The 121,896-nt window shown below is 41.3% G+C and overlaps 2 protein-coding genes across 2 annotated transcripts; one reads left to right on the forward strand and one right to left on the reverse strand.

Moving 5' to 3' along the window:
• Window positions 1-9,607: 9,607 nt before the first annotated feature.
• LOC130479352 (photoreceptor outer segment membrane glycoprotein 2-like) lies at window positions 9,608-18,798 on the forward strand. Its single transcript, XM_056851739.1, has 4 exons — window positions 9,608-9,666; window positions 11,791-12,468; window positions 15,367-15,613; window positions 18,535-18,798. Exons 2-4 carry the CDS (start codon window positions 11,882-11,884, stop codon window positions 18,796-18,798), a joined length of 1,098 nt encoding a protein of 365 aa, XP_056707717.1. The 5' UTR covers window positions 9,608-9,666; window positions 11,791-11,881.
• Window positions 18,799-32,406: 13,608 nt separating this feature from the next.
• Window positions 32,407-120,053, reverse strand: UBR1 (ubiquitin protein ligase E3 component n-recognin 1). Its single transcript, XM_056851173.1, has 47 exons — window positions 119,918-120,053; window positions 106,927-107,183; window positions 103,854-103,932; window positions 102,394-102,504; window positions 100,962-101,092; window positions 98,189-98,330; window positions 97,280-97,342; window positions 96,904-97,027; window positions 95,028-95,132; window positions 94,160-94,248; window positions 91,090-91,188; window positions 90,086-90,243; window positions 88,700-88,799; window positions 84,996-85,124; window positions 83,298-83,478; window positions 82,058-82,119; window positions 79,101-79,211; window positions 77,388-77,453; window positions 77,187-77,288; window positions 76,493-76,556; window positions 73,649-73,773; window positions 72,736-72,788; window positions 70,761-70,863; window positions 68,799-68,847; window positions 67,180-67,334; window positions 64,598-64,697; window positions 62,721-62,830; window positions 60,956-61,045; window positions 59,754-59,935; window positions 58,984-59,189; window positions 55,753-55,837; window positions 53,660-53,812; window positions 52,902-52,999; window positions 51,944-52,031; window positions 51,136-51,284; window positions 50,572-50,627; window positions 44,401-44,497; window positions 44,076-44,143; window positions 43,816-43,966; window positions 42,313-42,421; window positions 41,642-41,775; window positions 40,447-40,555; window positions 39,687-39,743; window positions 38,295-38,372; window positions 35,715-35,885; window positions 33,217-33,318; window positions 32,407-32,606 (listed from the first exon to the last, which is right to left on the reverse strand). Exons 1-47 carry the CDS (start codon window positions 119,996-119,998, stop codon window positions 32,465-32,467), a joined length of 5,274 nt encoding a protein of 1,757 aa, XP_056707151.1. The 5' UTR covers window positions 119,999-120,053; the 3' UTR covers window positions 32,407-32,464.
• Window positions 120,054-121,896: the final 1,843 nt, after the last annotated feature.

The raw sequence follows: 121,896 nt of genomic DNA on the forward strand, positions 1-121,896 counted from the left end.
ATAAATATATATGTATATAAATAGCTGTCTTGCTTTGCAGACTCTCTTAATAATTAATGTTAAAGGGTATGGTTTTTGTTTGTTTTTTGGCCTGATCACTCACAAAAGCTCCTGAGCTCCAGAGCAACACTATTTCCATAATGCCATCACATTCTGATTCCTGGATTTAGCGACTTTCTTGACAAGTGTCGTGCAAGTAATTCACATATGAACAACATTAACCATGAATAGTTAACACCAGACAGAACATTTATGTTTGTGTTTTTTATCACAAATTCCTAACACTTTAAATATGTCCTAGATATGCCCTACAGTCTATAGGCCTAAACTGGAGATAGCATAGAGCAGGAAAAAAAGAGTTTATTGGACTTCCTTGTCTTGCAAATAAGAGTTTTAAGTTGAAACAAAATGCTGAATAAATATACATCCTTTCTCCTCCCCTCCTGCAAAAACAAAACAGGGATACACTGAAACAAGGTAAGTACAGTGAAAAAGCCAATATTAGACAGAGATCTGTGTGAGCACAAGACTATTGTATAAACACATGAGAGACTGTTATGAGTGCCATTTGTGTGAGATAGGTGTGGTTACATATGAAAGATGCATTAAACAGATGTTTCCTTAGGTTCAAAGGAAGGTGAGAAAGTGGAAAGGGAGAAAAGGGAAAGGGAGGATTGTAACTGAAGTAGAATCAGAGGGTGAAAAGAAAAACATGTCCCAGACACCACTATAGGATAACACTTCTAATTAAGTCTTTAGTCCTACACACAATGGGTTGGAGTTTCTGATTTCCTTCTGCTAGGTTAGATTCTATGACTCTTGTCTGCTAAGTGTCTCAAGAAAGAAAGACTCCATCCAATGGGGAATAACATTTTTCTGATGGATAAAGATTTTTTCTTGACTAAAGTCTTTTTCTTTTGGTGGAAAGGTATCATAGGATCCAACCCAGTGGCTGGAAGTAACTCTCACTGAAACTGAGAAAACTTCCTTCCAGGTTACTGTGGTTGTAAGAATGCCTTGGCATCATAATAGTTTCTTCATGATTTCCCATCATCTTGTCTAGTTCTGCCCTGAATGTCAGTGTACCCAAGAGATCCACAAATGTCCACGGCATCTGTGCACCAAACCACTATTGGTCTGTTCAGCAGAAACTGGTTATCTGCATGCACAGTCTAGACTATAAGAGGAGCAAATGATCCATAACAACCCTGCTTGCATTTGTACCCATTCCTTGACGCGGAAGCCAAGCGGATTAGCAGTCTTGTCCAGGATACCCATCAGAAAGTCCACGGCCACATAGAAAAAGTGTAGTTTATTTTACAGTGCAGAAATATATACAGATACTCCTTTCACACTCTCCGCTCATAACATACCGCATAGAACTGCGGTTTCACTTTATTATATACACCTGGTGGTTGCAGCCACTAATCACAGTAGATACTCAATTATCCTGGCATTGCTACTGCATTGCATCAGCCACCTGGCTCTAGCTGGATCAGGCCAGCTTTCTCTAGCTCCCCAGGTACTTTCCAGGCTGATTACATCATCCTTAGATCTCACTGATCTATCCTGCACCTGTCAAACTAACTGACAGACTTGTAATCTTGACACTCCTTCTCAAGGATTTCAGATTAGTTTGATTAGTTTCATGAATCTATTGCAATCCACAATTTTTGTAAATAGATCTGCCACATTACCACTGGCACACTTTACAATACATACCAAGCCTTTGTTCACAGCTTCTATTACATTGACATATCTTATTCTTAAATGTTTACTTCTGCCTTTAAAGTTTTGCTCAGTCGCAAGTTGTAGCGCTGATTGACTGTCAGTATACACCTTTACTGGTAATTGTACAGACACATTGAGTTCCTTCATGAGATAGACAAACCATTCCACCTGGTTTATACATTCACTCACAGCACTATATTCTGCTTCACATGAACTCATGGCTACAAATGACTGTTTTACAGATTTCCAATGTATGGGTGCTTCACCAAAATACAACACATACCCGGTCGTTGATTTTGTGTTCCCCTGATCTGCCCATGATGCATCTGCATACGCAGTCAGTTCCCCATTACATGCATTCAAGCATAACTGTTTGTTCACAGATCCCTTCAGGTATCTGAGTACACGCTTAGCTGCTTTCCAGTCACTCTGCTTTGGTGACATATTTTTCCTGCTCAGGCAATGTACCGCCTGATATATGTCTGGGCGAGTCCAACAAGCAAGATATAACAAACTTCCTATCAGGGACTGATACAGAGATTTGTCACACTCTTCTTGTTCCTGAAACTCTTCACATAAATAACCTGTGACCATTGGGGTTTCAGCTGCATTAGCATCAAGCATGCTAAACCTTTCCAGCAACTGTTTTATTTTTTCTGTTTGAGACAAGTAAAAAACACCTTTACTGTCCCTGTTTATTTTTACCCCAAGATAATTTCTTATCTCTCCCAGACATTTCAGTTTAAAGCGTTCTCCAAGCTGTTTTTGAAATTGTTCCTGGTCACTCTCATTATTGGTTATTACACACAAATCATCCACGTAAATCAGCACGTATGACTCCTTCTGACCTGTGCACCTTGAAAACAAACAAGGATCAGCAACACTCTGTGTGAAGCCTAACTTTTTAACAGCGTCAATTAAACATTTGTGCCGTTCCCTCATCCAGGTGCAGCCAATTTACAAACTGCCACCTGGTAGATTAGAGTGAGAAACCTTGAGCTATTGGCATTCTTCCATTTCAGCCTTCCTTGCTCTGAACCACAATAGCTTTTCTCTTTCATTGTCAGCTACTATTCTTTCATAGCTGCCAGGTTCACCATCATCCATACTGTAAACATGATCACAATTATCAAAGCCATATCTTTGTGGAGGTACTCCTTTATTACTTCTGTCTGATCGTCTGACCACCGTGTCACTAGACTCCCCTCCTTCTGGAGTCTCAACCTTCTCATTTCCATGTAATCTTGGCCAATTAAAAGATTCTCCGAAGTTCGCAGATTTGCTAAAAGACACCTGGTTCTGATCATTAGCAAAGCGATAAGATTTTGCTGCATTCTGATATCCCAGAAAAATCAGCGGTTTGGATTTCTTGCCACCTGCTCTGCGGTTCTTTAAAGGTATATTCACCCAAGCCTTTGTACCAAACACTCTTAAATGCTTTAAAGAGGGATTTCTATTGTACAATGCCTTGTAGGGAATATTGTTAATGCTGGAGGTCCAAAGTCTATTAATCAAATAACAAGCACCTTGATGCCTTCCCCCCAGAGCCTGGGTTTTAGATTAGCATCCTCTATCAAAGCTTGCAACATTGACTTTAGATAACCAATCCTCCTCTCAGCCACACCATTCTCCTGAGGGACACAGGGATTAGCCAATCTGTGCTCAATTCCCTTGCTTTCTAACCACTGGGTAAATGCACTAGAGACAAATTCACCGCCTCTGTCAGATTGTATACTGGATACCTTGATGTCTAGCTGCCTTTCCACCCTTTTAATCCAATACTTGATGGTTTGACACGCCTCACTTTTCTGCTTCAGCAGATACACCCACCCATAACGAGTAAAATCATCCACAATACATAAAGCGTATCGGTTCTTAGACACACTCTCAGGAAATGGACCACAGAGATCTAAATGAGCAATTTGCAGAGGTCTGGTTGCCACCCTTTGGCTTACCTTAGCCACTGGACTACGTCTGCTTTTAACAGATTTGCAGACAGTGCAATCTAGGAAAGAATTACACCCATTCAACTTAATGTCATCCTTCCCTAACACACTCAGGGTCTTCTTTAGAATGGAAAAGGAGGCGTGGCCAAAACGCCTATGTAGAAGGTGTATGCACTCATTATGTGGATTTTTATTCACAGACTCCACTACCATAGAAGTTTCTCCTGTCCTTCTATGCACCCAATAGACATCCTTTTGCAAGTGCCCTTCTAAAATTACAACCTCCCCCTGGCTTATCTGGCAGGTGTTTCCTTCAAACTGCACCTTAAAACCAGTCTTAGCCAGCACAGAAACACTTAGCAAACTATGCTGTAACTCAGGCACACAAAGTACATTTTGAAACTTATGATTCAACTCTGGGAAAAACACCTCCCCTTCAGAGTGTACCTTTAAGTGTCTCCCATCTGCTAGACTTACATAAGACTTAGCAGACTGCTTTTGGTTAACTAACATGGAAGCTTTGTTAACAAAACATTTACTTGCCCCACTGTCCAAGAGCCAAATGTCCCCTTTGTCTCCAGCCTCTGTCAGCACAACAGCAGTGTAAGTTCCATTCACTGACTGTCCCTTTGGTTGCTTATTCCTGGCCAACTGGGGACAATTTCTTTTCAAATGTTGTGAGGACCCACAGAGAAAACACTTTCTGACAAACATCACACATTCCTCATCTTGCTTGTAGCTCCTACTCTTCCGGTCTCCCTCACGTGCTGGCGTCTGAGCCATCTGCGCAGAGTAGAACGCTGCCCCTCCTTGTGGGTTGTATCCCTGCTGGGCTGCTGTCATCGGCGTTGACTTTGAATTGCCTCTCTGCCTGGGTTGATTTACACCGAACTGCATGGCACTTGACTCCCGTGACGACTCCGACGTTCCTCTCGGGTGAACTATGAACTCCTGGGCTGCAGTCATCTGCTTACGTCTTTCCTCCCGTCGTTCCTCTTCTTCCAGAATTCGTCCCGTCACGTATTCATAGGTTAGTTGCCCTGCTACCAGGCTCTCCAGCGAGGTTACTAAAACATCAAAGCTCGCATCCAGAGAACTCAAAAGCAAATACACCCTGCGGCCGGCGTGTGCAGTGATTTATGGCATCTATAAAGACGCCTCATTAGTGCTAGCAGCGTGCCAGCTGAGTCCCTGAGATACACTGCTCGCAGACTATCCCATGCCAACTTTGCATGCTCTTTGCCAACCACAAAAATAAGCTGGTCATCTCCCACCGTCAAGGTGATATTGGCAAGGGCTTTTATGTCCTTGGCAATCTCGGCTGCTGTAGTAGGGAGTCTTTCCACAGCATCCCATAAATCTTCCCTTTTCAGATACTGCTCCAACCTCACAGACCAAACGTGGTAATTCTCTGAGGTGAGTTTATCCACCGGGATAAAAGATTGTTGTGCCATTACTCACACACAGCCGTCACTTCTCAAGTAGCTTCTGAAAAATCCTGGACTCTGCTTAACTACCACCACACATAAAACCTGCGCAGTGTAGCAGAAACACTCCTGTAACGTACCTTTACTCATATTTTGATTCAGCATTTAATCTCTAAATTGAGTGCAGAGCACAATCCTGACAAGCATCTTCTGACAAGATCTTGCTTGTTTTATCTTGTAACAGCATTCATTTATGTCACTAGTATCAAACTGCAAAAGCAGAACATGTTGAAAAAATGTATGGAAAATGTGTCAAGTTCAGCAATAAATGTCAAATTATGTCAATTTAAACACTGCCTTTATAACTGCACTGAATTCTCATAACTTTGGACAAAGTTGAGAAATCTTCCTAATTTTCCTTGTCTATAAGATCGTTAGCAGATGATTCCTAAAATGGACACATGCAGTCTTAATATTAGCCTCATACCTACTCTGAATAAGAGTAGTTTTATCAATGTTAAAAGGTTTGTCTGTCTTAAGGGATTCTGTTTAAATCCTGCAGTTGTGTGATGTGTTCTTAACCACAGTACAGCTCTGTTCATGATAACATTAATGTCCAGTTGGGAATACTTTCTTAATTAATGTTTGAAAGACAGAAAGCCCCATATAGATTAGTTGAAGACTAATAAATGTCTCAAGTGGCCAAAGAGGGCATATAAACCAATAAAATGTGCCTTGTCATGTATTAATGTTGTACTACAAAACTCATATGCATCCAGACTGAAAGGAGAAGGCAAATAAGTGCTGCTGCTGGGAGCTCCACAGGGAGAAAGCAAGAAAGTGGTGCCATTAATTACATTAAGCCTTAAAGCCTCTTCCATCAAATGATGTGAGTTGTCAGAGATACTGCTTGGAAAGATATGAACAGTAAGACCAAGTGATAAATAGAATACATAGAGAGAACAAGGCAATATGGCTTTAGGTTTGGTTTATTCTGTAAATAATTTATTTCACCCATAAGGATAAATAGCATCTTATCCGTTTTGTTAGCTACCTTGGCTTCATTTTCTGGAAGGAAAGGCAGGATAATTAATATATACAGCAGCATTTGATAGAAATATAATATTTTCAATAGCTAGACAAGAGTGAAATACTGAATCTCTTGAACTTGAGTGAAGAAATACATTATACACACACATTGCAATATTATATTAGAGAAAATAGAAAATATAAAAGCAGAAAGGGTAGGACACTTTGTCTTGTCTTAACAGACACCAGGAAGCAGGACTTGTACTCTGTACACTGCCCTCATGGTTCCACAATTTTCCTGGTTTATTTTTTTTAATTTCTCCAGGGGAGTTAATTTAGAACCCCATATATTGATGCATACCTGAGGACAGTGGTGTATCTATTATGAAACTAATGAAGCTTAAGCTTCAGGGTCCCTAATTCCAGAGGGGCCCTGAAGCAACTTTTTTTTTATGAGTTAATTTTTCAGCAAAATCGCTGAAGTTTTTTTAAAGTGTTTGTTATTAATATATGGCGATTTTAGTGATAAAATCATAAGCCAATGGGCTGAAGTACTTAATATTGACCTTAGAATATGCTGTAGTACCCATTTCATATGGCCTTAACATGTCCCTATAATTGGTCAAATTTCAAAATTTTCTTGGAGGCTTGCAGCGCTGAACCCCCAGCTGTATGGGCTCACTGAGCTTGCCAGAATCTGTTCATAGCCTACATTTTGGCAGCTGGATCCTCAAATCCTTCATTGGTGCATGACTTAGTAGTTCTATAGCTCAGCCCTTAGGCTAGAGCCAATCAGAACCATAAAAGATATCTGAATTCTCAATTCAGGCTGCAATCATCTCGCTTGTGCATATTAATACCAAAAATCAGATTTTCACCTCTTTCTCCTCATGAACCCCCTCTGATGACCTATCTCTCTATTAGAAAATGAACCAATACATCTGCCATAGAACAACCCAATTGAAGAAGATAATAATGGTTACCCAGACCTCGTTGCTGGTGGAAAGGGGCTCACCATTTTCAAGGACTCCACCCCACCACCCTGTTCTCCGCCATTTGGGCATCAAGGACTTGCAAGGGCAGCAAGGCCCTTTGGACCTTGTTGGATGTTGCCCAATTGTTGTGGTTGAGAAAGGGGCCCCCATAACAGTTCAAGCTTCAGGCTCCCAAAAATGTAGATCCGCCACTGCCTGGGGATCCTCCCCTCACTATATGCAAAAACTGCCCCTCACCATTTTTGTCCCTAAACAATTGAATGAGGTCACTCTCATTAGTACCAAAGGAAACAAACTTGGTGCTGATGGGGAATTGAGAAGGGGAATAAACTTTTTTTTTTACCATGCCCCAAACTCTCCCTACATTCTTCTCTATGCTTTAAAGGGATTGATCAGGCCAATTTCCTTCAGCTGTTGTCACCATTCTGTGCCTCCAAGAGTATGCTCAGTTGCTAGGGTTGCCAACCTCCAGGTGGTGGCTGGAGATCTCCCACTATTACAACTAATCTCCAGGCGATAGAAATCAGTTTCCCTGGAGAAAATGGCCACTTTGGCAATTGGATTCTATGGCATTGAAGTCCCTCCCCTCTCCAAACCCTGCCCTCTTCAGACTCCATCCCCATAATCTCGAGGTATTTCCCAAACCGGTGCTGGTAACCCTATCAGTCACCCTCAGGCTATTTTGTGTGTAGGGGGTTGATTCTTTTTCTTTCAGTAAATGTAAATGGCCAAGTCCTCAAGGTACCTAAAATCACCTATCACGTTTCTGGATGGTGGCCATTTTTTTCTGCTTTCATGATTGGCATGAGCTACCAACTTATTAGACATAACAACATAAATAATATTTATGCAGAAAGTTTGAAAGCAAACCAGAGTACAAATGGAAGCAAAGTAGAAATGGTGGGTGAGGGGCAAAGGCATAAAGAGAAAAGCAGAGGAGAGGAAAGGAAAGGAAAGGAGAAATAGGGAAAGTAGAAAGAGCAACAGAACATAATGAGAACAAAGGTGAAGAGGCAGCTGAGAAACTGTGAGAAGCTAGAAAGTCAAGAGAAATGGGCAAGATTGTCAAGTATCAGAGAAAGGAACAGAAACAACACAAGTAGGACTGCATGCCAATACTGCCATCTATTGTTTTCTTTAATTACAAACAAGCACTAGAATAAACAAAACTTGGACACCAGATTTCTCAGCAGAGGATGCTGACCTCAGACAGTTGGGTACCCAGAATTAAATACAATCAAGTTATTTCCTCACTTCCTCCTCAACTTCCCCATCCTTCAGTTTTCCCCATCTTGCCACCAGGAACTGAGTTATTCAAAAAAAATCGCAAACATTATTTTAAGCTGTCTTTTGCATGGCTAGCTCCTATGGATCTCCCTCTTCCTTCCCATACACTTTGAGACAGCTTCAGCCTGTAATGGACTGCTCATCAACCCACACATCAAGGAGCTGCTGACTTTTGGAGGTAGAATTGCTATTCCAGGCAATTTATATGCACAACCCTCAACAGAGGCTACTTTTTGTAGTAAATGTCAAAACCTGCAACTTAATCCCCATGTCTCTGGCCAAATAATAAACAACCATTCAAATGTCTGGAGAGAGAAAATGTCCTGCCCCTTTAATCGAGGCTTTATGGGAAGTTATTTACCAGGCGATGCTATTTACCTCCAGGCTATGAAAAGCTTCCACTGCTCATTTCATACATTAAGCCTGTATAAAAGGGCCAGGACATTTTTTTTCCTCCCAGTTGTTGACAACACTATACCAATATTAATATCTGAATCAGAGGCACTCACAATCTGAGCCTGCAGATGCAATCATGGCAGTAATTCTGCTGCATTTTTATGTAGGGCAGGCTAGTACACATGAACACATGAAGCTGCCTTATACTGAGTTAGACCATTGGTCAGTACTGTCTACTCTGAATGATGGCGGCTTCTAGGCTGAGCTCTTTCATATCATCTTTTCCCTGGAGATGATGAGGAATTAAACTTTTGCATGCAAAGCAAGTGCTCTATTACTGATCCATGGCTCCACCCCATAAGTCATGGGAAGATCTGAAATTTGGCCAGTTTGTTTCCTGGCTTATTAGAATGTTCTTTGAAGAGATGCATTTAAACAATGATAAATTAAAGGTTTTAATGTGAAAGATGCAAGGGTGATTAAGTGTCGGGCAAAGGCACTGGAAGATGCATTGTTTACTACAAGGGCCAGTGAAAGTAGGTGCCTTGAGAGTACACATGTAACAAGGGTTTCAAATTGCATCTGGGTAAATGCCATATTTTGTAGGATTTAACCTGCAGGCATACAGTGCCTTCTGTAAACCTCTTAACCATGATTAGGGACACAGCTGGGATTAGCAAAGGCTGGTGCCCAGAAACCATTTTCTCCCTCTGTCCTGTCAAGTACACAGTCCTAGTCTATACAGGTTGAAATGACAGAAGCCAGTTCCCCCTGAGCATGTGGGATCCATCCTTCCCTCTACCTGGCCGTATTTCATCATCAAAGTGCCAGCTTTGAGAAGATGCTCCAAAACAGGTTGGTTTCTTAACATCAGTTTTGCTTGATAATTTTTTAAGAGCCTTTTTTTTTTTGCTGTGAAGTCACAGCTGACTTATGGCGACCCTATGGGGAAGGGGTGTCGAACTCAATTGGCTTTGTTTGACACCCCTGCTGTAGGGTTTTCAAGGCAAGAACTGTTTGGAGGTGGTTTGCCATTGCTTGCCTCTGTGTCACGACCTGCATGTGGATCTGAAAAAGCATGCTTTCCTGAAACTTCTGAAGTCTAACAACCTCATCTTTCTCATTCTGTAACAAATGTATTACTATGTGTGAGGTGTAATTATGTTTACAAGAAATTGATAACACTGTGATAGAACACATGCTTTAGAGGTTGTAATATGCTATGTTTGATGCCATTTCTCAAAGTGCATGTTTAAATTAGCAAAAGTTATTAATTTCCACCATTAAGGGATTACACACTCCCTTTACAGAAGATAGTCCAGTTTGCTCTTCCAGAAAAAGGAGGAAAGGGGAATTACGTATACAGTAGTAATCATAAAGTAGGGCCCTTAGAATTTAGGCAGTTAAGTGATGGTCCTATAAATTCAATAACAGTAAATGCAGACTGATAACATTACATGTTCTAAATATTACTTTTAAATGACTGGAAGAAAATATAATATGCAGATATCACATACAGAGAAGGCCACTGCAACTTCATAGCCTTTCTCTCTTTTCTCTTTAGCTAGGTCATGTTGGGTTAGATCCCATGTGTCAGTGGAAAGTACTAACAGTTGTACGTTTTTCACACATTCCCCTCCCTGCAGCACTCCTCTCCAACCCCAGGAAGATTTATTTCTGGGATTGCAGGACCCCTGTTGACATTAATGATGGGTGACGCTCCTCCTCACATTTAATTCAAAAGTGAGGTCAACAACCCAAACTACCTTTAAAACAATAAAAAAAGCTGAAAACATCTCAGATAATTCCAAGCACAATCCTGAGACCCATATTATGAGGAGTATGATGAAATTCAACTCCTTCTCCTAACCTTCCATGAGCTTTCAACCCTTGCCCAAGCCCCTCACCCAATACCTTCAACCCCTCCCCTATTAGCCAGCTTGGCAGAGATAGCCACAGCAGCCAGAGCTGGGAATCCTTACTGGAAACCTCTTTTCTTCCCTGATGCCTGCTGGAATGCTAGACAAGGTGCCAGAGAGCCTGAGAAAGGTCCTTTTCACAAGGCACCTGGTATCCTTTTCATAGATGTCAGGTGCCTTGCAAACAGCATGTTTCAGGGCTCCCAAGTTTGTGATGCTGCTATAGAAGCTTTCCTAAAAGAGGCAAGGAAGACAAGAGACTTCTTGGCCACTGCAGCCTGGGCTGCCACTGGATAAATGTGTAGGAATGGGTGGGGAAACAACACTTTTGATTCTAATTATCAGATTGGAGGCGAGCACCACATTTTTCTGAGATTCAAATGGCAAACCAGGAAATTATGAACTGCACTAGTTGAAACAAGTGTCTCCAAATATCTTATAGAAGAACGGTATAGCTACTATATGGGGTATTGGGTGCCTGTGACCCTACAGCCCCTCCAAAACTCATGAGGCATTGACTGATAGATAGGACAGAGTTTTATTAGAGTGTAATCCTAAACAGTGTTATATCCTTCTAAATCCACTGACTTCACTGGACTGGTGTAACTCTCTTTGGATTGACTATCAATGCTATAAAGTACCAAGGTATCCAGCGATAGTGCTTTCGTTTTAGCAGAAAGAATTTTAATGGTGCTTTATTCCAGACAGCATGCTATTGATCAGATTAATATTAGCTGCCCAATGTCTGTTTAGAATTTCCAGTTTCTACAAGATGAATTGATCAGTATATTTCAAATATACTTGCTGGATGAAGATTGAAATAGAGAGGAAGCTCAAACTCCCTAAGAGAGTTGACATTAATGAAATCCAGTTGCAAACGATCATTAAAGTGTATTGAAAGTGGATTGAAAGTGCATTATTTGGGCTGTGTGAAAGCGTGAATCCTCAGCAGTTCTTTCACATCTTTGAAACTATGCTAAAATTACACAGGAAGCTAAGACGTATGTTATAAAAATACACAAAGGAAAGACCGTAATCTCTCTCTCTCTCTGCTTCATAGGCTTCTACTGTATGCCTCTGGCATCCTGGGCACCCTGTGGTAAGCTGATAAGGAGATTTTCCAGACCAACATTTCTTTTCCTAATGCTACCATGACCATGGCAGTCCTGAAAGTCAAATTCACCAAAACAAAGAGAGACAAATTGGCTCAAATCCTGTGGATCTTCAACTGGATATCGGTGGTGTTTGGTATAGTTTTGTTCAGCCTGGGACTCTTCCTGAAGATAGAAATCCGGAAGCGTAGTGAACTGATGGCCAAAGGAGACATTACCGCTGCCCCTAACATGCTTATCTCTGTAGGGGTTATAGCATGTTTCATCAATTTCCTCGGAGGCAAAATCTGTTATGACTGTACTGACACTGACAAGTTTAATCGATGGAAGGTGGTTGTGCTCCCGTACATTGTATGCGCATTCTGTTTCACCTTCTGCATCTTGGGCGGGGCTATTTTGTGTTACACTACGAGGAATGAGCTGGAGGAATCTCTGTACCTGGGACTGAGAGATGCTATTAGGTTCTACAAAGACACAGACATCCCTGGACGGTGTTTTTTAAAGAAAATTATAGACACGTTACAAATCAGATTCCAGTGCTGTGGAAACAATGGTTTTAGGGATTGGTTTGAAGTTCAGTGGGTGTCAGTTCGTTATCTGGATATGACTTCCAAGGAAGTTCTAGAGTAAGTATCAGTGTAGAACATTTTAATGGCATATAAGTCTCCCAAGCAATTAATTTCTTTTGAGCAAGTGCATTAAAAAAGATAACCAGGATGCACTAAACCATGAGACGGTAAGGTAGAGGTTACAACACCTAGTGAATATTGCATGGGGAAAGTCTGCCACGGGACTGCCATTTGTTCCGGCACAAGCTTTCATAAGTCAGAGTTCACTTCAACAGATGCATGAAGTGTACATCCAGAAGGCTAATGAATTTATATAAAAGGCATTCCTTTTAAAAGAGGCTTAGTAGACACCCTTGAAAAGTTCATTAAGCAGGTTTTCCTCCAATTTTCATGCTGTTTCCATTAGTATGCCCACATTTTAGCAGCATAGTGACACCATCAACAATATTCCAAAATACTGTGATGTTCTGTATGCTTCACAGACTCATACCACAAAATCACAGTGTCAAAAGGGGTAATTTCTGATGTAATGCCCTTGGAAAGCAGACTTACCTCCCTTCACGCCTGTGCCGTAAAGGCAGAGAGACAAAACATGGACACTGGTGTGGTAAAGATTAAATGCAAATCCATTCAGAGCTAGTCAGAAGTAAAGCAACCCTGCAAAGCGTTTTCCCTAAGTCACACATCTTTTGTTATATCTCATTCAGGGAGGGCATTTTGACAGTATAGCTGAAAGAAGCATTCAAAATTCATACAAGAGATTTCGACGCAAAAACACATGGCACAATGGTGACTTTTAATACAGCAAACAGTATTCATCAAGTGCAGATTCGAATAATTTCTCCTTGCCAATGCAGTCCTTTTCCATGCCAGACTGCAGAGCAATAGTTCCCTAGCAAAAGTGCTGAAATCAGCTCACTTAGGGCCAACAAATATTTACATCTGACAGAAGTGAGGTCATGGGTGACCATCCCAACTCTCAGTCACACGTTCATAAATGGACTAACCTTCAAAAACATCTCCATCACTCTGCACAGATCCAAATCCTGCAAGGGGAAAGGAGGGACTTCAGGCTTCCCTCCTGCTCCAATTTTGCAAGTGGAAACAGGCATGGGGGGGCCCTGTTTGTCCTTTTCTTTGCCTGTATGAGTCCACCCCAAGACAAACAGGAAAGAGCAAATGGGCCTTGCAGCCATTCTGCTGGCAAAAATGGTGCAAGATGGAAATCTGAAGATTCTCCTCCACTCTTGCAGTGTTTGGAGCTGTGCGGGGTAAAGGAAAGGTGTTTGAAGGTTAGTCCCCAAATGAATGTGACTGAGAATCAGATTGGGCACCTGTGACCTGATTTGTATCACTGTAATTGATTTTTGCCCTGAGTAGGAACAGAACTCCTGAAACATAGCACTCCTATTTTCCAACCCTGCAAAGCAATCCAGAAGAATATCATAGTCAATTTATCAAAATCTGAGAAGAGATATAGGAGAACAGAGTTACAGTCTCCCTATCTATTTCCCAATGGCACAGGTCATCCACCAGAGTAACCAATACAGTTTTAGGCTGAAAGACATAATGAAATGAGCCTCCTGATTAGGGTTACCAGGTCCCTCTTCGCCACCGGCGGGAAGTTTTGGGGGTGGAACCTGAGGGGGCGGGATTTGTGGAGGGGAGGGATTTCAATGCCATAGAGTCCAATTGCCAAAGGGGCCATTTTCTCCAGGTGAACTGACATCTATCGGCTGGAGATCAGTTATAATAGCAGGAGATCTCCAGCTAGTACCTGGCGGTTGGCAACCCTACTCGTTCAAGAATATGGGGAGCTCCGTTTCCATCACTTTATTGAGCACCTTGCCTCCCAAAAAAGGGGCTATTGGCAATGGCCAATAGTCCTAACTATCATTAGGTTTTCAGGAGAGCTTCTTTAGGAGAGGTCATACAGTCACTTTGTTCAAGGCTACAGAAACCTTTAACTGTTTGAATAAAAAAGTTACTATCTTCCAGACCCAACCAGATACTTCCTCCAGTATGATGTTGTTAGCTAAGAAGGGAAATGGTGAAGCCTACTGTTGTCAAGCTGTACCTCAGTGCACACCTTGACAGTATCCACAGGATATGACTAAAAGTGATCCAAAGAAAAAGGCCAGAAAGCTGATAAAGAAACATCCTGTCATTGTACTATGGGAAGTACTGTCAGGCATATTTTCCTAGGTGGAAATACTTTATTAATGTGGCCAGTCCCTAATAGTGCTGTCCAGGTTTGGAAAGTGATTGACTATATACTGTCAGGTTTTTACTTTTCTGTACAATATTGTTTTGAAGCCCTGCCTCTATTACTTGAACCTGATTTCTTTCTATCCCAGGGTCCAGTTCAACAGTTCAAGCATTTTAAAACAACCCCAATACATGTACATGTTGGAAGTGAAGGACTTTACTTAGTACTATTTATAGGTTTGCTAACCTCCAGGTACTAGCTGGAGATCTCCTGCTATTATAACTGATCTCCAGCCAATAGAGATCAGTTCACCTGGAGAAAATGGCTGCTTTGGCAACTGGACTCTATGGCATTGAAGTCCATTCCCTCTCCAAACCCCGCCTTCTTCAGGCTCCACCCCAAAAACCTTCTGCCGGTGGCGAAGAGGGACCTGGCAACCCTAACTATTTAAAGTTCCAGTCTTTTATTCAGATGTTAAACTGAAATTTTGTGCCTGTCATATACGTAGTCAGTCTAATTATTGTGGCCCTCGTTTGTAAAGTTTGCTTTACAATTTCTGCCTTTAACTGGAATCTAGAAAGATCTCTATTTCCTACCCATCCTCCCCATTTTGGGTCTAATCCTTTTCAGATATCCAAGTGTATACTTAATCCACCCAGAAAAGAGAATCAGTGTCTTATTTATTAAAATGAGCCTAGGTACCTTAACCATCTTCACAATGCTCATCTTCCTCCGTTTTGTTGCAGTCGCCTGAACAATAACATCGATGGGAAGTTCTTAGTGGACGGCGTGCCTTTCAGCTGCTGCAATCTGAACTCCCCTCGGCCTTGTATTCAATACGAAATCACCAACAACAGCGCTCACTACAACTACGATTTTCTGACAGAAGAGCTCAATATTTGGATGAAAGGCTGCAGGGAGGCCCTTCTGGACTATTACACTGACATCATGAAAGTCATTGCTGCCTCTATTGTCCTCATCTGGTTGTTTGAGGTAAAAATTGTGAAGTTTCAGAGATGCAAAACTTTGCATGTAGGTGTGTCTGCACTTTTAACTTCTCACAGTTGTATGATCCGCAAGGAGGAAATTCTCTATGTAAGAAAGTTAGTCTAACTATTTAGGATGTCTACAGTTACCCAGAATCTTCGTAGATGCACACCTAGTATCCTTGCTGTGCATAGGCAGCTCTCTCCAGATCAATATGAAAATTTAAAAAACAAAATAAAACCTGGAAAGAGCAGGGGTTCACACATATTTTCTGACATGGGGAATGATGATGTATTTCACCATGGCATCTTTCCCCTTTCAGAGCTGGCTAATGGCAGCCAGGAGAACATGCCTGTACCTTTCAATTATCTGGCCAAGTGGGAGTCTAGGTAACAGCAACCTTTGTCTGGCTTTTGCTCTACTAGAACCTTTTCTCTGTCCTCCAACCCCGCATTCCAGCATGTAGCATGATAAGGGTGCCTGGGTCACTACTGAAGAAAGGGAGGAAGGCAAATTTTAAAAACCAAGGGGGGGATCAGCCAGGAGGAGCCATCACTTCCTCATCCCTCCCTAGGGTTGCCAACCTCCAGGTTGTGGCTGGAGATCTCCTGCTATTAACAACTGATCTCCAGCCGATAGAGATCAGTTCACCTGTAGAAAATAGCCACTTTGGCAATTGGACTGTATGGCATTGAAGTCCCTCCCCTCTCCAAATCCTGCCCTCCTCAGGCTCCGCCCCAAAAATCTCCAGGTATTTCTCAACCTGGAGCTGGGAACCCTATTCCTCCCCCTTCATTGTTGAGTTTAAAAGTGCATGCATATTCCACATGACCTGGTGATTTTGGTCATTATCACGGATTTTTATAAAGGCATGAAAACTGTTTCTTGCACATTCTGTTTCTCTGCAATATGTAATGTCTGGATCGACTGATTCTTCAAATGTGTAAGTTTAGGGCTGCCGCTTTTAAAATCAAGCTGTAAGTCACATTCCTTGCAGAGAAATGTAAGCATCAGACAAGAAACATCAGTTTAGCAAAGGTTTACACAACACATCAGATGTTAAATTATCAGAAGTAAGAAGAGGCTTCTTGATGAACTGTTTTAAACATCTTTTTAGTGGAGGGAGACCTATGACAAACAGGCACACCATGCTTACATGTTTAGAAAGGCTGAATAATACTGGATAAACAGTTTTAATGTATAGTGATATGTCAAAAGTTTCTTCTCAGAACAGTATAATGGAACAAGTGTTACCCTTTCTGCTGAATTAAAGTGCTCTCTCTCTCTCTCTCTCTCTTTGGACAGCCATGTGCAACAATTATTGCAGATAATTTAGGAGAAAATAGTCAGGCAGATTGTTCTGTGTAAAAGAGAGGCATGACTTTCTAACAGCAGGCCTTATTCTTTCAACATCTTTAATGTAGGGAAAATAAGGTCAAGACTAATGAAAGCTTCTTATGCCTGATGGTGCCAACATAATGATGACCTTCTCAGTCTGGGACATCCAGAAATATCTGCAGTTTTATCCTTTAGTATGCTTGCTCTAAAGCTGCCTCAGGCCAGGAGGGATTCAAGTAAAGAAAAAAAGGCACAATAAAAGCATCTTGGGTGCTGGGTAGTTTCAATCTGTATGGGAGCCAAGGCTAAATTGCCTCAGAATGAAGTCCTTTACACTGCCAGCAATTTTCCACTAGTGAAGACATCTGTGAGCATTTAAGGATCTCAAATGCTGTGCACCTGAGGCACATACATTTAAGAAATGTCCAAATTAGAATTCCGCTGTGTGTAGGGACTTGCATGGCAGAAGGTTCTCAGACTGAGTGCTCAGTGATGAACTTTTGATAAGAAATCAGAAAAGAGTGTGGCAAGGAGGAGAGAAGGAAAAGGGGGAACAGAGGTCCACGTTGAGGTGCAGCTGGAAGGAAATGAAAAGAATGTCTCAGGGCTGAACTACTTTAGAGAGGCTGTTATCCAAGCTAAAACAGCTAGGGACACTGTCTGTCCTGTTGGGGACATGCATAGCTCCTCAGTGGAGCAAATAACACCATCTGGGGCTGTTTCAGAAGAAGAAGAAGAAGAGTTGGTTTTTATATGCCGACTTTCTCTACCACTTAAGGCAGAATCGAACCGGCTTACAATCACCTTCCCTTCCCCTCCCCACAACAGGCACCTTGTGAGGTAGGTGGGGCTGAGAGAGCTCTTAATAGAACTGTGTCTAGCCCAGGGACACCCGGCTGCCTTCGTGTATAGGAGTGGGGAAACCAACCCGGTCCACCAGATTAGCGTCCGCTGCTCATGTGGAGGAGTGGGGAATCGAACCTGGTTCTCCAGATCAGAATCCACTGCTCCAAACCACCGCTCATAACCACTACACCACACTGACAGGTCATAAGAATACATTGGGGGAGAGCTGAAGCCACTTCTTCCCCACCCAGCACCATGGTCCTGATCCCAATCAGAACTCCTCATGCTTAGGAACCAAGTTCTCAGCAGCATGATGGGTAGGGTTGCCAACCACCAGGTAATAGCTGGAGATCTCCTGCTATTACAACTGATTTCCAGCCGATAGAGATCAGATCACCTGGAGAAAATGGCTGCTTTGACAATTGGACTTTATGGCACTGAAGTCCCTCCTCTCCCCAAACCCCCCCTCCTCAGGCTCCACCCCAAAAACCTCCTGCCGGTGGCGAAGAGGGACCTGGCAAACCTAATGATGGGTGGCTGATGGTGTTAGATTAAGGCTGGAGGAACCCAGACACAGCTTTCAAAAAATCACCCTCAGTTAATATTGTGTTGCAGTTTACGTAGCCTTGAGCAATTCCAGCACTCATTGGCAATTACAGTATTCTTAATTCTGCATTATGACATGCAGTAATAAATAAACATTTTAATTACTTGCATTGCTAATTGATTTCTTTTTCTTCTAGGTGTCTGTGCTTACTGGGTTCCGTTACCTTCAAACTGCAATGAGTAATGTTGTGCTGCTAGGTGATCCACAAAGTGATTCAGATGGCTGGTTACTTGAGAATAGCTTTCTTGAAACTGCCAAATATAACATCAACGTCATTAAAAACCTGGGCAAAGCCAATCAGATATCCATGGTCTCAGGAATGAGTGACTCCAACATGGATGTCCAAACTGCAAACCATGGCCCACAAAACATTCCAACAAAATCCATTCCAAAACCTTAACTGGATGTGGTTGAAGACTTTAATATGGTTGGGCATTCCAATCTATGTAGTGCATTTACTCCATTTTTTTCCACAGGGGAGAATTAAATCATAATCCTAGGACTGAAGTAGGTAAAGCATATTCTGGCACCAGGACCAAGCATGGGGACTTCTGGAAAATGGTGGAACTTCATTCTGCTATCCAGAGCATCAGTACCTACAGCTTTAGCCTTGCCAGATCCTGTTCTTTTGCATCAGGCATACAGATTGATGTAATGAAATTTAGAGTACTCTGTCTTTTTGTCATATTACATTACACAAAACTGATAAAATGTAAACACCACGAAAAAGATTGTTGATATAAATGACAGAGTGGACAACTGTTCCACATGAATAATTTCTTACTCATCATTATTTTGCTACATCATTATTTGCATCGAAAAGATCCCCATTAAATCCAAATGCTCACTTTTGATCTCCTGCCACTAAGATTCTGTGGATTCTGTAATCTAACAGATTTTAATTCTCTCAGTATGAATGTTCCTTTACCTACTGTATTCCTGTAAAGCTTTCTAATCATGATCATTCTCTATTCTTATTACAAGTTTATAATGAAAGGAAAACCCTTTAAAGCAGTCACAGGTTTTCTTCATTTGGGAGATATTATGAAGTGAATACTGGTTAGCATCAAATCCCAATTCAAAATGTATTATGATGCTTCAGGGTGAATGTACAGCCTGTCTACTCAATGAATATAGACGACACTGAAGAAAATAGCAATTAATCTTCAATAATTTTTACATAGTTTTTAAAAAGTTACTTCAATCTGTGATCACAACTCTATCATAGCTGAAAAAGTTACCATGTCTTTATATGGAGAAAAGCAATAAAAAACAACAAAAGAGTCCCATTTAGTCTAAACAAACACATGTGCCCGATGTTTCAATATGTGTGCATGTGTGTTAAGTGCCGTCAAGTCGCTTCTGACTTATGGTGACCCTATGAATCAGTGTCCTCCAAAATGCCCTGTCTTTGACAGCCTTGCTCAGATCTTGCAAACTGAGGGCTGTGTTTCAATATAGGATTTAGCATATACTAAATTTTGTAAGTATTATGGATTTAGCATATACTGAATTTTGTGCTTATTATGGGTAAATAAAATAGCAGGTAGCAACTTTTCATTATGCAATATAAGTCTAGATAGCAGAGAAATACAATTTGAGACAAACTACAGCTTTTATAAAGATTGATTGTTTGGGTAATTTTGATTAATGGAAGAAATAGGACACTCTCCACTCCCCCTTTTGTTACGTTGCTAGGATACTGGTCAGATCATCTGTAAAGTATGAGGTCTGATTGGATGTGATGAATTTAAATAATTGCACTTTGTTCCTTATCAAAAAAATATCTCAGCTTTGACTGACAAATAAAAGACAGATCATCATTTGTTGAACTATTAGTAAATGTTTTATAAATGTAACTACTTGCCAGCATTCATAAAGGGCAAAATTATTAATCCATACACATTCATATATGTTGTGTGTTTTATTAGCTTGTTTTCTCCTTACATATCCCACACAAATCAACAAGAGGCTACAGTGGGTAAAAAGTGTGAGAACCATTGGGTATGCATAATCCCCTATATCAAAAGGATAATGCACCATAACAGAATATCACATCACATCAACTGAACTGGCATTTCTATCTAAAAAGTAAAAGGGCTATGGGGTGGGGGTGGGGTGAAAGACTCCAACTCCTCCCCATCCCAATCTAAGAAAATATAGGACGCAATGTTCCCTCCTCAAACTCTGCCATCCCTAGGCACTGCCTGCAAATTTCCAGGAATTTCCCAATCCAGAGTTGGCAACCCTATTGGAAACTATCTGTGTAGTTAATCTGTTGTATTGAAAGCATGCGTCAACACAGGTAGGCAGAAGTGAGACCACTAGAGTTGCCAGTCTCCAGGTGGTGGCTGGAGAGCTCCCAGAATTATAACTAGTCTCCAGGTAACAGAGATAATTTCCTTGGAGAAAGTAGCTACTTTGGAAGATGGATTATATTACATTATACCTCACTGAAGTTCTTCCCCTTCCCAAATCCCACTCTCCCCAGGCTTTACCCCCAAATCTCCAGGAATTTCCCAATCCACAGCTGGCAACCCTATGACCACAGTCCAATTTCCACTAGGCCACTTATTTCAAATATGTTTCTGAGAGTGTGATTATGTAAATAATAGCCTAGAATCTGGTCTGAGCCAGCAAGCAACTTCTCTTAAGTATAAGAGTACACACACACAGAGGTCATTTAACATTCATTATGCCAGTGTGGTGTAGTGGTTAAGAGTGGCGGACTCTAATCTGGAGAACTGGGTTTGATTTCCCACTCCTCCACATGAAGCCTGCTGGGTGACCTTGGGCTAGTCACAGTTCTCTCAGAACTCTCTCAGCCCTACCTCACAAGGTGCCTGTTCTGAGGGGGGAAGGCGATTGTAAACCACTTTGAGACTCCTTACGGTAGAGAAAAGCGGGGTATAAAAACCAGCTCTTCTTCTTCTTACTGTTTAGAGATCCCAAATATCCATCTGTGCTTTGTAAATTTAACTTATTTCTGTGAACTGCAACGATTCCAGGAGAGAGAAAACAAGACAGACCATGTGAGTAGGGATGCCAACCTCTAGGTGGGACCTGGGGATCCCCTGGAATTACACCTCATCTCGACTACAGAGATCCGTTCCCCTGGAGGAAACAGATTCTTTGGAGGTTGGACTCTATGGCATTGTAGCCCACTGAGGTCCCTGTCCTCTGCAGGCTCCATTCCCAAAGCTCCAGGAGTTTCCTCACCTGGATCTGGCAACCATACCCCCCATACCCCGCCAGTGGCCAGGGGGGATCTGGCAACCCTACACGCAAGTTTTAGGTCAACCCATGCCAACCTCTAACTTACCACAAAACTGCAGCCTTTGTCAGAGGTGGACCATTTGCTATAATTTTAAAAATATTCTTATTACAAAATCCTGCTCTAAAGAAAATAAATTCAAGTAGCTGCATGGTCCTCATTCTAATTCCCATTAAGCTGTGAAGACACAGATGGCATTAGCAAGGCAAGCCTGTAAGCCACAGCATCTGTTCAGATACAGAAATAAATACGATTTGCTGGAGACTTTTGATCCTATTTATCTTTAATGTGTAAGCCAATCAGAATTAGTAAGGGCAATACAATTTTTTAGTTAACATACTTGGTCATTTAGCCACTGTATTCAAGTAGATCAAAACCGTTTGCAGACTGACAAGTGAGAAAATAGAGAGGCTCAAATCACTCCTGCCTTTGTGAAAAGAAACCAACTCAACAACTGCCAGCCACAGTAACATATTCAAGGAAGGAATACCATGTGGGGTAGATTCATATGTGCCCGTTCTTTATTTAGAGTGGGAATGTTATTTATTTATTAAAATGTTTATATCCCACATTTCTTCTTGGTTCAAGACAGCTTACAACAATCATTAAAACTCCCCCAGCTAAAACCAAAGATAAAATAGCAAGCCCCAAATCCCTCTCCCCCTCTTCCTTTGAAAGATGGCTGCCATTTAAAAACCCTCAAAAGCTCTGGCAAACAGGCAGCTCTTGCAGAGCCTCCTGAAGATCTCCAGGGAGGGGGCTGCCCTTACCTCTTCAGGGAACCCATTGCACAGAGCCAGAGCCACAATGGAAAAGGCTCTTGCTGCCTGAGCTACCCCATTTATTTATTTTTATTTATTTGTTTATACCCTGCCTTTCTCTCCAATGGGGATCCAAAGCAGCTTACATAATTCTCTTATCCTCCGTTTTATTTTACCCTCATGGCAAAACTATGGCGTGGGTTAGGCTGGGAGGGTGTCACCCACCAAGCTTCAAAGAGGGGGAACTCAGATCTGGGTCTCCCAGATAGTAGTCTGATGCTGTACCCACTACATGACCCTGGTGGGTCATGGTAGGTAGGCCTGACCTTACTTTATCAGGCCTCTAAGTCTCAGTTTTTCATGAGGTGATTCGTCTTGAGGGGTGTTAGTCCTATCTAAGGACAGAATCCTCAGCACATTACAAAAGAAACAATTCCAGGAGGTAAAGAATGACACACTACTAGGGTTGCCAGCTCTGGGTTGGGAAATACCTGGATATTTTTGGGGTGGAGCCTGAGGAGGGCAGGGTATGGGGAGGGGAGGGACTTCAATGCCATAGAGTCCAATTGCCAAAGCTGCCATTTTCTCCAGGTGAATTGATCTCTATTGGCTGGAGATCAGTTGTAACAGCAGGAGATATTCCAGCTAGTACCTGGAGGTTGGCAGCCCTACACACTACCAATGTAATATGGTTTAATTATTACAGTTTATTAGATGATGTTTAAATTTTATTTAATTCCCCACATTTTAACTCATTGTGTTCATTGCCGCCAAGATGGGGCAGCTTACACTGAAGGCAGTGCAGAGATGGCAAAAAACCTGCGTCCACCAGGCCCAAACTGAAGTCACAGGGAAAAATTCCTTCTCAGCTCCGGTTCAGGCAACCACCTATAAGCAGCCCGCACTGTCTGGTTGAAATGGTGGGTAGAGGCCTGACCTTACCTCATCACTGCAGTGGCAACAATGAACTGGTTGCAGAAGGTTGGACAGCTGTTGTTGCCTTGGGCTCCTCCATCCTTGTCCTCCCTCAGGACCTTCTTTTCTTCTTGCCACTGGATGTTCTCTTCAGCACTCCCTCTTTGGCACCATTGCAAGATGCTGACTTCCATAAGGGGAGAGAGCATTTATGTGGCCACTCTGGGGAGAGGCTGTGGGAGGATATTACCTCTAGAAGAGAGGCATTTGCTTCCTCAGAGGAGAGGCCAGAAAAGGTGGCCTTTTTATAGGAAGTAATCTTATGACCTAGGAGGACATGGAGCATTGTGAGGTTGTTGTGGGTGACTTGGCTTCATTGTGTTTGGAGAAAGATGCCTTCATTTGTACCCCCCCTCCCCGCTTCTATTGTGGTTACGGTGCCAGACTAGGAATGGAGAATCCCAGATTCAAATCACCTCCCAATCATGTCTCCACTGGGTGACTTTGGGTGGGTCCTTCTCTATGGGGCGTCCCTACTTCACAGGGTTTGTTGTGAAAATAAAATGGAGGAGAGAAGAACTATGTGTGCTAGCCTCAAACACTTGGCAGAAGGATGGAATAAAAACGTAGTACACAGATAAATGATCATAGGCACCTTTATAAGACATGTACCAATTTAAGACAGACAGACAGACAGACAAAATGAATGATACTAGCAAAGAAGCTTATTAAAAAAAAAAAAATCTTACCCAAAAGGCAAACAGCTGTGAGGTCACAAGTGCAGTAGGAATAAAACTCTCAACAAAATTAATACTTGGTTAGCCATATTCATAAAGACAAATAAACAGTATTCCTTTTATTTAAGAGATCATCAGATACTACCATATGATATTGTGAAATAAGCTAATTTCAAGAACAAATTATGAATTAGAATTAGATGTCCAATCCAATCAGATTGTTTCTTCTAAGTATGCTAACTTGGAAGCCGACTCGGTTGAGTACAGTGGGCCTCTAACTGAACTTGCATGTAACTTATCATCAAACATATCTTCAGGCTTGATTACTGTCACTCACTCTATGAGGGGTTGCCCTTCAGGCTGCTTTGGAAGTTCCAGCTGGTTCAAAGTTCAACCGCCTGGGTTTTTACAAGGACGCCTTGGAGGGTACATATTACACCATTACTGTGCCAGCTGCATTGGCTCCAGATTGGCTTCTGGATCAAATTCAAGGTGCTGGCGCTAACCTTTAAAGCCCTAAACGGCCTGGGCCCTCATACCTTCATGACCACCTCTCCCATGATGTCACCCCAAGGAACCTATGCTCCAGTGCACAAAACCTCCTGGTGGTCCCTGGCCCAAGGTCAGTCCGGCTCTCCTCAACCTGGGCCATGGCCTTCTCAGCCGTGGCCCCTGCCTGGTGGGACACGCTGCCTGTGGTGAGAAGGACCCTGTGGGATTTCTCCCAGTTTCACAGGGCCTGTAAGATGGAGTTGTTCCTCCAGGCTTATGGTTGAAGGCAGCGATGCTTTTCTTGCATTAGAACTTACAAGGTTTTTAAAGCTGGGGGAAGGGAATGCGAGGATCAGGTTTTTTAAAAACCTTGTATGTGCCCGGGCAGCCTGATCTTGCAGTTTCCTGAACGGTGTATAAAGAATACACTAATGCGCCATGAGAGAAAACCTAAGGCATGTTTATGAGACACAAATGTCTATTCATAGAGGAGCCTGCTTGCTGCACACACAGCTGCGCCATTCCCGGCTGCAGTTCTGTCACATCTCTGCCCATTTCTTTATGGTTAGCAGCTTTGTGTACCATCTGCTTGCTGCTTCTCCCCAACAGCAGCAGCTGCAGCAGCCCTGAATCTTGTTTACACTGGCACAACATATCCTGGCTTGTATTTATCCCCCCAAAAAACAGTCACAATAGGATCGTGCATATATAGGGATCACACCTGTGCCTGAGCATACATTTGATGGACCAGCGAGCCACAGAAACACCGATTACCAACCTTTATTTATAAGCTTTCAGCACAGACGTGGCTCCTTAGCTTATGTCATGACTGAGGAGTGAAAGTAGGAAAGCTGCAAGAAGCCAGACAATTTGCTATTGTTATAGCAGACTTTAGGAGTTAGATTTTCAAACACAAAGACTCAAAACCAACTTTGGAAAAATCAGATTTATTATTTCAAATAGCTATTTGAGTCTCCAGACTCTGCCTTTCAGAGGCTTTTCAAGATGGAGCTGGAGCTCTAGATACAACTGTGTTCAGACTTATATAACCTCTTAATTAGCTCATTACAATATTTTAACTACACATATTACATCATAGCTTTTCATTGGGCTCAGAGGTTTAGGGGATGATCCATAGAATTTAGAATAACTTTCATTGGTTTTAATTATACAGACATCTTATTGGTGAATTATAAGACAGAAATTACCTGATTGGTCAAACAAACTTGTGCAAAGAGTCCATTGTTAATGCACCTGTTACTTTATCTGGTAACAATTAATCTTTTCCTCCCTAATAGTTCCCAGACATCTTGTCTGCTTTACTCTGTTTGTCGACCTTGGAAGAACAAGTACTATTGTATAGTTATCTAATTCTTGTCTGTTTTTAACTTCTAAACATATTTCTCCAGAGGCCCTCTGAGTTTGGAGTTTTAATAATATTTCTTATTTATTTATTTCTATTGTTAGAGGCCTGTTGGTTTTCTAAAAGCCTGCTGCTTCACTATAACGGAAGAGTTCAGTTGAAGTTGAAGTGGAGAACAATGTATGGTACCCTGAGCTCCTTGGAGGGAAAGCAACCTTAAAACACACTAGTTATAAGTCCAAGGCTAGCATTTGGAAGCCATAAAAAAATGACAACTTTCTCCCAAAAATCCAGAGGGCTAGCTGTGTTAGTCTATTGCAGCAAACAGGAGTTTTCTAGCACCTTGAAGACTGAATTATTGTGGTTTATACCTTTTTTCCCTTTAGCCATGTACATATGGGGTTGGCCAGCTGGGGATTCCCTCCTGAATCTGATGGAAGGCTTTATTCCATGAAAGCATGTGTCACAATAAACCTGATCATATTTAAGATGCCCAAAAGCTGTCTCTTCCCACCAACGTGTGACTGAAAAGTGCTTAAGGTTAGGCAATAAAATAATACAACCAGGAACCTGTGAGAAACTCAAAGAATCCCCCCCAAGCTTCCTCTTCTCGGTTTTTTTCCCTCACCCTTCTGCGTTACCCTCTTCTTTCTGCCACCTCCCCCCCCCATGTTTAGGTTGCTACCTCCTGCTTCCTGCCCTCCTGCCACATTTACTGCCACTGCTCCTCTCTCCACCCTGCCGCCTCCTCTTTCCTTCCCCCAACTTTCCTTCCCCGCCCCAGCAGGGGCAGCAGTGGTTGTGGCTACCATTTCTCTCCTCCCCACAATTACTGGGGTTGCTAAAAAATCCCCCAAATGGCAGCTGAGCATCCTGAAATCACATTTTTCAGCTGTTGGGGGGCGGGATCTTAACCCCCTCGCTATCTTATACAAAAGAAACGTTTTGGATTTCCTCTCCTCTTGTTTTTGATCTGCACCCTGGGGCTATGCTTCAGCATTAGATACGTTTAACAAGAAAGCATCTGGTTATATCTTTTTAATTATGCAGATATTATGGAAGTCAGATTAATGAGGCTGTGAATGTTGCTGTCCATATATATTTTCATTTCTCTTATGTGTTGTTGACTGATTATATTATTGCTGGCTGATTTCTGATCGTAATAAAATTGAGATATTAGAAAAAGTGTTAGATACCAAAAAATGTTGAATGTAGCAGCATCACATGAACCAAGGGTCAGGCCAAATAAGATGCTGAAAGAACTGTGAATGGATATATGTCCTAGTAAGTGAAGCATACAGGCAACATAAAAGTGAACTGTTCTTGCAATGGGGCAAGTAGCTGATCCAGGAGCTACATGAGGATGGGAAACCAGTATGGGGGTAGAGTTGAGTACCATCAGAGTTGCAATCCTGATATAAATTTGAGGAGAGGAGAACAGCTAATTAAAACCACTTGGAAGGTTCGTTCATGAACTCCTGCAACTTGTTTGGCATTGAAAAGTAGCTTTAAAAAATCAGGCCAGTAATAACCTAATAGCCAGGACAAGAAGAAGAGCTGGCTTTTATACCCTGCTTTTCTCTACCTTTAAGGTGTCTCAAACTGTCTTACAATTGCCTTCCCTTCCTCTCACCAGACACCTTGTGAGGTAGGTGGGGCTGAGAGTTCAGAGAGAACTGTGACTAGCCCAAGGTCACCCAGCAGGCTTCATGTGGAGGAGTGGGGAAACAAACCCAGTTCACCAGATTAGAGTCTGCTGCTCTTAATCACTACACCACAATGAAAGAAACCTGGCAGAGAATGTTGAGGGCAGTTTTATTTTATTAATACTCTGCTTTCCTCCCCAGTGGGGACCTAGAGCAGTTTACATAATTCTCCTCTCCTCCATTTTATGCTCACAACAATCCTGTGAGGTAGAGGTTAGGCTGAGTATGTGACTGGCCCAAGGTCACCTAGCTGGCTTCCATGGCAGAGCAGGGATGTGAACCTTGATCTCCAGGATCCTAGTTGGACAATCTAAACATAAACCATGTTGCCACCCTGCAAGGCCATCAGCTGCCTGCACCCAAGTATTCTCCATTGTGGCTTTTACTTGGTGGAACAGGCTGCCTGATGAGGTCAGGAAAGTACTCATGCATCTGCCATTCCACAGTATGTCTAAAGTGCAATTGTTCAGAAGGGCATTTTAAAGAAAAGGAACAGAACTGCAGTTTTAATGTCTGGGGGGGGGGGGACGTTTAGGAAGCTTTCTTATATTGTTCATATTATACTGTTTTTATTGCATGATTTCTAATCCAGTTTTATTGCATTGTTCTTTTTTAATGTTTCTAATTCACCTTCAGTTGCAGTAAGAAAGGTGGACTAGAAATGCAGTAACTAAACCACCAAATGCAGCAACTAAACTTTCAGAACCACTGACAGCAATTCAAAATCTATTAAAGAAAAATATCAGAGGGAGACTGTAAGTTGGGCTTCTAAGCCCAGTAAGAGCTTATAAAATATGGGGGTGGGGGGAAGAAGGAGAAAGGTTTAGTTTGGAAAGAACTTCTAGTGATTAATCCCCTCCGGCAACTCCTTGCGGAACCTTGGGATAGGTGGGTGGGTTAACTATGGTGCGTATGTGTACAAAGAGAAAAACCACAATAACAATACCAATAATTAACCAATACCAGTACCAATAAATTCTAAACCAAGAGGCATGTGGGGACATGGCTAGGTTGTCATTTGTTTGACCCTGTGCTGTCTTATGTTTTCCAATCCCCGTGTTCAAAAAATTTAACAAATGGGGTGACAGGGACAAACAAATGACAACCTAGCCATAAAGAAGGGGCGCTACCTCCTCCACCCACCTCCCTGGCTGAAAGAGTACGGTGTTGGCGCCGGAAGGCACGCCCACCACTCCACCTCTGACGGTGGGGCTCTGTTCTCCATGCTTCTGGAGGGTGGGCTGAAACCCCAGCTAGTGCTGGGGGGAGGTGAAGGAGGTTGGAGGGAGAAGGGGAGAGAGGCATGGGGTCCGGGGGGGCAGAAAGGTGCCGCTGTCGCTGCAACGCAGGGCCAGGCAGTGGCTTCTCCCGTCAGGGAGTTGACCCGGGTGCTGAAACGCACCAACAAGCACTCGCAACTGCTGCGAGGCTTAAAGTTGAAACAAATCACAATTGGAAAACCTGGGGAAGTTCTGGAAGTAGGTGGGTTGATCCCGCAGGCAGGTGACGACCATGCGTGTTGACTGGGGAGATTCGCTACATTTGCGGAGAATTGCAAGACAAAATGGCCATGCGTTTTCGACCAATGAAAACAAGAAGGAAAGGGTCAAAGATAAAGCAGCTCAGTAATGGAACTAAAACTATTAAATATGTACTTTAAGATACCGGTTAAAATTATTAGTCCTCCCTCCCTGGATACCATCTACCACATGATTAAAGAAGTGTGACATTCTTCTAAAATAAGAGCCCACAATTTACAAGAACTTACTTTATTTCCTTTTTAAATATACATATACAAGATTTTAAAAGGACCAGAACATTATACAAGGCTCAAATTTACATTTTTGCAATTAAAGAATATCAATATATGCATGTATGTAAATAAACTCTGCTCCTCTCCCTTATAATGCAAATCAGTGGCTTTACCACTGCGGGTTTACTGAATACAGATTATACTCACAGTGAACCAAACTGCATAGTAATCAATGAAATGAAAAATGACCTTCCATCCTTATCCAGCACACAAACCTTAAGCATATTCGCTAGCAAAGTTCAAACACATTAAAAAGTGAAGCCAGCTTGCTTCTTTTGCCTCCCTTTTCCTCAAAAAGAGGAAGAATTCTAATATAATTGGGACAAAAAACCTGACCAGTGCAACAATCCAGCAGGGACCTGTATGCGCATGGAAGCAGAGGCATCCTGGCCAAAACTCTTAGCTGGCAAGGAGATTGCACACTGCCTGACCTGACAGCTAGAACTGCACGTGTATATTCCTTAAAGGGAAGCTGGAATTCCAACAATTACTTCTTTGGGAGGAGAAGGCTGAACCCCCCCCCCCCCCCCCGCAAACAGCCAACTGTTGCCATTCTTGTTTCCTTTAAAGGGCAACATACACTCAGCCTCAGCTGTCACGCTTGCACACTGTTGAACTGGGGCCGTTTGTCTCTGTGTCAGTGAATGGCCATATCCATATGTGCTAGTCTTACTGGGTTCAATCCACCCCACTGTTAAGCATGTCTGGGTCCAATTTAAGTGAAAGAGAATTAATTATGCTGGTCAGATCATTCGCATTGTTTTCAAGAACTAATATATGATTTGACTGCTAAGGATCCCACAGTGAAAGTCACGGTCATCCCCTGCGTTAAACTTCTTGCCTCCTAATTAGCACATTTATACTCTAATAAGGACATCCTTGCCCCTCTCTAGGGCAGAGTTATTTCATATATTGGAAATATTCACACTAAAAAAAAAGATGCAGGATGTTGTATATGACCCTCCTGAATTAACATAGAAGTGCAACTGGGAACATGCCAAATCTATCGCAGCTGCAAAAGTTCAGCTATACTGTGAGTGAGTGTATATCTATGAAAAAAAGATGAATAACTCAAAAAGGTCATGATATCCTTGCTGAAGAATGAACATTGGCTTCTTTTTGTTTAGTACGCAGTACTGTTGGAACACTGCACATATGCCTCAACAGCAATATTTTTCGGAGGGGGGGAGAATCGGCTTTAAACCTCTGTTTAGAAGTCATCTGCAGAGTAATTTACTATTTAGTTTTTGGTTTTTTAAAAGAAAAAACAGGCAGACACCAAGGTGAACCAAGAACTCTTCATGGCAATATTCTACAGATAAGACAGGTTATAAAGCCTGTTTGCAATGCAAAGGGAAGCTTAAAGGATAAATAAACAACAGTTTTAGAGGAATTATCTGAATATCAACACCTTAATTAACATTCATGATCATCCTAGATTTGCTTTTAAACAGTGATAAATCTTCCTCAGTGCACTGAGATGAAGGATTATTGCACTGTGTGAAATCATGTGCCTCCTTTAATTAATCGTTTATTTTCATCCAAATTAATGATTCTTTTTCAGACAAATTAATGTTTCTTATCTTTCATCTTACATTTCAACCATATACCCCCCAAAAAAAAGGTAGGGTGGCCTCTTAATGCATCATCTGGATAGTTTAACCTTTAAGACAGGATAATTCCTACTGGTCGTGGACTGTAATAATAAAGAACTGAAGACGGGATAGTTCCCTGAAAGGTGAAGGTAAGAAGTGGCATGTTTATGATGAGTTTTTGCTGCAATCACAGCCTCCCTAAAAACTAATTATGGCTATAATAAGGAGGGAAAAGGGGCTCTGAAGCATTTCAGCGCCACTGTTCTAAAAAGAGAAAACAGTTACGTCTTCAGCAACAGAAAACAGCTTATGGACCCAGCATACCGCAACCAGACAACATACAGTCTCCATAGAACCAGAACATAAAACTCAAGGGAAACCCCTTTGTAAACACACTGAAATAATGTCCAATTTTTATTTATTCAGTCTAATATCCATTGTCCTCCAGATGATATGCTGACAGGAAAAGAGGTGCATATTTAAGTGGCTTGTTTCACTGCAGTCTGTGGGATGTGGTGGTCCACTGGGCGAGCAATATCTACATTGCGGCAGATAACATCTGACTACCATGGCCAGACAAAGTTAGCAGGTAGTGAAATTCTTGGACTTTGTGATGAGAGAGGCATGAAATATTAGTGGGACTACATTTATACTCAGTCGTCTTTTGGCTATCCTAAAAGCAAAACACTGATTTTCTGATTCAAAACCAACTGGAAATGTTCTTTACTTTCCCATAGATTTGAAAAGTGAACTGGCACTCACATTTGACTTTTCCAAATGCTTCTCATTAAATTCCACAGGGCAATCCTGCATAGTGCACTTCTCATTGTACTGCTTCATACTTAGACTACAGCTATAGTTTACGAGATGTCTGGAAACATTTCTTCCCCCAAAGAGTAAGCTGCAGACCAAGTAATCACAGACTTTCAAGTACTACTAAGGTGGAAACCAGATACGGAGAAAGTCCAAGTACACTGCTCTTGCGTCCAGATGCACCGACGCCATTTAAAGGGTCACATGTCATTTCTGAACTGCTGGTTACACTCAAAGGGAAAGCTTACTGATCCTTTATTGGGATTAAGATCACATCTAAGAATGACAAAAGGTGGTTTGGGGTATCAAAATTACACAAAGTACAGAATCAGGTGGAAAAATAACTTCAGCAAAATGTCTACTGAACATTCCATGTCTACTGAGCCCAGCCATTTGTGGTTCTAGTTGTTCAAAAAAATCACATTTGGAAAGCTGTGTGCACACGTGCTTTTCACACCAGGTTCACCTTGCTTAGAATCAGTTAATTATAAGACAGGAGCTTGGGTTGGGGTTTTCTCCTTAAGCAAACATCTTTGTCACTCCTTGTACGATTGGTCAAGAGACTCCGTCGTAATCCCACTCAGAAGGAACTGCTACTCAGATCAGCTGCCAGTTGAATCCAAAGAAGATCTGATTCGTTTCCTGGTTTCGAGCAATTTCCTCTATGATGCAATGCTGCAGCCACAGCAAGTGGAGTTTCCGGTACCGCTCATGACACAATTGCAGAGGATTGCCTCTTCTTCAAAAGAAAAAGAATACACACACACTGGATGTGAGAAACCGTGATACATTCTTCCCCATTCTGATCTGTTTTAACTTTGACTGGAGTAAGGCATCTACTAAGAGTGAACTCAGAGAAGTTTTCTATTAGTAAGTAAGTGACAGTATGGCCAGTTACCAGTCTCATCACAGAACCTTTACTAGCAACAAAAGCCTCTTCCTGTATGGAAGGCAAATATCAAGTTACTGGAATTGTGGTGGCAAATGCACCTTTCTGTTGGAAAGAAATCCAAATAGTGGTTTAAAATCACAAAGAAGGGTATTTAGTAGATTTGCCCATTGTTATAAAACAGCAATACAAAAACAGAAAAACAAGGGAGGTAAAGAGTTAGTGTGGTAAAGTCAGAGTGTCAAACAAACATCTGGAAGACCCAGGCTCAAATCCTCATGATGCCAAGGAAGATTTGCTGGGTGACGTTGGGTCTGTTTCTCTCGCTCTAACTTACCTCACACAGCTATTGTAAGGATAAAAATGGAGGAGATGACATTGATGTTGTAAGCTATTTTGGGATTCCATTGACAGAAAAACTGTGTCATAAATACATTTCATAAAGCAAAAATCCACTTACAACAGATTTGGGTCTGTTTCTCCATATTCATCTAGGTATGGTGCAGGATAGAAACAACCTCTGTTTTTTCCTGCCATTAGCATAAGTCTGCAGTCCTTAATTCTAAAGAAAAGAAAGCGGAAATAAAAACAAACAAAAATAGAGCCATGGTCAGCAAATGCTCTCAGTATCCAACTTTTAAGAAAATATAATTTGCTTACGCTGAAGCGGCAGCTTTAACATGGCTAAAAGACTGGATGGACTTATCTAATGTGCGTTTGTTAGATCTTGAAGGTTTCAACAATATAAGTGGATGGCATGGCTATTTATGGTACGATAAAATCAAGATACATGCATCATTTCGTAACCATATAATCAGGTCCGCTTTACTTCGTACTTGGATGAGATATAAACATATTTTTGAACCAGCAACACCAATGAGGATATCACCCCAAGAAATGTTGACATTACGCCCACTTAGACCGGATAAATTTATCACTTACCAGGATTTAACTAACTGGGAAGGGAAAAAATGCTCACTAAAAGACTTTCAGTTACTTAAAGAAGATTTACAATGGCTTCAATATTGTCAGATTAAATCAGTCTTTACACAAGATTTGAAAAATGGATTCTCTAAAGAAAAATCGCTTTTTCATAAGATGTTACTAGACAATGATACTCAACTGATATCTAAAATGTATAATCTTCTTTTAACAATATATTGTGAGCAGGAGACAATTAAACCAACAATGATTGATTGGGCTCAAAATGTGGGACATGATATTGTTTTAAATAAATGGGAAAGATTATGGTCAAAAGACCTGAAAGGAATAAATGCCCAGTCAGTTCGAGAAAATATCTATAAAATGATGTATAGATGGCATTTAACACCTAAGAAGATTGCAAGGATTTACAAAATGACGTCCCCTAAATGTTGGAAATGTAACAAGGAAGTTGGTTCTTTTTACCATATGTGGTGGACCTGTGACAAAGCCAAGGATTTTTGGGATATGATTTATAATGAACTAAGACTGATACTACAAAAAAATATACCCAAAATACCAGAAATGATGCTATTAAGTATGATACCTGATGACCTGTCAACACAAAGAAATTTTTTGATTTATGCTACAACAGCTGCAAGACTGCTTTATGCAGCAAAATGGAAAGGGGCAGATATTCCCGGGAAAAAAGACTGGATTATGAAAATGTTTGAACTGGTGGAAATGGCAAAACTTACAGCTATTTTAAATCAAAAAGACAATGTTCGATTTATGGGGGAATGGGAGGCTTGGATGAAATATTGTGAATATGAATTAAAACTGGGAAAAATGGAAGAATACTTTTTAATCTGATCTAGATGACACTTTTAATATTAAGAATTATAACCATTTATATCAACAGAGTATGTTATATGAAAGTTAAATGAAATTCAAATGAGTTTAAGAACAATTAAGATCAGACCATATTACGTGGGATAAAAATACTTTATTAAGAGGCAGACAGAGGTGATGGGGAAGTCAAAGAAATTTCCTTTATCTTTTCTTTCTCTTTGTAATGTTTATATGTTCTTAGTTATTATGGAAAATTTCTATTATAAAAACCAATAAAAATTAAAAAAGAAAAGAAAATATAATTTGCTGAGCAAAGCAAGCAAGCAACCCTTGGGTACTATGAAATAAGTTTCTTGAACTTAACTGGCCTGATTTGTAAAAAATATATATTCAGGATTGAACTCCTTTAAAGCAATAGAGGAACATTTTCCATAAGATTCAAAGTCTGAGATTGTTTCAGCTCCAAGACCACCAATCTTTCACCTTACCAGATAAAAGTGCATGAGTGTCACCATCAGGATCCTTCACCCGGCATTTGGTTCATCCTGCAGTACCTTTTCTGCTTACAAAAAGTGGCCCAGTAGTTGGCTTGCATTCCACACCCAGCCCCATGCCAGCAGGCAGGGCTTCTTACCCATTTAAAGACTGTCACTTTAGATATTGACTGACCGGAAAGACACTTATTAAAAATGATGACAGCAAAGGATTCTGAGGTCTTCCCTCAAGATAGATATTGTATTTTGAGATTCTCACAGTACCTCTTATTGTAACAGATTACTGCAAGAAGCCCGGCTCTCCAGGCTCACTCTGGGCCACGTTTGAAGCGCGGGGCCAGGGGGTGAGGGGGGAGCTTCTGGGATGGGTGCGGCGGTGCCGGGTGGCTCAGGGGGCAGAGCTGCAGTGGCCGGCACTGATGTGGCACTTCACAGGGGGTTGGGCAGGGGAGCTATGTGATCAGGGAGCTCAGGACTCCAGCCGGGCCTGCCCCCCTTGCTATTTAGCCAGTGCGGTGCCGCAGAGTCACCCTTCCATAAACAGCATCAGCTCTGCTGTTTTAAGTTTTGTAACCCTTTAAGGGGGAAAACTGGGTATCATTTCCTGCACCTCCACCTCAAAAAGCACACATTCCTTTGTAAAACTGGTTTTCTTTTGCACATGAGCTTTATGTTCTAGCTAGTCACCTACTTCAGAAAGATGCCCACTCCAGCTCCACAATCAGCAGAATGGAACGTGCAGGGACCGAACTCTTCCCCGTTCACCATCTCCTGACAGCAGGAGGTTAGAGAACACAACATAGCCCCACAGAACAAGCACATCACTGGATACTTGGGCTCATCATCTGAAGATTGCGGGCATCTGAAAAAATAAAGGTCACTAAAGACTACAGTCTGAAATCTACATGGAATTTAGAAGCACTACAGGAAACACAGCCAAGAGGACTGGCAACCAAAAACCTTCACCACCAAATTTTGACTAGAAGAAACCAAATGGAAGAACTCCTTCATAAGGTCCATGCCTACCCTCCTATATGTAGGATGAAAAAAACAGCTAAACTGATTTTGAAACCGGAATCACCCTCATATCAAAAAGTTAATTTAAGTGTAATCACTCCTCACAATGGGAGATATAGATTCCAATCCAAGAGCAACCATAGACTTTGTGGCCAGTCTTGGACATTTGATTCCCAATCTGCAACATTTGAATCAAAACAAAGAAATGGAAACAGTGATCTCCTGCTTCAGATGTTTTGTGAGGATCAGCACAAACTGCAAAGTACTTTGCAATTTTGAACATGAAGCCATAGTGATGATGTTGTATCCTTAAACATTTGTCACTGCTCCGCTAGAACCAACATTCCCCTTTCCAATACAAGAAATGTATTAGTGTACACTAATACATATATTAGGGGTTACTGTCTATTTTTATATTCTATACACAATTTTAATCTAAGTAGTTATTTTTGAAAAGAAACATAATCACTGAACTGTGGGACGCCACAGAATCCAACTCTTGCATGTTCATCTTACCAGCAGTACTAGAATATTCTTCCTGAGTATTCTAAGTGACACATTCTACCATCCATTTGTTCATGACAAGAATGAGAAAGAAAATCCTTGGGCTCACCCCCCCAATCCATCCACACAATGTGTGGAGACTGAAGTCTTCCAAACAAAGTAATCTTCAATCTCTGTATCACATGTAAAGGAAGGATGAAGGGACTGTGCACACGTCCAAGAACATTCTGGCTCATTCTCAGTTTTGTTCATGATGTCTGAATGCAGCCACATGAAACAACTTTGCTAGGCACTCTGAAAGAGCAGTGGAGCACTCCCAGTCTATTCTTGTGGCTTTATTGAACTTTTCTAAATACGAGCTAGCTTTTATCATAAAGATAATCTTTATTTTCATGCATTTATAGATCATGCTTTATCAAAATGCACCTCAGGTAGTTCCAGTAAAAAAAACACCAATGGAATGCAATAAAAGCAATTAAAACAATGTGCAACCATGAACAGCATAAAACATGCATAGAAGCAGAGGCAAAACACAGTAGAAAAGCATTCATCAGCATAAGAGCAATAAAATCACAATGGAAAGAGGCAGCTGTATATTTTTCTATTGGTCTAATCTCAGATGTTTGTTGTGTCAACTGCAAGTCTGGAAAATATGGATAAAGATTATTGCCCTTCTAAGATGAGATGAACAGCCCCAAAGTTAAAGTGTTGTGGCGCTTTACCTATAGCCTGCCTCTCAACACTAAGTCAAAAGTTTGCTAAAATCTTGACTGCTTGGAGCCTGGCTCTTGTGTATTTGACTTTTATTACTGCTTTAAAATAAGCTGGTCAGGTGATCCTTTGTTCCCTACCAACTTTCTAGTTCTGTCCAGTGGCCAACACAATTCTTCCATATGTTAACCTTTCAAGCTCAGGATTTCCCTTGGAATTTTTTTTACAACTGTTCAGAAACTTGGTCTAAAATACAATGGTCAGGAGTTGGCTACAGGGACTGTGTCATCCCTCTGTTGAAGTATCTGCACTGGCTGCCCATCTGTTTCTGGGCATAATTCAACATGCAGGTTTTTACTTTTAAGGCACCAAATGGCTTGGGTTGGGATATGTGAAGAGCTGCTTCTTCCCTAGTGTCCAGCCCACTAGTTAAGATCATCTTTTGAAGCTCTCCTCTCAATGTTCCTGCTTGCAGATATGAGTTTGGTGGCAAACAGAGATAGGGCTTTTTCAGTGGTGGCACCTTGCTTCTGGAATGTTCGCCTCCTTGAGGCTCTACTGGTATATATTACTGTATTTTAGGCACCAGGCCAAAACATTTCTTAGTAGCCAAGCTTTTAACTCATGTTTCACCTCCTTCACCATCTACTTCTAGGGTGAGGATGTTTTACAATGTTACTTTTGACTGGATATTTTATGCTTGACTATGCTGTTTTTATGCCCCTGTCTAATTTTTATGGCTTATTATTGAAAATTCTTATATTGTTATGATTTTGTGAGCCAGGTTAAGAAGATCTCTGGAAAATTAGCATATAAATTTTCCATATAAGATAAATTTTATAATTAAGCTAGATGGAAAACCCTGATCTTGGAAGGTTAATTTAATATATTTTTGCAGTACTATCTCCTGCATAATTGGTAAAGTAATACTCTATAACTTTTTCCTTTTGTACAATTATATCTTATATGTCTATTATGGCAAATTTTGTAATATAAAGAAAATCTGTAAAGAATTTTTAAAAAGACCTCTGGTTCTCACCTGAACTGAGAGCCTTGATTCAAAAGGCAGCTGTAGTCTTCTGGGAGTTCAACTAATTTATTTCTTTTCCTTGGATATCTAGTTCGTGCACAAAAAATAGTCCAGGATACAGTTATACACCAAACAACAAAAACGGCACTATTGTTCTGTTGAACTTAGTATCATTATCTTGTGCAAGATTAAAATATTTTTGTGGCAGTAGGAGAGTCAAAGACAAGACAGCTATGATCCCTAAAAGTAGGATTCAATAGGTATTGTTAACTATAAACTTCTGAAAACCTTAGCCTGCATCCACACATCCTTTCTGAACTATGGATATTGAAGACTTCCTTGATCCTAAGAAGACAGTTTGTTATGATGTCTGAGAATTAAACCATGATTTGGAATCCTGGTTTGCAAGCAAAAGAACAAGCCATAGTTCGTTGCTTCACCCAATTCAAATGTCATAGCAAACTGGTGTTTCTTGGAAATATGGTTTCTTCAATATTTTAACTGCACCCACAAGGGAAAGAGGGAGCAAGGACTTCAGAAATCTGTTTTCATAACAAACCACGGTTTTCTCATTGCATCCGAATGAAGCCTAGGAGTCCAATGTGAAACTTGTACATCAGGTTAATTATTACAATTATAAAACCAACTGGAAAAATTAACATAGCCTAGTGCCTTATTTTTATAGATAATGACCACAATCCAGAGAATCATGCAACTAGCTTCCTGTTCACTGTGAGGCCTCTATGTTGTGGTTCTCAAAAAACATACTTGTATGCTACAAAGCAAACCATTTTGAAATTCTGGGGAGTCTCAGAAGCAGATTGTAAAACACATAAGGCACTGCGACTCCAAGAGAAAAGGCCTGGCTGGATATGCAGATGCCTCCTGTCTATATAAAGTATGCCTCAGAATATTAGGATAACAAATGGGGCATTGTCACATCTAAATTTGCAAGGGTCTGGCTTTTAAACTTATTTCTGGCTAGGAATAGACTACTCTCTTCTGAGACCTGGTTGGGGGGGGTAGATGTATTCGTTACATCTAAAATTGCAACGAATAAGCAGAGTAGATATTGCTTGACTTGTGGTAATTGGTGGGTATCTTGAGACATCTGTTATTTCCTATCTGCGCTAGTCACAACCCCCTCTGTGTCAGTACAAACTGAAGCACACAGAGGCTGAACACTGGTAAATTGGACTATTGCCCTGGCACGGTACTAACAAAAAGAACAGGATGAGGCAAAAAGGGTGGTAAAATGGACAACGTTTTGACATTTTATCACTAAAGAATTCCGTTACTTCACTTAAAATATTGTTCAAAGGGATAAAACATACTCTAGATCTGGATATTCAGATCTCTGCAACCAAGACAAATGCTGCTGCAGAATTAAAAGAAACTAACCTTATTGTAGTACGTTCCCCCTTTAGAAAGCTTAGTACAGCAGGGTCTGCACACCACCTATGAGAAAAATTCTTTATCAGGTAAATAATATGTTATAGAACTGTCTATTACTGGTTAATTTTTTTTCTTTCAAGGCGCTTCTGTAATTCTTCCACGGCTACTTGCTCTTATAAACATTTATAAATGTTGTTTTCTGCTTCTCTAGTCATGTTCCTCATTTTTGGTTTGCTAGCTTAGGAAGATACTTTCTCGATAAAATCTTGGAAAGGATTTTCGTCCCTCCTCCCAATCATCTTTTAGATTTGATCCAAGAACTTTGTCTTCCCCTGAGCTACATTAGAGGGATCTCGCTTTCTCAGGGATATTACAGACTCCTCTCTGAATCCCCCCCACCTCAAAAATATCAGTCTGTAGTACTAGCAATGATAAACTAAACCTGCTCCCTGCTTCCAGTGTTCTGTTCAATGGATGCAAAGGCATCGGGACAACTGAAAAGCACTAACTTTTATTAATTACATATTTAATTTATTTTAAACATTTTAATCTACGTTTAGACTTTGGCTGTTCAATTACTCATACTTCTCTACCCCATACACATTTACAGCCAAGACATCATAACAAATCGGGCTACAGGCCTGGCTATTTCTTGGCTCACTTGTCCAAGTCCTCTACAGTTATTTCCTTCTCCTAGAACAATCTTATGCTATGAAAATATACCAAAAAACCTACAACCCATTCTCTGAACCGCAGCAGCTCATACCTCTGGAGTAGGGGCTCTACTACATTCCAATATTGTTGGAAAAGCAGAAACAAATTGGTGGGTAGAGACAAATAACCACAAAGTGCCTTGAAGTGATTTTCCTCAGAAACTGTAAAGGAAGAAGAATATACTGAACACACAGTTGACTGAAGAAATTTAACAGACTTTTTAATTAAAAATTAAATCTTCTGCAGAGTTAGAAAAAAGTGCATCCCGGATATAACGGTAAGAAGCTAGAGAAAGAAGAGAGACAGTGGTCAGGTTAAGGTGACCCCCACCCTTCCTTTAAATTTTTTATTAGTTAATAGAAAAGAAATTACAAAACCAAACTAGACACAACGTACAATACACTCTAACTCATACATAAAAACACATATCCAACCTTCCAAAAAGTGCCATATATTAACTACATTCTATAACAGCTAGGTTAGTAAGAGTATCCAACTTAAAAACCCTATTATAAAGAGCTCCGAAGACGCTTAATTGAAATATTATGCACTACCTGATAGTTTTTTGGAATTGATCTTTTTATTTTACTATTCCTCAACCACTGATTTAAGTTTTTTTTATATAGATATGGTGCCCCCCCTTTTGAGTGAGAAATCCTGAAGATTCAAAACAAACTTGTCTTGTAGAAGGTAATATACAGGGATGTCATATTGAAGGCTGCCAGTTTATTCACTGTGAAAGTTAAAAGTGATGGTTATTCTGAATATCCAAGCTAAAAGTTTATTCGCGAAAAATGTGTACATTGGGTGGGAGGCATTCACATAAATCATTTTCTAGGTTTGAAAGTTCTTAGTGCAGATGGTGGCTTCTGCTTTGGGAGAGCCATTTAGACTGCAAGGGTGGCTAGAAAGCCTGTCAGCGGCACAGATGAAAGAGGCCCAGTTCAGTTTGCATTACTGCCCAAGGCGCTGAGGTTATCTTTAAAATGTGTACTTTGGCCACCTTAGTTAATTCAACCACAAAAAAGGAAGTATTCAGAATACTGCACCACAGTCTTATTACTCCAATTAAAAAATGCAATTAATGATGAAACAGTTAGACATCTATCCATGAAACTGGAGATTCAGGAAAAGAACTGGTTGTTAACCATTTTGCAGCCAACCTTTGTTTTTCTAGCAGACTTCTACTTTAATCTTAATTTGGTCTGTCTTTTTTTGGGGGGGGGTCACTATACTCCTTTACTTACCCAACAAAAGCTCCTCAGGTGGCGGCACTCCCAGCAAATAATGGAAGAACAGAGCAGCACTACGCAGGTAGGATGAGATTCCCTTCTTAATGCAATCCCACAAATACCAGCCTGGAACAGTCGGTCTATACCAACTGCAACACAGAACAAACACATGCATTTTAACACTTTGCTGGAACTCTCAACAAGATTTGAAAATATGATACAAAGATTATTCTGTGCCTGCGTGTTAGCTCAGAAACTTGGCTAGGACAAAAAAATGTAGTCTGAGAAATTAAATAACTTATCCACAATTGGTATTTTATATGGAGGCTGCCATAAAATCTTGATGGTAGTCACTAAAAAGTGACTCTTGCTGACAGATTCTCACCCTGTCCAGGTTTGGTGTGAATCATGTGCACCTGAGAGTTTAGTGAGGAAAAACTAAGGGTAAAAACCACTACAGGAACTTATTCTGTAAATGAGCACAGGATTGCAACCTAGTTGCACTATATTTTAAGGTCTAGCTTTGCCTCAAAACAAATGAAACGGCCATATACTGAGTCAGACCATCAGTCTATCATGGTCTGTATTGGTAATTAACTGGCAGTGGCTCTCTTCTGTTCTATAAAACATGAAAGAACTGAATACACTCCTTTTCTCTCAAGAAATGCTTCAGAGATGCTACTTACCCCTTTGTGTATCTACAAATTTCTTTACTAAAGGAATCCACAGCATGTGCCTCTTCACTGTCTTCCTGTGCCTGAGCAGAGGGGCAGTCTGTGCAAGAAATGGCTGAATCTAAAAAAAACCAACCCAAAATATAACATTTACCATTTTTCATGTCCTATACTTCATCTTTCCTTACTCTTTTCCTAAGAATATGTTCAAACCATTTCTAATCTGAAGACAGAAGCATCAGAGTAGACTATAATTTGTCTCATTCCTTTAATGTTCCCTTAAGTCCCAAAAGATATGCATGGAAAACAGACAGCAAACAGGTTTCTATAGCCAACACCTTAACATTGATGAGGCAAGTGTCCTCACACCGCTGACGAGTGCAAACATGGATTGGGATGGTTGCAAGGACTGACCTTATCAAGCCAAAACTTAGTAATCCATCAGCCTCAGATTCAGGATGAGTTACCACATACAAATAGGGGTAAGGGGTAACCGGCTTGCACTTTATTCAGGGTAGCTGCTATACAGTGACAGAAATACCTGGTTAACAGGAACCAAAGCAGACATGAAGTTTATGCAGCCCCCTTAATATCTAATATAGGAAACTCTCTGTCCTCCTGAAGCACATTATCGAGTTAAGCAACAGCAGACTTGCCAAGTTATACCTGACATTCTAAGTATCCATGGCAGTGTCTTAGATGGCCATAATATTATAAAGTAAACTACTAAACCTTCTCTTAAGACTGAATCCTATGGAACTTTCCCAACAATAGCAGAACTTTTTTCTTGCTTGTACCATAGAAAGAGTCTGTTGAATCAAACGCAAGTATCACCATTAAGCCAAACCCAATATTTTTAGCAACGGCTGGCTTGCATACACATATGTATGGACAACTCCATCACTTATCAAATGTGGCACCTTTGATAGTTAGATATGGGAGTCTTTTTATTTAATTACAGTTTTGGCTGATTCTTGCGTAAACAGTTTTCGTACTTAATTGATGCTGTTCTTCTACTGTTTTCTTGTTTTGGCAATCTTAATTACTAATTTTACTGTATTTGGTTCCATATGGTCGTTTGTATTACGATAGGACATTTTGGAGGACATGTATTCATAGGGTCACCACGAATCAGAAGCAACTTGACGGCACTTAATACACACACACACACTATGTAGGACACTAGCATATTTTTGTTCAAATGGAGTAAACACAGTTTAATAATGTAAGATTTTTAAAACCTTTAAGAAAATAAAAGCACTTGCACAGATGTATAATGTTGAGATATTAGGGAATCAAGGGGGGAATGTTTTGACTTTCTTCTTCCCCACCACTATTGCTGTTGCCTCACTTGTCCCTGTTCTCCTTCTTCTAGCTAACCCATAGGAAATGATTTTAAGCATTTGGGAGACATCCTAGGCTCCTGCTCAAAAAAACGAAATAAAATAAAGAATAAAAATGATTTTACACCATGTTATCTAAAAAAACACACCCATATCTAAAAGGTAACCTTACTTGCTGTGGAGGTGAGAATAATCTGTGTAATGTGTGCCATGGTAACCAAATGGAAGAGGTAGAGATGATTACAGGCAGAGCTAATAGATGAAGGTTGTAGGTCTACAGCATCCTCCCAATACAAAGATGGAAATGATAATATAGCACCAACCTAACAGAACAAAAGAGACACAACATTAGACAGACCACAGGATTAGCATCTGTACACAATAAATCTCAAAATTTAAAAGGATTAGTGTCATAAGACGCCAACCACTTACCAAAACATGAAACAGATCTATATCAAGAAGGGATGGAGTATCTTCTACTTTTAAACCAGGCAGAACAACTAGAAGAGCAAAACGTATCGTTTACAGACACTGTGGCCCTCTTGCTTCAGTAAAAGTATGACACAATGAAAACAAAATTTCTTTTATTTCTTGTCAACCACTTCTCTCACCCCTCTCCCCCATCATGTTCACCAGACAGGTAAAAATAACTTGTGTTTTCCTTCTGAATAATGTAATTCTGCCAGTGGATGCTAGTTCCAAGGGCCAGTCCACAAGATGTATCTTCATGGTACGTTTTTAATAAGTTGAACATTACCTCCTAGGAGACACATAAGATGCTGCTGGATCAGGCTCTGTGGTAATGTAGTTCTCTGAGCAGCCGCAAACTGCACTAGTGCTTTAAGTCCACTGTGCTGGAATTGAAGTACAGGGAAGAAGAATTTCATTAAAAAGAACTGTGCTTGCAAGTCCTTTTTCTTAATTTTTTTTAAAAAGTCTGCCTTCTAGTAGCTGACGACTGATACCACCTAGAACACTGCATAATAAAATTCCCAATAAACCTTTAATGGCATATCCAATATTACAAAGAAGAAAAAACAGTATAAATACAACTATCAGCTAAAAAAGCTAAAACAAACATAAAATCATAACACAGAGTTTCCCAAATTTTTCATTGTTAACACATTGACTAAGAAATTGGCCACCGCCACAGTGATCTCTATTGTTGTATCATTCAATAAAATTTGACATTTTATTTCATTAGGAAGATAATATTTAGAATGTATCCAAGTATTTAACCATTTCTTCCTAGCGGATGCATATAATGAGCAATCTAGCAATATGTGCTCGATTGAGTCCAAAGAGTTGGAGCCACATTCACATTTCCGTTCATGTTTAGGAATATTTTGAAACCTTCCATATAACAACTTCGATGGGAAGGCATTTACTCGCGCAAGAGAAAAGACTGCGATGGCTAGGACTATCAAGATTGTATAGATAATAGGGGATACATCCCACAACATTCTTAAGATTTAATATAGCTGATGAACAGACAGGGGGTTGAGACGGCTGTATTTTTTGAAGTTCAATATCTAAAAGCCTCTGTTTAATCGTCTTAAAAATATAAACTTCCAAGGAGAAAGTTAACTCCTCCAGGGAAATGCCAATGGATCTTTTTTTAGATCGAATTTTATGATCCCAAGAGGTATTATAAATTTCCTTTAATAAAAAAGACAGAAGCGAACCATCATCAGTATTAAAATACAGTTTAAGCCAATAACGAAGAGTTAACATCCATGCCTTAGTTTGAATTAAATTTAATCCTAATTCAGAACACAATGCATAATAAGAAACACAGTTTGGGAAGCCCATAATTTGTCTAAAAAAAGATGCTTGAATCGCCTCTACTTCATGATTAAAAGCGTTAAACCATATAGGAACCCCATAAAGAACCTGAGGTAAAATTTTAGAGTTAAAAACTTTAACAGCGGCAGGAACAAATTGATTTCCTTTGGAAAAAAAGAAGGCTTTTAATTGATTGGAAGACAATTTCCCCAGATTAATAGACCTTCTCCTATGAGTTGCCCACTGAAGGTTAAAATTAAATGTAATGCCCAAATATTTATAACATTTAACTTGTTGGATCTTGTTCTTACCAATATGCCATCTATAGGAGACCCACTTTCTATTAAAAACCATAACACTGGACTTGGAATAATTAATTTTGAGCTCATTTAGGCTGCAGTATTTCTCAAAGGCCATCAAATAACGCTGAAGACCAACTTTGGTAAAAGATAGAATTGCCGTATCATCTGTGTATAGAAGGCAAGGCACTGCTCTGCCACCTAATTTGGGAGGGTGGCCGTCCACAGACTCCAACGCTCCAGGCAGATCAGAAAGAAATAAATTAAAAAGAAGGGGGGCAAGAACACACCCTTGTTTTACACCCTTGTTGGATGGGATTTTGTCAGTAAGAAAACCATTTGAAGAAAATTTGACCCGGCACGAAGTACCAATGTGAAGTTTCTTCAAAAGGATTAAAAGGCGCTGATCTATTCCTAGATTGCTCAACTTAGCCCAAAGTTTGTCTCTTATAACTGAATCAAATGCACTTTTTAAATCAATAAAGGCAACGTAAAGTTTCTTCGTGCCAATTTTCATATACTTCTCAGCCAGGGTTAGTAAAGTTAAACAATGGTCCAAGGTTGATTTATTTTTAGAGAATCCAATCTGTTCAGGTCCAATAATATTGTTGTCCTTTACCCAGTAGCGCAAGCGCTGTTCTAGATGTTTCGCATATAGTTTGCCAGTTACAGATAAGAGACTAATAGGACGGTAGTTGTCTGGTATTTTAGGATCCCCTTTCTTGTAGAGTGGAATTATTATTGAATTTAGCCATGAATCTGGTAAAATGCCATATAAATCAATAGATGTAAAAAGTTTGGCAAGAACAGGAGCCCACCAGTCAGTAAACCCCTTAAAAACTTCTGCAGAAAGACCGTCAGGGCCAGGGGCTTTACAAGATTTCAAACTACCTATCAAGTCAATAATTTCCTCCTCTCTAATGGGAGGCCATCTGGGGATGTGAGGGGGTATAATTATTTCAGGAGAGGGTTCATCATTGCTATATGAATTTAAAAGTTTGGAAAAATGGTCCACCCAAATTTGAGGGGCTATATCAGCTTCAAATAGGGAATTGTTTTTGGATGAATTTACAAACGTCCTCCAAAAAGTCTTACTATCCTGAGATTTAAGATAAGGAAGCATCTGAGACCATAAATGATGGAAATAGGCTTTCTTCTTCCTCGTAACTAAATCTTGAAATTGCTTTTTAAAGGAGAAAAAAATACCTAGTCTGTCATATGGTGTATCAAAAAAAAGATCCTTAAACAAAACTCTGATTTGTCTTTTAAGTTCTAAGCACTCTTTGTCAAACCATGGACATTGCTTGGGAGAGCCAGTCCGTACAGGCTCAGCCAGTGAAGAGCAAAGCAGCTCAGTCTGGGCAAATGACAAAAGTATCTCAGAGTGAGAATCAGAATTCAAAATCATACTTTCCTGAGTAAGAAGTGTCTCAGAATAGAGAAGAGAGGAAAAAGAATTTTTCAAGGATTCAGACCACTTGATTCTTTTAAGAATCATATATGACTGTGAATCAACTAATGGTTCTTGAGAATAAGCATTTTTATGTAAACGGCCCAAGGAAAGCAAAAGCGGAGAGTGATCACTTTCCGGACGGAAATCAACAATAACAGATTTAACAAGGGATAAAAAACGGGGATGGCAAATACCATAGTCGATCACACTTCTCCCTTGACGGGAGTTAAATGTGAAAAAATGAGAGGATGGAAATTGTATCAAGCCATTAAGAGTTAACAAATTCTGAGCAATACAGAACTCAATTAGTTTGTACCCCACATTATTAGAGCGTGTATCCTGTGAGTAGCGGGGGAAACCTAGCTGCGGGGGTAAAGGTTCAGAGTCAATCAGACCCAGAGTAGAAGCCCAAAACAAAGGGTTGGAACCAATTCTTGCATTAAAATCACCCAAAAGAAACACAGGAATCTCAGGGTATTTATGGACAATATCAGAAACAAAATTGGACAAATTTAACCAGTTGGTATCTAAAAAGTTGTCATTACCAAAAAAAGGAAGATACACATTGATTAAAATAAGACATGGTGAGGAGAAAGACAAGAGGACCGCATGCACAATATGATTACAGTTCCCAAGTAGCTCAGATTTCAAAAATACTTTTTGTTTAATTAATATTGCTAAACCTGCTTTGCAGCGCCCCCTCGAATTTTCTCGATGAGCTGGAAGAGAATAGGAGTTAAAACCCTTAATACTCAAATTTTCTATCATCCATGTCTCCTGTAAACACACACAATCAAAGGCCCCTAAGTAATTGATAAAGTCAAGGTCATCTTTTTTCTTGTTCCAGCCCGTGATATTCCAAGAGGCGATTTGAACATAACAGGCAGAGTGAGAATTAAATAGTCAATCCCTTTCCTCGATAATATCCAGCCTCTTATGAGGGTCTTGGAAGATACAGCCATTTTCACTTGGAGGGAACTCTGGAACTGATAAAACAACAGTGGGACCTGAAGGCACTGGAAGGGTGTGACCCAGAGAATTGTCCAGTTGATCCATACTTGCCTGTGGCAGAGAAGTTTGGGAGGATAGGGCAGACACTGCAGTTAAACCAGTCTCTTTAGGAGACAAGGGAATAGACGGAGGCTTTATACTCTCGCAGATGTTGAACAGTATTTTCCAATCTGTCGATAACATCCTGCTGTTCCATGGGTAAAAGATTCCCAAAGGTAAGGAAATAAGAGTCATCCTTAAAATCACAATCCCCCGGTGGCATCATATCCTTTGGCATTACAGATTGAGCTGGGGGCGGAGAAACTAAATTAGGGTTAAGAGGAGCACTTAATGACAGTTGAGGAGGAACAAAAGTATCCATTAAGGACATGACTTTGCCTGTCTCCATTGGAACATCCTGGTTTCTGTCTGTTGGTATTGTGGAGCTCAGACCAGTAACATACACTTTCCTTCTCCCATAAGACTTTAAAAGCGGTTGGATCACTGGATCATTAAACACTCTTGAGAGCTGGATTCCAAATTTGGCCAAAAGCTGTCTCTGATGCATACGTTTTACTGGAATGCTTGAGTTCTTGAAAGATAAAATTAATCTTTTCCCCATAGAGGAAAAAGGGAGGTGCTCAACCTTTACTAAATCAATGAATTTCTTGTCAAGTTTCAAAATAGAGGCCAATGATTGTAAAATAGAGTTTCTACTCTCCTACCTGGCAAAATTAATAGGCCTTGTTGTTATAAAGAGAGCAATCCTTTTACTCAATAGTACTCTCCTGGAACAGACGGGATCAGCTCTAGCAGTATCTCTCCCTGTAGCTGCAGGAGTTGAGTTTAACATCAGAGGACAGCTTCCCCCCGCACTCACTAAGGGTTTGCTTGAGATTGACGGGTCTTCGCTAATCAGCAGCCACTCCTCAAGTGATTGCAGCCTGTCAAGTATCTTATTCAAGTAGTCCCAAATTTTGGAAACTGTTTCAGCTGTTAATATACTATGTTCAGCAATTAGCTTCACAAGGTCAGCTCTAGTCAAATGCCAAAAGGAGTCGTCAACAGAAACCTTGGGAGAGAGAGAAGCAGTAGAAGAAGGTATGTTTTCACTGACTTTCTCTGCTACTGATAGTAAATTAGTCTCTGCCTGCAACTGTAGAGGAGGTGAAGGAGAGTGAGCAAGCCCTGATGTTCCAGCACCTCATATCTATTGTTGGAACAAGGAATAAGATAGTCCCCATCAACTTCAAAGTTGTTAGCAAAAAAATCCTTTATCTTCAGTTGTTTAAAACCTGGGGGGGAGGGGAGTCAGGTGAATCAGCAGTTAAACATCCCCTATTTCTCTTTCTCCTGTTCGACATAGCAAGATATAATTAGCAGTTGCTAACTCCAAGCCTTTTCGCAGTATGAACTCCCACCTTTCAGGTATAAAACTATAAAATTTGCCCACTTAACAGAAAGAAAAAACCAGCTCTTATCTCAAGCAGCAGACACTTGCGTCCTCCCGGCGGCCATTTTCCAAATTCTTAATAAAATTAATTATTTCATTTTATTATACCCCACCCTTTCCCAACAAAGCCTAAAAATAAAGTCAACTAAAGGTAAGCTCAGAAAGGAAATGCACAGGATACAACCCAAAGACATGTTCAAAGACTTGTGGCTTTTTGCATCCCCACCCCCCTTGGAAGAGCAAACTGTTAAGGCTTCTGAAGCATTTGTCTTTCTGTGTTGGGTGTAGCTGTAATTGTTGTTTGAGATGCAGAAGTCCAAAACCTTGCTGAATGCATGTAACTAGTTTGGGGTCAATGCATTCAATATGATTAACAGCAGTGCATATGCCAGGTATTCTTTGCACCAGTGGAAAGCGCAGAACAGTCATAAGACAAACATATTTTATTTTTTTCATTTTATATCATTGAAAATATAAGAAGATCATTAAAGACATGGGAGTACTATCACATAACAAAACCATGTCTGGAAATATCTTAAGGGAACAGGTAATAACTATCTTGGTGAAAGATACCTTGCAACAAGGTATAAGAACTGCCATGTTCCACGGCCCGCCTGAACCAACACCGTGAACTTTTCCCATGGTTTTTGGTAAGCCATGATTGTAGCCTCCCCTTATCAAAAGTACCTAGCTTTTAAGCATGCTGTGCCAACTTGTTAAATGAATTGAAGAAAGATGTGTGACATTTTGGAAGCCACTGTAGCTAAATGTATTCATGCTTTCAAATTTTCCAGCTATAAAAACAACTTTGCGTCTGACATAATACAGAAAGCTGCTTCTAAAATCATCTGGGAGGAGGAGATTCTCTTGAGGAGCTGCTACTGTATGTGATATCACTGTGGTCATTTACAAGTAATACTGGACAATTACATTTTGGAACATCCATACCTGTCTATTTTGTAGACATCCAAATAAAGGCTTGCCCTCATCTTCAAGAAGATTTTCTTAAAGGGAAACAAAGAAAATTTGTAGTATGTAGTCTAAAGGCAGAGAGATAGTTTACGTTTTGGTCTCCACACACACCTGCTGTTTGTTTCAGAAATCAGCTCTAAGGATCTGGAAAGCTTCACATACAGAAGCTACCACAGTATGGGATGGTGCAGTGATGATGGGGAAATCAGGCAAAGTCACCTTCTCCCTCTGTGATACAAGTTGAGAACAGAAGAGGGAGAAGGTTGTGATTTTACCTGATTCCTCTCAACATCCTGTACTGTGCTACAGTTTGTGAGACTCGCCTGATCCTCAGAGATTTTTGGGACACACAGCAGGCTTCTTGGGGAAGGAGAGAGGAAAGAAAAATCCACTCCGCAACTCCTTCTGCTGGATCCAACCCATTACTGTGCTTAGTTCTAATTCAGAAGCCATAGTTTAGTAGCTCTAAAACTCTACCGGTGTCACATTTAATAAAAGCAAAAAAAATCATGTTCTGAAAAAATTCTATTTTTGGCTTACCTAAACACTGGATGGTGAAAGCACATGTGCTCCAAGTCATCATAGGAATACGTGGATCAGCTTCATTTGGAGCAGCCTTCAATCCAATTCTGTAAATTGCAGTGGCAAAGAGAACAACCATCTCTTTGATGCTATTAGAATATCTGTCTCTGTGGAAGAAGCAAGGAGAATGTCGTCTGTGAACTGATGACAATAGATACTCCAGAAATTCAAGAGACAGATTGAGATTATCTGTATATTTTAATTTTAAAAGAGGTGAACAGTGATTTGTCTTTATGAATCAGCAACCCTTGATAACAGGCTTGAAATCCCAATGTGTTACAGCCAGAAGTTTTTGTTTATTGTTGTGGACAACTTTCAGGTTAAATCATAGCTGCTGTAAATTATCAATTTGATCGGGGTTGTATACTTTAGTCAGTGACAGTTAATCAACAGATAAATTGAAGTAGGGCCTCTCTGCTTCTGCTTTCTTAACCCATGTCAAGAAAAGAAGGGATATTGTCAAAATTGTTACCAGAGTAAGTGATATAAAATGCTACAATATGGAAGACTGCAAACTAAGAAATGAAGACAATCCATGCTTTTCAAGTGCAAGGAGTAGAGTTGCCATAAAACATACTTGCCCCCTCACATATACTCTAGAGATCTTAAAGGAACTCTTAAGAAACAAAGCTTATTAAGAAACAAAGCTTATATAAATCTTAATCCCCCTTTCCTGGACTCACCTTTCACCAAATAGAACACAATGCCCAAAATATTTATTCTAGATTAAACGAATACAAATAGAAAAGTGACTCTTTACACTTACAAAGGCTGAACTCCAAAGCTAAGAATAGAATGGAAGTCTGAGGAGGAATTTTCCACTTCTTTACTACATAGAATGGTTTGCTTTTCTTCTTTTAGAAAAAGAGGGAGGGAAAAATCACAAATCAAACCACTATAGCTGAACAAACTGAAACAAAAACCATTCATGTTAATTCAAAATTACTTAGAAAAAATAAAATAGAATTTCCTTAATTATTCCTATATGACAGCCAATTCTGAGAAAACAGGGATTAAACACAGTATGTAGCATGGAATTATTTTGCAAGTGGGTGCCGAAAAGCAGAATAAGGTTATAGAAGCAAGTCCCACTCCAAAAAGCAGGAGAATGACTGCTTTACAGGATATTTCAATTATCTATAAATAAGTCACACAGCATGCAATCCTGAAGGGGAGTGACCCCTACGCTGGCATCCATGCTACTTGCACCATGCAAATTGGCACGGACACCAGCATAGGGCGACTTACGCTAGTCCCCCTGGACACCGGTGGCAGGGAGGCGCTCAGACACCACCATGGCCTCCTGATGGCATTCCAACGACGCAACTCTCCGCACTGGCATCCTGGGAGGCATTCCCTGGGAGCAGAGCTGCCTTTTGGCAGCTTTCTAACCCTTTTTGCTCTGGGAATACCCCCTTCATGCAGTGGTGTTGCTACACCACCTTTTTGGGTGGTGCAGCCTCGCTGCAGTCAATGGGGGCATTTTCCTCTTCCTACTTTTAAAATAAGTTTCAGTGGCTGGGAAGCCTCTGTGGAGGTGGCCCGGCTGCGCTGCTCCCAGCCACCACATTTCTACCCCCCTCTTTAGGAATGTGCTGACCATCTGTAACTTTCCTTAAAGTGTCTCTGTAAGAGCATAAAAAATCAGATAATACAGCAGTTTTAACATTTAAAATTTTTAAACACAAATTTCCAAAAGGTAAAGAACTGAATAAAAATCTAACCTTGAAGACCCTTCTTGCTGTAACCGTATATCCTGGCCATAACAATCTCTATCCACTTGGACAAAGGCAAAAGCTCAGCCACCAATTCTGCATCTTCACTGGCAACATAAAAGGAAAGTGGTCCGTTGAAAAACAACACATAACCATAAGAAGGAGGAGAAGAAAGAGAAGAAGGAGAAGGAAAAGAAAAAGGAGGAAAAGAGTTGATTTTTATATGCCGTTTTTCTCTACCTTTTAAGGCGAATCAAACCAACTTACAATTGCCTTCCCTTCCTCTCCCCTCAATAGACACCTTGTGAGGTAGGTGAGGCTGAGAGAGTTCAAAGAGAACTGCGACTAGCCCAAGGTTACCCAGCTGGCTTCACATGTAGGAGTGGGGAAACCAACCCGGTTCACCATATTAGAGTCCGCTGCTCATGTGGAGGAGTGGGGAATCAAACCAGGCTCTCCAGATTAGAGTCCACTGCTCCTAAACATTACACCACACTGGCTAACCCGCACCAGAACCCAGTCTCTGAGATGCACATACCTTATTAAATCAACTATATAGGTGTTACAGTAACTGTTTACAAATGAAATGATCTTTAAAAAGTATTCTTCTCTCTCAACACAGAGAGGGTGAGCAGGCATATGACTACTGTTAAACAGTTATTGATATCACACACTCAGGCAGAAATGAATCAAACACTTTCTCCTTGTATGTACAAAAAAACTGCTTTTACACTTAAGTACAGGGAAAATTAAATGCTGTAACATACCTGTTTAGCTTCTGTATCTGCAAAGGAATAATGGGAATCACAGTGTTGCATAGGGATTTGCAGAGTGGGCAGAGATATTCTCCATTTTCTAGGTCAAAAACCTGCTCAACATGAAGGCGCTGCCGAGAGTTTAGCTGAATGGCTTCAAAGTATCTGCAATATTCAAATGGAAACCAGAAGAAAAACTTCTAGCACAACATAAAAAAGCAAGAATTTTCATACCTATTTAACTCTTCTATGCTAGAATCCCTTGCCATTATTGACTTGGCTTACTATAGTAACTTAATATGCTTAAGGCTAGGAGAAAGGGAGGGACAGTGGCCTGCAAGTGCACATTTGAAGCTTCAGATAGATAGCAAAACCTTATGACTCTTTAATGAGCCACATGGCTCTGTGGGAAATAACTAGAAGTGGCTGGTAGTGACATACCATGTTTGGCCCAGTCCAATATGCAGAACATACAGCTGCTGGGGTGGGGGGCTGAATTTCAGAGGCTCCAGGCTAAACATTTAAGACCTCAAGGGGGAATAAATTCCCCAGCTTAAGACTCTTGGGATCACATGGACTAAATGTGAAGGGTATTGTCCCTTCTTCATTTCTTGATTGTTGGAGCAAAAATCAATTTCCTTCATTTAGTCATATGGAACAGGAAAAAAGCTGCAATTGGAAAGAGACACATTTCTCCCCGTCCCATTACACAAAGCAGAGTTTGGTAGGCAGGGAAGGGATTCTTACTCAGGACAGTGAAATTCTTAGCACAGGATTAGCCCCTGCTTCTCATGCATCTCCCACATCTTCTTGTCCAAGAGGTGAAAAACTATCTGGGATGCACTACATTTATTTGAACAGACTCTCCATAACACTCCAATCTGTTGCTAAAAGAAACTGAGGAGGGTTGGGGGGGAGGGGAGAATCAGGTACCCTAGGAGATCTAGCGTTCAACTAAATGCAGTGTGATACAATAAATGTAATACACTCATACAGTATGTTGAATGCAACCTCTCTCTACAGGAAAGGAGAGAGGCATTATTACCCAAGGAGAATACTTCTAAATTAAGAACTATCTCTAGAATGCACTGCTGAACAAGCTTGAGGTGATTGAAAATGGAAAGATTCTAAACCAGGGGTGGGGAACATCAGGGCCGGGGGCCGTTTAAGGCTTCAAAATCATTTGGTCTGGCCCTTTGTGGGTCCTGGCAGATCTCTAGCTCAGAAGGATCAAAGACTGGCGATCCGCCCCCTCCCGCAGACAGGAATAGCCTCTATTGAAGGCGGATGTTTGTTTTGCTGAGAAAAGGAACCTTTTCCCCTGAGTGCGCCACCTGTTGGAGGCCTGCCTGTTTGCCCTTGCCCCGGGGGGGGGGGGGTCATCTGAGGCAGCTGCCTGCTTGGGGCTTGGTCGGCTAATTCTTAAGTTGATAATTTTTTATGACCCGTGAATGATGTTATAAATATCCAAATGGCCCTTGGCGGAAAAAAGGTTCCCCGCCCGTTCTAAACAGTGATGCCTGTCAACTACTTTAAAAATATGTACTCCCATAAACAGACAGAAACCCCACCCTAGATAACTGTTACTACATATTTATTTTATTTATTCATCACTCTTATATCCCGCTCACCCCAGCAGACCGGGCTAAGTGCGGCTTACAATAAAATAAGAACATATTAAGCTACTAAAATGCATTACAACATTATATAACAATAAAATCCAGCCCCAAAATCAACAAGTCACTAAAATCAGAATAAAAATGTGTAAGTGCATTAGATGGTGCTCCTCAGTGGTATATGCCTTGCAGCTTACGGGCAATAAGTCCCCCCATCTAATAATTAAACTGAATGAAGATACTAAAGGGGGGGGGAGATATTTGAGCATTTCAATGACGTATTCCACTTTTATTATGAAACCAGTGTGCTCTAAATTGCTATTTTTGCCTTGTAGTCTTGAATAAATATTTATGCTAATTTACTCTAATTTCTTTCACTGAAACATCTGAGGCTGCTGGTCTCTCACTTTAGCCATTAAAATAAGCTTAAGCACCCTAAAAGAGAGTCTGACTACTGACCAAGCAAATATACTCAAAGTTTCTGCTTACTTCTGCCAGCAAGCAGCGTGCATCACATGACCACAACTTCCTGTATGAATTCCACATGACAAGTCAATATCCATGAAGAGAGGATCTAGTTTATATATGAGGGAAAAGGACATCAAGAACATTCGCATAATTTAATCAAATGGCAACTTGAAAAATCAAATACATTTTACACAGAAAGAAGAATCTTTTCAGGACTAGCAACAGGTTTTGATTTGATATGTTAACAGGAATTTTCTGCATTAAATCCCAAATAGCAGCTTTCTTTTTGCATTTGACAAGGACTTTAAAAAAAAACCCTGTAAGACAGCAATAGGACCTTTCACAGTCTAAGCTTTCAACACTAAACATTATCATTTGTTTTAGGATTGCCAGATCAAAGGCAATGCACTGCTACTATTTTCTTGTTTCATTGCAATGAGAAAAGATGTGGATTTTTACCCACAACGTTTAGTTTACATAACAAATAATAAGACAAAGAATAATAGTAAGTATACTCATTTACATTGCATTTGTCTGTGTTCAAAGTACTTTACATACAATAGCTTGTGGCAATCCTTACAACAGTCCTCATTTACATTGCATTTTCTGTAAGGTTGGCCAGCTGAGGTCACCTAGTGAGTTTACTACAGGGACAAGATCTGAACACAGGATTTCTCCCTCATTTTTTCGCTACTATGCTCTGTCAGCTTATTCGTTATTTTAATAAGTTCTGCCTCAGCCCTTTCACAACATGGGATCCAGGGCGGCAACTGTCACAAATTCTCTGTAAATTCTTGCAGCTGTATGGCTCTTTTGAGAGAGCCTACAAAAACCATTACCAAAAGTTTTGTCACGGCTCGTGTTGTTAAGGGGTCTACACTCTTAGTATGTATCACTTACTGAGAAGTGAAGTTATCTTATTCAGCGAGACCTCACAGACAGGAGTCAATGATAATTCCTACTACTGTAGGCTTTCTATTGAAGTGTGCCAGAAAATTTATAAACAATGAACTTCCTTTAAATAACATTTATTTCACATAAAATATATATATGCATGTGAATATTTACACACTCTCAAAACATGTCATAAAATACATTATGATATACGCAAGCAGTTTCAAACAATCTTTATAAGCACTTTCTATGTTCTCTCTATGAGAGTTTAAACCTTTCACAACTTGTATCTCTAGATTCATTTAGAATACTACAGTTACAGAATCTAGTAAAAACATGGTTAGTGTATAATCATTACAGAATCCCTATCAAAATATGATTAATATAATGGGAGGGAAGATATGATCAGTAAAAACATCTTAAAATCATTTCAGTTATCATAGTAATATTTCAGGACGAAAGACATGCTTTTATTTTGCCATGTCATTTGTAAATCATCTTAACTTCATGGAAACTGAATTTATGTTCAGGATATTTATGTTTCAGTATGTGTTAGCTTTACCCAATGCTGTGTGTAGAGGATAGAATACCATAAGCTTTGTATTTAATCTATTCTATGTTCATGGACTGCAGATCATTGTTAAGATCAGGAATGCTACATACATGCTGAAAGTATGTGTGTATCTTAACAGTCAGCAATGCAGAGCTTATGTGTTATGTATAATTCATTATGTGTAAGCTTACGGCTGTATTAATGTTCTATGGAAGACTCAGTTATTCTCTGGCTTTGCCAATCTCAGAGAATATGTTTACTTGGTTAAGAGTCTCCATAAATAAGCCTAATAGGTTCTGTATATGTTTTATGTAAGCACTGCTTTATATGTGCCTTGTGCATTACCACAGAAAACAGAGATCTTCCTCTCTTTTCAGGAATATCTCTGGCCTCTTACCCTGAGAAAGTTCTGAAGCCCTTCTGTTATTTAGAAAAGACTTCTGAACAGGGAATTATCTATATAGGATCTATATAGGATATACAATTCTCATTCTTGCCAGCATTTGGAAAGCCAGAACAGGATCAGACAGATCTTCTTTGAGGTTCCATTAATCCTTGCTAGGATCAATTGAGGCTCAATATACCAAATATGGTGAAGATCCAATACACTTAGACTCCCATCTCCAAGGTAGAGTGCTAGGAGTTCTAAGGTCTCCATCTTTGTCATGGAGCAGCCTGCCAGCATTTCACTTCAGATTCTAGCCTTTATGAGAACTAGAATTGCTGAACTGAATTCCCTTTCAAAAGGGATTTCTAGCTTTAGGCAAGAAGACTGTAAATCTGTATGCAAGAGATGGTAAGAGAGTGAAGCCTGACAACCAGAGTTGTCTCCCTTCAATCTTCTTAGGTTTTACATCTTTCAAGATGGAGAGAGAAAGGCCAGACAGCTGAAACTGTCCTCCAGTTACTCTCTCTTAGTCTCATGCAAGAGACAGAAAGCTGATAGCCAGACAACCAGCATTGTCATCTGCCAACATTTCTTTCCAAGTTTTACATATTTGGAGATGTGGAGAGAATGAGGTCAGACAGCCTAAGCCATCTTCCGTCAACTCCCTGCCTTCTGGCAGTTTGGTTCTGGCTTTTATTCTCTCAGACCAGCGGTCATCTGAGCTGAGAGACTAGAAGCTTCTGCCCGGGGTGGCTACACTAATACCTGTATCCTTGCACTTGGCATGGTCACACATGGTGGTGGTGTGCCATTGTCACTTGGTCTGTGAAGAAAGCATTACCATGTTCTTGGCATTGAGTCACAAAGTTCACAAGTGCAAGGTCACAATCTGTTATACTGTTTGAAGACTAGGTCTGAATCATTAGGTTAGCATTATTCCCTCCTCACACGGCAGCTATCAGAGGGACTAAACTCCCAGGCAGAAATGACCTTCTTGTTAATGTCAAGAAGAGGCCAAGCACCTCGGATAAGTGATGCTGATATTTTTCCCGACACAACCATCAAGCGGGCAACATTGCATATCATAACCTTGTAATTTTGCAGGATATTTATCTCAGAATATTAAGAATAGTCTTAGCCAGCAACTCATGATCTTTACTCTATTTTATTTACTACATCAACAATTCTGTTCAGAGAAATAAGCCTCTATAAACCTTTTTGTAAACTTTTACTTCTATGCTTTACTCATGAGATTCATAGGGAAACCACAGGTACAGGCACCCTACATCTCAGGCCTGCAACAGTTTCACAACAAGAATTTTTGTTTTGCAGCTGATTTATAAGACATCGCACCAAAATGAGATCCCAGATGAAGTGAGTGACTATTTAAGCAAGTTGCTTCTAGAGAGACACATACCTACTGGAAGGTCAAGCACTTTCCCCCTAGTCTGAGTTAAGGTAGTGGATCTCTGGACACAGGCAGATAGAACCATGGCAGCGCTATCCAGCCTTACTTCCTGCTCTTCTTGACACAAGATACACGTCAACACCTCTTTTTCTGTAAAAGATGGCCCTCGCTGGGGCCCCAAGGCAATTCTGGAGTAGTCCATGGTTGGCGGAGTGCTAGACAGGAACACACACAAGGTTCAAACTAACAAGATTTCGGTTAAATGCATAAGATATCTTCTGACAAGCAACCAAACCTGAAATGTATATTTAAATAACGAACAAATAAGTTTTACAAAATTGAGTATGAACTGCTTTACGCCAGCTAAACTACAAATGCAATAGCTGTCAACCAGAATACGCTAAACAAAGTAAGTCTATAATGGAAATGTGTTAGTACAGTAGATCATAGACAGTAGTAAACACTATATTGATAAGGATTTACATGTAATTGAGCTTATAAATTAATATTTGAAAATATTCCTTTGCATTCATTTTTAAAATGGATAATTTAGGCACTGTTCGGAAATAATATTTTCCCCTGGAAATTCACTTGGGAAGACACTGGAAGCTGATCTCAGGATCATGTCCTCCTTATCGCTGCTCCCTTAATGCTAGGGGAGAGAACTGAATGACAAATCCATGGGATAAGGTGCTGCGTTAAGGAGAAGAATTGGGGGAAACTGAGCTGGATTCCAAAAACTACTCAGGATTTTATAACTGATTATTCTTTCTTCCTACCTTTCTTCTTCCATAGCATCTCTTCCTTGTATTTCTTGTGTATTCTCATATAAGAGCTTGTGAGTTTCGATGAAATTCTTCTGCAAGGCAGACATCTGGGCCATGATCTTCTGGCGATGTAGCCTAGCTGCTTCCGCCTTCCTCTTCCTCTCAGCCTTTTCCTTGTCCTGGGTGCTTTGTACCTTATTTGGCATCAGAAAATACATGAACCCACTTATTAATAAAAGTTTCCAAAAATAACATTTGATCTCTTTCTTTCCATTGATAATGAAGTAGGATTACAGAACAGGATATGCTTATCATTGCTATGGAGAGACTGTAGACTAGCTGAAAATAAAGTTGCAGGCCACTGTTCAACACGTGAACCCTCCCACAGCTGGCCTACACACATCACTCTCAGCTGCTGGCACTCTCCCACAACAGCAGAGAATACTTTGACTGCTTTAGAGGCAAGCCTGGCTGAAGGTCATCTGTTTTCTCTGAACCAAGTTCCCACAACATATGTGGGAAGGGGAAGAAGATGTATCGACTCCCACTCTGAAAAATCAGTCGTCTGCAAATTTTATCCAATGCCTGCAGAATGTGCATGTGTTTTAGGATGTAAAGCTGCAGAATGTGCATGCGTTTTAGGATGTAAAGCATAAACACTAAACAGCTGTTTCCTAACCTCAGCAAAAGTGTTCTGTGCTACCCTCTCTTTAGAGGGGAAAAAGCACAGGGCTTTCTCACGGCAAGAGAACACAGAACTCTGTGCTAACAAGGAGATGGCAGTGATGTGCTTCCAAGGAGGCTGGTCGCAGAGCAAAATGCCAGCAAGGTACACATGAACACATGAAGCTGCCTCCTACTGAATCAGATCCTTGGTCCATCAAACTCAGTATTGTCTACTCAGACCGGCAGTGGCTCTCCAGGGTCTCAGGCAGAGGTCTTTCACATCACCTACTTGCCTAAGCCCTTTAACTGGAGATGGCGGGGATTGAACCTGGGACCTTCTGCATGCCAAGCAGATGCTCTTCAACTGAGCCACGGCCCCACGTATATTTGTAGAAAGGCAAGGGGAGGAACCAAGAGGCTCCTTGCAAATTATTTTGAATTCCCACTTACATACTTATCAGCTCCTTTATCATCACTGCATTGCCAGATCAAAATTCCAACTTGACACCATTCAACTGTTTTTCTATCATATTTCTTCTTATGCTTACCTCATGGACTTTTGTAGATTCTGATGAGGATGCAGTAGCAACTGTTGGCAAATTAGACTTCTCTCTCAGACGTTTTATTGTTTCAAACATCTAGGAACAAAAGGTTTGATTGTTAAACTATGTTTAAACAGGTATTGTTAAATACCTATTCAGGCCAAACTTGGGAGCAACACTGTTAGGCACGGCCAATGTTACTGCTTCACACTAACTTTCCCTCCAAATCTGATGTATTACGTGAGGCTCGGTGAAATCTGCCAATAACACATATACATATGAAGCTTCTCAGAAGTATAATTCTATTGATCATATAAAAGGATCACAATTACATCCTTTGTTATTGGGAAAAGGGTATCCAGAAGTCTATGGCGGAACCCAAGCTTGAAGCCAGATGTCCTTAGTCTTGTGTTGTATTTACTGGCCAACACTGTTTTGTCACAACGGATGTGCATTCAGATATTTCCAGTCCGGTACATCTGAAAAACACCCAAATCTGAAACACATCTGAAACACACTAAGAAGGTATCTGGATTTCTCAGATTATCAATAAGATCCGGAATATTTCTGGGAATATTCGAGGCTGGCATTTTAAGGCTCAAAGACCTGTTTTTCTTCCATTTTACGGGTTTCTTAAGCAACAAGAGGGAGGGGGAGGGAGGCAGCTCTTCTAGACAATGGGATCAGATGTTGGGGGAGTACTAGGACTGACTGCCAGATCATGACAATTCCATGGCTCTCTGAGCATGTACAAAGAAGATGAAAAGAGGCCTGCCTTGCAGCTTGTCTCCATTGCAAGGCTAGATTTTTTGCAGTCCTGGAGGTACTCGCTGCTACTTCTGTTCTGGTCTGTGCCTTGAATTTCTGCTGCCTTCCTGGGAAGACATTCTTGTTCTGTGCCTGGACATCTTCAGGACTGGCCTCCAAAGATAATACAACAAAATTGGCCCATCTAGTGGCCAATTAGGAAGCATGTTAAACCAACTTCCTTCCTCTATACACATACATGTAAGTCATGCCATAGATTCATTTTGTTTCAATTCCTTTTCTAATAAATACCTAATATGGAATTGGTGTGCATATGGATGGTCCAACTATCTGATGCTGAGAAATCCATGAAAGACCCTCGTGTAGTTTTGGTAAAGTATATTACAGTTGGGGGGGATCCCAATTCACACAGGGGTTATGGTGCAGCGTGGAAACTGGCTTATAACTGTTTCTCTTCAACACTGTTCCATCCTCAGTTAACCCTGTGGGGAGGAACACGCAGCCACTGTGAATGCCTGTATATTTCTCCCTGTGGGGCAAGTGGCAGTTCTAAGGTCATGAAAATGTGGTGAGGAAAAGGGTTAAAGCACTCCTTATGCAACAGTTTCGCCTGTTCTCTGAAGCTGCTGTTTACTGAGATGAACAGATCTCTAGTATCTTGCTCAGCTTGACCCTAAGTTTTTATTTCTGGTGAGCTACCCACTATCACCACACACCTTCTTGGAGAGTCACAGCGAGTTTAGAATCTGTTAACATATAGGTGAAGCTAGGATTTTTTTTAGATCATTGTACAGCTCTTCATCATGTATGGTGATTGGCAAGTTTTTAGAAGGTTACAAATCCTTCATTTTATAACAAACGTAGATTTCCAATTAACCATTTTCTTCTCAAAAGCCCAAACACTAACAAAATACATCTGCATAATTTAACTGAAGACATTCTATGAAGTAATGCTACAAGATTCGTTTAAAAGTTAACTGTGCAAGTCTCTTTCTTTGCTTACTTGTAGTACCCAGTTGATCATATCCTTTTGGGACTCTAGCTGTTGGATTCCTTTAAGTTTTTCCAAAATCATTAGTATATTCATTGCATTCAAAGCAGAGCTTCCCATTCCTTTGCAATACAAGATACAAGAATAAAAATATGAATCTATGCTGCTTCAAAGTATTAGATATGGACATATTTTAAAGTTATGGAAGACCTGCCTTTTGTCACAGCTAATTCATCACTGCTATGACAGTGATACTTTTCCATTCTTCACAAGTTACAAGCTATACAGAGGACTATACCACAGAGATGGCTTAGGATCTTATTCTCATTACTTCTTCACAGATACAACATAACCTGAAATGGCAGTCTCTGACACTATAGGTAATTAAGGTATAACTAAAGACAATTTGTTTATACTCTGGTCTGAGTATTTTGCCCACCACCAAATGGAGGTCAGCACGATCAGGGATTGCAATTAGAAACAGTCTGTAGACTGTTCAGGCGAAGATATTACTAGACTCAGCTCTAGTATTACTCAGCTCTATATATCCTCAACTAAATATCCTGGTGACGTGGGAGAGGTCCTAAGCCGCTGCCTGGCCCAGGTGGCTAATTGGCTAAAAGTGAACAAATTGAAACTAAACCCTGAAAAGAGAGGTAATGCTGGTTGGGAAGGTGGAGGCCTTGAAGGACATTGTTCTCCCCACTTTTGATGGAGGTCAACTGACCCTTGCTGACTCAGTTAAAAGCCTTGGGTCAGTGGATCCAGCTTTATTACAGCAGACGCAAGTTAATACAGCTGCAAAAAAGGCTTTCTACCAACTCAGCCTAGCCTGTAAGATGGTCCCATACCTTGATACGCCTGACCTGGCCACCTGGCCCTATGCTACAGTAATATAGAGACTAGACTACTGTAATGTACCATACACTGGTCTCCCCCAAAATCAACAAGGAAACTCTAACTGGTCCAGAATGCTGTGGCTTGACTATTAATGGCAGTTTGATGGCGCATGCATATTACTCCCATTCTGCAGAAGCTCCATTGGTTGCCCATTTGTTATCGAGCTTGGGTATCACATATTGGTTATCACATATAAAGCCGTTCATGGTCTTCACCCCTTTTATATATGGGACCACCTCTCTCCCTATGCTCCTCCATGCAACTCTGCTCATACAGGTACCAACCAGCATATGGGCAAAATCAACAACTGCCTGTACATGCGCTTTCTTAGTCGTGCCCCCGCCCCCCTTGTGGAATGGCCTGCCTGAGGAGGTCAGGAAAGAACCCACTCTCCTGGCTTTCCACAAACTGATTAAAAAGAGGGCTTTTCTGTGCAGGTCATAAGACTGCACAGTACAACATGGTTCACAGACTTAATTGGATAAATGATTGGGACTTGTCTATACTGCTGTATTGGAAGTAGTATTGGAAGTAGGATCCTATTATTTAATTTCTGTACCTCTTAATGTGTCATGTTAATACTTTTGCTATGCTTCTGTTTCTTTCTGGTGGTTCTAGACTTCAAATCTCCTAATGCATTAGGTATCGAATGTCCCATTTTACTGATTGTACTGACTTGCTACGTGTAATCTGCCTTGAGTTCTTCTAAACAATACAAACAAATAAATAAATAAATCAAGACCCTGCCCCTTGTTTTAAAATGAGTCACCCTTCAAACATTTCTTGTTTGAAGTGTGCATTTTGTTTATTTATAGACCTTTGCTATTTACATTCAAGATCAAGAACTGCACGGTCACATCAAACATTTGTCCATCTGCTGAGAAGCCACTTCATAATTTGGTCCCAGATACAGTATTCTTAGAACAGCGAGCTACTATTTTAGTTCAGCATAGCATGCAGATTCTCCTTTTATAAGAAGCAGCCCTTACTTGATGCTTTGTGGTAGAAGTCAAAGGTCACTTCTTCTTCTGGAACCTTCTCTAAGTGCTGCTTTTCTTCCAATAAGCCCAAAGCAAGGAGGTGAAGAACCTAAAAAAGTACAAACAAGTATTATTTATTTGGGCCTGCAGGTTTTCGCTTAGTCTACTATAATAACACACTCTCTGGCTTGCAAGACATGTGATCCTTCCCATGCTGATCATTTAGGAGAGAAAAAGAACCTGCCATCACTGGCTGCTCAGCTGTCCAGAACTTGACTGTTTCCCAAAAAACAATGCAGCAAACGAATGTACCCGTGTTCTTTAATAGGCTTTCCTGCACAGATTCATGTAAAATATGGGAAGTGAAAGACAATTGACAAAGGAGTCATTAATCCCATAATTCAGACTGGGGCATGTCTGATTAGGATGATTGTGACAGAATCTGGTGGGTGGTCCGGTGGGTGGTCTGGGAGTACTTGGCATTTGAGAATCAGCTCTGGACTTTGTCTCCTTCCCTGTATGGGATCTCCACATAACAGCAATTATATCCTGACAGAATGCTGTGCATTCATCTCCTTGTAACGTTGTTGCTAATGGCCAATTAGATGTGAAATTTTTAAATGGAACCTGGAACCAACTCACTTCCCCTGCAGTGCAGTGTCCTGTGTAGCTCCAAAACAACACCTCCCGGGACTGTTTCATGCCAGAAAATGGCACCAGGGAAAAGGAGAAGCCTCTCCTCCCCTTGTGCAGCTGTCCCAATCTGAATCAGGCCCCTGTGGTGCCTTAAAAATTAATTCCGCACAGATGTTATGTGGCTGCAGACCACCTGGGCATGTCGCATTTAAAACATCACGTCTTATTTTGGCCCTAAATCAAACACCATATATTCTACTGAACATGCACATGGCCACCATTTTTTCCAAAGATAAGCCATCAGGTTGGATCCCAATGCAATTTTCCACTAACGAAAGGCACTTCAGTTAGTGGAATAGAACTTCCCTGCTTCCTTGTGGCAACTCACTGAGCTCCTCTTAATGCTGCTTTGGGAAGACAGGGGGCCCTTGGGGCTAAAACTCTGAAAAGGAGAAAGGTGAGGGGGTTGCCTCAGAAATATTGTAATAGAGACCCAAGTGGGGATCTGTGATACTCACAGGGGTTTCCCTTTCCCCTCTTAACTTTCCACTGGTTCTTCCACAGCACCTTGCCCCATCCCACCATTGCTGCCACTGCCACTAGATGAGGTGCAGCTTTCCCCCCCCCTCAACATGGCCACCGCTAGGCCTGCCACAGCTCCCAGCATGGCTCCCTGCCCCCCCAACACTGGCCCAGCAAAGCTCCCAGCCTCCACCACAGCTCTTCTCTTTCACTGTCACTGCTGCCAAACCCGGCACAGCCCCTGGCCTCTACCATGGCTCCTTTTGTAGCCATCAGACTCCACTGCGACTCCCATCCTCCCTTCACCATGAGCCCGGCACAGCTCCTGAACTTCACTGCCAGGCCCACCGCAGCTCCCACCCCTCCTTCATCTTAGTTGCTGGTCCACACTTGACTTAGATATATGATGATCTTTGCTCAATATTCAATAGCAAAAGAGGAAATTGTGCTTATACTATGAAAGAGATGAACTAAAACTTTGGGTTCCATTAACATTTTTGCCCATAAGCAAAACCTAACAAATAAGAATTTCATGCTCTGTATCTTTTGCACTGACTGTTTTGTTGGATTTAAAAAAAAATGTTTTCATTATTTTATTGCACAGTGGTTAACTTCCAAGCCCTTTGAGCTCCTTAGGCCCCAAATTAAGCAGAAGAGTATGAAAGCTACACTACCATACTTTTAAACCATCAGTTTAAGATATATGCTTTAAGCAGGTCATGCCAAAAAGACTGTAAAAATTTTTAGCCTAAGCGAACGACCATAATCTACTGAAATGTTGTGCCCGCAGTGGAACAAAACAGTAATAGGTATGATGACCAAACTTGCTAAACACTGTATGATGTAGCGCCTTAGACTCGTTATTCTTACATTTCAGATTCGAGTACAAGAAAAAAAAAGTAGGAAGATCAGAGACTCCCATGCCACTTTTGGCCTTCATGTACATGTTGATGTTAACTGATTAGCAGCAAAGTAGATGTCATTAAAAACTGTAAAAAAAAATTGTTCCATTCACTATAGCCATTATTCAAATATAGCCATTCACTATAGCCATTATTTATTCATCTAGCATTCAAGGGAAAACTAAATGCTAGAATAAACATACAGAATATAGCCCGCATGTTCAACACTTTACTACATTGTGATATAATTGGAAAACCCTCAAGATACTAAAGGTAACAGAATTACAAACAAATCAGAACCAGAGCCTGACCATAATTACTCAGGGTACAGTAAAAACTTGTGTCATTTCTCTTTTATTACCCCCAGAATCTCATTCCTTCTTATGGAAAAAATTGTTTTATTTTTTAAACATAAAATTGAGCTTCCCTTGAACTTTTGGGCTGTGGTTAAGTGTAGCCTTTCTCGCCCTCCCCATGTTGGCCCCTGATCAAAACAGAAATTCTAGAGGAAGATATTGTTGGCAAACATACCATCTGGATCATTGCTTCAGTCCACAAATGGCTTTCCAGCTCTAGTGCTCTTTGCAAAACAGTCCTCATAATATGCATCATGATATCACAGTTTAGAACTTTTATCACATTTCTGAAAGCACCACTGAATTCAGGAGGTGTTGTAGGTGGCAATGCTAAAAAAGGCAGACAAATACATGTGTTTTACTAATTTTATCTTATTTACTTAACAGTCATCAGTTGCACTCTCAGCTAATAGGTCTCAAGGCAGCTTTCAACGTACAATGAATAAAACCAATCAAAAATACAAAAGCACTAAAATTATAGTAAAATTTAAAGCCTTTATAAAACTAAAAAGTCAACTCAGTAATGAAAACATAGACCATCAATCTTCACAAGGATAAAAGTGTGTGTGTGGGGGAGAAGTCAACTAAATGTGCAGGCAAAACAGAAAAAGCTAAAGCTAGACAATGATAGCATCCAGGAGAGCAGCTGTGGGAAGGACTTCCACAACTGAGGTGCCACCAGTGAAAAGGCACTGTCTTTAGTGTCTACCCAACTCACTTCTGAAGCAGGGCCTCTGTTGTTGACCATAATGGCCAGGCAGGTTTTATATTATTTATTTACAACATTGTACAGTACAATTTTATTCGGTACATGACCAGCAGAATTACAACATTTAAATCCTGCCTTTCTGCCCAGAGACACCAAGGGAGTATTTTAGGTACCCTGACTGAGCTCTACTTAAAACCCTTTTAGCCAGAGATGCCTGGAACTGAACCTGGGAACCATGTGTGCAAAAACATTGACGATCTGCCATTGAGCTGTAGCCCTCCCATACAAATCTGTTCAGCAGCAAGCATTACACCCAAACAAGCTTCCAAACCTAGAGTTAAAAATTTTTGCTAAGTTAATTGATGGAGTTTAACAGTGCATTCCTAAGGAGAGTTACTCCAGTCTAAACCCATTCATTTCAATGGGTTTAGACTGGAGTAACTCTGCTTAGGAATGCACTGTAACTGTAGCAGCTTTATGTGGAAAGGAAGACTGATGCACAATGTTTTTAGCACCTTGGAGAAATTGTGGGGAGAAAATGCTCTAGACAGAGAGCTAGTTTATAACTTGTTTCAGGGTACGTCAAGAGGTACTGAAATACAACCTCACAATATCTGACATTCCTGGAAACTATCATTTACTTAATACTACATAATCAAATAGTTTCTATGCAACATACAGTCTTAGTGAAGTAAAACTAGAGGGGCCCGAACAGTGACTGCAGCATGATCCTAAGCCAGTGTAGCAGCAATACAGAGCTTAATGGCTTTAACGTATGCTTGTGCCTGTCTCCATACCTCCAGAAGAATAAAAAGAATCTCAGGCGACTGGACACAAGTGGAGGAAGGAGCACCCACATTCCTTGCTAGTACGTTACAATGGTGTTTGTACAGAAATGGAGTCACAACCTTTTTCTTTTACATGGTAGCCCACAAAATTTACTACATAGGGAACTCAGATCTCCAAGTGTTTTAGGCCACTATTTCTTGTTCGTTTGCAAATAATTAATGATGATCAACTGAGCCACAGTTCTTCTTTTATCAGTATTGCACTTCATGTAAATCAGCTACATTTCAACTTGTTACCTTCATCTCTGTTTTCTTGCACTCTTCTTTTCTTTTGCATGTGTTCAGCCTGTTAGAGAGGGAGAGAGAGAGGGAGGGAGGGAGAGAGTCAACTAATTTATTCCTAGGAGTAGCAACAAAATAAAGGGTTTAATTAAATGCATGAATTATATTTAGTATGTTCAGTAATGTCTCCCCACAGTTATTTCAGCTGAGGAAAACAAAATAAAGGGGAGGCTCATGCCCCTCCTAAGCCTGTGCCATGGTGCCAGCCTGAATTGGGACCCTGTAGTTCTTGGGGAATTATTTCCCCAGAACTGCTATATGGCTGCAGATAATGGGAGTTGGGTTGGGGAAATCCTAGATCAAATGCATTCAAAAGTGTAACATTTAGTTTGGCATATTGTCGAAGGCTTTCACGGTCAGAATTCATTGGTTCTTGTAGGTTATCCGGGCTGTGTAACCGTGGTCTTGGAATTTTCTTTCCTGACGTTTCGCCAGCAGCTGTGGCAGGCATCTTCAGAGTAGTAACACTGAAGGACAGTGTCTCTCAGTGTCAAGTGTGTAGGAAGAGTCAGAGAGGGGTTGGGTTTGAGCTGAGTACTGTCCTGCAGACATAATGTGCTAATCATTGTCCTGTGAGTATCAAGATAATGTACTAATGAGAGTGTGGTATGTTAATATGGAAGCATTGTATCCTGAAATGATCTGGTAATGTGTGAAATCTGCATGGCTATTGTTGACTGTAGCCTTTGTTAGTCTGGAGGTGTTTCAGGGCAGGAAGCCAAGCCTTAGTCATTCTTAAACTCTCTTATTTTCTGTTAAAGTTGTGTTGATGTTTATGAATTTCAATGGCTTCTCTGTGCAATCTGACAAAATAGTTGGTAGAATTGTCCAGTCTTTCAGTGTCTTGGAATAAGACCCTGTGTCCTGTTTGTGTCAGTCCATGTTCAGCACTGCTGATTTCTCAGGTTGGCCAAGTCTGCAGTATCTTTCATGTTCTTTTATCCTTGTTTGTATGCTGCGTTTTGTGGTCCCGATGTAAACTTCTCCACAGATGCAAGGTATACGATATACTCCTGCAGAGGTGAGGGGGTCTCTTTTGTCTTTTGCTGATCGTAGCATTTGTTGTATTTTCTTGGTGGGTTTAAACACTGTTTGTAGGTTATGTTTTTTCAAAAGTTTCTCCATCCTATCAGTGACTCCTTTAATAAATGGCAAGAATACCTTTCCTATGGGAGACTGTTTTTCCTGAGTTTTCTGATTTTTGTTTGGTTTAATGGCCCTTCTGATTTCATTCTTGGAATAGCCGTTTGCTAGCAGTGCGTGATTTAAATGATTAGTTTCTTCCTTGAGAAACTGTGGTTCACAGATCCGTCTTGCACGGTCCATTAATGTTTTGATTATTCCTCTTTTCTGTCGGGGGTGGTGGTTGGAGTTTTTGTGTAAGTAGCGATCTGTGTGAGTTGGTTTCCGGCTGCTGGTTTCCAGCTGCTGGTTTCCAGCTGCTGGCGAAACGTCAGGAAAGAAAATTCCAAGACCACGGTTACACAGCCCGGATAACCTACAAGAACCAATTTAGTTTGGCCTTTATCAACCATGATGGATGTAAGCCAGGTTCTTTATATTGGAATTAAACACTTGAGGCAATAGATAATAAGGATTATTATCTATTTAATTAATTAGATTCCAAGAGTTTAATTAGATTCCAAGAGTTGGTTATTAGTTGTCTGGACACAATTTACATTTGCAAATTTCTCTTGTCTAGACCTACAGATTACAATAGCCTAGTCCTAATTCCCATCACCTGGGGGGGAAGTATTTTAAAAGCTTCTGAAGTTAATTTTACTATGTTTCCAGAATGATAAGAACAGGTGTGATCTGTGTTAATTCACACCAATTTTAATTAAGCAATTCTTCTCCATCCCTTCCAAAATGCAAGTCCTACCTCCATGTTTCATGATAACTGTAACAGTTTCTTACCTTGCTGTGTTGAGTCTTGGTGTAATGGTAAAAGAACATATTAAATTCCTTGAGGCACTCATCCTTCAGTTCGTAAACTCCATGGCATGATACGCCCGGCTTTCTTTATTAAAAAGGTCAACTCAGATTAATACATTCAATGATTAGTCACAATGATGCAAACAAATGAAAGTATTTTAGGTCTTATTAAGAGAACAAAAGTGAGATTCTAGGTGCATATGGATATAGGGGGTCACACTGTGACAATACTACTAGATGCCTAAAGATTCCAACTAGATTCCAGGTTTTTTCTCCCCCATGCGAAAGTCTGTACCCCAGCCCTGGGTGCTGGTGGGCATGGAGTGGGAGGACCCGTTACTACCAGATATATGTATATTATGTCATCTTATTTCATTTGCACTGGCTTCTACTCCCAAGTACGTACGAAGCATTATACAATCCAGTGCATGATAATTATGAAACCACCTTCTCCATTAATCCACTTTGAACAAGAGAAAAATCAGAAAAATCCAACAAATAAGGAAAGCTAGAGGCTATGCAAGTTGCGCCATTTATTTCATTGTACAATTGTTAAAGCATGCTAAAGGTAAACTCAGAAGATTCATATTTCCCAGGAGTCCCTAGTATTCCTCAGAAGTTTATCAGAGAGGTCCTTAATCACATCAAACAGAATGGACAATTTTTCTTGAATGACAGCTTGCCCATCATTACTGAATTTATTTTGCACCATGCAAGTATTGGAAGCATTAGGCAGAAGTATGAGGCCCAACCAAGTGAACTAAGCATGTGCTCTAGAACTCGTCACAGTAATACTCCGCTCATGAGCTGGAATCTCTTCATGCCCTATAAAGCTGCCTTTTTTTGGCTGGGTTTTTTTCCTGGAAGAATCTGCTGCTAGGGGACACGTGCAGAAAGCAAGGACACTGTAGCTCCTGCCTATGTGGATGCAAGCTGAAAGAACAGCAGGAGGTTGAGGCCAGATTACTCGGCAATAGAATTCCTCCATGGCTTAAACTCTCAGCTCGCTCATCACCATGATACACTTCCTGGTGCTCAGCTTGTGCTTCCTGTCCTGCTGTCTTAGTGTGCTCTCCAATTCCCTGGCCTTGACACCAGAGAGGCCATAACTGGTTTCTACTTTTCCAGTTACATGGCTGATATCACATGTTTGCAGCTTAACAGTTCTCACGTTGCCAGCTACTACAGGCTGATGGTTGAAGGCTACTGGAAAGGTTTGTAAAGGTTGAAGACCACTGCTCTGATGCAAAGGACCCATGGCAATCAAACAAATATTGAAATGGGGGGGATTTCTCCACCATGAAACAATTAGTATTCTGGTGTCCAAGAAAACAGACAACCAGATAACCACCACTTGAGCACAATTCTGAAAGCTGGCTTTCCTCTGAATTTTTTGAAAGCAGATCACTATATCTAGCCATAAACTGTCTGGTGCCTGTGTGAATTATGAAAGCAGCACCAACAAGGGCCTCTATATATTCAGAGTATATAAAAATGATTGCATACTGATGAGAAAAGAATATGCTCCAGCAGACAGGTTTCCACACTTGTATTCCCACTGATGTATTAAGAGTTTGAAAACGTTATAAAAAATACTGTTCGCACTTTGTTTGGCCCCTTTAGCTGTGAAGACGTCTTTCAACCATTTATAAGCCGTGGTATCCAAAAACCCTTTTAAAGCGATGTTTTTTATAACGTTTTCAAACTCTTAATACATCGCTGGGAATACAAAGTGCGGTAACCCCCACTGAATACTAAGAGCAACAGAGTCAAAAAGTAGGAGGACATGGAAAATTGACCTGCATACAGAAAGGGCAGAGGATTTCCAGTTTGCTACCCTGTCCATGAGTTTGTATGGTTCCTCAGCTTTTGTTTCTCATATTAAACTTGTTGCTGCATAACAAACAGATCACACCACTATCTTTTCACCTCTGGTAGAAAAGGAGTAATCACTTACTTGAATAAGGCCACTTTGTGTATGACACTCTCCATACCAGTCTCATTGTTCTCCTGTTAAAAACATTTCACATGCTAATGCGCTAAGAACAAAATATGGGCAGCTGAAAAACAGTAAATCAAGTCTACCTAATAGTAAGTCTACAGATATTTTGATAAAACTATACATTTGTCAATAACACAGCAACAATTCAAATGACGGAAGGAAACAATCTTGTATTTACATTTTAAGAATGTTGCTGCAATTTAGTTACAGCATATGCTAAAGCGGAAAACATTATTATCAATATTTCTAGCCAACAGTAAACACACATCGTTCAATTGAATAGTCTTAAATGTGACTTGAGTGTCAGCACCATACATTTCAAATCTCATAATATTAAATACTGTGAGATTCTATCTAAGATCTGATTTACATGAACTATTAGCCTAACTGTACAGATGTATTCGGAATATATATAGTACTTCTAATAGTTGTGTTTGTTTTCTATTATTCTATTATCTTATATCACTATACATAGAATAGTTTAATACTAATTTGCAAATGTATGTGTGTGGTGGTGGTGGGGTATTCTGTCCACTACTGTAACAAAAAATTGACAGATATTAGCATGTATCTCTGTAGAGAGCTAACAGATATCAATGGTGTGCAAGGCTGTCTAAAGCAACATGGGTTCGCCAAGGTACAAAGTTTCCTGTGTGCATGGTGACCCCATTCAGGTCAATTTGCCCATTATGCATTTATATTCAGAGTTGGTCTCAATGTTCAGAAAATGGGGAAGCTTATGTGCCTATGGTTGAAAGCTCCTGTTTCCCAAGGAGCCTCTCTGGATAGAGGCAAGTATTTTAAAATTTTCCTCTGAAAAGATAGAAGAAAGAAAAAGTGAAGGTTAAAAAAAGAAGAAACCACTCACATTTTTGGGTAAAGATTTTGCAATCGCACTGTGAGCCATTGGTTCAATACAGAGCAAATGGATAATTTCTCTCATAGTAATGTCATCTTTTGTCACATGACTGACACCTGGTACATATCTTTCTCCTGATAAGGAAAATAATGGGGGGAAAGCAGTGAACTCAAAATGGCATATACTTTTCATACAATACCAATAGACCAATGGTTCTCCAAAGGCAGCCTCAAATGCTAGAAGATGTGGCACAAATCGGTCTCTGAACATTGCAGGACTCTAAACAGATAGCAGCACCAACCCAACATCCCCAATTAAATTAGCACAGTGGCAGAAACTGTGGGACCTACACCCCTTCAGATTGGTATCAACAGATCCACTGATTTTTGTAGGGGTTTCCCCTTATGTCCTTCATATAGTGGTCCTACAATTAACCTTCCTTCCCTTCCTTATCAATTTTGGCCTTATTACAAGAAGAAATCAAGGCCTGAGAGTTCAACCATCTGCCTTCATCTATTGAGGCTTAGTTTGAGAACTTTAGCACTGGATCAATTTAAAAATACCTAAAGAATATTAGATTCAGGGCTCTCAGTTTGACAGCAAGCCAATCAGTAAATGTGCATTTTACCTTGCATACAGAGGTGACTGGTATATTTTCAAGCTGATACTTCATTTTTACTCCTCATACATCATTCATGCCTGTATCAGCCACCTTCAGAAGCCCTTCCCCACACAATCTTCAGAAGCAGCGCTACATAGTAGTCTTGTAAAGCCATCAACAGCCACTGGAAGTACAACTTTATCCATGGAACAGACAAATGGGCTATCCAATGAGACGCCTGAGCTATCAGTCCAACTAGACCCTTCTTGGGAGACAAATAGCTACCCACACCAAGTCTTATCACAGGACCAGCATAAGAGACACCAGAGAAATAAGAGAGGCTGCAAATATGAATTATGGTATGACTGCCAAGGAAAGGGGCTTTATAAGGGCCTCCGGAACCAGCTTATGACAGTGAAGTTTGCTCATGTTGTTAGTGCTGATGCAAACAAGAAAGAACTAACCTGTAAAGGCGCAACTCCACCCAGTCCAGCATGAATGGTTCAAGCCCATGCCTCTGGTTGTTGCTCTAGACTAGTGGTCGGCAAACTCATTAGTCAACAGAGCCAAATATCAACAGTACAATGATTGAGATTTCTTTCGAGAGCCAAATTTCTTAAACTTAAACTATATAGGTAGGTACACTGTTTATTAACTTAATAATCTTTAATTAAAGTTTTAAGTCTTAATTAAACTATAGGCAATTAAAAACACTGGTCTTCTTGTCTAATCAGTTTCTAACATTAGTAAGTACTTTTATTTTTCATTTGTTGCGTACAGCTTGTACATCTTCCCTCAACTCTGAACTTCCATTCTGTGAATTTTGCATTTTTTACAAGCACATTGATTTTTGTGTTTACTATATGCAATTTCATGTTGGGACTTACATGGGCCACTGGCAGACATTTTATAAGGGGATTACTGACAACTGCCCTCTCCCCTGAACTGCAAAAATAATAATACTGGAAGGCAGAGCACGCTGCACGGACCAGCCAGCGACCAGGAATGACCGCAGGGAGGGGAGTGAGTTCAAGGCAATCGACAGTTCGTTTATCATGCAGATGGGACTGGGAGGGGGACAAAAGAAGAAGCTTCAGCTTCCTACACAGGCATTTTTTACAAGCAGGCACACTCAGTATATTGGCGGTTGCACACTCTAGCGTTTGCCGGAGTTTGGGTCCCTCTCCTTGCCTGCAGGTATTGACCAGGGGGGATTTCTAGAGGGCTCGGATGACATCTGAGCACATGGGCGGCAGCCCCTGTGCAACCCTCCCTCCGAAGCGCCCACGAAGCCCTCCGAAGTCTAGTCTGGAGGGTCCTCCAGCAGGGTTACCTGCGCGCCCCTCCTTGGCTTCTGTGCCGACCGCGGAATCACAGCTCTGTGCCCAGGCCGGCTCCTTCCTCTTCCATCAGACTCCCCACGCCCCTTGAGTGAACTCCAGGCGTCCCATCCCGCCTCGCCAGCCAGTGGGAGGGCCTGCCGGGCCAAACCAACTGGTGGCAACCCAGGAGGGGAACACAAACCTGGAGCGAGGATTCCAGACCCCCTTTTACTTTCCAATCATAGAACCAGCTTTTTTTTGTTTTGTTTTACTGCCGAGGTAATCAGTCTTTTTTGAGAATGAAAGAGAACTTTGCTCCTCTGCTTTTCTAATGAACTACAAAGAACCAGGCGGGGCTGTAAGAGGAAAGGAGCAGTTTGCTAAATCACGCGCGCGCTTAGAGGGACGGTCATCTCCTTCGGTAAAATGCAGCCTATGTTAGCGAAGGGTCTTTCCAGCCGTTCACGGTCTGAGGATCCAATTACAGAGCCGCACTCCAGGGGCCAAAGAGCCACTTGCGGCTCAGGAGCCGTGGTTTGCCGACCACTGCTCTAGACATTTCTGAAATTGTTACTTTGCTCAGGCACAAAGCCCATCAGCGTGATTCACAGAAACCATGAAGTAGTATGAAATACGCTTGTCTAACATTCAGAGTATATTTGTTTTAGACATTAAGTATTCAGTTATAAAATCTACTTAATATTTGTAAAATAAATGGCAAAAGCATTCCTCAGCTCTTTGAATCAGAGGTGCAGGCTTTTGTAGGGGGGAACTGCCTGTTAAACCACTGCAGTAGCACATATATATTACAGGCATCAAACCAAGCAAAGAATGAACTACAGATTTGATCAGATTTTCTGAACAGGATAGACCACCCCTGAAGGAGAAAAAGGTCAGACCTCATTGTTCCTGCAGGCAAATGTTTCTTACCTACAATGTAGATAAGCACTTGAAGCATTTCTTCTATTAGTGTGTTACACTGCTTATTCAAGTCCTGTAAGATTTAAAGAACTACTTAGAAGAAACCAGTCAAATTATTGGGAGAATAAAGTAATATAAAAAATTCAAGATTAACTGCAAGCTACACTAGAGGCCCTATTTTTGATGTATACAATAATCGAATGCAAAAAGTCTTAGCCATTACATTGTTGGAGTAATACAGTACATTCGCAGACAAGATAGGCGAGAACAGAGTTCCAGGCAACAAAGGCTAGAGTTTGAATTTCAGCAACTTGAGGATCCCCACTTTTACTAAAAGGGTTTTCGCAGACCCCCCCCCCCCCAAGCAATACCTTTCTCCCGTAGTTTCACGAACCAGAATTCACCTTTTCAAACCAGGTATGTTCATGTCTTCAAACAATACAGTGAGACTCTTAGCATATACATTTTAGAATCAAGAGAAATATTTTTGTTATCGGCACATGGCCTACAAGCTAAGTTTTCAGAACTCAGTTTTCAAACCTATAAGATGAATAACAATCTGATACAAAAAGCCTAGCACACTGATTCTTCAATAAAACACTGTTCACATTTAAGCAAAATACTGTTGTTGCATCAAAGCAGATATAATAATGAAATTTGCACATGATTCATCTGTGAAAATTAATAGCATAGTTTTGGTTACCTGGTCTTTTGTTGGCATGATGTTCTTAAAGGCATCAAGTAGTTCATACCGTTGGAGTACCAACAAGAGGAAACTGTTTGGATCCATATATGCTGCACCAACCTAACAAATACACCAGCACGAAATAGAATTAAACAATTATAGAAGAAATACACAAGAACTATGCTACTATATGGGTAAAAAAGTTCAAAAGTGTTTCACCTGGAGCAGGATTATATCTTTATCAAACATTTCTTCTCTGCATTTAACATCTTGATAATAAAACATCTGAAAATAAAAAATATGTTTAACAAGTTTGTGAATCAAGTTTAATTCGCAGACCGGCACTTTATGTTTTAGGAATGTGGGCCCATATGTTTTAATTTCTACACACACATACATGCACAATACTCTCAATAAAAAACTCTCAATAAAAATGCATTTTTAGGAAATTAAAATTAGTGACAAATCTTGCTGCCATTTCCAACTTTTAGAAGTCTGGGCTAGGTTTCAGTGGCTGGTGTTACTCATGCACGGAAATGGAATCTAAATACTGAGCTGGATCCAGCAATTTATCCTTACAAGGCTTGTGGTTCTCTTGTGTTCCCTTCCATCCTCTGACCCCAGGAAAGTTGATTCCTGGGATTGCAGGACCTATATGAACTAATAGCAACATGGATTAGGGAGGCTGCTGCAAGAAGAGGGCAAAATCACACATCTCCCACAAGCATCAGCACTTCTGATGCAAGATGCAGGAGGGTTAACTTCATCCCCTTTCCCAACTTATCCAAGGTGGCTATCAATCCATGAGTCCCTGGGAATCAACTTTCATGGGATCAAAAGGGACTGCTGCAAGGGGAAAAACAGGAAAGATCTACAATGGTTGGCACATTTGACTGATGGATTTTTTAATCTAACCCATTTGGTGAAATTCATATAATTTCTTTAACTGGCTATTTTATACACGCTAATAAGCAGGGGCCCTGACCTGGATGGCCCAGGCTAGCCTGATCTCGTCAGATCTCAGAAGCTAAGCAGGGTCGGCCCTGGTTAGTATTTGGATGGGAGACCACCAAGGAATACCAGGGTTGCTGTGCAGAGGAAGGCACTGGCAAACCACCTCTGTTAGTCTCTTGCCATGAAAACCCCAAAAGGGGTCGCCATAAGTCGGCTGCGACTTGACGGCACTTCACACACACAATAAGCAGGGAAGAGAAAGTCCTATTCCCCCTTCCCATTCTCCCCCCATTTCTGGCTCCCTTATCCCTGCCCCTGGGGCCTGATGCCTGAGCAAGCTCACACCCAAGCTTCATATTGTTTCTCCTCTTCATCCTCACTCCAGTTCAACTGAGTACTTCCCACCTCCTAAGAACTGGTGGTAGTTTGCTAACTTCTTCTCCTTCCTGTTGCTTTCTCATTTTTGTACTGTGTGCAGTATGGTGGTGGTGGAAAGTGCTATCAAATCACAGCTGACATGGTGACCCAGTAGGGCTTTCAAGAGACAGTTTGCCATTGCCTCCTCCACGTAGGGCTGAAAGCGTTCGGAGAGAACTGTGACTGCCTGAAAATCACCCAGCAGGTTTCATGTGGAGGAGTGAGGAATCGAACCTGGCTCTCCAGGTTAGAGTCTGTTGCTCTTAACCACTATATCAACTAGAGGCAATTGTTTTGAATTGTAAACTGCCTGTAACACAGTAGCAGAAAGCTAGTACAGAAATGTGATAAGTAAGAAAGATAGTGTCCTTGTTGGGGATTATATGCCATTGTTTAAAGATTTAATGTTGCACTTGAAATAAGCATATTTGCAATGAGTGCCCTGATCTAGGGTATATGCACTCTGGTAATATACTAGTAGAAATGTATTGGCAACTTGATCTTAATAGAAAAAGCAGCACCAATTGGGAGAATGTATTTATGGCACTACTTGCAACATACCTGGCTAATCAAAGATAATCCATTCCTTCTCCACATTTCTGCAGCAACCTGAGCAACCAACGCTAGGCAGCGCAAAGGATATTCTACTAGAAGCTGCACTTGGAATTCTTCCTAAAAAAAAAGAAAAATGTTAAGTTATGAAGAAAACTGACATTCTGAACGCAACATTCAGTCAGTAAGCAGCAGAAAATGTGAGGCTGTCGAGTGATTACCATATGGTTCCAGAGAGCATCTTGAGGAATTATGCAACTGCAAACTTGGGTCTCCTCATTCTCTTGATCTGAACCCTTCATGGGAAGATGGCTGCCTTTTTGGAACCAGATGCAGGACACACAATCTTCCAGCACTGCATGCATTGCAACAGAGGCTGGAAGGGGGACATTGAGTCCCACCCTGGAACCTTTCACCAAGCAGAAGGTCAACATGTTGGGGACCATGTGCTATCCATGAATCAAAGGCAGACTCACTAAGGGTGCTGGCCAGCTTATTAGTTGGAGAGATGAGCCTTCTTGGTGGGAGCCCCATTTGCAGGACAAAAGGGGGCAAGCTTCCTCTAGGTGAGGAGAAGGAAAGCAGGTCTGCTGCTCCCCCCACCTCTCCTTCTGGGCAGGATCCACCCAAAGCCACTCCTGGAATAGCTATAGTGATGGAGGCCACTGGAGAGGAAGCTGACACCAGTGGGAACATGAGGCACATGAGAAAGGCTACAGTAGATACAATAGTGAGGAACTACCTGTCCGAGCCCTACGAATTACATGCCACCGGGTCACGGAGGTACTGTGCCATGAAAAATATGGTCTGGCTGGACCTCTCATGGCTCAGCGGCTCCTCTTGTGCCCTCCAATGAGTGTGCAGAGTGAGCATGTTTTTTCCCCAGCCAGGTGACATTGTCAGCTCACACCGCTTATGTCTGCTCCCCTGGAGGATTGAGCAACTTAAGGTCAACTTGCTGATCTTCAACTATCCAGCCCTAAACCCTAGGAGTAAGCAAAATGAGCATGTGCTTGTGCCTGCATCCTCTCCATCTGTGTCAGGAAGTCAAAGGAAATCACTCTTCCCTAAACTTAAAATCAAGGAGGAGGAGGAAACAGGAAAATTATCCGATTTGGTTGGTACAATATAAAATCCACATTCCAAATGCTGGTGGGGCTCAGCACCTCTTGGCACAATTTTGTGTAGAAAACTATTAAGTACATTGGCAACATTTTTGGAATTCTCAGAGAAAAGCCCACAAATGTGATTGGAACAAGAGATGTTACGACAGTAGACAAGTATCCGTCTAGATATTAGGAAGAATTTTGTAACAGTTAGAGCGGTTCCTCAGTGGAACAGGCTTCCTTGGGAGGTGGTAAGCTCTCCTTCCCTGGAGGTTTTTAAAAGGAGGTTAAATGGCCATCTGGCAGCAATGCTGATTGTATGACCTTAAGCAGATGATGGGAGGGAGGGCATCTTGGCCATCTTCTGGGCATGGAGTAGGGGTCACTGTGTGTGTGTGTGTGTGGGGAAGTTGTTATGAATTTCCTGCATTGGGCAGGGGGTTGGACTAGATGACCCTGGTGGTCCCTTCCAATTCTATGATTCTATTATTCTATCTCAGTTACTCCTTGAGTCCCAGTGTGAAAGGAAGACTACTGAAATGTAAATAAATAAAGCAGAATATATCAAAGTACCTCCAACTCATGTGTGCTCTATTAGTGTTGTGTTTCTTCTTTTCAGGGGTGTGAGGGAACAGGAGTGCCAGTGATAAGAGGAGCTGTAGCTCCTAACACTCCTCCTGTGAGCCAGTCACGATATAGCCTGGTGACTGCAGAGAGAGAACTCTGGTGCCCCAAACCCCAATCCCTCTTGTTTTTTGAGACCTTCCTTGAGGGAAATAACATGAGAATGAGATTTGTCAGGTCTGGCTGGTTGGCTTGCCAGGTTGGCTTGGCTTCTCTGGGTTGACATTGATTGTGGTGGGCTTGCCACATAGGCCTATTGTTCTTTTGTAATTCTCTGTTTTTATGTTAGTACTGTTGGGCTTATTGATTCTGTTTGAATTTGGAGGCTTCTGGCCAGTGGTTCCTTTTGCATATCTGGCTATTGGCTTCTTTGTTCTGGAGGAAGGATGGATCCCCCCCCCACTGGAAACAGTGGAGACTAATGGCTAGGGCACCTTATTCAGGGGCCTGTAGAATTGCACCCTTTGATTTAATTCACTTGAAACCTGGGAGGTCATTAGTGGACTGGAAGGACTAGGACCCTACAATTTTGGTGTAACTTGCTTGAAAAACAACTGCTGCAGGCCCTTGGAAAGAATCCCCCATACGAAAAAATGTTTTGGGGAAATCCCAAAACAGTATTGAGTACCCAAATAATCCAGAATATTGGTACAGAAACCATTCCCAAAATACAAAAATACCAAATTATTTGCAACGGAACATACCTCTCTCTCTCTCTCTCTCTCTCTCTCTCACACACACACACACACACACACACTTTCAGTGGAAATACTTGTTCAGGAAGAGATATTGACCACCAACTGGTCAGGGATCCTGGCTAGATTGGCCAAGGATCCTGGAGGTTTTTTGCCTTCCTCTGGGCAGAGTGGGAGGGTCACTGTGGGATTGGGTGGGGGGAGAGATTGTTCAGAATTTCATGCGTTGTACAGGGGTTGATGATCCTTGAGGTCCCTTCCAGCTCTATATTTCTAACTATCAGGGGTATTTTTCCTCCATTTTCCTGCAAAAAGATATTTTACAAAATAGACTATGGGTTGAATCTAGCCTGCTTTTCTACTGGTGAAAAATGAGGATGTGGTTCCCTTTGACCACCAAGAAGTCTTCACTGGGAATCATACTACCTGCATGGACAAAAGGCATGGGCAATGGGAGCTGTAGTTAAAAGGGGAAATAGGCGAGACTGAGTGAAAAAAATGGCTAGATCTAACCGTACGCTTACCCAGCTGAAATACTTACAGAAGATATAAATTCCTGTAACCTAGAGATTGTTCCGGTTTTGATCAACTGTATGTGCAGACCTAGGAAATGCAACAGTTACATTTATATTTATCAAGACTTGAAGAGGCACATTTCTAGATTTTCTAGAATATATTTCAATCTTGCTTACATAAGGCAACATTTAAAGCGTCTATACCAATCAACTGCAATTGTTTAAACAAATCAGACATGTAAGTTAATCAGGCAAAAATGATAATGAACATGACACTGAAGTTGGAAAGATCAAGGCTTCTGCTTGTGTCTAGATGGGAGTTCATAGTTATGTTTACTCCAAAAACACTGGATGGTTTGAAGAGTGATGCCATGTGATCCTGATAGACATGCAGGCAGTAGATGTACTCGGTTGTCTTCCGCCCCTCCCCAAATGCACTCTCAGAAGTTTGACTCATGCAGAGACTAAGCTTCATAACTGCCCAATTAAAACATTCAGAAAGAGGCATGTTGGACAGCATTCTGAAAATGGAATCTGAGGACACATTTTATTGTTCAGGGCTGAGATCACAAACATCCAGACATTACATTTCTACTATTTTTTAGATGAGAACACAACACCCCAGGCAAATTTTGTGTCAATAAATGCGAAATACTGACCACAAAAATCAGGAAGTCAAATTCATACATAAATCAGTTTCCTGAAACTCAACTAAATTATGCTGACACACCCAATTGTTGTGTTTCTTAATATGCATATTTTACTTAAAATATGTCCAGTAACAGTGGCATATAAGTAAAAAGACCCAGGGAGGACTGAACTATGTCTTACCACCTGATCAGTCACAGTGGGTAGCCGTGTTAGTCTGTCTGCAGTAGTAGAAAAGGGCAAGAGTCCAGTAGCACCTTAAAGACTAACAAAAATATTTTCTGGTAGGATATGAGCTTTCGTGAGCAGATGGATTCACATTCTAGCTGTATCTGAAGAAGTGAGCTGTGGCTCACGAAAGCTCATACCCTACCAGAAAACATTTTTGTTAGTCTTTAAGGTGCTACTGGACTCTTGCCCTTTTCTACACCTGATCAGTGGTGATCATTTTATTCTCTCAAGATTTAAGCAGCTACGGACCTCCACCAGAGTTTCCTCTGGCTTTGCCCTGCCCAGGCATAATTCACCATCTTTTGGGTCCTAGCATGCGCAACTCATTGCAAGGTAAATTTAAAAATAATTTTCTTGGATAGAAACAACTAGCAACAAAACACTTACCAGCAAGCATTCTGGACAATGGCAGATGAATGCTGACAGGATCTGTAGAGACTTTGAAATGTTTACTTTCCAGAGAGTGGCCACATAAATGAATTACCATCTTCTCCCTCGAACTGCTATTTGCACTACATCTCACTACTGCTGCATGGCATTCCTTGTAAGCTGTCACCAACAACTTCTCCTAAAATGGACAATATTTTTACAATTGTGTCACATTTGAAATATACAGCCTTTTCCCCTACAATGTAATGGGGTTCAAAAAACCCTACAGACAAATTTCTTTAATATGGTACGCACCATGCCTCTCAGATTAAACCGAGTTTAATATGTTAAACCTTCATGATAATGTAAGTCTTTAACAGAGCATTCCTGACCTTTAAGGGTGAAGTCCCATAGGAGGCCAGGAAGGTGCTGTGCCAGCCTTCCATGCCAGCGTCTGGGCTACTTACGCCAGCGTAAGTGGCCCCAGCGCTGGCATAGAGGCCCGGACACCAATCTCTGGATGCCGCAGTAGCAGCACCATCCCAGGACGCTGACAGGAACTTCCGCCAGTGTCCCACTGGCGTAAAGTCTCGTGCCGGTATTCTGGGAGGCATTCCGGCATCCCCGGGGGCGTTCCCAGGGCATTCTGGGGGGCAGGGCTGCCAGTAGGCAGCCTCCTGTCCCCTTTCACCCTGTTACACCAGCGGTGAGAACAGCGGTGTTGCGCCTGCTTTTTAGCAGGTGAAGCCTCGCTGTTCTCTATGGGCGAAAAGCCCCACTTAACATTTTAAAAGCTTTTAAAAGGCTTTTTTTAAGCTTTTGGCATCAGGGAAATGGGTTAGGAGGTGCTGCCGCGGTGCCTCCTCCCCACCGTCCCCACACACCGAAAGCTCAGGAATGCACTGTTAGAGATACAGAAACAAGTCATTCTATAAGCATATGCATTACTGAGTTGAACCTCTTTAGCAGCACCCTTCTTTTTTTCCTGATTGTGAGCAAAGGGTCCGGGCCCATCCTCATGAATAATAATGTCAACTAAATATATTAAGTACATGTAAATCCCTCTATATATTTTCACATACCACTACTCAGTTGATTTTCAGACAACGTTCTGATAAGTTTCCTTTTACTAGAACTTCGTTACTTAACTGCATGCTTTCAATTCTGAAGTTTCATGAAAGATACACAGCTCCTGAATTTGCAAACTAATTTTGTTGTGGTGTGAGAAGTCATTTTTAGCTTTATAAAGTGGATTACAAAGCTTTGAAGAAGAAATGTAAAAGAAGAAACAAGGATCCAGTGAAAATGTGCCCCCCATAGCATTTTCCCCTATAAATAATTAGCTCAGCTTTGACACACATTCAAATCCCCATCTAAGTCAAGGATCTATACTTTGTAAAGTAACGGCTGTTCTTTGAAATTATCCAAACTTACTAACAGCACCATGTAAGTAGGGATTTATTTATTTACTTACTTACTTGGCTAAATGCAAAGAGTCCCACAAACCTTTCAGATTAATAAGTCTACCATAACAGGATTCGCCCCATTAACTGTTGAGGGTCAAGAGGGAAACAAACACCGATGGGTTAACATTGAGCAGTCAGGCCTACCACGGTCTGGGGAAGGAGAAGAGGGAACTGCTCACAAGGAACCTATGAAAATTTTAGATCATTCCATGAACAGCAGGTCTCTCTATTTTGTTAAAAACAAACTTACATCACAAGCACACCATTCCTGAAACATCAAGAGAACATTCTTCAGCTGCATCTGAATAGCAATGGCTGCTTCCCAGTCAGGATCCACCTCAATGTGTTGACCGATTTGCCTTTTTATTTCTTCCATTCCCTGTAATTACATTCCCCACACAAAACAGTATTGAAGTATTTTAACTGGTCACGATAACTGATTTTAGACTTATTCAGAGAGATTAAGGTTATGCTCCTAGACTAATTTACAGGGAAGTTCGTTCAAACTGATCAAGGCCAATATTTGATTGGGATTACAAGTGTGCACTTTAATTTTATCCCAATTTGTAGAATAATGAACATATGAAGAGCTGAATTAGACCAGAGGTCCATCTAGTCTAGCATCTCACACAGCAGCCAACCAGTTCCTCTGGAGGGACAAGAACAGGGCACAAAGGCAGAGGCCTTCCCCTGATGTCACTTCCTGGCACTGATACTCAGAGATTTACTGCCTCTGAATGTGGAAGCTCCCTTCAGTCACTATGGCTAGTAGCCACTGAAAGACCTGTCCTCCATGAATCGGCCTAATCCGCTTTTAAAGCTGCCTATATACGTGGCCACCACTACATCCTCTGGCAGCAAATTCCACATTTTAATCACTCATTGGGTAAAAAAGTATATCCTTTCTTTCACCCTGAATCTACTGCCCATCAGCTTCAGTGGATGCCCTTGAGTTCTAGTATTTTGGAAGAGGGGAGAAATGGTCATCCGTCCGCTCTCTCTACCTCATGCATAATTTTATAAACCTCTATTATGGCCTCTCTAGTTGTCTCTAAACCAAAAAGTCCCAGACTCTTTAGCCTTTCCTCATATGGAAGGTGTGTTCCAATCCCTTAATCACCTTGGATGCCATCTTCTGTACTTTTTCCAGCACTGCTATGTCCTTTCTGAGATTTGATGACCACAACTGCAAACAAATGAGGCTGCACCTGAACGTTATTAGGTTAGCTGTTTCGTTTTCAACTCCTTAAGTCATAACCACCCAGCACAGAATTTGCCCTTTTCACTGCTGCGGCACACCGAGCTATCCACAATGACCCCAAAATCTTTCCCTCTCAGTCTCACCAAGTTCAGAATCCATTAGCGTAAACTTGGTTGGGATTTTTTTGTCCCAACGTGCCTCTCCTTACACTTACCTACACTGAACTTCATTTACACCATGATTGCTAACCTTGCTTAGGAATCTTTGCAGAGGTACCTTGTCAAAAGTCCAAGTACATAATGTCTATTGGGTCACCATTATTTACATGCATGTTCACTTTCCTAAAGAACACCAAAAGGTTGATGAGGTATGATTTCCTTTTGCAGAAACCATGCTGATTTTCTCTCAGCAGGCTTTGTCCTTCTATGCGCCCAATAATTCTAGTTTGATTAAAGTTTCTACTAATTTGCCTGGGACAGACATTAGGCTAATTAGCCTGTGATTTCCTGTTTCCCCTCTGCCCCCCTTTTAAAATCGGTGTAACATTTCCTACTCTTCAGTCTTCTGGTACAGTTGTTGATTTCAGAGACAAGTTACGTATATGGGTTAGCAGATCAACATCTGAGTCCCCTGAGAACTCTTGGGTGTATGACGCCAGGACCTGAAGACTTACTGGTTTTTAATTTCTCCAATAGGTCTAGAAGAACTTCATCTCGTCACCTCAATTCAATTCTTCAGACACCCTTCCTGAAAATAGTGGCTGTGGCCTGGGTACACGCCCCACACCTTCCACAGTGAACACAGATGCAAAGAATGCACTGAGCTCCTTTTCCATGTCATCATCTTCCTTCAGCAATCCTTCTATTCTTTGGTCATCCAAAGGCCCAACTGCTTTTCTCTGGCTGGTTCCCTGTTGTCAATATATTTAAAGAAATGCTTGTCTTGATGCTTTTTGCAAGATGCTCCTTAAATTGTTTTTTTGCACACCTAATTATTAGCTGCTGCTTCTTTTGCCTGACCCTGTGGTGCCTTCTGTTCACTTCACTGGGGCAAGCCTTTCACTTTTTGCTTTTTATGGCTTCCTTGACTTGGGTCATTCTTTTAGACCAGTGGTTCCCAACCTTTTTTTGACCAGGGACCACTAGAACTTTTTTGTTCGGTGCAGGGACCTCAAGGTTCAAAATAAAAATTCCGAGTGCCAATGCGGCAATTTAACCTGAATACTGAGGATTTAGTTTAGAAAAAACAACTCATATGTTAACATCTTTTGCCTTAAAAGAAAAACACAATAGCAGAGATTTCAATGATACAAACAACTTTTTATTGAAAGGCAAATCCAAGGCAAAACCTCCCATTCACAGATGGCCAATAACCCTTCCCCCCATGCAGAGTTTTGAGAATCTGGATGGGGAAAACGTGCATCGGAGTGGCAAATCCAAGGCAAAACCTCCCATTCACAAATGGCCAATAACCCCATCCCGCGACGGCTGTTAGCCTGGAGGCTAGCCCAGGGGGCCGTCTTCCGTCCCCGACGGAGGGAGCCGGGAGGGTGGCACGCGCGCCAACAAGCGCCCCTTTGGTCGCGTCGACGGCGAGGGAGGACGGTGGCCGCGTGAGTGGCCTGGGGGCGGGGGGAACCGAGGCCCAGCCGGTCCCTTGCCAATACGTCCCCTCTCTTCTAGGAAGCCGTCACAAGAGAGGAGCACAGTGAGGGACCTCCCCACAAACAGCTGGGAGACAGGAGGACAAGCAAGGGGGAGGCGAAGACACGCGCCGCCAGCTTCTGAGCGGCCCACCAGCCAGCTGGGCGTCGGACGAGCCCGGCCAGGATGCGGGCGGGGCGGAAGGCGAAGGGTCAGACTGACGGACGTCCCGGCCCAGCCCGGTGTGGGGGCAGGGGAGGTGTTTAAGATGGGGACGGCCCTATAAAGAGGGAACGAGGTGGAGGCCGAGGAGGATCGCCATGGGAAGGAAAATCCACGACCTCCTCCTCCTCACTGCCGCCGCCTGGGCTCCTTCCTACCTTCCCTCCCCGGGGGGCCTGCCGTCCGCCCTCAGTGCCTCAACCTCCCTCCGCCAGCCAAAACCAGCCGGAAAATCCCGCCCGTTGATTGGCTGCTGCTGCCGCCTGCCTTGGCACCGCCGGCCCTCGAGCGCCGCGTGAAAAACCCGGCCGTGCTGTGAGGCGAGGGAAAGGGGGGGGGAGGAGGAGGGCGCTTTACCTCACACACGCCCCCTGAGCTGCGGGCGCAGCTCAGCTGAGAGAGAGGAAGAGAGCTGCATGCCGGACCCCTGGTGGTCCGCGGACCACCGGTATAACTTTGTTTCGCGGACCCCTGGTTTAGTTCTCGCGGACCCCTGGGGGTCCGCGGACCACTGGTTGGGAACCAGTGTTTTAGACGCAGCAGTATGTTTCCTGACCTGGGGGAATGCATTCTATATGGACTTCCAAGCATCCTCTATGGACTTAACCCTCTTGTGTTTTCCTTTCAGCTTCATTTTAACCATTCACCTCATTTTTGTGCAGCTCCTTCTTTTGATTTTTAAATCAAATGCCAGTATTTTTACTCATGTAAAACAGAAAAAACAGATCTCCTTTAAAAACTTAAGAATATTTATGATTTCATATTATGAAACGCTACTACATTAAAGTCCTCTGGTGTAAAATGGTCATTATCCCATCAATATTGTTTGGAGTGTAATACAATTAAATTGGTCAAAGGCAAATCAGATACGTCACAAACACATAGTACCTGCATGCAAGAGAGAACCTTCAGGAAAGACCGGAACCCTTCCGAAAACTGTTCCCGCAGCTTTTCTGTCCACACTGTAGGCTTACTGATCAAAATGTATCTGTCAATTTAAAACATTCCTTATATAATTTCATAAATTGAGAAATTTCCTGCTTTCATTTAAAAAGCTGGCTTTAAACAAAAGAACTATACAGGGCTGGACAGGATTCTGGAAATCTTCACGCGAAAAACCCATTGATTTTGATAGCTGCTTTGTTGATGGAGCCTGGTTGAAATGTGGAGGGGTCAGCCATCTTTGACCATTGATATACACTGCTAGAGTTTTCTCAGAACAAGTACTTGCAGTTTAGGGAGACAAAACATGACGTGAGACTGTAAATGTCTATATCCTGGGCACTGCTTCATTTCTAGAATCCAGTTAGCAACTATGCCCTGGTGACAGCAAAGCAACGTGAAAAGGAAGAAGGCCCTGTGCTGGCGTGTCTGAGTGAAGGCCAGCAGTTACAGCTGTGGTTTCAGCATGCTTAGGGGTGACCTGGGGTGAGAGGGGAGGGGGCTGAACCAGCATCCGGATCCTCCTCTTCCTATTCCCAGATGGAGGGGGGCACTTTTCTTCCACCACTCAAAGACGCTGGAAGGGAAGGGGGTTCCGGCTCAACCTAGTCCTCCTCCTCCTCCCATTGGGGTGCTCCTTGTCCCCTCTCTGCATTTTGGCAGCCTCAGCCCTGCGGAGAAGAGCAGCCTCAACATCTACCTCCTCAGCTTCTAGCTGCAAGGGTTTAACTAGCTCCTTACATCTATTACATGTCCCATTCTCTGCTATCCTGTCTGGTGGGGCAGGCTTGCCTCACAGGAGCCTCTGTTCCAGCTGGGGAGAGGCCTCTGCCATGCCCCCTTGTAGGCTGGTATTGCTTCACCGCCTGGCTGCACCATGCATTGTGTTCCTGCCAGCCAGCTGGGCAGTGGATTCTGCAGCTCCGGCCAATTCTGGTGCAAGCTTCGTTGGCCCAGTATGATCTGCCAGCTTGGTGGCAGGATTGACATTACAGACAGTCATTCAGACAAATACTCGTTCTTTTCTCCGTTTCTACTGGATTGCTTTAATACTTTGTCCATGGCCAATACAACTGCTGACCATGGTTCTAAAGCAGCCAAAAATTGCTTAGTCTCTGAAAGGAGCAAGGTTAGGTGGACTGCCTGGTCAACAACACACTGTACAGGAAAATTTTCCTAACACTGTACACAATATTATCCAATCAAAATACATTTTGCAACAGATGTCCCAAGTCATACAGACATTTCCCAGTCTCATGGGCAAATAAATAGATGAGAAAAAATATCCAGTTAATGAAGTACATACTGTTCTCTATAAAAGGAAATGCTTACTTGAGGTCACATATGACTGCATACACTCTGCTTAGTTTCTCTTGGCTGTAACCCTGGAAATTGAACTTGCCATTTTTGTCCAAATATTCTGGCAGCTCTTCAAGTAATGTCTCTGTTATGACAGTGATTACATTTTGCTCTTCAATGAGATGGCGTGCCTAAGGAGGAAAATGTGTTTGAATAGAAATGTTCTTCAGAAACAGAATAAAAGGAGTTAACCATTAGTGTTGTTGTGCCAGTGCGTACACATAGTGGAAGAGTCTACAAGGCTATAATACTTATGTTACATAGTGATTCTCATTGTTTCACTAGTGGAAAAATATAATTGGATTTAATTTCACTTTTCTCCCACTCTTGAGTCGGGGGGGGGGGCTCTTTCAGACCAGAATAATTTGGATTGGATCCCATGTAAAATCTCCACTTCTGAAAGGGATTTCAATCAGCAGAGTGGGACTCCCCCCACTCCTGCTTTGCTAAGACCAAGTCAAAGGGGGGACAACAAAGGGGATGCAATGGTCACCTTAATTGGATCATATTGGCCTCTCTACCATTTGAAGAGACTGAATTCATATGACTATAACTGCTTATAAAATGAAACAAAAAGGAGAAAGGTAACCTCTGAACAACAACAGCAAGGGGTATAAAGTACCAGAGGTTTATAACTGCTTATAGTCAAGACTTGTAATTTGCTAGCTGTCTGAACAACAGCAACTGGAAAGCATCGCCTATGGCAAATAAACGTTGAAGTGTTAAAAGCCTGCTTTGCTTCCTTTTAAAGCACAAATGACTGACACAGGCCACGAATGACCACAGGTTGCGACTCATGTGCATGAATTCCACTGAACACCAACATACCAAATCAAGTGGGCAAACAAACAGAAATTACATCAATCAAAATGCAATCAACCCCTGGGCTTTAGCGGGTTACTGATGAGCAAAATATTAACAGATAAATGTAATGAAAACATGTACTTGTATACACTTGGATGATTAGCTGTACACACCAGTGTAGGAACAGTGAAAATCTGAACTGAAAATGCCGTCACGGAGATCTGCTTCTCATGGTCATCCCTGATGTAGTCCCTCTGTAGTGTTTTGTAATGCTGTGAAGACAAGAAAGGGAGAAATCTATGACTGATTGTTCTCACGGTAGTGTGATGTAACTGAGTGCTGGACTGGGATCTAGGGAGACCCAGGTTCAGAGGTGTGCTGGGTGACCTTGGGTCACTCTCTCTCACCCTAGCTTACTTCACTGGGCTGTTGTGAGGGTAAAATGGAGGAGAGGAGAACGATGTAAGCCACTTTGGGTGCCCATTGGGGAGAAAGGAAGGCCACAAGTGAAGTAAATAAACAAATAGGCATAACAAATAAGGACGTGACTGAAGAGTCACAAGTGCTCCTAAAATATTTTAAAATGTATTAGAAATTGTTGATTTTAATCTTGGACATTTTTATAAGCAAGATTTTTCATTTCTCACATGCCCCATAACAGTTCTCATTAGAGAACAGATTTCTCCTGAAGCTCACAGAAGATTTTTCTGGACAAACAGGGGAAGATGTATTTTACTAGCTTTTTCCATAAGATTTCCTCCTGCATCTAAACTAACATGATATTTATGCCCAGTGAAAATTTTTTGCATTTTAACTTTTTTTAAAAGTCCAGTAGAACTCAGGAAGAAAATGAAGCATCAAAAAGGCAAGGACCAAATAAAAATCTTTCAACAGACAATGGACATGCATATGTATGATGAATTGGGCCCTCTGAGAAAGCAATTGTTGACGAAGACTTGCAATTCAGAATTTGGTATGAGAGTAATCTGTAAGGTGGCCAAGTTTGCAGAGGACACCAAATTATTAATGAAGCTGGGAAATACAGCAGACTGCGTAGAGCTCCAAAAAGATCTCTCCTAACTGCGTTAGCAGACAACAGTGTATCATGTTAGGTTCAATGTAAGTTTAAAGTAATTGTCATTGGGGCAAAAATCCAAACTTTAAACATATGCTACATGGAATCTGGCTGAACTTTCAGTGACTAAGCAGGACAGACATCATAGGGTTGTGGTGGATAGCTCAATAAAAGTGTCAGTGGGCAGCAGACGCAAAAAAGTCAAATTTGAGGTGAGGGATTTTTTGGAAAGGGAATAAGGGACTGGAAACAAAACAGAAGATCTATGGTGGAACTGCAGTTGAAATAATGTTGCCTTTCTAGTCACTGTATCTACAAATACTGATATTGGAACACTGGCAAAAGTGTAGCCAAGATGATCAAGTAGCTGGAGCACTCTCTCAAAGAGTGAGTTTGGGTTTCTCAGTTTAGAGAGAAGATAAGAAGGGTGGAACACATGACAGAAGGCATGAGGTGTTTCACCGAACTTCTAGTGTACAGTCATGGAATCTTTAAGATTTATTTTAAAATGTCCATAGTAGTTAACAGTCAAACAAAAATAACAATACGATCTCTATGAGTTGAAGGCAGCAACCATTTTTAAAAGAACAGAGCTACATTTTTATTTTCGTATCAACAGGATAAATAAATATATCAGTATCATCAAGCCCAAGAAGCAACAGAGCACTGCCCATGTGTGAAAGTTATAAAAGAACAAGTAGAAACAGGTACCTGTTTTTTTTTTCTTGTGTGTATAAAAGAATGCCAGCAAATAACTGCAGAGCCAGTTTTTGGTTATGTGGTGGTCCAAAGTGTATAATTTTATAAAGTTTCAGATTAATGGGTTAATCTTTTCCAGTGCATAGCCATTTTAGTTCTGGCTACAAACAGGAAATGGAATTAAAGAATATTAATTCTTATACTGTAGAACTAGTTGATTTCACATGTTTACTCTATCTTTTTCTGAACAAGGTTTTAGTGCTGCTGAATTACTACATGTTGTGCCAAGTTTATTAACCACAGAGGGGGAAATTTTAGTTTCAGTCCTCTCAGGTATCTCATAACTTGGGGAAGTATATAATTACAGTTTATAAAATACTGGCTTTACAATAAGTAGTACCAATCAGTAATTACATTCTATAATTTTACTTTGAGCTGTTCTAATAAATAACCATAGTCACTGTGTACAATATCTACAAACTGGAAAAGTGATCTTTTTCCATTCAGAGGGTTGGATCCAGCACAAAATTTCCGCTTCTTCCTGACCTCTTGCACAAGTGAAAATGCAAGAAAAAGACCAAGGGTAGCGACTAACTCAAACTTATTGTATCCCCTCTTGCACAAGATTTTGTGCAACCAATTTCTGGCCACTGTATATCTAGGGAGGAAAGCGCTAGGAGTCACACAAGATCTCGTGCGAGCAGAAGTGCGCTAAGTCCTTTTATATATTTATGTTGATAGTCTGCCTTTCTCAGAGACTCAAGGTGTATTACACAATGTAAGTTAATGCACTCTAAAGAATGATGCATCTAATAATAGGACGAGGAATTGCAGAAGATTATAATGGAGCTGTTCTCTGAACAAAGCATAAGTATTAAACATCAGTATTAAATGATGCATAACGTGGTATTACATTTCTGCTTGCAGACTGCTGGATCCATGCCACTGAATTTGTCTAATTTCCTGAGACTTCAGGATGATCTATAAATGCTGCAGACTCATTATGTGATTACTCTCACAATTTTAAGTTAACTACAATTTTTTTCAGGGGTGATTTCATAAGGGATTAAAATATGTTTTGAAAGACTCAACAGGCTGTATCAAATGCTTGTTTTCTGCAAAGGAGGACAACTTTCATCATTTCCCCTTCCCACAGCAGACAGTCACATTTTACCTAGCAGTGTTCCTAGGTGACCCTTTAATCTTCCAGGCAGTATTTTGGTGGGCTACAGTGGAAGGGAGGGAAGTTCTATTACATGAACTCTGGTTGGGTATAACCCGTTTTATATTAAACAAAATAATGTTAAATAGTATGATAAGGTAACTTATTTGAATTAAAACAATTTTCATTGCTACCAGGAAATTAAATGGCCGAGGGCATTTTATTCATTCATGTGCTCACAGTTGTAAAAGCTTCAAAAGAAGATGTTACTACTGTAGGATGAAAGCCAATATAAGACACTAATTACCTTAACGAATTCCATAGCAAAAAGTTTTTTGTATTCCATTTCCATGAAAAAACTGCTGAAGATTAATTCATGTAAGATTTTTCTTGCTCCTGGAAAAATTCAATAGTTAGTGACTTTTCCGTAAACACTCTTTTTATTTTGACAGTCAAAGTCAAGAGGAAAAAGTAAAATGAACATAGTATTTGAATCCAATTTAACAATGGACTTTTTACAAAATGCAACAGTTAAAGCAAAAAGTATTTAAGAGGAAATACTGAAGCTGCTACATATATAATAGCCAAGTCATTTTTAAGTATCCATCGCTTACCTTAGCATGCATGACATCCAGGGCATGCTTAATGTTAATCCCACACAATAATCTATTGTGTACATTTTTTGTTGGACAAATGGAGTATGTGGTAAAAGTGAAATGGCAACATAAACTAAAACAGTGGAGGGCTCCAGCATCCCTTGCCAGGAGGCCCCTACTCCTTTCGTTTATATACCTTAACACTTACCTCTCTCTCTGACCTACAGTGCAATTCTGCCATTGAGAATACCCAGCATGTTTCACTAGTGTGGTAATAGAGTTCAGAGCTCATATGCTAACATGGATCATCACTGCTGTGCAGAGTCAATACATGGATCAGAACTGGATTGAGATGCAATGTGGCAGGAGTATGATTGATTCACCTATTCAGCTTCCTGAGGCCACTATGAAGTTTTGCATTAAAATGTCTCTGAATTCACCAATGAAATGTGCTGTTTACTTTGCAACAATAGTGACATAGTAACTCCTTTTAAAATATAAACTGACTATCAAACAGCCACTAATAAGATTTCTTCCATTCTATACGGCACACAAACTGGGTATATCGGTCCAACTTACCTTTATACAGTTTTGCGTCCCAAAGCATCAGTGTGCTTATACGACAAGGTTTCTTTGAATTAATTTGTTCTAAACATGTTTGACAGAAGATCTGACGAAAGTCACCTAAGTCAGAGGCACATTATTTGAACTGAATAGTTAGTAGGATAATCATGACCCACTTAAACTATCTCTCCTTTTAACAAAAAGATTTAAGACAATAACGCTTCAGGTGTAGTATGTATCAGTTTTGAAAGAAAGTGGTTTCTTTCACTCAAAACAATGTAGCCTCACCTCATGAATATTTCTCTGTCTGTTTTTACTGTGAAATCAATGATAGCAGACATTTCCCTTGGAATAAATCAGGGATGGGGAACCTCTGGCCCAGGGGCCGTATGCGGCCCCCGAGGACATTTTTTGTGGCCCTCGGGAGCTCTGGGGCCCTGCTGCAGAGGCACTGCCCTCCTCGAGGGTGTTCCTGGGGCCACGGCTTGCAGGGGTGCTGCGGTGCCCTTTGGACCTCCTCTCGCCGACTGTCGACTGTTGGTCAGTGAGAGGAGGGGGAGGGACGCTTCCCCCAAGGCTGCCCCCTACAGCCGCGGCATGCAGGAACATCGCAGCACACTGTAAGCCCCTCTTGCCACCTGTCGGCTGTTGAGCGGCGGGGGGTGGGGGAAGAGGCCCACGGCTCCAGGCAGCAGAGTATGAACTCAGGAGCTGATCGAGCTTCGGGGGGCCTTTTGTGGACTCGGGGAGGAGGGCATGGACACTGGGGCCCAGTCGCGTGGGGCTGCGTGTGCCACCGTGTGTGGGGGGGGCGGGGGAGGCGGAGAGGCTGGGGACTGTTTGCTCGGGGTCGGCGTGCGCTGCTCTAGCCTCTCCCCACCCCCGCTTGGAGATCTACGCCTGGTATGGCCCCCGAATGGTGTTATAAATGTGCAGATGGCCCTTGGCAAGAAAAAGGTTCCCCACCCCTGGAATAAATGATTACAGATTCCCTTCCCCCAAAAGTTACCTTATTCTGAACAAACCAGTATCAAGACAAACAAATCAAGATAAGATGTAAGATATTTTTAATTCTCTTCTTGTATACAGCAGAAAGAGGGGTGTTAATATTTTACTAAGGATATACAGAAGGTTCCTTCACACAGTCTTCACACAACATGATGTGGACTGTTTAAGAAGCTACCAGACTCATACATAATTCCTCTACCTAATTCTCCAGTAATCTGAATAGTCAATAAAATGCAGATTGTTCCAGTCATGTTGTTCATAGCTGATCCAGATGGCTGGTTTCATTACCTCAGGAAAATAACACATACAAACTGAAGCTTATGCAAGTAAATGGGTGTGTTTCCCCATCAGATCAGCAAATTTAATAGCCATTCAAAGACACACTGTGCACTGGAACAACGGGACCTGAATTATGACTGATGCATCCTACAGAATAGATCCTCCCAAGGACGTTGTTCAGAGTTGGGCTGGAAACAAGAACCACTGCTATAAGGACTTTTGTATAGTGATTCTATATGGTTAACTAGGGGTTGATAGAGAAAGTAAGAAATAATGTTGGTAAGATGGTAAAATAATAATGTTTTTGATTATTTAGAACAGAGTAAGGCACACATTGTTATGTTGTATGTATTAGGTGTTATGTAGAATGTATGTATGTTTATTTTGTATTTTGTGTTCTGTATTATGTTTGTTGTGTAATTGAGTTTAAAATAAAAAAGAAATTAAAAAAGAACTTTTGTATAGGATAATATTTTAAATAGCAGTAATAACTCTGTCAATTTTTAAAAGGAACATTTATCCAGACATAATTATTATGACTATGAAAAATCTTGAGCCCCTTGTCAATAGTTTGGCAATTGCATATGCTACTGAAGTTACTTACTTGAATAACTCATAAGTTTATTTAACCAGGAACCAAGACGCAAAGCAAATTTCTGATGAGCCATTATATCAGCATGAATAACCTTCACAGTAAGAGGATGCTGGGAAACATTTTTTGAATGTTTCTGCAAGATAAAAATATTTAGAATCTGAATGAGTGCATATTAAGGTGTTACTGGATCCTCCCTACTCCTATTAACCAATTCTGTTTTAAAATAAACATAACTTGAACTTTAGGATTAACTATATTTATCAAGTGGGATAAAGGGTGGTAAGGAAAGACACATTTCTCATGAATGTTTTAAAAACATGAGTATCTTGAGACAGCCAAAAATAGTCATATTAACTACATCTTATTAAATACTGCAACAAATTACCTTTATTTCTTCTTTGGCTTCCTGACAAGCAACGTACGTCCCTTTCATAACAGCCTTCCGACCCTGATTAATTACAAAAAGAAAGAGGTGGTACACTTAGGTGAGGGTACTAACAGAAATGGCATTATTAAATAATGGTAAAAAGGGAAACGGTGGAGTAGAAAAACAGATAAGGATACCTTAGATACCAAGACAAATTAAACTGGCATAAATATTCAGTAGCTTTGTATAATTGTAGAATACCACTCTGAATTAAAGGCATCAACTGTGTCAAACAAGAGAGAGAACTACAAGATAGACTTCTCAAAATACTAAACAAAGAATATTCATGTTTACTGGAATGTTGCCAGCAATTTACCTCTACCTTGTATGCTACAAAGCTCCTAATGTGAATTCTTAGTTTTGTGCATGAAGTGGCACAAATAACTACAAACTTTAAATAAAAACTACGATGTCCTTAGCTGCAAATGGAAAGCTTGCGAGATTACAAATAAAAATAAGAGGTAGTTCATGGCATCTGTATTTCTATGAAGGAAAATGACAGATAATACATGCATCCACAGCTTTCATCACCTTGCACAGACTTACAGTTTTCCAACAGGATTAATTTCCACTTTGAGTTATCACTGAAGACACAGTATGACAATCCTGAAGACTAGAGGCAACATTTCAGGAATCTCATGCTAGATAATATTATACTAGGAGTGAGAGCAGGGCAACTATACTCTATTAAGTATGGCTGACATACTATTACAGAGTAGAGCAATATTAATGCTTGTGATATGTACTACCTTGTTACTGTCGATGAGATCCCTTTGCAAAGATTAATCTGCATGTACAGTAACTACAGAATTGGCTCTGTGCCAATTGGACTATAACTCAGAACAATAAATGGTGTATACTACTAACCTCTTTATCTATAGCATTAGTAAACAACTGTGCCTCTCCAAGCTCACAGCCAAGAGCTCTTTGCAGACTGTAGATAACATGATCATAAGAATGATGCTCATCATTGAAAAGGACGCAGTAATATTTGTCCATCTTGTATGCACTGGAAGAACAAAAGATGTAATTTAGTTTCTTTTTGGTCACTACAATAAAGTCCAACACATATGCTGGCAACACAACTATTACAAGCCAATATATAAAGGGGGGGGGAGAGACAGTCAACATGAGAAAAAGATGAGGAATTCATCAACTTCTGATTCACAGAAATTACATGTATTTCCCTAATTTAGAATTAGAATCTATTATTAGATGTGGTTAAGCTTTCCATGATATATCAAGTTATGAGCTATGGGGTGTTCCTGGACCCGACCTTGATAATGTTACATCTAGCTCATAAGCTGACCCCTTACCTAGATCCTGCTGACCTGGCTATGTTGATATATGCATGCTACCATATATGCATGCTACCATAACTTCCAGATTGGACTATTTTAATACTCTACATAGGGCTGCCTTTGAAGACAATTCAAAAGATCCAAATGGTACAGAATGCTGCAGCAGGGCTCCTCTCTGGGATGTCACTCAGACCACTGAAACCCAGCACTGCATCAACTGCACTGGCAACCTACTTGCTTTTGGGCCCATTTCAAAGTGTTGGTTAGTACCTTTAAAACACTTCACAGGCCAGGACCCTTATACTTACTGAACCATATCTCCAAGTATACCTCCCTGAGTCATTCATGCTCTTCAGACAGTCCTAAGGGAGGGCACCTTAAGGAGGCTACCCGTACAACCACAGCAAGATCAGGGGCCCAGTCCTTGGGAATGGCCAGCCAAAGTGGGGAAGGAAGGCTCACTCCCTTGCTGCATTTAGGAAGGCAAGTGAGTTTCCTCCAGGGAACATTTGGTGGTGGGTGAACTTTTCCAGCTGATTTGGCTGTGAGTTTGCTGATCCTGTGTGTTGAGTGCTCCTGGATATCCGGATGTTTTGAATTTACAAACTGTATATTTTAATTTGTCTTAATTTTGTTAATTTATGACTTTTCAACTTGGTTGCTCCATTTGCTCCATTTTGACTCAAAGGAGATAAAAAGGTAAAGGTAGTCCCCTGTGCAAGCACCGAGTCATTACTGACCCATGGGGTGATGTCACATCACGATGTTTACTACAGTATTCTTGGAAGATTTAACAATGCAGACAAAAAATAAGAAATTTAAGTTATCAGTAAGTTAATTTGAGTATCAATAGACCCAGAAGCCTATATTCAGACCAAGGCAGGAAAAATATTAGGATGGGATGAGAGCTCTGCATCACCCAAAACCAGTGGCCATGTTCTCCCCCTGGTGTCTTGCCACTTCTGTTTCCAGGTGCACTTATGCTTCTTTAACAGCCTGGGGTTTTTCCTCAATTTAGGAAGAACCATAGCCACACTTATTCTTCCTCAAAAAAAAAAAAAACAAACAAACTGGTAACTCCACTTTTAGGATATGTAACAGTGCCCAGCAGCAGCTTGTAGCAACAGAATCACTGCTGAGAGCAATTACTGTATTTGTTCTACAAGTAGAATGGCTTGCAGGAATTTACCTGTATCCTATTTATGAAATGGAAGCCGGTGCAGTTCTCTCCCATTTCTCGTTTTGAAATTTACCAACAATGAGAATGCAGCTTCAGGGTAACTTATATTGAGAACTGACAGGCATGGTGGTTGGGGTGAGACTCAAACTTCCCACAGCTGCTGATTTTCTCCGGAAACTGAGATTATCATTCCCCCCAGCAGAATTTACTTTCAGTTTTATAGGTTGGCTGGAGGGAAAGAAAAAAGGAGGTGGGAAGGAGAACGGGACATTTACAGGGGCACATCAATGGGAAGGTTTACTCTTCTGCCCAGTTATCATATACAAATGCCCCTTAGCATTACTGCCATAAGGGAAATATGAGATAGGAATGCCAGATTCTCCTTGAACCATACAGGATTTATTCTTACAGAAAAGTGTGCAGTTAAATTGGAGCCCATATAAGTGTGATATCAATCAATCAAGTTTTATTTCGATATAATACCAGCTCTGAATAAAAATCAAAGTTGGGTTTAAAGTAATAAAATAAAATAATAAAAGTTGATGATTCTGGGAAGGATGATTTGAAGAGGAGGAGGAGAGATCTTCTATGGGGAAGGGTTTTCAATTAGCCATTTATGAATCCCACTAGACCGGAGGCAAAATTTGGCTACTTGAATGGTTCTCTCCCGAGAGGAGTCTAAGGGAAGGGAAACTTTAGCTTCTTCCAATCTCCCAGAAAAGGATGACAATATGGGGAGAATGTACTGTGATCTTATGTCGTTGTAGAAAGGACATTGTATAAGTGTGATATGTAGAAAGCCTGTGTATATCAAGTACTACATCCTGACAAACAAATAATCCCTTATGTCCAAGACAGAATTGTTGTAGAACCCGAGTTGCAGACCCACAACTGCAGGGTACCTAAATTACACGGTAATTCTATGGTTCTCTCCTCTTCCATTTATGATGTTACTTTGGCTTTCCTTATTAAGCAACTGTATGTCTGTATAGTTCTGAATGAATATTGAACAATTGTCACTGTTTTATTTACTAATATTTTATCACTGATAGTTTCCTAATGGGGCCGGCCATCTTAAGCACAAACTGTGAAAAGATGGAATGAGGCATGAAGAGAAAGAGAAATAAATTTTGAATCTTGACTCCAGTACTTGACTTACCAAGTGATAAGTTCTAGAGGCAACTCCTCATCTTCTTCCCAAATAGTCACCTCTACAACATAGTTTATCACCGATGGAAAGATATTCCTTGCTTGTGCCATTAGCTCTTCATTCAACTGGCATTCAGAGTTCTGCAGAAAGCAATAAATAACACTGAAAGTAACCATGATTATACATATCAAAACAAGATTTGGAAATGTTGCAGATAATTTATATCTAGAAGAGGCAATAATCTGCACTATTATTCTATTTAACAGCAAAAAGACAATTTATACATTCTCTGCTCCACAAAAAAAAGGGCGAATCTTTACTAAAAAGGTTCTTGTAGGTTATCTGGGCTGTGTAACCGTGGTCTTGGAATTTTCTTTCCTGACGTTTCGCCAGCAACTGTGGCAGGCATCTTCAGAGTAGTAACACTGAAGGACAGTGTCTCTCAGTGTCAAGGGTGTAGGAAGAGTAATATATAGTCAGAAAGGGGTTGGGTTTGAGCTGAGTATTGTCCTGCAAAAGTATTGTCCTGTAAGTATCAAGATAATGTGCTAATGAGGGTATGGTATGTTAATATGGAACCATTGTATCCTGAAGTGATCTGTTAATGTGTGTAATCCAAAACTAATCTGTATGGCTATTGTTGAATGTTGTCTTTGTCTGGAGGTTTTTCAGGGCAGGAAGCCAAGCCTTATTCATTCTTAAACTCTCCTCTTTTCTGTTAAAGTTGTGCTGATGTTTATGAATTTCAATGGCTTCTCTGTGCAATCTGCCAAAATAGTTGGTAGAATTGTCCAGTCTTTCAGTGTCTTGGAATAAGACCCTGTGTCCTGTTTGTGTCAGTCCATTGAAATTCATGTTACTACTCTGAAGATGCCTGCCACAGTTGCTGGCGAAACGTCAGGAAAGAAAATTCCAAGACCACGGTTACACAGCCCGGATAACCTACAAGAACCATTGAACTCTGACCGTGAAAGCCTTCGACAATATTTTTTACTAAAAAGCTTTAAAATGAGCAATAAATTCAACAGTTTGGAATTGGGTGCTTGATTCCCCCAAATGTAGTACTATTTATGATGTTCCCATTATCAGAACTATTGTTGCTATGAAAATTACACAAAGATTAACATTTTGATAAGCGTACAAAAAGGAACAAGTTGTACAGCAAAACTAAGAAATGAATGTATCTAGAAACAAGACAGACTATAGCAGAAGCACAGCACTTTAGCTCCCATGGATTATTCTTTTTATTTAAAGGGGAATAGTCTGATAATTTTTTGCAACAGCCATTCTAAGTAAATTTTTGGTGGTGCAGTAAATTGAAGAATACAATCATCAATCAAGAAGTGTTCCAAAAGGTTTGTCACAGCTAAATATTAGAAACAAGTACATTTTCAAAAGGTTTTTACTATCTGCCTTCCCATTTATTGCACTAAAAATGTACCTCCTTCATAGCACCAGTGGCTCCAGGCTCATGATTTGTACACAGTGGTCCAGCCTTCCATGCTTCTGTATCCCCACAGTCACAAAATCCTCCTCCTGTGGAAGTGTTCATCTGAAGAAATGCAGATCAAATGCATGATGACACCCATTAGTACATTTGCATAGCCAATGCACAATCTCAGTTCCTCACACACAATTGCACTGGATCCTACAAACTAACCCCTATCCAAAATTTAACAGGAAGAGTAGAATCTAGGAATAATTAACTAGGGATTCCCCAAGTCCTCGGTTGCAACTTAACACATAAACAAGTTCTTCCTCCTATTATCTAAAAGCAAATTAATCCCAGCAAGCAGGTTTGGAATGGATTATGCCACGCAAACATTCTGGTCACCACACCTAAAAAAGAATATTACAGAGCTTGAGAAGGTGCAGAAAATGATTAGGGGACTAGAGCAACTGTCCTATGGGGAGCGGTTAAGACGCTTAGGGCTGTTTAGCTTGGAAGGAAGGCAGCTGAGGGAAGACATGATAGAGGTCTATAAAATTATGCATGGTTTGGAGAGAGTGGACAGGGAGAAGTTTTTCTCCCTCTCCCATAATACTAGAACACGGGATCATCTGCTAAAGCTGGAAAGCGAGAGATTCAGAACAGATAAAAGGAAGTATTTTTTCACACAACGCATAGTTAAATTGTGGAACTCCCTGCCTCAGGATGTGGTGATGGCTGCCAGCTTGGAGGGCTTTAAGAGGGGAGTGGACATATTCATGGAGGAGTGGGGTATTCATGGTTGTTAGTTAGAATGGATATTAGTCATGCTGCATACCTATTCTCTCTAGTATCAGAGGAGCATGCCTATTATTTTGGGTGCGGTGGAACACAGGCAGGATGGTGCTGCTGCACTCGTCTTGTTTGTGGCTTCCTGGAGGCACCTGGTTGGCCACTGTGTGAACAGACTGCTGGACTTGATGGGCCTTGGTCTGATCCAACAGGGCCTTTCTTATGTTCTTATGCCATATACAATTTTAATTCATGAATTCTTCATCATTAATACTTCAGCTCATGCTCCGTATTTCAACATTTAGAATTTTGAACCAGTTCCAATGTCCAATCTGTGTTCAGCAGCAAATTAATCTGTTGTATATGATGCAGCAGATTTGATACCAGTATTTCTGCATAACCTATACCAGTATTTCTACATGTTGCATTTTGATCTGTATTTTTTCTGCCACCACAAGCCAAGGCCCCATACAACAAAATTATTTTACATTTTCAAATATCTGTCATGCTATACTTAAATTTGTATCCAATTTCAAGAAACAGCTCCTTGCTTGTAAATATATATATTAGGTAAAAACTTTTTAACATATTGCTGGATAGAAGAAGTCCTGCTATTTGAAACAATTATTTGTCAACACCCTACTGTACTAGAGAAAATCTTGCAGTGTGTATGTTCTTACCTTATAACGGTGATTCTTGTGAACACTGTTCTGGAAACAATCCACGCAAAGTACACAGGTTGGATCAATTGCACAGTCTCTGCAATTAAAAAAAATGTTGCCATTTTATAACTCCCCAAAGCTCACATACTCCAGCAGTATTACCTAGAGAAGTGGTTCCTAAACTTTTTGAGTCATGGAGCATTTTTCAGGAGAGAAATTTGTCACAGAGCAATAATTTTCACCTAGCACCTATATACTAAACCAAATGACAGTAGTATTTTTCTTTCCAATCTCTTCATGGAGCATTAGGAGATGTTTTGCGGAGCACCAAGTGCTCCATGGAGCACAGTTTGGGAACTGCTGACCTAGAGACTTAACAGACACTGTCAGTTACCCAGTCAAAGTATGTCCATTATAAATACAGGATTAATCACTCTCAACATTATGATAAATGAAGACCAGGATTAATATACTACATACAGTTTCTCTGCACTTTGAGATTTAACAGCCATTACAAAATACATTTCATTTTTCAATAAACTTCTATTTTAATAATTCCTCCCCATTATACGTTGAGATAAAAGCCAATCTCTTCCTCCCTGACTGCTACTACCCTTTTCACTATTCTGCGGCAATTGCATAGGGGCCTTACAACAGAACTTTGGACTTTCTGTGAAGGTTCCTTTTACTTGAAGACGAGGAGGACACTGATGATTAGGCATTCTCCTACCCACAATCCTGGAGGAAGTAGGACGTAGGTTGTTCCTTCTGTCTCCAATGGAGAGGAAGCGTCCACTATCCTCAATCTGGAGACTTCTGTAGCTAATGTAGACCATCACGGAATGTGCCTTATCAAAAATGAACTGTGGTTCTGTAGCACATGATACTCGCCAATAGAGCATAGTGCACAGGAGGGATAATGGAGGGTAGAAAAGAAGTCTCAGAAAACAGAGACAAGTAAAAATTGGAACAAGACATTCAGAGATACTGTAGCACCCTCTGGGGGCAAGAGCACATCATACCTGGAGTCCCTGGGGTCTTGAAGTCACCAGCCCATTCACTATTTCCTTACGCAGGTTGTTTTATTTAACAATCCATGCATTTGAAGGTGTGGCTCACTTCACCCACCTTAGGGTCACAATACATTACATAGAAGAGCCATGATGCTGCAACCTGCCTCCTCCTTCTCCAGCCAGCCTCCTCCTGTTCTCTCCTTCCTCTCATTTCATGGCTCTAACTTCACACCTGAACCTTGAGCTAAGCTTCACCCTCCTCCGTTCCCTGCTCTCCACAGCCACGCCCTGCCTTGACACACCTGGGCCCAGAGAGCCACTGTTCTCCCATCCAGGCTTGCTTGCTGCCTCCACACCTTTTGAGCTTCCCCTGGGATAGACTGCTAAGGCTGCCCTGCTGCTGAGGCTATCTTGGCTGCTCCTTCCTGCCCCTGGTGCCGCCATGCTCCATCCAGGTGAGCCTTGTGCTGGGCCCAAGGGCTTGTCCTGTCCTGCCAGGCAGTTTGTTGCTCCGTAGCCTGCTACAGATGAACAGCAGACAACATTTTTTAAAAAACAGACCGGCATTGATCCCTAACCCCACTCGTCCGAATTCTCTAAAGAAGCAGTCCCTAAAAAACAAGAGTGGCTCCCGAGTGTCCCTCTCTCCTTCAAGAGAAAGGAACCTTTCATGGTAAGTCCAGTGTTTCATTTTCACATGAAGAGAGGGCATTGACTATCCAGATATTACCAAGCAGTGCACCCAAGATTAGGGAAGGAAAAAAGAATGCCAGCCAGTCAGAAAACCAGAGGTACCAGACCACTTGTTAAAGGATCCACAGCCCAAATGCTGCATTAGCCAAGGCAATGGTATCTATTTTATAAGGTGTGATGAATGTGGAAGCTGAAGCCCGCGTAGCAGCTTTGTAGAGATTCAGTGTTGGAGCACTGGCAATGAACACTGCAGAAGCAGCTGTACTTCTGATTGAGGGACCTGTGATGCCGACGGACCCTGAAAAGAGTATGCCAGAACTCTGTAATCCACCTTCTTAGGGATGTCGTAAACCTCCACCACCAGATGGTAAGCCACAGGCTATCAGATTTCCTAAAAGGAGCAGTGCATCTGATATAGCTCCGCAGGGCCCGTTTAAAGAGTGCCAGTTGTTTCCCTTTGAGCAAGAAGGTTTAGGGCAGAATGATAGTACATGGATCGCTTGTGAACGATGGAAGACTAAATGGCCTTTTGGCATAAATGTGGAATCAGAATGCAGAACCGCTTTGTTCTTGTGAAGAACACAACATCCTTGACTATGGAGAGCACTTCCAATTTTGACATTGTTTTGGCCAAAGTTATTGCCATTAGCAAAAGCACCTTGAGAGTGAGGATTTTTGTCAAAACCTCCCTCAAAGGCTCAAACAGCACGTGTGTCTTCCATGGAGGATGCTGCAGCATCTAATGGAGCAGGTGAGGGAGCTGCTGAGTGAAAGTAGTAGAAAAAATTGTTTGTTTGTTTGTAGAACTGAAAAGAGTACATAGATCCAAAAGTAGAAAAGGGCAAGAGTCCAGTAGCACCTTAAAGACTAACAAAAATATTTTCTGGTAGGGTATGAGCTTTCGTGAGCCACAGCTCACTTCTTCAGATACAAATAGATCCAAAAGTTAAAAGGCACATGGATGAATGAACAACTTAAGAGCTTGACAAAGGAACACGGAACTCTATCCTTGCCCTGCTCTCAGGAGGAGGCAGGAAGCAGAACTGAGGATGATAGGCACTCCCTCAATACTGGAGACAAAAGGAACAACCTATTTCCTGCCTCCAGGGATTATGGGTAGGAGAGTGTCAGAATTTCTTCCTCTCCTCTCAGGGGGAGGCAGGAAGCAGAACTGAGGATGATAGGCACTCCCTCAACACTGGAGACAAAAGGAACAACCTATTTCCTGCCTCCAGGGATTATGAGTAGGAGAGTGCTCAGAATTTCTTCCTCTCTTCAAGTGAAACAAATGCAAACATATGAAATATGAAACATTTTTCCCCCAAAAAACATATTGCTCCATTAATTAAGAGTAAGAAATGTTAAGCATAACTGTTACTATTCACCTGCAAGAATATGTGGTCTCTCCCATTTTGAATACCTTCCCACAGAGTTGAGGGGTGCTACTTTGTCTTAGTTTCTCCAAAGAAATATCTGGATCTTCCCCAAACAGATACCACTCCAGAGGATAGAGTATATTCATCTGAGCTAATTCCTCCTCCTTCTCCAGCACAGGATCCATTTCATCAAAATATATTTCTGGAACAGCTTTTGCCAAATGTTGAAGAAAGGCAATATTAAAATCCATCTTTTCATCCCACCACTGCATGAAATAAGAACAGACAGATATTAATACATCACAGAAAACAACCTAACCCAAAAACTCTCTACACTGATATTATATATTATATAAATACTATATGAGACAGAAAAACAAAATACGGCCCTGAATATAAAGTTTTGGTAAAAACTCCAAAAAGATAGCTGCATTGATCTGTCGTAACAAAACAAGGGTCATAGGTCTTGGACATTTATGACCGATTATGTAACATGCTCTTTGAAAATGTTAAGGTATGTATAGTAATAGCTTCCTAGCACAGGATAATGATGACATGTCCATAACACAGTTGCATTGTGAGATCGAGAAAGCAAACCATAGTGCAATTATACGATGGAGATATATACTTGAAACTCAGTAATTACTTCATACCCCTATCCACTGCCAGCTACAACTTAGCACATATCACATGAGCCATCACAACACAGCCACATTTGTGTCAATAAGGATAAGAACTCATACTTGAAGGATTTATTTACTATGTTTATAGTCCGCCTTTCTCAGTGAGACTCAAAGCAGATTACACAGGGTAAATCAAAACAATTTGAAGAGATACAGGATAAACAATGTACTAGGATTATCGAAATCTGAGAAAGTATAGCATATTCCCCTGACCTGGATAGCCTAGGATAGCCTGATCCTGTCAGATCTCAGAAGCTAAGTAGGCTTGACCCGGGCAAGTATTTGGATGGGAGACCTCCAAGAAATACCAGGGTCGTGACGTAGAGGCACGCAATTCAGAATGTCGCTTGCCTTGAAAACCCCACCAAGGGTCCCATAAGTCAGATGTGACTTGATAGTGAAAAAGAGCATATTAGGCACAATGACAACAAGTGGTGTTACATCAATGTAAAACAATGAGTTGTAGATAAATATAATAAAATCATTATAAAAAACCATTAATAAATTATCTTTTTAAACTGTCGTAACACTTCTCCGGAAGACCAATGTGGTGATGGGACACTATCTCAGGGTGGGTGGTGGTTTTTCAGGGCACTATGAATTTTGTAATTCTTTATTATAATAAGTAGTATCAATTGTTAAGAAAGTGCACTTTTGTATTTTCTTTTTATTTGCATGTTTTGTTTTATGTTATACAAAAATAATTTATAAAAAAAAAGATCTTGCAAATTGAGGGCTGTGGTTTCCTTTATTGAGTCAATCCATCTCTTGCTGGGTCTTCCTCTTTTCCTGCTGCCCTCAACTTTTCCTAGCATGACTGTCTTTTCCAGTGACTCTTGTCTTCTCATAATGTGACCAAAATACAATAGCCTCAGTTTAGTCATTTTAGCTTCTAGGGACAGTTCAGGCTTGATTTGATCTATAACCCACTGATTTTTTTTTTTTTTTTGCAGTCCACAGTAACCGTAACACTCTCCTCCAACCCTACATTTCAAAGGAATCTACTTTCTTCCTATCAGCTTTCTTCAATGTCCAGCTTTCACACCCATACATAGGGAATACATGGCATGAATTAACTTAATAACAATAAAACATCAAGAGTGTCAACAAACACACCTGAAAGCAGGTGTTTCCTCTCGGGGGCGAGGAGGCTCTCATGGCCCCTTCAGAGAGTTCCCTATCCAATGAGGAGTGAAGTCGTTGGGGAGATGCGTAGGTTTACACAACAGAAATGCTTCCCCCCCCCCACTCTCCTATCTAATCCTATATGAAATTGGTAGATGTTCAATAATCTATTTGAACCCCGTCGAGATATCCTGTGAGATCAGCTGGACCCCTAATTTAAAACCTCAAGGCAGACAATCAGCATTAATCACCTCTGTGGCTGAATCTTTCATCATAGTCCGCTTTACTAAAGTTATAAGCATAATAAGACCATCTTCAATGAAGCAATTAGAGTCTACAGTCCTCCTCCCCTCATGGTTAACTTATGCTAATTGAGTTTCAATATAATGAAAATACTAGGGTCATGTGTTCATCACTTCAATGAATACAATTATTCAACCTCATTTCAAGAACTAAGTTATCCTTTAGTAGGTTTCCAAGCCCATAGTGACCATTCATGACCCATTTAACCTAAAATGACTGTAGGCTACCTTAGCTTCAGGATTTGAATTCAGACCTTATTCCTGGCTTTGTACGTTTTCCATGGCCTAAGTTAGAAAATTCTTCATAATTAGCTTGAACTCTCAGGACAAAGGAAATGTGTTTATTGGTCAGTTATAATTGGAGAAAGCAATATGATTCAATATAGATGCTGCTCCAGTAACTACCCTATCAAAATTTATAGAGCACCTTGACTGGCCCAGCAAAAACGATAAAACGTATAATAATCTCCTAGTTCACCTATGACTAAAACATGCTTCATATTCAGCTTTTATTTTTGGGTCAAGAGAAATCTGAATACTGGACTATTGTAGCCCTAAAAAAAAAGTTTAACAAACCATTTGCAGCTGAGTCTTCTTTCAGACTCTGCTGGACCCATTGCATATAAAGAATAAACTTCCGTTCTTCTTAGCTTTGAGAAACTAAAAATTGCTCTTATGCCCAGCATTGCCCTTAACCTAAATACAATATACTTAGTATACAGCTGTAGCTAATATGGCTCTGAGACGATATAACCTTTAGAAATTATACGTCTCAACACAGTATGTATAACTGAAACATGCTTCTTATGTAGCTAGTACTCTTGGGTCAAATAAAATACTCTCGTTCGCCCACTCTAACCAATTAACTTAATATAACCGTACACTCTTCGAGGATTGGCCCTCATTGAGACCCGGACTTATCTGTAACCATATATAGGAAGTGCATTAGTGATCTCTATTAGCTAGGACCATTGCTTTTGTACTGAGAGGGAGCATACATAGAATTCTCAAGCGACTCACCAATCTGCAGCACATCGGCCAGATTTTATTCTGGTATTATACTAAATATAGAATCAGTTTATAGGCATGCAAGATATACATCTGAAAATCAGAAACCTGGAACCCCCGACTATGTTTAACACTGTTTGCTTTGGCGAACTTGAGGTTGGAGTCAAAGCTTTTGCAGATTTACCAGGCGATGGATTTCAGATGCCCAAATCGTACAGCAGTTGTTTGCCTTGCTGCTCATCAGAGGCCGTGAAAAGATGGTTGTCACGGTATACCATGATTTTGGCGGGAAACCCCCATCTGTATTGGATCCCATTCTCACGAAGGGCCTCAGCAGCCATCTTGAGCTTCTGCCTTTTCCCCAGAATTTCTGGGGCAGTATCTGCCAAAATCTGTATCTTCTTTCCCTTGTGGGTTAGGGTTGCACTCTCCCTTGCCTTGCTGAGGACTTTAGCCTTTGTCCTCTCATGGGTAAAGCTTGCCAATATGTCTCTCGTAAACTTTGGGGACTCTCTGTGCAGAGGGCCCACCCTGTATGCTCTAACTATAACTGGAGCTATGCCTTCTTCCAAGTCAAGCACCTCCACTAGCCAATTTGAAAGAAAAAGTGCTGGATCACTTCCCTCCTCTCCCGCCGTAAATCCTCTACATCGTCAATTATTCTGCCTGAATTTAGCATCCAGTGACAATACCTTGTGAAGGAGGTCATTTTCTCTCAGTTCCAGGTTTTGAATTTTCATTTGGTTAGAACTGGCCATGTCCTTAGCCTCCCCCGCTATTACTGCTGTCTCCAGGAGGCTTTTTCTGATCTCCGTTAACTTCACATTGATTGGGGCCAGCAGGCTCGCCATTCTGCTAATTATTAGTTGCTGTGTTTCTAAAGAGTTTCGCAAGACATCCTCTTCAGAGGCAGATACCTCTCCGGGTCGGCTTCTCCTTTCGTCTTGTTCTTGCTCCTCTCCCTGATTTAAGGCCGCCATTATATTGCCGTCGTGGTGTGACGCTTTTTCTTTGTTGAGTTCTTTCTGCCCCGCAAAGAACAGCTTCGGATCTGGTTTTCCTCTAACAGGTGCGGGGTGGTCTTTTGGCCCTTTCCTGACCATCTTGACGTTCCGTTGGATATCTAATAGCTGTCTATTTTTATAAAAAGAGCGGGAGGAGGGCAGCAGTTCAAGGCTATGCTACCATCTGGTTCTAAAGCCGGAAGTTCCCTCCAGCTGTTATGTTTTAAGGTGACACAAACATCTTCAAAATTATCTTGAATGATGTATACCTTTCTGTTCTCCCTATATCACTGTGAATAGGGTATAAGGGTTTTGGAGCATATTTCCCACTTTATGACTCTCCCTTGCTTCTGGAAAAAGTATCATGTGATTATATAGCTGACAGTGTACTAAACAGTACAGGCACGGATCTGCATAAATTAAATTACACTTTGTCAAAAAAGAACATGTTCCATGCTCCCAGCTGGCAGGAGACGTAAAGCAAACACCTGGACAAGATGTTGTGAGCTCTGTTTGTTAGTAGACTATGTAAAATAATATCTATTTAATGAAAAGCAAGAAAAAACTGCCCTGCCATTCATCTGAGATTAAAACAAAATCAAAAGAATAAGTTATAAAAACAGGTGTTCTTCATTAACTTTCAAAAGGATATTCTAATATTAATGGTGATGTTTACATATTTATCAAATGATTTCTAAAGACTGGTTTCTCCTTGCAAAAAACATTTAGATATATAGTACTGTCAACATAATTATATTCTAAGGCATGGGAGAGTAGCATGCTAAAAGAAAACTCACCAATTCACGGTTGTGGCCTTTAGCATGACAACTGTACTTGAAGCAATCCACAAAACTGGAATAAACATTTATAAACAATACAATCCAAATAACCAACTGCTTATTTCCCCATACATACTTCTTGGCTTTTCATGAGTTTACAGCGCATGATAATGGCCTATTCTGAATATCTTTTTTATTCAACAAAGCTAACTAAGGACAGCCAGCGTGGTGTAGTGGTTAAGAATGGTGGATTCTAATCTGGAGAACCAAGTTTGATTCTTCCATATGAATACTGCTGGGTGACCTTGGGCTAGTCACAGTTCTCTCTGAACTTTCTCAGTTCCACCTACCTCACAAGATGCCTGTTGGTGGGAGTGGGGAGAAGGCAATTGTAAGCCACTTTGAGACTCCTTATAGTAGAGAAAAGCAGGGTGTAAAAACCAACTCTTCTTCTAAATTAGTAAGGACATGCATGAACCCTTTTACACTCTTCTCCCAGTCATCTCCTGAGATTTCTGAATTGCTGGTGCTGGAGACTACGGAATGCATGTATTTCAAAAATAAGATTGATACAATAGTAAGGAAATGGAAAAAATCTCCAACTAATATGTATTTGAGGCACCCAACTTTCCACTGCTGTCTTATTACAGGGAAAGAATGGGAGGACAGAGATGGCACATCCAAATACAGTTTGTAGCAGAGACAATATTCTCCCAATTGTGAGGAGTCTGAAGAAGGACAAACAAGAATCCAACAACTTTAGAAGGCTGACATTTTCTTCTGGTCTGAAAAGGCCCATGATGACAATGTAGTATTCACCAAAGTTGCAGATCTCGACCAGACCTAAACATTTTCCTGTGAAATGGTTCACAGAATATTGTATCACTGGTACACAAATGGAACATTACGATCTAATGTTGGAGAAGAGTTGTGAACCAATTATAGGATGTTACTCTTGTGTAATAATAATTTCAGACTGCACTACCACATCAACAAGTAGCCAGCATTCCTGGTATACGGAAATGTAGCAATGCAATACCAAATTATTGCATAACAACGAGATAGAGCACAAAGATCAACACAACCTACTAAGACAGCACTCAAAGCATTCCTGTCAGTCTCATCAACTTAACCACAGTTGTGTTACATTGATTATAAGATTTACAACTGGTTTGCAACTGACATGTAGTACAGAAAGTGGGACAATACCCCACTCGCAAAGCACAGGTTACTATTACAGTGACATCAGCACGAGTTGAGCTAAACACCATCCCAGTTATGCATATCATAAGTGGCATATCATATTGACATATATCCATATGCTACAAAAAAGTTCTAAAAAGTCACCAAGGAATAGTTTGTTAATGGTTCCTAAATACTTTTATAGACCCTCCATAGCAAGGAAACAATAAGTTCAAAATTCTGTGTTTTATCTGGTAAACGTATGGCAAAATTTCTACAAAACATCCAACCATAGAGCATTAGAGAAAGCTTATCACAGACAAACCATTTATAGTAGCGCAGATAGGAACAATGCAAAATATTTGCTAATATAGAGAAAGCTACATGCTAATGCCAAAATTCCACCTAATTTGCTGGTGACTAAGTTAAATTATTAGCAGAAAAGTGTATGTTTACGGTTACAGGAAACCCTCTATTTTATTGTGGACTGCATGGACAGCAAAACAAAAATTTAAGAGTTACTCTTGAACCTGGTTTGTTCAGGATTTTCTACAAGCCTTCATTTTAAGAGGGAGAAGTTATAAGTGCTAAGAGCTTCTTTAGTTAAAAAAGGCATATAACCCCCAAGTTCCTGCCAGCACACTCCCCAATAACAGCATTATTTAAGTTCTACCCTATGTCCCCTTTTGTTAAAAACTAGTTGATACAAGCTAGGGGCTCATGAGGAGTTGTGGCAGGGACAATTTAGAAATTCTACCAAATCCCCCCAAACGTGAAACCTGAAGAGAGGCTTCAGAAGACTTAATTCCACCTCTTTTCCATTAAGCCCTGACCTGAATGGCCCAGGCTAGCCTGATCTCGTCAGATCTCAGAAGCTAAGCAGGGTCAGCCCTGGTTAGTATTTGGATGGGAGACCCCAAAGGAAGTCCAGGGTTGCTGTGCAGAGGAAGGCACTGGCAAACCACCTCTGTTAGTCTCTTGCCATGAAAACCCCAAAAAGGGGTCGCCATAAGTTGGCTGCGACTTGACGGCACTTTAAACACACACACACTTTTCCATTAAGCTGACTCGACTACTCTCAACATTCTGCCCCAACTGGAGTAGATTGTACCTTTATCACTTGAGGGTTTAACTGTTTTGTTAACTTAGAAAAAAAAATCCATTTCCTGAGGGTTCTACCAAATCTGTGGGTGGCCTTGTTTGTGCTTGTTTTGTTATTTACAGCCAGCTTATGAGATAGAACAATTATGAAATTATTTAATTAAAAATGAAATATAAATATTAGTAACAATACTTTTCAGATACCTCAATAATGAATTAATCTCAATCATGTCACTGCTAGTTTCAAAATCATCTCCCAAAATACTATAACTCAAGGGCATTTAATGAAGCTGATGGGCTGCAGATTCAGGACAGACAAAAAGGAAATACTTCTTCACACAATCAGTGATTGCCAGAGCATGCAATGATGGCCACAGGCAGAGATGACTTAAAGATTAGACAGATTCACATAGGTCAACCAGTGGCTACTAGCCACAGTTACATAATTAATGATAATGATAATAAATTCCACCCTCCCCCTGCCAAAGCAGGGCTCAGGGTGGTTAACAACAAAATTAAACACACATATTCAATAACAAAGATGACAAAAGTATAAAACATAAGCAAAAATACAACTCTAAAAGAATGGCACTTTATTATCTGTCAATCCCCAATACCAAAACATTCAGACTGTAATTCAGGCAACCTGAGGGAATAATAAAAGAACCCAGCCTGGTTAAAAATAAAGGGGAGAGACTGGAAGAGAGAAGAAGTGGGAGAGAAGCGTAAAGGTCCAGGCCAGTGAATACAATGCCATAGATGTAGCTCGTTGCTGTCCTCAGCTATAGGACTGGCGGAACATTTCTGTCTTACAGGCCCTCCGGAACTGGTTAAGATCCATTAGGGCCTGAGTCTCCTTGGACAGAGAGTTTTACTAGGCAAAGCCCATGACAGAAAATGCCATGGCCCTGGTTGAGGACAACCAGATGGTTTTTGTAAGCAGTCGGACCCCTCCTCCTGCTAAGGGGTGCCACGAAGGCATGGAGGCCAAGACTGGCATAAGAGCAAGACACTGCTCCCCACAAAGTGGATGCCCTTAGAGAATATTGAGATCCATCTTGTGTGTCAAGCCTGGGCAAGAAGGCGATTGGCTGTTGAACCTTTCCCCTGGCCCTAAGGGGAGCCTGACAATGGGGCTAGCTAATCCGCATTGTGTCACTCTAAGGTGATTTAATCAGCTCTCCGAGTACTTAACCTATCTGCACCCATCGCAGCAATCAGTCAGTATTCAGAAGAATAGCCCAGGCTGGTGGGTCCTGACGACTCATAAGGCCGCTCCTATCTTATTACTGGAACCCCGGAAAACAATTCTTTGTCTCTGGCTTTCCTGCCAGTTTACCTCATACTACCTCAGGACCCTTTTGAGGTATAAATATTGGTCCTTTGGCCATTCATAGTGGGTGTTTGTCTTGGAGCCGTGCATATAACCCCACTTGTGTATAAGCTCTTCCTTCTGCTCTTGGAAACATAGTGTGTTTTCCTCTTCAGCGCTCCTTTCCTTAAAAGTCCCTTCAAAACTATCACCCATCCCTGAAACCCTGACCTCTGTGCCCTATAGCTGAACCTCAAGAGGAACTGGTTGGCCTCTGTGTGAGACCGGACACTGGATCAGATGTTCCACTGGCCTGATCCAGCAGGATACTTCTTATGTTCTTAAGATTATGTTCACAAAATCTAACTTCCTGTTTGGCAACCTTTACCCTTACATCTGCTGATTCCGATGAAGTTTAAATCACACAGTTGTTGATTTCAATTATTCATGCATCAAGCAACATCATTCCCACTTCTGAAGAAGCAGCATCCTTTGGTACCAAAGTACAAATGATAAGTAATTAAAAAAATTGTACAAATACTTCAAAAGTATTATTTAAAAATAAATCTCCAAAGACAAATTATGCTAAATATAATGGTGAACCCTGGAATCAACGTGATTACTGTGCCAAGCCTTTCCTATAAGAAAATGCCAAAGTGTTTGGAAGTCTAATTCAGAAAGAAAAAAGATGATTGAGGGGCAGAAATGAAAAAAGATTTATAAAGTTATGAATGGGAGACTATGAATCGAGATAGATTTTTCTTATCTTAAAACAAGGAGTTATTGAAGAGGTTGATCATTAACACTTAAAACAGACACGCAATACATAAATAAATGAATGCTGTTAAATGTTTTTAATAATTGTTAAAACTTCTATGGTGTCTTACAATTTTGTTATGTTTTACTTTATAAGCCACCTTGAGCAGGTTCTCAGGCAACACAGAAATTTCCTAAACAAACTACCTTCTGAAATTCATTACCTCAAGATGTACTTGCAACCACTAGCTTAGCTGGCTTTTGGGAAAGGTTAACAAATTTAGATAGGACTATCAGCTATGAAAATTAAACTCAACCTCTATGATCAGAGGTAGGATCTCTGAATACCAGATGCTGGAACAAACGTTGTTGTTCTCTGCTTGTAGGACTCCCAGAGGCATTTGGCTGGCCACTGTTGGAAACACACTGACTACAGTGATTTGACCTACTACTGCTAAAGGAGAGCTTGTATGTTTCCATCTTTATACAACTTTCCATAAGCTTTGAGAGCATTTTTCTTTGGTCAGTTCCAAGCACTGAGCTTTCTCCAAGACCTGTATAATTAACTGCCCATTCTGCCTGCCAGTCTGCACTTTATTTCTTACAGAAACGGTAAGACATGGTGATGACTGTAATGATCTCTGCTTTAAAAAGTTACACAAAAATAACTTAACATGTCAGAGTTTATAACCTGTCAGCTCAAGATACCACCATAAGTTACTAAAATTAAGTCTTACACTGAAGATACTATTTTTAAGAAGCAATTAAAAATGTTATACTTTAACCTATATAAACAATACTTCTACCCATAGAGCCATCTGGTGAAAATCCTACCACCCTCACTAAATCACCAGAAACGCTGCATTGTGTAATTATCATTTCAAATAGGAAACAGGACAAACCTCTAATGTAGCACGGAAATTAGCTAAAGTAAATTATCATGTAATATCTTGAATTTTAAAAATTTAATGAACTAGTAGCTATATTTTGGCTGGGAAATTTAAATAAAATTCAAATAAACTTCTAAGCAATGTAGTATTACCTCTGTCATCATCTTCAGATCTGTATACTTTGTAGAGGTTATCAGAGATTCCTGAGTGTCTTCTGCAGTTCATAGAGCCTTTCCTCTAATGGGCTGCCTTCCCACAGTTTCCTACCTTGGCATCTAAGGGATGCTGCTTACATGATGATAGGCACTTAAGTGCCAGTACTCCAGTGCAAACATGCATAATATGTTGTTACAAAGCATGCATAAAATTATAATCTTTCCCTTTACAGTACATCCAAGCACAGACTCCGTCCTTCCCCAATTGCTGCTCACACATTTTAAAAAGAGTAACAGTGATTGATATAAGTGTGGGCCTTACTTATGTCAGCTAGCAAAAATATAATCCAAGCAGCAACCTTCAGACTCTTTACCACTGATATGAATTTTTCCAAAATGCCTTATTACTCATCTTGAAAAAATCTTTGACAACATCCAGCGTATTTTCTCCATGTCGCTCTTGATGCAGTTCAGGTACTCAGCTCACTATCTGGGACTTAGTTTGTGAAGTTTAAACAGAAACTGAAAGCCACTTGAAGGCATTTTAAGACTGCAATCCTATACAATTACTTAAGAATAAGTAAAACTAATGGGACTTCTATGTAAACAAGAACTGTATCACATATTGTTTGTTTTCCATTTTATTTTGCCCTGTGAGAGTTAGGAGTTAAATCTGTGTTCCTGTTTTCAGACTATCATCATAATCTCACTTCAAAATGACAATGGATAGAATGTCAATAATAATAGATCATGTGCTCCAATATGCAGTCTTTGCAATTTGTTTATTCACATATTAAGTGTTTAACATTTTGAGAAAGCATTCAATATCAAATTTTGCAAAAGTAGTTAGTTTCCCAATAATGTGATTAAAAAACTGAAGTAGTAGAAAAAAGCAAGAGTCCAGTAGCACCTTAAAGACTAACAAAAATATTTTCTGGCAGGGTATGAGCTTTCGTGAGCCACAGCTCACTTCTTCAGAACTGAAGTAAGACTAGTAGCTCTCATAACATGTTTCAACACAGAAGGCTCATACACTAGACTGTGGCGTCCAGGATTGTGATCTATCATAAGAACGCAATAAAAGCCATGCTGGATCAGATCAAGCCCTATCAAGTCCAGCAGACTGTTCACACAGTGGCCAACCAGGTGCCTCTAGCAAGCCCACAAACAAGATGACTGCAGCAGCATTATCCTGCCTATGTTCCACAGCCCCTAATATAATGGGCATGCTCCTCTGATACTATAAAGAATAGGTATGCATCATGACTAGTATCCATTTTGACTATTAGCCATAGATAGCCCTATACTCCATGAACATGTCCACTCCCCTCTTAAAGCCTTCCAAGCTGGCAGCCATCACCACATCCTGAGGCAGGGAGTTCCACAATTTAACTAGGCGTTGTGAGAAGAAATACTTCCTTTTATCTGTTTTGAATCAATCACCCTTCCAGCTTCAGCAGATGACCCTGAGCTCTGGTATTATGAGAGAGGGAAAAAAGCTTCTCCCTGTCCACTCTCTCCATACCATGCACAATTTTATAGACCTCTATCATGTCTCCCCTTAACAGCCTTCTTTCTAAGCTAAATCAGTCCATAGAGCTGCATCAAAGAGGAAGAAGTACAGCAAAAGGTACAACTTTCTCTTTGAGCTCAAAGCTTTTTCCTCATCTTTGCAATGATCTTCAGTATGTTGCCCCAAATGCTTCCTTTAATTGGTACTGCCAGTAAAAAGCCCTGAACTTCCTGTTCCACCTGTACAAGATCCCTTCCTTCAAGCAGAAAGCTCCTTTCCAAGCTGTTTCAGATTTATGCTATATGTGTTCTCAAAATATGATTACTAGAGGAAAATGCTTATTTTCACAGAATGGTTCCAAATTCTCTTCTTCTAACCCCCCACACAATCAAGAAATAGCGTCTCCCCCCCCCCCCGCCAAAGACCCAAATTTTGCCAGTCATTTTAAAGTGGGTGGTTTGACAGCACTGAATGTTATGTTGTTCACCATGCAGGTAGGCACTCCCCTTTGACGGAGCAGCAAAAATTAACCTTTTGCAGTGCAGAGAACAATTTAGAAGTGTGTGTGTGTGTGTGTGTGTGTTAAGTGCCGTCAAGTCGCTTCCGACTCATGGCGACCCCATGAATGAAAGTCCTCCAAAATGTCCTATCTTTGACAGCCTTGCTCAGATCTTGCAAATTGAAGGCTGTGGCTTCCTTTATTGAGTCAATCCATCTCTTGTTGGGTCTTCCTCTTTTCCTGCTGCCCTCAACGTTTCCTATCATGGCGGTCTTTTCCAGTGACTCTTGTCGTCTCATGACATGACCAAAATACGATAGCCTCAGTTTAGTCCTTTTAGCTTCTAGGGTCAGTTCAGGCTTGATTTGATCTGTAACCCACTGATTTGTTTTTTTGGCCGTCCCCGGAATCCGTAACCCTCTCCTCCAACACCACATTTCAAATTTAGAAGTATGAGATGCCAAACACACCAAACACTTCAGGAAAAACATCTCCTTCCCAGGCAATCACCTCTATTGTAAGACACCAATACTACCGGGAGTACAGACTTCCTCTGCACTACAGCCGACTTTTAGGATGCCCCTGTAACGGGGCATCTGCGACGCTCCCCCATCCAGCAGACCCGCCTCGAACCCCAATGGGCCTCTCAGCCCAGGAGGGGCAGACGACGCGGCAAAGGGCGGAATCTCACCCGAGCAAACTCCGGGGGCTTCGTAGGGGCAGCGCCGCCGAGACCGGCCGCCCCTCCGGCTCCGTCGCCTCCGTCCGCCATTTTAGGGAAGCCGACAACCGTCGAGCGGCGCCCAGCCACAGGCCGACCGGAAACCAGCGGCGGGGGCAGGAGGGGAGCGCTGGATTCGCAAAACTTGGCCCAGCACTTTGTGCCAGGACCTGGGCGACGCTGGTCCCCCCCCCCCCCGCTTAGAACTAAGCAGGCGCGGACGCGTCGCGCATGCGCACATGCCGCTTGCTGAAGCTCGCTCCGCTATTGGTGCTTGGGCGGCTGGCAATATTAGCATAGCTCCAAAACGTTCCCCCGCTGTACGGACAGATACAGGCCATTGATAAAACATTGTGTTGTGTGTTAAGTGCCGTCAAGTCGCTTCCGACTCATGGCGACCCTATGAATGAAAGTTCTCCAAAATGTCCTATATTTGACAGCCTTGCTCAGATCTCGCAAATTGAAGGCTGTGGCTTCCTTTATTGAGTCAGTCCATCTCTTGTTGGGTCTTCCTCTTTTCCTGCTGCCCTCCGCTTTTCCTACCATTATATTTAACTTTTCCTAAAACATTATAGCGTCCCTGTATTCGACACCGAATACAGCTTTTAACTGATAAAGGGCGCAGGAAACAGCCGGCCTGAATGCCGGGTTCATCTGTCCTCTCTTGCAAGTGGAAAAACCAACCTCGATCCCGGTACCAACGGTCACTGATTCCTTCTCATTTATGACTCGCCCGGTTTTCATCCCCAGTGCTCAAGAGGGAATCCTCCACCACCTGGAGAAGTCATTGGAAAACCAACGCTGGCTCTTCCAACGACAAGAAGGAAGCCAGCGGAGCTACACACAGTAGCACTAAATCCGTGCAACTTCTTACCCACAAGCACAGTAAAATCACGCAAATCTGTACTAATATGTCTTAAAGTAGATTCTATAGTTTCACTTCCTTATCCCCCAAGAGTGAAACCCAAAATAATGCCGAGCACAGCTAAAGTAGGTCTCTGGATCGTGGCCATGGACACCATCATTATTAGGGGAGGGGCCGTGGCTCAGCGGTAGAGCATCCCTCCGCTTGGCCTGCAGAAGGGCCCAGGTTCCACCCCCGGCATCTCCAGTTAAAGGAACCAGGCAAGGAGGTGATGTGAAAGACCTCTGCCTGAGACCCTGGAGAGCCGCTGCCGGCCTGAGTAGACAATGCTGACTTGGATGGACCGAGGGTCTGATTCAGTGTAAGGCAGCTCCATGTGCTCCTCTTGCTGTTCCCACTCGCTGTTGGGGATGAAACGAGGCCCCAGCGCGACGCAGGGCCCTCGGACCCAGCAAAGGTGATGCGGGAATGCATTTTCTTAGTCTCAACGATGCCGCTCGACGCCTCCTTTTGGGAAACTAACGCTGCAGGGCGACCTGAATAAGAGTGGGGCGTGTGCTCGGGCGCGTTGTCGCGATGGCTTCTCTTCCTCGCCTTTCCTTGGCGTAGCGGAGTTCTGCCGTCGCCCCCTACTGGGCTGAGGGCTCCGACAGGCGAGTCAGTCCTCCGGGAAGGCATCGAGAGGAGAAAGAGGAGAAAGAGAAAGCTGTGCGGTTTGTTGACACGCGGCAGCCAACGCCCGCGTTCGCGGCGCTGGGCTGAGGCGGTGACGGTTGGCGGCCGTTTGGCGGCGAGCGGATGCTTCCCAGCCGGGCGAGGATGCGGAAGGTGGCGGCCGGGCTGGTGGCGGCCGGGCTGGCGGCGCTGCTGCTGGACTGGTACAGCCCTTCGCGACCCCAGCGGCGCCTTCCCCATGGCCGCTCCTTCGCCCCCGAGCCGGCGCCGGGCGCGGAGGCGAACAGCCTCTTCTGGCTGGTTCAGGTGAGCCGAGGCGGGGCCGGTTTCCGTGTTGTGTCCCTCAGGTGAATTCCCGGTGGAAATCCGCCATCCGTCTGACAGAGGGGAGCAAAACGGAGGAGGTTTC

Source organism: Euleptes europaea, chromosome 6, assembly GCF_029931775.1.
Source record: "Euleptes europaea isolate rEulEur1 chromosome 6, rEulEur1.hap1, whole genome shotgun sequence".
NCBI lineage: Eukaryota > Metazoa > Chordata > Lepidosauria > Squamata > Sphaerodactylidae > Euleptes > Euleptes europaea.

Bases quoted from the DNA above. Each gene is read 5' to 3' on its own strand.
- LOC130479352 (XM_056851739.1), top strand. From the start codon at position 11,882: ATGACCATGGCAGTCCTGAAAGTCAAATTCACCAAAACAAAGAGAGAC. The intron at 12,469-15,366 runs GTAAGTATCAGT...GTTTTGTTGCAG, and splicing joins ACTTCCAAGGAAGTTCTAGA to TCGCCTGAACAATAACATCG. The intron at 15,614-18,534 runs GTAAAAATTGTG...TTTTTCTTCTAG, and splicing joins TCCTCATCTGGTTGTTTGAG to GTGTCTGTGCTTACTGGGTT.
- UBR1 (XM_056851173.1), bottom strand. From the start codon at position 119,998: ATGGCGGACGGAGGCGACGGAGCCGGAGGGGCGGCCGGTCTCGGCGGC. The intron at 94,249-95,027 runs GTAAGTTGGACC...GAATTTTTCCAG, and splicing joins GGACGCAAAACTGTATAAAG to GAGCAAGAAAAATCTTACAT. The intron at 91,189-94,159 runs GTAATTAGTGTC...TTGTCTTCACAG, and splicing joins TTGCTATGGAATTCGTTAAG to CATTACAAAACACTACAGAG.